The sequence below is a fragment of the Astatotilapia calliptera genome, chromosome 1, assembly GCF_964374335.1.
Source record: "Astatotilapia calliptera chromosome 1, fAstCal68.1, whole genome shotgun sequence".
Classification (NCBI taxonomy): Eukaryota; Metazoa; Chordata; class Actinopteri; order Cichliformes; family Cichlidae; genus Astatotilapia; species Astatotilapia calliptera.
In genome coordinates, this window is record NC_137422.1 from 30,255,170 (window position 1) to 30,399,348 (window position 144,179).

The following is a 144,179-nucleotide window of genomic DNA, read 5'->3' on the forward strand; positions in this document are numbered from 1 at the left end:
AAATAAGACAGCAACCCCTCCTCCTCTCCTGCTCACCCTGGCCTCACTGATAAAACTGTAGTTAGGAGGGGTCGTCTCGATGAGAACAGCTCCACTGTTACTTTGGTCCAACCAAGTTTCAGTTAAAAACATAAAATCAAGGCTGTGCTCAGTGATTAAATCATTAAGTGAAAATGTTTTCCCAGCTAAAGATCTAACGTTTAATAAAGCCAACTTAAGTGTTTTAGAGGTATTATTTGTCCCCCTCGTGTTTGGGAGCAGTCTGTGGCACACAAGGTATGTTTACTATATTTAAAGATCTTTTAGGGTGCAGCTCTCTGTGTTTTGACCAGGCCACATGTCTCCTTCTGTCACCTAAAAGTACAGAAATTTTAAAACCTTCTAGTAAACAGGGTCCCAGCTTCTCCTGGGAAAAGTCATCACTGCCATAATCCTCACAGCCCGGACCCTTCACACATCACACATCAGACTGCGGAGACAGGGCATGAAGAGGAACTAAGGGGGGCGAGGCTGGGCAATGTGACTTCGATTGCTCTGTTGAGGGTGGGGCTCGATGGCGAACCTTTGGCCGCTCTGGTGGGGGGTTTATGGGGGACAAAAAGGGATTGGGACGGGGGGTAGATCTGAGCCCAGCATTGACCCGCTCCATCGTCTCCTCAGTGAATTTCAGGTGTGGGGAGGAGGGACAAAGGGAGGGGGAGGAGGGTGATGGCCTGTCAGGGGTTTGGGGGACTGGGGAAGGTCGTGGTCCCTTGTCCTGGTCGTTGGTGTTGTTGAGAGAGTTGGAGGCAAATAGGGACCCCTCTTCTTGCCTTAGATGTCTCTCCTTTCTGAGGCTCTTCCTCAGATGCCATGGATGTCTCTCCTTTCTGAGGCTCTTCCCGGGTGGGGGCAAATGGAGCTCCTCCTCAAGGTTTCTGCTGGGCTTTGTCTGTTCTTGGAGTACTGTTTGTTCCTCTTTATGAGATAACGCCTCGTTTATCTCAGCCTTGGCACCAAGCACGGATGGATGACGTATGGAATAAAACAAGTTGGAGGTGAACAGTTTCACCCCTGACTTGTTAAAATTAAATCCATTTGCTTTGAACAGATGCCTGCGTTCCCAAAAAATATTAAAGTTGTCGATAAAGTGCACTGAGTGGTCAGCACATGCTGATATAAGCCATTTATTCAGTGTAAACAACCTGCTGAATCTCTCGTCTCCTCCTCTGACCGGCGGTACAGGTCCACTGATGAATACAGCTGCATTCAGAGAGTTTACAGTATTTAATAATCCAGTAAACTCCCGTTTCAGAACCTCCGACTGTTGTTTGGACACATCGTTTGACCCTGTATGCAGAACAATGTTTGTCACAGTTGGATATTCATCTGCAATTTGAAGAATTCTCTCCTTCAGGTTGTTGACCATATCGTTAGGAAAGCAGAGGACTTTAGTGCTCTTACCGCACATCCTTTGTACATCCTTTACGGCAGAGTCACCCACAATCAGAGTTTCAGGCCTAGCCTTTAGCTTTCCCTGTGGCCTTTCACTTTTCAACAGATTTTCAGACCTTATTTCGCTGCTTTTAGATGGATGGTTGTCCGATATAGATCCAGGGTCCTTTGATAGTGGAGCAAATCTGTTCTGCAGTTTCACATTCAGTTGTTTTGGAGGTTTGTTGTTAACCTTCCTATTCACGGTTGTCCAGTCCTGTTTCCTCCCGTATACAGGGGTAGAAGAGCTTCTCTGTCTCGTAGGAAGTGAAGGCCAGTCGGTTTCAGAGATTTCAGCTCGCTGTGCCCTGCCTGTGATACGTCCTCCCCCTTCCAGGAGACATGATTTATGTCTTGGTTTTGCACCAAGACAGTCTAAGGGGGGATTATCACTTGAGGATTTATAATAATGCACAGAGTCTACTTTCTTGGTCATGTTATCTGTGCTCCTTAGCTGTGTACTAGCTTGCTCATCGCCATTGTTTTGAATCAAAGGCAAGGTTGTTTCATTTCCACACAGTCCATTTACCTCCACGTTTACTTCTAAGCGATGAATTTTTGTCTCCAGTACTGCAATCTTCTGCAGGAGGTTGTGGTAGTCATCTGTGGAGAGGGAAGGCATCTTGTTGCTAGTTAGCCTAGCGGTTAGCACCTTTCCAGGCTATTGAGGCTGCTCGGTGCCCAGACGCTGTAATCAGGCTTCAGCTGTGTCTAGGCCACAGACACACGGAGCGCTGAGGATAAGGTAACCATAAAATGTTGCTGTTTCTGTTAAGAACACTCTAGTCCTAATGATCTACAAGTGTCCAGAAGTTATCGCAGGTAAGCTCACACGGAAAAAAGGGAAAAAATCAGCATAAAAATCAATAAAATCAATATAAGAAGCAAAGCATTCAAGAGCAAAGAGATGAAGCGTCCACACTCACAAAGGGGAGGAGCAAAGATGCCTGAAAACAGCAGTTTTCAGATCTTGCCACAGATTCTCGATTGGATTTAGATCTGGACTTTGACTGGGCCATTCTAACACATGGATATGTTTTGTTTTAAACCATTCCATTGTTGCCCTGGCTTTATGTTTAGGGTCATTGTCCTGCTGGAAGGTGAACCTCCGCCCCAGTCTCAAATCTTTTGCAGACTCCTAGAGGTTTTCTTCCAAGATTGCCCTGTATTTGGCTCCATCCATCTTCCCCTCAACTCTGACCAGCTTCCCTGTCCCTGCTGAAGAGAAGCACCCCCAGAGCATGATGCTGCCACCACCATATTTGACAGTGGGGATGGTGTGTTCAGAGTGATGTGCAGTGTTAGTTTTCCGCCACACATAGTGTTTTGCATTTTGGCCAAAAAGTTCCATTTTGGTCTCATCTAACCAGAACACCTTCTTCCACATGTTTGCTGTGTCCCCCACATGGCTTGTGGCAAACTGCAAACGGGACTTCTTATGGTTTTCTGTTATCAATGGCTTTCTTCTTGCCACTCTTCCATAAAGGCCAACTTTGTGCAGTGCACAGCTAATAGTTGTCCTATGGACAGATTCCCCCACCTGAGCTGTAGATCTCTGCAGCCTGTCCAGAGTCACCATGGGCCTCTTGGCTGCATTTCTGATCAGCGCTCTCTTTGTTCAGCCTGTGAGTTTAGGTGGACGGCTTTGTCTTGGGAGGTTTACAGTTGTGCCATACTCCTTCCATTTCTGAATGATCGCTTGAACAGTGCTCCTCGGGATGTTCAGGGCTTGGGAAATCTTTTTGTAGCCTAAGTCTGCTTTAAATTTCTCAATAACTTTATCCCTGACCTGTCTGGTGTGTTCTTTGGACTTCATGGTGTTGTTGCTCCCAATATTCTGTTAGACAACCTCTGAGGCCATCATAGAGCAGCTGTATTTGTACTGACATTAGATTACACACAGGTGCACTATATTTAGTCATTAGCACTCATCAGGCAATGTCTATGGGCAACTGACTGCACTCAGACCAAAGGGGGCTGAATAATTACGCACACCCCACTTTGCAGTTATTTATTTGTAAAAAATGTTTGTAATCATGTATGATCGTTCCACTTCTCACGTGTACACCACTTTGTATTGGTCTTTCACGTGGAATTCCAATAAAATTGATTCATGTTTGTGGCTGTAATGTGACAAAATGTGGAAAAGTTCAAGGGGGTCGAATACTTTTGCAAGCCACTGTATAATCTGCATGATGTTCTGTGTTTGTGCTACTGTTTTTAAAGCTTCGAATTTGGCCTTTGGACTTTTTTTCATCATGTTTTATTATCAGCAACTGTGACTGTATTTATAGAGAATCATTCTGGTTGGTGACACTTGAAGGTTGATCTTTCACTGTCAACTCATTATGTAGGGCAACATTGTGGTGTAGTGCTAAGTACTGTCATCTCACAGCAAGAAGGTTTTGTTTTAAATCTAGGCTGGAGCCTTTCTATGTAGAATATGCATGTTGTCCCTGTGCTGCTTGGGTTTCCAGTGGGTACTCTGGCTTCATCTTAGAGTTCAAAGACTGGTTTCCAGACAGGCATGTTGTATAAAGCACTTTGAATGCTCAAGTAGACTAGAAAAGTGCTTTATTAGAACCAGTCCATTTACCAATATACAGTCTGTGGCATTAACTGTGGAAGCAACTGTATAAGATGAATGAATCACAAAGAGAAAGAACTAATTTGTCCATTTACTCGAGCATTAGATCACATTAGACTTAAAGTGAACCATGTCAAATGCTAAAATAAATCAGCATTTGCTCTGCTATCTTTCTCTGAAAACAAATGTGCTGCAGTAATTAGCGGTGATCAGTTGGGTCAGACTGGCTCAGAAACAGATGAGGTTCTCAGTTGCAGTTGTTTTCGTTACCGGCAGGAGGCGATCGGGAGCTATACACAGGAGGAGGGGTACTGCACTCCTTCTCTCCCCAACCACCACCTCTAACCGCACACGCTTGCGCACACAGCCACACACATCTCCATACATCCTGTGCCACACTCCCATGTGACAGTGTGTGTGAGAGAGAGAGATAGTGGAATGGAATGCGATTTAGCTAGAAGGCCAGATAATTAGTGGCTGTTGGAGGAGCGCATGACACACATCTCGGCTGAGAGAGGAGAGCAAGACTGACAGAGGGAGGCACGCAGAGAGGAGGAGAGCAGCGAAATGAGAGGGAGAGAGATGGGTTTTATTTGAATGCCTAATCACTGCCAAGGCAGGGGGAGTCAGTGAAATGATGTGGACTATCATGTGACACGCTACCTGCAATGTTTTCTTTGCACAGTGTCCGTCTTAATTTGTCCTCTTCAACATGAAATTAAAGCCACAATTAGCAAAATGTCACACAAGGACAAATTAAAACATGTGGCATAATCGCCCTACTATTTTGTTCGCGGGTTTAGGTGCATTTCCATTCCTTTTCACTGTTGTGAAATCATTCTAAGTGCAATTCACAACAGTGGTGGTGTTTTAATATACCACAGTGGCTATGATAAATCTACAGCGCCTGTGAGCAATCATGCATGACGACAATTCCACTGAGAGATGCAATTAGATGATGTGTGAGCATATTTCTGAATGTGTCTGTGTGTGTGTGTGTGAGAGAGAGAGATGGATATGGTCTTCTGTAACTTGAGGTTGGCCCTGACCATAAACGTGTGTGTGTGAAAGGAAGAGATGAAAGTGCGCTCTTAGTGCCCCTCAGGCATGCCCATAAAGCCGTGCACAAACACAGAAGAGCTCGCGCGCACCACACATTCGCGCGGATCTTGACGAAGAATTAAAGCAGTACTCCCGTAGCCTACAATAACATGGGTCCCACTGTGTGTCTGTGTTGCTCCTGGTTCATTATGATATTACATCATTCTGATGTTTCTTGTTCAGCATGTCCAGTGATCATATCATCAGGCAAATAGCAACCACGAATCACACACACCGGGGCTCTACCCCCCCCCCCCCCCCTTCTTCTTCCTTCCTTCCTTCCTTCCTTCCATCTCTCGTAAGCCTGAGTGTGTGTTTGGGGGTATCTTGCGTCCGTGTGTCTGAATGTCGGCTCAATTCTCTCAACCGGGCTCAGTGAGCACAAACACGCACACACAAAGAGAGAGAGAGGGAGTGAGTAAAAGAGAGAGAGAGAGTTTTGTATAAGGGAGGGATGGGTATTCTCCAGCCGGGGAGCAGAGCTTCAGTCTCGGCAGCCAGGAGCAACAGCAGCAGCGCTGTCTGTCTCCCCATCAGCGTCACCGCCACCCGCCTGCATCCCATTTTGGACTAGACACCCCGTGCAGTGAAACAGGCTACAGGCACGATCTTGTGTGTGGTTGTGTGAGCGCGCGTGCGCGCTTGTGTGTCATTCCTGGAACAAATAAAACCCACGACGAAGGAGCGAAAGAGGGGGTACAGTCGGTGGCATGGAGCAGAGGTGTGTGCACGTTTCTTCACGGAGGCGCGACTCTGGCTGTGGTGTCTGACGGACGCAGAGAGATGCTGTGAGCTCTGGTATTAGCAGGCAGCTGCGCACCGAGCCACTCTCTCTTCTCCCTCCCTCCCCTCCCCTCCCCAGCATCGCTGCTCTCTCCTAGCTCCGACCATTCGCTGAAACTGGGGAATCGGCTCCACACGGCTCGTTTTGCACACTATCGCTGGCGTCCTACACGGGGATTTGACACAACCAGGTATGTACAGCGGCGAAGCCCTGTCAGGCGCTCGAGACGTATTTGCATGGCGTGGGAATCTTGACTGTTTGACTTCATCCTGGATCTTCTTGTTGCTTGCCTCCCCTCCCTCAGTGGCCCTGTCAGTGGACTGATGAAACGTTATTTGAAAATTATGCGAATAGATGGCATCATCTTAATGTAAATAGGTGAAAAAAAAATAAAATGCAAGGTGTTGATGATACTGTCAATCGTATTGTTGTTTCTGATTCAAACAATGTCGATTCTACAAACGTCCCATTGCTCTCATTCTCACCTTTCCCCATGTTGTTCTGCACAACAGGAACGCATGTGAGCAATGCTGTTGTTTCACACTGAGCAAACGCGATGAGACTGGATCCCGTCATGCCAGCCAAAGAAATGATAATATTTTGATTTATGAGTGGAGACAATCTGTTGTGATGTTGGCTGGTTTCCTAGGGCTGCGGGCAGATATTTCACTGTTGGGAAATAGACTACACAGGTTAGAAGAAAGGAGGCGGAATGTAGCTGAGGATGGGCGTGAGGGCAAAATGATTTGAGGATGCACACACCCTCACACGCTCAGCCCCCCCACTAGTGTACTTCGCTCTACTCACATAGCAGCAAATGTGTGCTTGAAAGCAATCATGCACAGAGGCATGCATGGCACACATGTGTGTGTGTGTACATACATGGCTGCACACATATGCGCACAGGGATGTACACATCCACATGTGCACTAATCCACACTCAACCATAATCCATAATCATGAGTCTGAAGACATGACGTAACACATGAGCATCTCTCATTTATGTGGAGCCCATTCTGAAGGTTTGCACAAAATATCCCTCAGTGTCAACCAAAAGCTTAAGAGACTAAACAACACACCAGTGTGTAGTAGTAATTGGTTGCAGCATAATAACCTTAAATTGGTATAGCCGAGTTTACATCAGAAGAGGAGCAGTTGTACTATTGTGAGAAATAGGTTAGCATGCCTCTAACTGGCACTCACTTTTATTAAAAGAGAGTGGCAGAGATTGTACAGACTGTGAGAAATGGAGTGTTTTAGAGTGCTCTGCTGATCAAATGCATTTGGAAAAATGGGGGAAATAGGTCCCTGGATAGTAATGCTGGGCTTGGGGTAGGAATGCCTCAGAGCATAGGGAGTGGGTGTGGCTGAGGTACTCCCCTTTCTCTGGAGGTTTCTCTAGTCTGACTCACAAATGGGAGGGGCTGTAAGTCTGGACTATGGGAATACCCCAATTTTGTTTGTTACAGGAGCTAGTGATCTCTGACTAAGCAAGTTCATTAAGAAATTAGTTATTTTTAAAATATGCTGAAGTAGTTGATGAAAAAGACACTCCATTGGAGTAGTTTGAGTCTCAGTGCCTCGCTCAAGGGTCGAGAACTATATTTGATAATTATATGACCCACTTTTTAAAGACAGGCAAAACAAAAATAATTGTGTATCAAACGTTTCAGTTATATAAAACAAGACTATGTTACGTTATGTAATGATATAACAATTCCAGTACACAAACTGAAATAGGCAAGCAGATCAACAATTCCAAGCAGACCAGCAATTCCAAGGAATTGAACTTCTTGATTCCCATCCCTATTCAAAAATGAGACTAAAGGGGGATTTATACATCTGTCTTAACGCTACACCAAAGGTACGTCATGACATCATAACTTATTGAAACCCTATCGTGCAACCTGACGTGCACTTCGCTAGAAATGTGACCATATGTCACATTAACACAGCCTGCAATGACTGTGATTGACCCATTGGGGATCATTGTAGCTTCGTACAAATTTACGGCTCCTTATGTTTTAACTTCCGTTTTTCAAATTGATTTGATCAACTCGAATAGAGAAACTCAGCGACCAACTAGTGTTTCAGTGTTACATTGTAGACTGTGCATAGATTTAATGCAGAAGAATAGGTTAAGCTTGAGGTCCAAAATGTAGAGACAAATAAATTACAGTACAGTATTTGAATATGTAAAAACCTGGTTAAACAGACACAATATGAGTCTGCTTAAAGAATTGAAATTAGTGGAACACGCGTAAGTAGGATGAGGTAATTTAGTTGTCTCTCATCCTTTTTTTTTCTTTATTCTTGCATCATTACGCTCTAATGGGACGATACAAGCGATACCTCGTGGGCATTAGCAAGTTATTTGCACATCAAGTCTAGCTCTGGAAAAGGGCGAATGCTTCATTTGTCAAACCTTAACATGCACATGTCAGGATGTTGGCTCTGTTTACACAAAGGCAGCTCCCTAATTGGTGATCAACACTCATTAAACACTAGTATTCTTTTAGTGTGAAGTGTCCAGACCAAGTGCAGCCACACTGCAGTACAGTGCTTTATGTAAGTGATGGTCCAGTGTTTGCTACAGTAAACCGTAACATATCCTAGATGCCATATTTCATCCAGGATTGTGGCTGCAGCTCAATTTGGTTCATTAAGTGCATTACAAAAATGTGCATCACGAATGCATTGAGGTAATTGGTTTAAGTTAACCAGCAGTCATTTTTAGGTATGTTTTGTGTAGATGGTTGCGTGATAATGTATTATTATGGTTGAATCATTCAGAAAGCTTACACAAAAACATTTTTGTGATGTGATTTAGAAATTAGGCTGTCTGTTTGACAGTTTTCAGTATAACGACTGAAAAGGTCGCTTTTTATATGCTATGCAAAACCTTCCTCCTTGAAGCATAATCTATGTTTGAGTAGCAATGAAAAGTACTTCAAAAGTAGAATTTTTTTAGCTGTACTATGGAAATGGACTATGGACTATAGCTGTACTATGTCTGGATAGCTTGAAATTTGTCTCTGTCTAACACTGACAACAGCACAGTAAAATATCTGCACTTATTAGCACCCCGTATCTGCAGTCCTGCCTGTGCAGGGACAGCCTTCCCTGCTAGGTGTGTATCGCCTGCACGTCTTTGACAAATTCAGCAAAAGTTTGTTTGATCAGAATGAATTACAGTGAAATCTTTAGAAGACCCAGGGCTGGTGACTCATTGGGGTAACATAAGAGATGTGCAAGAACTGCTTTATCTCAACAACCATAAAAAAATCTAATCCTGCTTCAGATCCTCAAAAACCTTTGTGCCAATCAAAAAAAAGAAAAGAAAAAAAAAAGCCAAAAAAACTGTATGTCAGCTATACATAACATCAAAGGAAACTGAAAGGTTTGATGCCAGTGTTAATTCTAAGGAATTATTTGCTCTGAGAAAGACACGTTTGCAGTTTTTATCACTATAGCTCATAATCCTCCAATTTTTTCATAATCAAAAATATAATTCTTATATTGTAGCTTCTGGCATGCAAATGTCTAATTCAATCATTCAGCACATTCCCTTCCTTTTATTTCCTCACATTCCACTCATCATTTCCATCTTACTCTTCTTTCATGCAAACATTTAATTTTGCTCATTATATTGTGCTATTCAAGTGTGTAAAAAATAAACATATTTATTTATAAAAAGTAATTTGTAATCATTTGGGGATGTATCTCTGCGTCCTGATTTGAAATAATTCACTCAATAAGAAAAAAACATGCTTTCCAGTAATATTCTACCACCGCATGTGACAGTATAATATTATTTTCCCTGTCCTAGTTAGTTTTAAGTGTTAATTTTTGTCTGGCTGAAACATATGCATTAGTAAAGTACAGTGGTTTCTCAGGTTTACTGAACCTTTGTTTGGGCTATCCAATATTCTCTACATTTAGGAGGCAATTAAATAGGAGAGAAGGGGTGTCTGTAACTCAGACCCTTCTTCAAGAATGTGTAAATGAGCCACCTATTTTTCTGTGCACTTTGAAATATAGAAATGCACTTTTCGAATAAGAAGCTCTTGTTATGTTGGTCTTATTCAGTAGTTTAATGGCACCAGATTGGAAACTTAGCACCATCATCAGCACTTGATCTTGCTAGTGTTGCAAGATCTTGCACTGCGGTGCACTCATTCACTTTCATTCATTTAGAGACATGTTGGAAATTCACTTTCATTCACAATTTTCTTTAAGACTGTGTGAGACTTTGCTTTGTTCACAACTCAATTGCCCCTCTTATCATACAGTTATAAGTTTAAAATTCAGAAGATCACTGATCATGAAAGTATTTCAGGCAATCTCGGAACATATTAAATCATTATCTGCTGTGATTCATTTGTTGGGGACAGTTTTAGGTCATGAACCATTGGTTTCAAAAGGCTGCTCTTGGCTGTATGCCATTTTAAAAGAGCTGAGTCATGAACCTCCCAGTATACCAGTATATTGTAGTTCTTTTTTACCTTAACATTTTGCCATTCCATACCTGTAAGAGTTTTGACAGTTGGTAAAGATTTTTTTAAAAGCTTAATGATTTGCGAATACATCAGGACAATTTTTGAAAGATAAATCATCATTTCAATGATATCATACTTTTTTTTTTTTTAATTAACTAGTTAATTGAGTATCTGGTGACCTATTAAGACTGGTTCCACTGCAAGACATTTTCAGAATTATGTATAGACAAAGAGCCAAACTGCTGGACTCCTTACTTTATACAGTAGTAGCAGAAAAATGTACATGCTGGCATCACATTTCAGTTCTATTTGCTAATGTCTGATCTTTCTTCTGAGGCAAGCAGTAAAAGCTAACTGAGATGCTGTGTTTCACAGCTCATTTAAAGTGAGCATGTCTCTGTGGTCATGAGACTGTAGACACATCAAGCTCTAAACCCCAGAACTAATGTGTAGCAGCTGTCAGGTCCTCAGCACAACAAACATCTCTCTTTTGAATCAGTTGACCAGCTTCGCTATATGGAAAATACATACCTCTCATACCCACTCCAAGCAATTGAAGGTTTAACGCTATCAAGCATGATTCAAGGGGCCTCTTTTTCCATGAGCCTAAAATGACTGTTTATAAGCCAGTACATTTTAATATCACTTGAGTACGCCTCCCTCATTTGGTCAAAACATCTCTGATCCATCACAACGTGAACACAAGTCCTGGGGGTGTTCTGTGGTGTCTGGATGTTGGAAACAGATCTTTGAACTTGTACTGTTGCTTTCTTTAATGGGAATTGAATGAGCTGTCCACTTTGTACAGTCCTTGAGCCATTCCTAAGCAGTTTCTTCAGTGTGGCTGGGTGGTTTGTCATGCTGGGGAAGGTGACGTAACATTTACATAAATGTAAACACCAACTGTTTCCCAGGAATGTTATAATGTTACATTATAATAGGATGATCATTGTTATTCACTTCACCTACCTTCCAGTAGTACTACTTCCATATAGTTAACTCATGTATCAGACCATTCCAATTAAATTAAGGAAATTTGTGTTCTCATCAAATTTTAGCCATTTCACAAGATAAAAGATTTTTAAATTATTTGTCATGGATAGTTTAAGTATGATTTTTTTTTTTGAAATACAATTTATTTTGGTGCTCCCTGTCTCTTTCTCATTTGATTTGTCAGGAAGTCTAGTTTGTGATTTAAGGTGACATCCATATAGAATGGGTGACTAGGTGCTCTGTTGAATTATCAGCAAAACAATGTGTTTAAAGTTAGTTGTTGTTAATGCAGAAATTTAAATATAGACGCAAATTGTCCTTTGTTTTAGTGTTTACTTAAGCAGTTATTTAATTGGTGAATGAAGACAGTTCAGAGGAGAAAATTTGGCTTTACAAATGTTAAAGATCAAAAGATAAAAAAAAAAAAGTAGAGTTCTGCTGTATTTATGTATATCTTAGGAATTTGCGACCCAATTGTAAAACAAATATTCTTTCTTTGTCTTACAGAGAGATGGTCCTTTTCTGGAGGAAGGCCACTGGATTCAAAAGTATTAGTGACTCTCTGCATGGGCTGTGGTTTTAGTGATTGTCAGCTGGGCTCCTACTGTCAAGCACAGGTTGATTGTGCTTGGCTCACTGACGCTGTATTCCCAGCCAACTTCTCCTTTCATTAGATGATAAAAAAAAGTCCACAGGATTGCCATCCATGGTTTCTGCCCTAATCAAAACTATATCAGCCTACATTGAAAAGATTTGCAAAGGAATGTTTACAAAGAAATTGGCAAAACCAATAAAGAAGAAAGAGAGAAGTGAAAATAAAGAGCCTAAATTGACCACTGATTTGCAAGTACACAATCTAACTCTCTCTACCACACTGAAGACTACCGTTAAAAAGATTTCCAAATGCTCTTCAGCACGTAACATTTCGCTCGAGGAAGACGACGGAAAAAACGACTGTTCATCTCTGTCACCCACTTTCAGTTATCGTGTAGCTATAGCAAATGGACTCCCAAAAAGTTCTCTTTTTTTGAATAATAATGAAAGCATCTTTCCCGAGGTTCTTTCGATTGACAGTAGTTACTCTGACTCCTTGAGTGACACAAAACCCATCCGGAGACTGGATGAGCATAAATCGCACACTATGCCAGTAAGACGAAACAGGAAGAGCCTCATCAGTTTGGCTCCCTCGGATGGTAGCTCTGAAGGTGAAAGAGGGGAGCGCTCCAGTCTACACACACTTAGGTTGGGAGCTCTACGCAAGTTAAGAAAATGGAAAAAGAGCCAGGAATGTGTCTCCTCAGACTCCGAGGTGAGCAATTGGAGGAAAACTCTAGGCATTCGGAGCAAATCCTTGGACCGTGCTGGACGGCAACAAAAGAGCTCAACCCTTGAGCCTGGCTCATCCTCAACAGGTTGCATCAGTCAAACACAGGATGTAATGGAAATGATCTTTAAGGAGCTACAGGGGATCAGCCAGATAGAGACAGAACTATCTGAGCTTCGTGGCCATGTCAATGCCCTTAAAAGTTCAATTGATGAGATCTCCAGCAGTGTGGAAGTAGTTCAGAGTGAGATTGAACAGCTTCGCTCTGGATTTGTCCAGTCAAGAAGGGAAACTCGCGATATCCATGACTACATAAAACAAATTAGTCACCAGGCCAATAATTCCACCTTGCGATTCCTCAATGTTCCTGAAGAAAAGTCAGAGAAAACAGAGAGTCTAATTTATAAAATAATAAAAGACAAAATGGGTTTTGTTGACCCTCATAAAACAATTAAAATTGAACTCGCTCATAGATTAGGGCAACAAAGAGAATGTTCTAATGCTAAACCCCGCCCTATTATTGTTATTTTTGCAACACCCCAAGATAGAGATGTAGTCTTAAAAAAGTGCTATAAACTTAAGGGAACTGGCATTACCGTGTCTACTGATAGCTTAACTCATGATGGAAAAGAGAGAAAAGATAAACTGTCATCCTCTCAAACTTATGAAAGCATGGATATAAAGATCTCAGGAAAGGATAAAGTCGTGGAGAGTGATGACTGGGACTCAATGGACAGTGACAAAGAACTGGATGAATTAAGCAGAAATAAATATGCAATGGTGATTTCAAAGCCTGTTCACAAGAGCAAATCAGAGAAGAGGCGGTCCCATGATCATACCCGGTCAGGAGATGAGGCTGGCTACTCAGGCACAGTTCACTATGCTGATGACCCTTACTATGATCCAGAAAAGCATGCAAAGGCTTACTATTCTGATCTGACCCCTGGTTGGCTTTCCCAGAGTGACTACTCCACTCCAAAACTCAGCCGCTCTGAGTCTGACTGCTCAAAACTTTGCCAGTCATACTCAGAAGACTTTTCAGAGAGTCAGTACTTTACACGGGCAAATGGCTGCTCCCTGCTGTCCTCCTCAGATCAGGAACTGTGGCAAAGGAAACAGGAAGACATGGCTTCTTCCTGGTATGCTAGCCCCAGTCACGCTCTTAGCCACGATAATCAAGCTTATGAACATAATGAGGTCGAGACTACGGAAACTATTGACAGCGGAGTTAGCAATGGACTTGTCTGTATGTCAAGGGATAGAAGTCACTACAGTGGCTCTCAGCTTTCTCTGCAAGGTGATCTATCACCGTGGAAAGACTGGCATCATTTGGAGCAGGGTGCTGACTCTGGCTTAGAAGCCTCCATAGAGGTTAGCAGTCCATTTGACCCATCAACAATTCCTGGTTTTCCAGAGAACATCACTAAATGTCAGGAAGTTGATTTACAGTTTGAAGGAGATGAGGAATTTATGATGCTTGACAGGGAATCTTCCCTACCACCGATAACGACCCACATTATTCCTCCTATCACGGAACGTGAGTATGTCAAGTCATCTGCTCGTCAATCTAAGGAACCATGTAAGATTATTTCAAAAGAAAGCACGAAAGTAGCATCTTCCCCCAAAGATTCCCCTAAAGGCACTGCTAAAGTGACACATAAACAAACTAAAGTGGCTACAAAAGAGGACAACTCAAAAATATTGCTAAAGGAAAGTCCTAAGGTATCTGCTAAGGTTTTACCTAAAGTGACCTCTAAAGCAGCTCCTAAAGAGTTGCCTAAAGAGATTTCAAAGACAGCAGCTAAGGAATCCTCTCAAGCTATCTCTAAAGACAGTCCTAAACTCACTCCTAAAGACACAACAAAGCCCACAGTCAAAGAGGTATCTAAAGTGGCATCTCAGGCACGTCCTAGTGAGATTGTTAAAGTCACTTCTAAAGTGACCACGAAAGATAGCCCCATGTTGACTCCTAAAGAAAGTCCTAAAGAGTCCCCTAAAGAGAGCCCTAAAATAACCCCAATCGACACCCCTGTCTTGACCCCTGTCTCGACTCCTAAAGAGTCCCCTAAGGAATCTCCTAAGGAATCCCCTAAAGTTATTGCTAAAGAACTTCCACAAGTTGTACCTAAAGAAGGTCTGAAAATTACTCCTAAAGAAGTTACCAAAGAAGCTTCAAAACCTTCCCCAAAAGAGGCCCCCAAAGAGGTGCATAAAGTAGCACCTAAGGAAACTGCTAAAATACCAACTAAAGAAATTTTGGGGACTCCAGCTAAAGAGTCCCCAAAAGTAGTCCCAAAAGAGAGCCCTAAAGTGACCCCCAAAGAAACCCCTAAACCAGCCCCAGGAGAAGCTCCTAAAGTAGCACCAATAGTAGCCTCTAAAGAAATATCTAAAGATATCCCCAAAACAATTCCTAAAGAAAAATTCCCCGAACTGGATGTTAATCATAGCTTTCACCAGCCCCAGAGTAAGTCTTCATCTATGTACCGTAGCCAGAGTGAGATTCGAACAGAGAAGGTTGAGGAAGTTCCCAAGTCTTGGAGCAGTAGGCTCAGCATAGATCTCAGTGAAAAGTCCTTTGGATTTGGCTTTGGTTCTACCTTACAGAGAGCTAAGTCAGCTCTTGAGGTTGTATGGAAATCTGGGTCTCAAACTACCCCTGCTGCGCCACCTGAGGAGACCTCAAACACCTCGTCTTCATTTATGGGGCGATTCCGCACACTGTCTGGTTCCACCACCAATAATTCTAGTACTACAGTTGACTCAGATATCCAGAAAGAGCCCGTCTTCCTTAAAGCAGAGGAGGATAAAACAGAAGCCGAGGAACAACCCGTGGACAGTGAGACCCACTATGTTGAAGTAATGGAGCAAGTGCTAGCTAACCTGGAGAACAGAACTAATACTTCTGAGACAGAGGAGCCTGATGAACCTGTTCAGGAGTGTGAGACTTCTCAGGACTATGATGTGTCTGAAGACATTGAAACCACTCCAGACATTGATGCCTCTCAGGATTTGGAAGCTTCGCAAGAGTTGGAAGCCCCAGGTGACAATGAAGCAAGTAAAGAAACATGTGTTCTGGAGTATGATTGTAGTTTGGATGAGCAGTATGATGAAGAGTACAGCGAGGATTATGAAAACCAACTGACTGAGGACACTGCTGAATATGATGCCATGGTAGAATATGTAGATGTAGAAGAACCAGATGAGACAGAGGGAAATGATCTGACAGAGGAGATGGAAGAAGGTGATGAGGAGCTGGAAGAGGTGGCAGAAATAACTGAAGAGGTTGCAGAGGTGGCAGAAAAAGTTGAACAAAAGCAAGAGGATGAAAACAAAAATCTTCCAGAAGAAAAACCAATAGAGGCTCCACCTAAAAAACGTATTCGGCCCACATTTAAGGAGGCAGCGCTGAGGGCCTACAGGAAACAGATGGCCGAACTGGAGCAGCAGATCCTTGCAGGGGGTATGATACTTTTCTTCCTATCATTTGTCACAGTGTTATCTGAATTTTGTTCCACTTTTTTTTTTACATGGCAGGTCTTACATGTGTTGTATGAATTACTAACAAAATAGACAAAATCTACATTTATGTGCTCCCCAAAATTTGTCAGTAAAGAAGCAAACAGTAAGTGAACATCAAGTACAGCAGTCAAGTGTCAGGTGATTGTGCATTAATGAATACAGCAACAAAGTTACTGTAAATGTGGTTACAGCTATAGTACCAAATGTTATAACCAACAAAAAAAAAGGTAAATATAAAAAATAAATAAATTATAAAATATAAAAGCTGAGATGGGCTCCAGTCCCCACGGAATCCTGATAAGGATAAGTGCAAGTGAATGGATGGATAAAAAACAAATCCCAGGAAACAATGAGGAAAACAACAAGGAGTATGGGAAGAAGTAATATACCCGTTTGTTTTCAGTTAATGAACAGCAAAAATAGCATGAATTCTTATTTTTAAACATCAAGAAAGTCTTTGGTGGAAGCCTGAATTGCAGTGAATGTAAATAAATGCATGTATATGATTTACACAGTGCAACCAAGCCCCTGACTTGAAATTAGGTATTGTAATAATGCGACTCTTGCATGAACCTCAGACTTTGATACATTTGGCAAATGTGTTTGAATTGGTTATTTATGTTGTGGTGAAAAACTGAAGGCAGTGAATCTGTTAGGTGGTGGATGGCAGTGTTATGGGTGGCAATGACTTTGAATTCCCATGGCACAGCACTGGATTCTCATGCAGACAGCTGTGGCTTAAGGGATAGTATTTTATTTCTGGTGGGTTGTTATTTATTACCAGACTTTTTAGGAACATAGAATTCTGTTGGTGACCTCCTAAACATACCATCATTTGAAAAAAAGCATGACTGCACTGCTATTTAATGACATTGTGGTGGCAGAGAGTTCAAACAAGTGTAAACATAAAGCTTTTATTTGCTTCTTTTTCTTTTCTTTTCTTTTTTTTTAACCAATGAGAAGCTATTAAATGCACTACAATATTTTAAATCATAAATAAAACCATTATACATTATACCAGTAATTGTATTGTTGTTGTATACCTTTGATTCACCACAGTAGTATTTATTCAGAATTCTGTAGGTCTATGGCATCCCACTTAAAATTTGGATAGATTCATTGATGGAACAGTCTTCCAGTTGGAGTGAAATAAGACGTAAGGGAATTTCCATGCTTACTTAAAATCAAAAAGCTTTTGACCCACATACGTAACGGTTGTAGTGATGGCGGGCAATTTTAGTTCAGTAATACAGGCTACTCCTTAATGCTGGCTGTGTGACAGATGTGTTCATAAATGTAAATTCACTTCAAATTAAAATAGATTAACCGGAGATTCCCCTCCTGGCACAGTATATGGGTCTATGCTTTATACATCACTTCTAACATAAACAGGTAATCTTATAACAGGCCAATGCAAACTTAATGAAACATTTACTGGCTATGACTCTGCAGCTTTAGTTTTACACATTGCCTTTTTATGGCTACCAGGCAAAAAGAATTAAGACTTGAACTGAGTGACTGACTTACTGAGTCACTCCTTATTGCTGAATCTCATAGGTGTGAGGTGAGGCATACAGCGAGCTCTAGGCAAGTGTGACAGACTATCCTCACTTTCCACTGGCTTTTTGATTCTTTTTCCATCTTTGATAAATCAGTTAGAGGCCTGGTTCTAGGCAAAGCAAGTTTATTTATATAGCACAATTCAACAACAAGGTGATTCAAAGTGCTTTACAGAGACATTAAAAACAAAAACAAATAAAAAGCATGATTTCAAATTGATAAAAAAAACAAAAACAAAAAAAAACAGTAGATAAAATCAGTAGTTAACATTTAAGTTTTGAAATTTAAGCTTAAAAGTGTGGATTTGGTGCTTTATTCAAATGCAGCTGAGAACAGGTGAGTCTTCAACCTGGATTTAAATAAACTGAGTGTTTCAGCTGATCTGAGGCTTTCTGGGAGTTTGTTCCAGATATATGGAGCATAAAAGCTGAATGCAGCTTCTCCGTGTTTGGTTCTGACTCTGGGAACTGATAAAAGACCGGATCCAGATGACCTGAGGGATCTGGAAGGTTCATACTAGGTCAGGAGGTCACTGATGTATTTTGGTCCTAAACCATTCAGAACTTTATAGACCAGCATCAGAACTTTAAAGTCTATCCTCTGACGGACAGGCAACCAGTGTAAAGACCTCAGAGCTGGACTGATGTGGTCCACTTTTTTGGTCTTAGTGAGGACTCGAGCAGCAGAGTTCTGAATGAGCTGTAGTTGTCTGACTGATTTTTTTAGGTAGACCTGTAAAGATGCTGTTACAGTAATCAAGCCTACTAAAGATGAATGCATGGACTAGTTTTTCCAGGTCCTGTTGAGACATCAGATCTTTTATCCTTGAAATATTCTTGAGGTGATAGTAAGCTGACTTTGTTATTGTCTTAATGTGTTTTTCTAAGTTTAGGTCTGCATCCATCACTACACCCAAATTTCTCGCCTGGTTTGTGGTTTTTAGGTGTATAGATTGAAGTTCTCTAGTGACCTGTAATTGTTTTTCTTTGGCACCAAAGACTATTACTTCAGTTTTGTTTTTGTTTAGCTGGAGAAAATTGTGGCACAACAAGTCATTAATTTCCTCAATGCATTTACCAAGAGCCTGTACAGGGCCTCGGTCTCCTGGTGACATTGTGATATATATTTGTGTGTCATCTGCAGTGTTGGTCAAGTTACTTGAAAAAAGTAATCAGTAACTAATTACTGATTACTCCCCCAAAAAAGTAATCCCGTTACTTTACTGATTACTTATTTTCAAAAGTAATTAATTACTTAGTTACTTAGTTACTTAGTTACTTTTTAAAAACACGATTTTAAAAAAACTCACTCTTTCAAACAGATGCAAGTAAAACACAGCAGAAAATAAATAAAGTCAAAGACTCAGCGGTCCTTTTGCTCTATTTTCACCTGTAAAGCAGGAGCAGGGTAGGCGGAGGGTTACCCTGGTGCAGGTGTGCTGCGGTCAGTTGAAGAATCCGCGCGAGTGTCTCTGTGAGTTTCCCATCACGTCGTAGCTACTCGGTGCTTGCTCGGAAGTTTAGGGGTTTTTTTCGCTGTAAAAAGAAGTTTTCTTCCCACGCACGATGGACGCTAATGTTTTTGTCACTTTTTATGGAATCAAACTCAAAGTAAGGTCAGTACTTCCACGCTTTAAACGCTGCACGCTCATACTCTCTCTGCACTCGATATATGATCCATTGTTGATCTGCACACAGCTGCTGTCACCAACGTCGCACTTGCTTACGTCACTGTCATGAGACATTCTCGCAAAAAAAATCACGGTTTTAGTAACGCAGTAACGCAGCGTTCCTACGGGAAAGTAACGGTAATCTAATTACCGATTTTGCAATAGTAATCCCTTACTTTACTCGTTACTTGAAAAAAGTAATCAGATTACAGTAACGCGTTACAAGTAACGCGTTACTGCCCATCTCTGGTCATCTGCATAGCTATGATAGTTTATTTTGTTGTTCTTTATAATCTGTGCCAGTGGGAGCATGTAAATGTTAAACAGAAGGGGTCCCAAGCTGGAACCTTGGGGAACTCCACATGTGATACTTGTCTGCTCAAATGTGAAGTTACCTATTGATACAAAGTATTTCCTGTTTTCTAAGTATGTTTTGAACCAGTTTAGTACAGTTCCTGAAAGACCTTCCCAGTTCTCCAGTCGTTTGAGTAATATGTTGTGGTCAACTGTATCAAATGCTGCACTGAGATCCAGTAAAACTAAGACTGACATTTTTCCACTGTCTGTATTCAGACATATGTCATTAAACACTTTGGTCAGAGCGGTTTCAGTGCTGTGGTTCTGTCTAAAACCTGACTGGAAGGCATCATAGCAGTTATTCTGTTTTAAGAAGTAATTGAGCTGTTGAGAAACTGCTTTTTCAATGATCTTACTTAAAAATGGGAGATGTGAGATCGGCCTGTAGTTGTTCATTTGTGTCTTGTCAAGATTGTCCTTTTTCAGTATAGATTTAATTACAGTAGTTTTAGTGGTTCTGGATACACACCTGACATTAAAGAAAAGTTGATGATCTGTAACAGGTCTGACTCCAAAGTCTTTGAGACCTTTTTGAAAAAACTTGTTGGCAGGACACCTAAACAGCAAGAGGAGGAGTTCAGCTGACCTAAGATGTCCTCCAGGTCTTTGCTGTTAATAGGGTGAAACTGTTTGATGGTGTTTAAACTGTTTTTCGGTGGACACAGTACATATCCTGAATCTGCTGTTGATGTACCAATTGCTTGTCTAATCTTTTGGATTTTTCCTGTGAAGAATTTGGCAAAGTCATTGCAGGCCATGGTCGAATTAAGTTCAGCTGCCACTGACACAGGAGGGTTTGTTAGCCTGTCAACTGTAGAAAATAAGACCCGAGCATTATGACTGTTTTTAGTGATGATGTCAGAGAAGTAGGACCTCCTTGCACTCCTCAGTTGTAAATTGTAATTGTGAAATTTCTCTTTATAGATGTCATAATGCAGCGGTCCCCAACCTTTTTTGCGCCACGGACCGGTTTATGTCCGACAATATTTTCACGGACCGGCCTTTAAGGTGTTGCGGATAAATACAACAAAATAAAACTAGTACCAGTACCGAAAAAAAGAAAATGTATTCATAACACACGTGAAAAGACCCAGGAAAACTGAGTAAACGATAAAAACGATAACAAAATAACGCTGAAAACCGATAAAAACCCTGAAATCTATACATTTCACAACTGAGCCTCAACTCTCGCGGCCCGGTACCAAACGACTCATGGACCGGTACCGGTCCGAGGCCCGGGGGTTGGGGACCGCTGTCATAATGAACATCTAGGTTTGTTTTTCTCCATCTGCGCTCAGCTTTCCTACACTCTCTTTTTTCATTTTTCACCAGTGTGGAGTTTCTCCATGGAGACTTTTTCCTTCCAGAGATAACCTTCACCTAATGGGAGCAATAGTGTCCATTACATTTAATATTTTAGCATTGAAGCTATTGACAAGCTCATTGACTGAACCTCTGGATAAGTCAGGTGTTAATGGGAAGACATGGTTAAAGATCTCACTACTCTATTCGGTTATACACCGTTTTGTGATCACTGCTGTTGATATATTTGTGTGGGCTGAAATTTTACTTTCAAAGAAAACACAGTAATGATCAGACAGGCCCACATCAGACACAGTAACCTTTGAAATGCTCAGGCCCTTGGAGATCAGTAGGTCAAGAGTGTGTCCTCTATTATGTGTGGCCTCTGTTACATGCTGAGTCAGCCCAAAGTTGCCCAGAGTGTTACTCAGGTCTTTAGACCCTTTGTCCTGAGAGTTGTCCACATGAATGTTAAAATCCCCAACAATAATTACACAGTCGAAATCAACACAGATCACAGACAGCAGTTCACTGAGATCATTAAAAAAGTCTGTGCAGTATTTGGGAGGCCTGTAAACATTAAGAAACACAACTCAGCTGTAAAGCCACATATTCAAAAGACTGAAAACTTCCAGGAGATAGCTGCTTACATTGAAATGATTCATTAAATAAGACAGCAACCCCCCCCCCCCCCTCCTCTCCTGCTCACCCTGGCCTCACTGATAAAACTGTAGTTAGGAGGGGTCGTCTCGATGAGAACAGCTCCACTGTTACTTTGGTCCAACCAAGTTTCAGTTAAAAACATAAAATCAAGGCTGTGCTCAGTGATTAAATCATTAATTAAAAATGTTTTCCCAGCTAAAGATCTAATGTTTAATAAAGCCAACTTAAGTGTTTTAGAGGTATTATTTGTCCCCCTCGTGTTTGGGAGCAGTCTGTGGCACACAAGGTATGTTTACTATGTTTAAAGATCTTTTAGAGTGCAGCTCTCTGTGTTTTGACCAGGCCACATGTCTCCTTCTGTCACCTAAAAGTACAGAAATTTTAAAAAGGCCATCATTAGGCTAACCCCCCCCCCCCCCACCCCCCAAAACCCCAAACAATAATAAACCTATCAGACAGATAGTAAAATATTCAGTTGAGTGGTCAGATCAATAATCTGGTAAAATGTAGGAATCCATCATCAAAAGGCCTGCAATACTATTGATGATAGTGGTTAAAGTGGTTAATTGCATAATTTTGTCCTTGGTTAAGAAAAACATCTAAAAAGTTAAGATACAATAGATAAAAGAGACTTATTTGGACAGAAGAATCCAAGATGAACTTGCACTAGAATGATGGGAAGAGAGAAGTATGGTAAAGGAGAGAAACAGCTAATATTCTGAAGCATTCCACATCATTTTCAAACATAGTGGTGGTGATGTTATAGCATTGGCATGTATTACTGTCAGTGGAATTAGGTTACTAGTGTTTATTGAAGATGTGACTGCTGACAGAAGCAGCAGGACCAATTGTAAAGAGGACAAGGCTTTGCTCAGATTTAGCCACATACTGCAAGGCCGATTGAAGAAAGCTTCACAGTGCAAATGGATAATGATCCAGTGCATACTGCAAAAGTAACCTAAGAGTTTCTCAAGGCAAAGAAATGGGATATTGCTTTATGGTCAAGTCATTCACCTGATTTTAACCCAACTAGGCATGCATCTAAAGGGAGGAAACTCAGCATTTGGTGCAGTCCATGGGTGCTAGACTTTTGGCAGTCGTCAAGTCTTTAAAACAATCCTTGTGTTTAACATTATGTTCATTTGTCCAATTTTTGTTGAACATCTAGTTATTGCTGCGCCTTGGTGAAACCCTTTCAATGGAAGCGGAAAATCTGCACTTCAATCATATAGTTGTGTAAAAAGTGTTAATAAAATATTATAACACATAATAGAACGAGACAAAAATATAATCGCCTGCTCTTTCCGGTGTCATCTAAAACACTATCAGATGTGTTTGGCACCTGAAATGTTACCTCACAGTTTTTTGAAAAATACACACAAATTGTAATTAAAAAAATTGTATTATTTTGTGGTGCTTATGGAGAAGGACGCATAGATGCATGCACAATCTATATGCCCCCCACATTTCCTCCCACTCACACGCTCCTACTCCCACCCTCATTAGCTTTACGCCTTCATCTCTTGTAGCTGATATGTGCTCATCATTCTCGTGCTCTGGAGCGTGCTGGCTGGTCTGTGTGGGAGCTGTGAAAGGAGTCTCAGCAGTACTGCCACTCCTGCCGGGCCTGTCTTCAACTGGCTACAGCAGCGTCTGTATTCAGATGCTAATTCACATTCCCAAGGGCATTCTGTAACCAGGTCAGCCTTGCTTGGAATATTTATAGAGGTCTACCGCTACTGAAGTTTGCTGCTTGTTCCTGGGGGAGCAAGGGAGGTAGACCCTCTTTATGCTTAGTTCACCATTTCTCAAGAAAGTGTGGATATGAAAAATGCAGATAAAGGGAATGGAGGGCCTCTCCTGCTGTTGTTTAAAGTGTTATCTTCCAATTCAAAATATTGATTGACTTTGTGTTGTTGCTGGGGGAAAAAATGGATCTAAAGTGAAAACTTGTTCTTCACAGGTAATGTACACTCCCAACTTTGAGATGCTGCAGTTTTCAGATTAAACACTTAAAGTGTCAGTAGGTAACTCCCCACACACGCATCCACCCCATGCAGCCATTGAAAAGACGCTTTGTTTTAAAATGCTCTCTTGTATCAAGCTTACTGACCTAGTAAAAACAATGCCAAGTGTTTATCTCCTTTGAACCCTTTTTAGTTGCTGTGCACTATCCATACAAGGTTCAGCTTTACTTTTCTTCTTTACTTTCTTTTTCTTTGCATCCTCAGACAATACACCTCATATTTTTCATTTATATTTTTCAGTTTCATAATTATTGCCAACATTTGCCATTGAGTTTGAATTTACTAAAAGCTACTGGAAAATCAATAATGGTTTCCTTTACATGTTTTATTTGTTTGTTTGTTTTGAATGGCTTTCTTTTCTGGTTAAAAATCATACCCTATATCCTTTCATACTTTTTATACTTGTAGTTTTTACCCTCTACTTGCCCCAGCGTTGTTCTCTATTAGTATAAGTTGCGACAATAGTTGCTGCAATGTCACAAACAAAACTTTGCTTATATATATAGGGGCTGATAACCCATCTTTGCTGATCTTGGTTCACTTCTTCAGAAATTTCTTTTCTATGATATTGTGAATAAGTGAATGAATTCACTGACATTAGCCTGCCACAGCCTCAAAGACAGAGTCATAGTTAGAACAAAAGTTAGAACAAAAAGCATTTGTCACTATAAAAATTTGTACTGCAGTAGAGCATTAAGACTTGTCATAGTCATTATAAATTAGGAGTTCTTTAGCGTACATAAATGATTTTTATTTAAATGTTTATAGTTCATAGGTATATGAAATTGAGAAAAGTAGGAACATAGGATTGGCAGGCTTGTTTATATAAATATGTAGAACTGCTACAACTGGTTGGCAGTGAAGGGAGGAGTAAAATATAGTAAGATATTGTGGTCAGCAGTATTGAATGCTGCACTGAGGTCTAACAGGAATAGTGCAGGGATGAGTCCACTGTCAGAGCCCATAGGAAGGTCATTAGTAATGAGCCCTGTTTCTATACTGTGATTAATTCTGAATCCTGACTGAATTTCTTTAAACAAACCCTTCCTTTGCATATGATGAGTTAGCTGTTTCACAGCTACTCTTTCAAATTATTTTTAAATAAAAAGAAAGTTGGTGATTGGTCTGTAATTAGCTAAGACAGCTGGGTGAAGTAAAGGCTTTTAAAGAAATGTATTAATTACAACCATCTTAAAAGCCTGTGGTACATAGCCTGATAATATTTAACATTTAATTTTGAATCCCTAGTCTAGTAAAAATGAGACCTAGGAGACACATCAATTATTTGGAGGACGTGATTACTGAAGGTAACTGAGGAAGATCAATAGTATTGAAAGTTGTCTGTGAAGGTTCTCAGTCATCCAGGTCATTGTAGTCTAAGGAGCTTGGAAAGAAAAGAGTCTGGACTTCTTTAAGTCGCTTGAAGATGTTTCACCTCTCATCCGAGAAGCTTCTTCAGTTCTAAGGGTCAAATGGTGAAGAGTCCCAGATGTAAACCCTGTGGGACAAAGGACCCCCTGATGATCCTCTACCTAATCACATGAGCCAAGATGTGAAAACGGGTGTGGCTCACAATCAGCCAGGGTTTCGGGTGAGCTCATTGTGAAACCTGGCCCCACCCTACCATGTGATTTCCTGAGGTCAGATGGCCCAGGATGTGAGTGGACGTTAAGGCGTCTGGGAAGATATCTCAAAACTGGATTGTAGGTGGCAGACAGTTGGTGTCGTAAACCCCCGCCTCTGTTCAAAGATGGTCGCTCACTTGCAGTAAATTGTGTTCTGGTCTGTTGCAGGCTATTAAAAACAAAACCTCAGTTCGTACACAAGTAAAATGTGAATCTCTAAAGCATTAGATGTTATTATTGAACCCAAAATCAGGGTTGAAGTCAGCAGTAAGATGATTGTAAATGATATAGGCTATATGGATCTATTGAAACCAAAAATGTTCCCTGACATCAATATACAACCGTTTAAGAACACTGATAAGCTGTCGATGAAGGAAATATAGCCAAACATACATACTCTGGGAGTAAAGCATGGTACTGTATATTGGAAATGCAATATGATATGGCCACAGATGTTATCTAAGTAATGTTAATGTCAGACTTATTCAATATACCTTGCTGCAAAACTAGTTAAAGCTTTCAGACTTCAGCTTTTCGGAACACATTAAACGACCATATACATTGGGGATTTGTTCATTTCCAATTTTTTTCAGTCTTCCTAACACTCATATGTGAATCTTCAGTGTAAGGAGAAGGGTTATGAGAAACTGTCACGGGATCAGCTCTACATTCCTAGCTTAATTTCCTGTATCGGTCATGAGCTGCTTGAAAATGTCCTTTTGCTCTCATACACTCAGATGATGGTAAACTCATTGTGATGTAAGGTGAAAAAAAAATCAGTAAAAATGCGCAAACACACTAGTTTCTTTATGTTTAAACCTATACTTGGTGTCCACAGTAGAACAAGCGTTCTTGGATGTGTAGAGGTTTTGATCAGTCCTGGTAATACTGAAAGCTATGTGAAGCTTTTCTGCTTCAGAACCCTGATCTATGTACGGTGTGACCATGTGTGTCAGGACCATAATGCTGGATTTATTGCTGCTGTTTGCCCACATCACACACACAGATAGGCATGTACACACACACACACACACGCGCGCGCTGAGCTTTCCTACCAATCAGTTACGTTTTTGTTCCACAGATTTAAGGCACCTATGAATTGAGGTTTATATCTGCAGCCTATAGCCTATCTTTGTGCTGTGGCTTTATCTAGAGCAGCTACAGACTTGAAGGTGGAGGAGATGGCTCTATCTCGTATAGCTGTGCACAAAGTAGTTTAGTTGGTCGCTGTCCATGGTACCCACTGACTGCTGAGCTCCTCTTTGTGTGTAGAGTAACAATACAAAATCAACCTTTTCAAGAATTTATACAATGTTGCGTAACATTTTTAATGCTTTGAAACGCTTCCATGGCAGTCACTTATCTTAAAACATTAACTATAACTATAAAATAATTGTGATAAAGTCAACCACTTCATTTTCAATAAATGTGTAGGATTAAAATCATAATCAAAATCAAAATCATAGAAACAAAATCAAGTCGTTATCTTATTTTTTACCTTTAATTCTCTCTCTATTAGTGATGCACCAACAAGAAAACCAACAGTAGGTTTATTGTTTTAAACAGGCTGGCAATTTGATCTTTCTCTTGTGAACAGCTGCTTTCTATTTGTTCACATAAATTTACGCTGCCATTTATCACCTATGGATCAATAGCACAGTAATTACACCTCTCCGGTCTGACTTATTTAAAGGGCTTGCCCTCTTGCAGTTTGTCTCTAAAATAGCAACACGATATCAACTGCTTACATAATGTCCCATGTCTTCCTAACTCAGGTAATGTTATAGTAATGTTAGGTAATCAGGTAATGTTATTCACTTGTATTTTTATTTTTTATTCCTATTTATTCACTTGTATTTTTATTATTTTTTATTTTTTATTTTTATTTTTATTTTTTATTCCTATTTATTTCACTTGTATTTTTATTTTTATTTTTTTTATTTTTTTATTTTTTTATTTTTTTTATTTTTATTTTTTTATTCCTATTTATTCTATTTATCCCCTTTGTATATTTTATTTATATTTGTCTCTGTATTTATATATGTGTGTGTGTGTGTGTGTGTGTGTGTGTATATATATATATGTATATATATATATATATATATATAACAATTCTGTAACTGTAACTTCGGTCGTTGCTGTGCTTTTTGGAAGTCGAATTTCCCAGAGGAACCCACCCGAGGGATTAATAAAGTTCTATCTTATCTTATCTTATCTCTCTTAGATCACAGCCATTTTTCTTTCAAACTGCGTTTATTTACTCTGTGTCCAAGAAATAATCTTCATCTATTAGCCCTTAGCTAGGAACCCTCTTTTTTTATGCTGGTTCTACTGTCTTTTTCTGTTCTTAGCAATTCTCTTTAAAGTGTTAACTCTCTCTTCATTTTGACATAAATTGTTTGGCAAAACAGAATTGTGTAATCTGGCAGTAATAATAGATCAATGTCCTAAATAAGTGTTTACTATTCTAGTGAGTTGATCCTTTCTAAAACTTCATGTTCTTGTCATTTTCTTCTTTCAGACACCAGTGCTTTGGATACTCAGGTTTTAAGTCACTGTTTATCATCAGATAATTGGACACTTGTGATTACTGTGCATGTGCATGTGTGTTTTTGTGAATGTGGAGTTTATAATGTGTGTGTGTGATCAAAGTGATATTTGTAGGTGTGATAGATAATTGCAGCATGTGCCCTTATGTTGGTTTTCCCTTTATTCCTTTTTTTTTTTTAGAAAATTATACATGTTTCAAATTTCACATTTGGTCAGTGAGAAGGGAGCATTACACAATAGGCAAATGTGGCCTAAAGCGCAGAGAGCGGCAAAACTCACAAACTACACTGATGTGGAATTATTTTGTCTTTTGCCTGTGGTGCTTTCCTCTCTTCTCCCTGTGCGGTATTATTCTGCTCCTATCATTTATCTTGTCCTGAATTGCCCTCCTATTGTACCTATTTTCCCACGTTCTTGTTATTATAGTGTTTATTTCTTCTATCTAAATTGTCTCCCATTTTCCTTGTGCGTGTTTGAGTGCTTTCTTCTTTGTAGTTCTTGTTTTACACTATGTGTTTCTTCTCTCTGAAGCCTCGCAGTCTTTTGGATCCCAAAGTGCTCGGCTTGCAGACCGGGGGGTGAGTGGTAGCTCACGTACTGATCTGATTGGTTCACAATTACTCAAATTGGAGCTGCTGTGCTGTTTGTACCCTCATGCTCACTCACCTGTAGCTGAAAGGCTACAGGCATGCTGCTTTGCTGGCATACAGCCCCAATTAAACTACCACGCTTGCTATTTGGTCAAATACCATAGGGGGATAATGCAGCCATTAAAAGGCAAACATGCCACTCAATGAATCCTGAATGAAATCTATAGGAATATTCAACAACACCAAAGATGGTGATACAAGCGCAACTTCCAGTGGAAACAACATTATGTAGTATCAAAGCCTTTTTAAACATGTTTTTTAAATTAGATTTGACTCCTCAGTCCATACATGCATTTTTTTTTCATTGTGACCATGAAAATGAATTTTCATTTAGATAAACCTACAGGCCTGTCAGGATTGCTAGAAGGAGGATGACTTCACACTATTTATATATGTCACGTATTTGATTAACTTCCTGTTAAGTAATGCGAGTGTCCATGCAAGCGTATGAACCCAACTGTTTAGATATATGTGATAAACTGTCAAACGTAGCCTCAGTTTACCCCACTGCATATCATGACAGTGTAGACAATGCAGTGTAACAGCAGGATACACCAAGCATTAAGAGAGGGGAAGCTCAGGTCTCCTGGATGAGGAAAAGGACTGTGCAGTTTGTCATGCTGTGTATCTTCAGGGTCAAATCACTGATGTCGTCGAGAGGGCTGACAGAGAAGCTTGAGGAGCTTTATCTGTATGGAGGCATTGGGGCCTCGATGTTAGGTTGAGGTCATTGTGGAGTCTTTGAGTGACAGTTGAGGTGATGCCACTGAGAGCCTCGTGGGATTGGAGTAAGACATGTGGGGAAGTAGTGAGCACAAGGGAATTGAAAAATAGAGAGAGCCAGATAACTGGAGCTGAAGTGTTTAAACATGACACAAATTGATATTAAAGTTCATGTTTTTTGAGGTGCAGAGAAAATTTGCATAATTTTTTTTCTGCACTGGGCCCTCAAAATTTGAGTTTTATTGAGTACAAGTTGAGTTTCAGACTCAACATGTATTAATTGTATATAATATAAATAATAACAAGTATAATATGTGTCAGTAATAGCCATCACCCCTGGTATGTCTTAGAAAAAAATAGATAACATGGAAGAAGTGGAGGTTATGGGTACAGCAGGGGGTTAGAGGGATTATTTCTATTACTAGTGTTTGTTCACAACAAGCAAAGTGGAAGGGGGTAAGACAGGTTCAGAAGGAGGCATGATCCATGGGGTTTGACAGTTGTGTAAATCAAGGCCCCCCTTTCCCTGTAGTAATGTCTCCCACAGCATGGCATTATTATGATATTAATACACCTTAAATCTGTCTGCTTCTCCAGGGCTGGCAGTATTCTTTATGGTATTGACAGCATGCCAGATTTACGTCGCAAGAGGACAGTGCCTCTTGTCCGAGACCTGGTGAGTCATCTGCCTCAACAAGGTTATGTGTGATTTATGTCAAATCTATCTAAGTGACCCCATGTTTTAACACGGTAGTGGAATCATTCTCAGTGTAAGTATGAGCAGGGGGTCCCCTGTAGTAGACAAAAATACTGTTACAGTGTTTCAAAGTGGCACTGTTTGTTTCTCATCATTGTCCTGTACTATCCTGTATATAACAACCTCCAAGAATTTGTCATTAAAATCTGACTGTGTCAGGTTTGCATTTTAAGTTCTTATAGCTTATGATTGTTGTAATTAAAAATGAGCCGACTATACAGACATTTTATTCGAAATAAATTTAGGTGTCACTTAGACATTCACTGTGGCAAAATTAAGCCAATAAAAAGGTGATGGGTAATAAAAGCAAACACCTAAATCTCTGGCTATTCTGTTAGAGCAGTGCCTTGTGGGTATTTAAAATCTAACCTTAGCCATAACGCTGTCGCTTAATTAATTAGCCTTGAGAGAGTGTTTAAGACATTGCATCACTATGATGCTCCGCCATTTGCTTTTATTGCAACATAATGTGTCATAAGATGTCCCGCAGAGCGGCATGTTGCAAACAAGTCCACTTTAGCACTGTGCCACATGGTTAGTCTGTCTGAAAGACAACAGTCTGTTGTGATGCCAGTAGTATTCATGTGTGTCTATAATTGTTTGTCCACTATGTACTGCACACTATGTCTGTCTTGTATGTGTTTTTGTGTCCTCTTCATGTTTTTTAGCCAAAGCCAAACAAATATTAACACAAATCAGATCTTTAAACAAACTGCTTGGTATACTCGTTAAGTCGAATGCCCTTCCTTGATTGGTTTTATTTTGAAATATTACAAAATGAGTTTTGTGTAAATGATAATGCAATTTGATGTCATGCACATAGATGCTGATGAATGTTTATATCACGGTGAACAACATGAGTTGATGCTGTATTTGTCCATATCTCTCATGAAATTAATAACCAACAATGTCTTGGTAAGTATGGGTTGTCGTTTTTTAAATTTTCTTCTGAATTTTGGTGTATATTTGCCATTCCTACAAAGACCCATAACAGCTATGGGTAATATTTTTCAGTGAGTTGTCAGATTTCAGCCTCGCCGATGTTCGCCATTTTTCTTGCTTTTTCTGTTGCTCGGCAGGTGTTGAAAAATTGTATTTAACTTGAAATGTTGACAACTCAGCCCAAAAATATATCCGAGAGACTTCATTGACTTCTGATTTAACTGTGTGAGGCTTTTAAATCATGTAAAAGTGACACTGAGCAAGCCTTTTACACATGGGATGAAGTCAGTAGTCAGCAAACTAATTGGTCCCCTTTCATTGCCTCTCCTTTGTCGATGTCCCCCATTTGCTGTGCGATTGCTTCAGGGCAGCAACAGCGTTTGATTGGAACGGACAGCAAAGTTCCCCCACATTATGGCGGGATGCAAAAAAAAAACAAAAAACCCAACAACAATATCAAAAGTTGAAGATTGATTCACAAAGCACTGAATGCTATATTGTAGCTGAATAGACAACATCTGGTCACAGGGTCCTCTTGTATTGCCCGCAGCAACCTCACCAGTGCTGGTGCATGTTGATAAACTTACATCAACACTCACGGTTCATGTAGAGGTCACGTTCCTTCCTACATTCTCCATGGCTTCCATGGATCTTTACCATAGCTGGGCTGTGCAGACAAGAGGGTCGTGGTAAAGACTGATCCAATATTGTCAGCTGTCCATGTCTGCATTCCTCTGTTATGTAATTTTCCTCAGTATGGGATAAATGTTTATCAGTCTCTGCTCACCCAAACTCAGTGGATATTACTATGACAGCTAATTTAAGTAAATGTGTGTATTAGTGTGAATGTATGTGTGTTACATGTCAGTGTTTGTGAGAGTGCCTTGTGTGGGTGTGTATTGGTTTTTGTTCACATAAGTTTGTGACTGTCTGGGCAGATGTGTGCGTGCGTGTGCCTGAGTGTGAGTCGGTGTTGTGCAGTACAGCTGGCTTCACTCATACGTGAGTGTGTGTGTGTGTGTGTATGTGTGTGCCATGTGTTTCTCTGTTTGTGTCAAACTAATGTGCAGAGCAGACAGCAGAAAATATGATCAAAGCTTCATCCAACAGAAAACTGAATATAAATGTCAAGCATGACTGCAGTTTAGTTACTTCTAGTGCATGAATGGATAAAGAATCATGCAACCGCTGTTTAATCTCTCTTGATAAATAGTTGAATCTTTCTAGAGCTCTGTGCCCTAAGCAGCAGTCCTGCATGGCAGTTGAAGCACCTATGCTCTCACTGTGGATTAGAAATTCAATTCCTCTGCTGTTTATGCTTTCAGTGTTCCCCCTCCTACTCTTTGTCTAATTCAGTTTCTCTCATTTTTTCTTTCATTCTTTATTCATGATCTCTTGGATATTACAGGCTTTGGTAAGCTTGCTTTCTTTTCCCCCTGTGCTAAAGTAATATTCTCTGTTTAAAAAAATTCTTTCAAATGTTCAATGAAACTACTAAAGTAAATCTGCGTGTGGTAGTCAATCTGTTCTACATTTAATTAAATATTTCTACTCCTTAACACATAGTTTAAAGCTGTGTCTAAATCCCCCCAAAATACAGCATAAAAGTCCGGATAGGTAAAATGGGTTGGTGAATTCATCTCTTTTTTATTGTCCTCTTCTTCCATCAGACCCTAACTGCTCGAAAGGCAGGCATCTCGTTCGCTCTGGTGAACAGGTCCACCCTGAATAACGAGGAACTGGTGAGTACATGGAAGTCATTATGTGGTTATTGCGATGTGTGGCTATTATGTACTATTAATGGAACATAGAAGGCTTTACAGGGACAAAGGGTGCTAGATCCACCTCATGACTATTTTGGGGGGGCTGTATTTCGAAAGTCTGGTACTGAAATGCTTAGAAACTTTTAGAGCTGTGCTGTGTGCTGCAGCCATTGTACTTCAGGGTGCTGGGTCATGTTGGCAGGAACACGGAGTTCCAAAATGTGAGGATTACATTACTAGGCCACTTTACTTCTTACATGTAGATATAGCATACTGTGATCTGTCTGCGTGCTGGTCTGTCTGTCTACAAATAGACAGCTTTAGTTTAAAGAATTGGTCTTTGTGACCAGCTACTATGTGGCCAAGTTCAGAAATTAAGCAGTGGTCCTACTATTTTATTTTGACTATTAATAATGAGCACTGCATATTGAGGATGACTGAGATCTAAAGAAAGGGCAAAATGTCTCAGTTGATGGTGTGAGACACTTTTGTGACCTCTAAAGCTCTCTCTGCATTAATGGATTGTAATTCTTCCCTCCCAGAGGGAAGACAGCGTAACAGGAGGCAAACAGCAGGAGAAAGCAGCTTCTCAGCAAGACAAACAAGCAGACAATTTCACATCCGTTGATGTGCAACAAGGGGATGCCTAAGCCTACAAGATTACTGGATTCACATGCGCTCTGTATACATATTGCTCAAAGATTTAATCTTTTCAAAAGGTCCTAAATGCAGCTCTCAGTTCGTGCACACTGATTGTGCACATGCTTGTGTCGCTCATAAGTTTCACACGCTTGACTTGTTCCTCTTGGTCCACATGGCCAGTTTCCCTATGGTGACAGGGGTCTTGATTGCTTACTAATAACCATGGATCGTTTTAAAGGAGCTTTAGGGATGAACAACTCATGACCTAGATGAAGGAGAAATGATGTGAATGATGCAGCATCCTAATTGGTGTACAGAGAGCTGATTCTTGAATAACTTTGTGCTGTGGTGTGAAGACTTTAGGGGTTCGAAGAGCTGTATGCTGATTAGGAGCAAACTGGTTTTAATATTGGTCAGGGGGAGCTGACTTCTGAGCAGAGCTGTAGATTGTGTGGTCTTAGAAAGTAGGACGAGCAGATGTCAGAGTTTTATCTGCTGCATTAAGTCCAGGAGAGTGCTTCCCTGTGAAAACTCTGAGAGCACTCAGTAAACAACCATATGCTATTTAAGTGAGGAGAATGGACTAGTAAAGGAAGGGTGAGAAATTGACAGGAATTAAGAGAGAATGAGAGAAGATCAAGGCAAAAAGGGATTTGTCATTTTGACCCTGGGGCTGTGATGTCACTGCGCAGGCAGCCGTGGTGAACAAACTGCCTTCCCTGGAGAAATGTTTCACTCTACTCATAGTGCTTACTTCTTCCATCCTCTCATTGTTTCTCTGGACTACGCCTTCCAGTTTTGTTTTGTTTTTAATACAATGCAATTTTTTGTGACTCATTTTATTTTAAGAACATATAGACTTCCCTATCTCCCTATGCTGTCTCTTTCTGTGTCGTGTTTCCCATGCATCTGCTTTTTAGAGCAGAAAGAAACATTACGTGTGGGCCGGCTAACTGCCTGCGTGTCCGCTCAATGTTCTGAGCTGCATGTGATCGCAGCACTCAAGCCTTTTAACGGTGACTGTCAACATAAAGTGAGGCCATGCTTACCTGCTGAGACAAGGCAGGGACTTTTACAAAGGAGGAAGGAAGCTACGATCTGACACTTTTCAAAGAGTACCTGGAAATGAGATGTGATGTGTTGCTTAAGTCAGTTCAGATATAATCCGGGAGGTCGTTAGCAGCAAAATATCCTCTATTGATTTTAAAATGCTTGCTTGTGATTTTGATCCAAATGATTTTATGCAGTTTTTCAAATCTAGCCCGACATAAACTTCAAAATGCTTGCAATTGTCTAAAATGTATTTGCGCTTAAAAAAAATAAAAAGCCTTGTCAGAGGGGAGACAATAGACTGGTTAGTGCAAGAGATTAGCGATGTAGAAGGCTGAAACAGCATGAGCAGGATGGCTGTGTCAATGAAGTGGTTGACAAGGACAATAGGTGGTGAAATTGAAAAGGAGGGGTGAAAGGAGGAGCTGAGATTAGATTCCTCTCTGTCATGTTGCTCTCAGGCACAGACACAGGCTGCCAATCAATCCAGTAGAGTCTTGCACAAAATCACCAGGGTTACCTCACAGTTTAACACTTGGGACTCACACATGCAACACTCTGCTCACATCTGCTGCACTGTGTGATGTGTGGCAGAGGAAGGAACAGAGAGTGATAGTGGAACCAGTAATAAAATATTACTTGTGTAATGGCCAAAGAAACAGACAAACTGAGTTTTGCACATTTTCACTGCGACTCAAAGCATTTGCTCTGTGGTTAAATTAGAAAAATAAATCAATTATTTGCCAGCTAAGTGGGTTCACTGAGAAAAACCGTTAGTGAGATGTCTCTGAAAGAAATTTTGATTCACTCATATCCTGCGGGCTCTGCCAGTATTAGGCAGTTCAGTATTAAATTTAGCGAAGAGCAGCCTTCTGGGTGTGGCCATAGTGGAGGCTGTGCGTAGGTCGTGGATAAATCTCAGACATCTGCTTCATCTCATCATCCTCAGATTAAAAGGGAAATCTCTCTGTCTCCAACTATGTTTCATTAGAGGTCCTCCAGGGTTCAGCAGCCTCTGTGTTGTATCAGCAAAGTTTCACAATGTTAGATAGCCGTGTTGTCCTGTCATCTGGTGTCATTTAATCATCTCAGCAAGTGTGTGTGTGTGTGTGTTTCCGGCTGAATGTGTGTCAGCAGGCAGTACAGCAGTCTCGGTAAAGTGCAGAGCTACCATTCAGGTGTTAAAGCACATTGTCAACACACTGGAGGCTGACAGCAGTGGGAGGGGTGGAGAAGAAGGGGTGAGGAGTGGAGCGCAGTAGAGGTGGTGAACAAGTACCTCTTGAAGATTTATTTAACTGCAATACATCTCATACTCTTTCTCTCTCTCTCGTTCCCTCTCTTTCTCTGTCTCTCTCTCTCTCTCCCTCTCAATCTGGATAATGCTCACTTTTAAGAACCTTATTTACAGCATTCATTGATTCTGCCTTCAAAAATTGGCAAGGCCTTGCTAGTTTTCTAGTCCTTGTGCATAGCAAGGCTGCTGCAGTAAAGCATTCGATTTGAAGAGGCTTCTGTTACACACCAATCAGTCCAGGCAGGTGTCTTGTAGAATTTAGTATTTGGTTTAGAAACACTTTAGCCAGGAGAAAACTCAATGGAAACAAGGCCTGTGGGCTAAGGATGCTGTTAATTTAAGCTTAATGAGATCTAAGACTGATTTATTATAGCTGACAAAGGGAAGGAACTTTGTCCAAGAAAAAAGAAAAAAAAAATTGCTGCAGTACCAAATGAGAGTGCTTTTTAGTCAAGTTATGTAATTGCCAAGATTAACGCAGACACGTGTTGTAAATTTCACCCAGCCTTGAATGCACCTTAGTTTACTCAGACGTTTTTCTAATTTCAGACAGTTGCGTTCCCACAGCAGTTGCAAAAGTATTACTCTTCCTTTAGTACTGATCTAAAGTTGTAGGGAACACCTGAAAAGCAATTTGAGTACAAACTTGTTTTTATTAACTTTTGAAGTTGTTATGAAATCTCATTTTCTCAGGCCTATAGTGCCACGAGAGTTTAACAACAGCAGCAGCATCTCTTTCGATCCACTCAGCCCCCGCATCTTTTCCGTCATTGTCTTTATACCTTTATTATTTCTCATATTTTTAAAAATTCCCCTTCTTTCTTTCTTTTGTTCTTTCTTTCAGAAACTACATGTCTTCAAGAAAACCTTGCAGGCACTGATCTACCCAATTTCATCCACAACACCCCATAATTTCGAGGTGTGGACAGCAACTGCACCCACCTACTGCCATGAGTGTGAGGGTCTGCTGTGGGGCATCGCCCGGCAGGGGATGCGCTGCTCTGAGTGTGGGGTTAAATGCCATGAGAAGTGCCAGGACCTGCTCAATGCAGATTGTTTACAAAGTAAGGAAGTACCTTCATTTATATACTGACACTAAGCTGCTTTATATTTTACATTCAATAATTCATTAATGCAACATATCTTGGTGTTTTTAGTATGCTTGCTCATGGGTGTTTGTTGATTTATCATTCATAATTAACATGATTCAAATGTTTTTTGGCTAATAAACAAGGAGTAGATTAATTACTACAGTGTGCAGCAGCCGGAAACATATTTCTTCTGAAAATCTGGTCAGTGCACACATTATTTTTGGTGTAATTATTTTCTCTCCCCAGTTTTCTAAATATCACCAGTAAGCTGAGAGCCTAAAGTATTAGTGAATGGTGTTAAAATGGTTTGTTAAATGCATGTTACATATGTCCTTGTACTCATAGCTACATGGCACATTTACAGTGCTCTGTCAGTCACTGGCACTCATTACGATCTCCAGTCAGGTTTTTCAATCAGCAACAGCCCTGTTGTGACCGTGTAGACTAATTTGAACAATGCGACATGGAAGCTCCAGGATGATCCGCACGGCAATCCTCACTCACTCTAAGTGGATTAGCGACACCCTGCCTGTTACAAAACTCAATGTTTTATAACACGTTCATACTAGCATAACAGTGTTTTATAGTTCAAACCGTGATTCATCTTTATCACATTCATCTGCACATGAATGCGCTGCTGATATGCAGTGTGATACTGGGATCAGATATAGAAAATTAACCGGTACAACTTCCTCTTTTGTCCTGCAGACACATAAAAATAATACACACACACGTGCACACGCACGCACACACACTCCATCATTATTACATAAATTACTGATTTGGCTTTGCCATAAATGCTCAGAATCAAATGTGCAAACTTTACTCTTCATGCACACTTAGAGGTGCTGATTTTAGAGAAGATGCTAATGGCTCGGTCACACTAGAGTAAAAATAGGACAGCAGCGTCTTTGCAACTAGAGAAAAACTGATGGTTGCCCAGCAATTGCATTGAGTTTTTTCATATTCAGCAATTGATTGCAAGTTGCTGTGCGACCAGCTATCAATCACTTTTGCAGTGTGATTGCGCAAGTTGTCTTGTGGGAGGTAGCCTGTCTCCCAACAAGTGGGCTCAGACTGAATGTAAATAATTGCAGTCTAATTTCTAAACACTGATATATTGCCAACACATTGCAATCAATCTGAGCCAATGAATGAAACTCGTCCGTGACATGGGTCTTTGCAGTAAGGGATTTGGCTCAACTTTGTGGCTGTAGATGGCAAAAAAAATTGCAATTTTTGCTCATTTACTGCAGTTAATTGCCATCTTATCATAAGCAGATAGCATATAATTGCTAACTTGACCCAATTCAATTGCAAACTGAGGGCAGACCGACTGTATCGTATTACCATTCTAACATTTTGACGTACCAAAACGGCTTTGCAGATGGCGACCGACTGCCCATGCCACAGACTCCAACCATTGTTTTCCGTAGTGTGACTGTAGCAAGCCTAGTGCTCAATATTTATACATAGAGTATGCAAACTACTTAGTTTTTTTTTTAGGGGCAGTGGAGAAGAGCTCCAAGCATGGGGCAGAAGATAAAACCCAGAATATCATCATGGCTATGAAGGAACGCATGAAGATAAGGGAGAAGAACTGCCCTGAAGTATTTGAAGTGATCCAGGAGATGTTCCATATCTCCAAAGAGGACTTCAGCAGCCATCTGAAAACAGCCAAGCAGGCTGTGTTGGAAGGGACCTCTAAGTGGTCAGCCAAAATCAGCATAACAGGTTAGCCCAATTTCTCATTATACCAGAAAGTTCATCGTCCACGAAAATGTCAAAAATGGGTCATAGCATACCAGCAATGATATGGATTTTTTTTTTATTTCTCTCTCATTTACACATTAGTCATCAGTTAGCAGATGACTGATAATTGCTTCTCAGTCAGTAATATCTGCTATGAGTGACCCTTGACTCAAAAAGCAATTCAAAAAAACTGTCAGAGGCCTTGTCAAATGACAAGCAATGTTATATTAACGAGTTTCATCTCATTAATAATCTCTCTGACACCAGACCACAAGCAGAAACACATATTTATTCATCTGCAGAGAAATTGTAGATGAATAAATGTGTGAGAAAGAGAAAGAAATTGATCTAGTAGTTTGAGGAGAGATAATTTGCTTTTAATACCATGAGAGTTATTACTGGAGATAATATAATAAATAATTTTTCCGGTCATCTTCTAGATGACTGTGAAAGAATTCTTGCAATCATCCACTGTCTAATTGATTTGTGTAACACGGAAGGAAGCTATGTATTTTTGATAATGCTTGATTTTTGTATCTAGTGCTAATAAAAACAAGAAAAAGTTATCAGGTTTGCCATGATGCTTCCCAAATGTTAAATGATGGCGCATTAAGTACAAAGCATCAGAGATGTTGTAATAAAGAGGCTATAATGACTTATTATTACAGTTGAACAGTAATTTCTGCAACTGAAAGAGAGCTTTATGTCTTTTTCACGACCATGGTAATCGCTTTTACAGCTATACTGACACAACTTTGCAGAATATACTTTGAAAATGAGACCCCCAAAAGCAGCACCTCAAGCTTTCTCAGATATGCCAGTCAAAAACGTCTTGCCTCGGAGTGCCATTTGACAGCATTTTACTACATATTCAGATGAAAAACATTTATTCTGCTGAGGTGATGGGGTAAGGTGTAGGGGATGGAGGATCTGGGCTCGCGGGTGGATTATCAGTTCCACAGGTTACATAGTAGTTAGGTGTGTCAGACGGAACAGTTTCTCCCTTTTGGTGCCCTAAATGCAAACGTAATATGATCTAGTTATATTTTTTCTTACCTAACTTCCTGTTTTTTGTTTCTTTTGTTAAACAAAACTAACCAGCTGAACTAAACATTTTTTTTGTTCATATTTAATTATGGGTGTCTTTGCCTCTGATTGTAAAACCTCAGCTGTGTTCTGTTGTTTATATGGTCTGTCCTGCAACACGCACACACATAAAAAAAATAAAATCAATAAAGCCATAGGCATGAAATATAAAGATCTGCTGTTAAAATATTTATCTTCTCTGAAGGTAGTTCTAGATGACCATGTTATGGTTTATATCGTTTTGCAGAGTGAATCTGGGACATGCATCTAATTTCTGGGATTAAACATTTCTCCCATGTATGTTAACTGGCTTCTGAAAGAAGGTCAGAAAGTTATATTTGTAATGTGGCCGCGGACAGCGATCCATCTCTGAGGCCACTGTGCCAGGTCCAGCTCATTTATTGCCCATCTTGCATTTCTCACAGTGTCAATACAGCAGAGAGAAATAGCAACAGAGAAGGTGAGGTGACAAATGGAGGTGTAGGGAAAAACAGGCAGAGGACTGGGAGAGCAGAAAAGGAGAAAAAATAAGAGTGAAAGAGACGTGACAAAGACCCATGGTTACCTCAGTTGATTTTCTGGGGGAATTATTGAATACTCCATTTCAGAATGTAAGCAATATGTTTTTATTTATTTACTCTATCAGTCATTAGATAAAAACAGACTGGGATTAACTGTGCAGCACAGACAGTGAGCATGGGGTGTTCTGTGTTTGTTGAATGTGCACAGTAAATTTGAACCTTTGTCACCCATAAACTAATTTTACATTTGAAAGTCTGAAGCACCCTCTTTCAAACAAGTTATCCTTCTTTATCTATATTTTTTATATTATTTCATAGCAATGTTGTTTTGAGATGATGTTTCTTATGAAGCAGATATGCAACCAGACTCCTCTGTTCAGTATCGGTTCCTCATACTAAAAACACAGCATTTTATGCTACAGTGTTAGTCAAGCATGCAGCATGGGAATCTTATTTCTCTGTTGAAGAGCTTCACAACAATTAATTGGTTTCTGAGATCATCAAATTCTCATGAAATGTAACAATTCTCAGAGTAATTTCTCATGTTTACTGTTAAACAGGAGTGTGCATAAAAAACAGAAATGCAGACTAGGTTTAAATTAGTTTTTGTGTATACTTGAGAAAATTTAAACCCAGACAGCCGCATGGGATTTACAGACAGGATTCAATAGAATTTAAGTTTTATAAACAGATTTTGTTGTGGGATAAAATTCTGCGAAACACCTAATTTGCCTCTGGTTTATTCTGTTTAACAGAGGGAAGTAGCAAGAAATAAAAAGCTGGCTTTCACAGACAGAGCTAAGATATTAGAAGTGTTCAGATGAGGGTAGTGACACTCTTTTATGGCAATCTTTCATCAGAGGGATTTGCGGTCCATTTGTTATTGTTTGTGAAATATACAGAAGTAACACGGCGAGTGGCGAATTTAAAACGCTGCTTATGATGTAAAAAATGTTTTATAGCAGCAGCATGTCATGTCTGGGATTGAATTCTTATATAAAAAGGTGTGAGGGCAGTGGGTTTACTTGCCATTGGGTAATTTTAACAAATGCTTTATCTTAAGCATACATGTGACCCTTTAAGCATATGTCAGTTTCTCAGACCTCTTCTTTACTACAAGATGCCCTGAATTCTGAGTACCCCCAAAGCAAGCATGCAGGCTGTGACTCCCCAAACCTCTTCTATCCTGCCTACCAGCTCATGTCAGCATTGAGCTGAAGGATATATATGTACCCTGAATTATTTAGACTGTCACTTATGCATATTTAATGCTGCAGTGTCCTTTTTCCCTTTCATGGCACGGTGAAATACTACTGTCTCTCCTCTGCACCTTCCTCTGTGTGTGGAAGTAAGATTCAGAATCAATGAGTTTTCTCTGAAACCCAGCAGTGGGCATAAACACAGAGGTGGAAACCTCATATAGCCTAGATGTAGGAAGGGATAATCCATAGACAACACATACAAAAAACAATGAATAATGGTTGTTGTCAAGGAGCCAGAGAGCTGCTTTGTTGCATTGGCTATTGCAAGCTGAGTTTGGCAAAACAAGCAATTTCTTTAGTTGGGATGTGAGAAACGTGCAGCTTCTCGGGCACACTCTGAAGCAGGTTCTCAGCGCCTAAAAGAATGACATATTAAATATGCTTAATTTGAGTGATAACTTAAAAAATTGTTTTAGAAACACACCATGCTAAATACAATGCTGCTTTAGAGGGCATATTGAAGCAGTACTATTTATGCCAGAGAAGTCAAACATTCAAAACGATGTCATATTTACAGCTTGTAGTACTTAAATGACCCAGCACTGATTTCCAGTTATCTCCTGTCTCCAGTTATGAGTGCGCAGGGTTTACAGGCCAAGGATAAAACGGGCTCCAGCGACCCTTATGTAACCGTCCAGGTGGGCAAGACCAAACGCAGGACGAAGACCATCTTTGGAAACCTCAATCCAGTCTGGGATGAGAAGTTTAACTTGTGAGTTCTCTCGATAAATTTGACCTCTGCCTGACCAGATAATCCTCGGTGAGATTAAGAATGATCTGTTCAAGGGAAGTCTTAAGACATCTTAACAAGGCAAATAACACAGGTCATAACCCTGCTGATTCAACAATGAAATGAATTAAAGCTTTACTGCTTTAGTTGCATGCGATTATCATTTTTCTCCATTTCGCTTATAGTCTAGAATATAGTCTATTCTCTTAGGTCTGCTAGCTAGCTGGCTTGACAAAATACAAAGCCCAAGCAGAAAAAATGAGTGGTGGTTTAACCTTTTTGTTAAGGCAGGTTTCCATCATAGCCCATGAAAGATGGCATTCGAACCATCACTTGAAGTAAACTCTTATTCTGTCCAAAATCAACTGATAGCATATCATGTCCATTAGATCCTGAAACGGATAAGAAGTTAAGAAAATTGATGGAAATTAGATCTTTACCTTTTAAACTTGAATCATTTAAATACAATAATCAAGAAGTGCTTTCCCAGTAGGTCTGACATTATTCCATAATGATAGATGGAGGATGTGGATGTCAAAGTAAAATGCATTTTGTTGTTATAAGTGTAGTCTTATTGCATCGCTTTGGTCACCTCTCTTCCTTTCAGTTTACTTTATATTCCGAATTATGTCCACGCAAAAACATATAGCTGTTAAAATATATCACTAATCTAAAACCAAGTAAATTGTAATGAAAAGTTAAACCAGCTTTCAGGAAAATATTTTGAACCTAAACTTTATTCCCAAATCGATAGTTTAGAAATTACAAACACCTGGCTCTTTTATAAACCCTGTGGGATGCTTGCCGTCTTTACCTTAATTAACTATCTTTCATTTAGATGAGTACCAGACTTGAAAAAAACTAAAGTATAAAAAGGAAAGTGGATTTCTTCCACTTAGTAGCTGCAAATCTTAAACATAGGATATGACATTAGTTTTTCACTAGTGCTGTGCAGATACAAGGCTTCCCACGATTATTGCAGTGAAAAGTAATAATAGTAAGTGCACCCCAAACTGATTTGTAAATACTCATTATGCAGTTAATAATCAGATAATTAGATATTTAGCCTTTCTAGATGTCTCTGTTAAAACTAATAGAAAAACTACATGCACATATAATTTGACCTAAGTTTGGCCCCAGTCCACAAAGCTTCAGCAAAGCAGTGCATATTTATTTCTTTTCCTTTTTTCTTTTCAGTTTAGCTTTAATAATCCTCTGTTTGTAGATAGGGTACTGTTAAAGGATCACAGAGGATTCTGTTTTGGACTGCTTAGTGGTCATGATATTAAATATACTTATAATAATCATAATAACTTCTTAGCATATGGTTGTACTTGTGTCCTTTGGAGATTTTCTGAATGTTTGTGTGTTTTAAGCTAGTCACAAACAAAATTCCACACCTGTGATGAGACTCCAGTTGTGGCTGTAATAAAGGTCTTTCCCATTACTACAGGGATGTAGATTAATAGAGCGATACATTACTGTGTACTTGGCAGAGAGCAAAGTCCCAGACTAGTGCGGCGGCAGCAGCCAGTGCTTTCCCCAGAAAGGGATTAGCTAAAAAAAAAAAAATCCCCAAAAACTGCAGAACTGTTTTCTCTCTGGCCGTCACATCCAAGATGTCATTAGAACAAAATGGAATCTCTCAGTTTGAATTCCAGAGAACAGATTGACCCCAGAAGTGCTTTGGTCAACGATGTTCTGTTTAGCAGCGTCATTATTGTGAAGCATCTGTCAGCTGCACATATGCAAGGATGCAATGGATATTTTACAGTGGAACTTATAACTCACAAAGAAATAATCAGTGCTATGATGCTTAACAGTGATCCTGGTGAAATGTTCAGCTTTATTCTGATAAATTTAGTAGGTAGTAGGGGAAAAGTAAAACTAGAGATACAGAATAAAGGTCATGCAGTGACTTGAGGTAAATCTTCCTGCCTGGCAGAGAGACGTTCTCCAAAAGTATGGACATGATAGGCATTTACACTCATTGAAACACAGCAAAAAAATTATTTAAAAAAAACCCCTAATATTCTTAGGCAAGAATTGTTCTCCATATGCCATGTAGGAAAGGCTCGCAAGTATGTGTGTATTAGAGCTTATATTTATGCTTCAATTGTACATTTGACTGCCATTCCGCTCTGCTGAATACCCCAACCTGATGAGCTGTCACTGAATATGCCTTTGCTACTATTGGTGTTTATGTTACTGTGATATTTTTTTTTTTTTTGCTTGACTTGACGTAATCAACCTCTAACTTCCAGTGAATGTCATAACGCTACCGACCGCATCAAGGTGCGTGTGTGGGATGAGGACGATGACATCAAATCACGGGTGAAGCAACATTTCAAGCGCGAGTCAGATGATTTCCTGGGCCAGACCATCATCGAGGTTCGCACTCTCAGTGGGGAGATGGATGTATGGTACAATCTAGGTACGTTACCATTGTGTGAAAATGTGATGACATCAATTACTTTTTCTGATGTACAACATGAATACAATGCCCAGGTTTTGACTTTTATTCATTTATCAAAGTGTTAGACTTTCAAATGGTAATATTGCCCCAACACAATAGCCCATACAAAAAAAAACCCAACTAAATAACTAAAAAATTAAAATAAAGGATGCACATACATACCGTTGCTGCTTCCAAGTCACTTTGCAACCTCTGGCCCAGCTTCTCCTTGTAATGCAGTGTTGGGCTTGTTTGTTTGACGCTTGCTCCGTTCTGTATGTTAGTAGGGAAAGCGGTTTCTTGCTGCTGTCCCAGCCTCGGGCTTTTTTTGTATACACGTAGACGAGCAAGGAGGTATGCCCTTTCTGCCTCAGGCTTTCGATGTGTGCATGTTGAAGGGCAGCGAGGTCTCAGAACAGAGCCATGTGCAGAATATAAACTACTACAGATGGAATAATAATTTTCTTTGACTAATGTGATCCTGACTGAAATTGGGTTTTGGATTAAGATGGGTGGCGGGGTAGGTTTGAGGGGTATGGATGTAGAGTCGTTACCAAAATATATGTAAATATATATATATATATATATATATATATATATATATATATATATATATATATATATTGCTTCCCAGGCAATCATTATTATGATTATTGCACATTTTGCAAAGTTCACACAGTATGACAGCAATGCAGCCTCATTTAACCGCTTGATGTCTTTCCCCTTCGCTTTCCTGTTACATTGCAGCTGCTTTAGGAGCTGATGCTGATAACTGCTTTTGAGATATAATGTGGTTTAGCTGTGGCCACCATTACTGTCCATGCGCTATCTTTCACTGTATCTGCTCTCATATATCACTGGTTTCACAATGTTGCATGAGGTTGAATGGCAGCATAATGGAAGATCGCACTTTTGCTGAGGTATTACGACTGGCGGGTGTTGTCTTTGTTTGCCTCTCGAGCTAAACGGAAGCAATTTGTGGTAATAGTGACCCCTTCCCACTGCTGCTGCTCTATGCCTTTTTAAATGTCCACAATGAATGTTTAAACAGGCCTTTGCTGGAGTGGGTGTCCACCCCTCCAGCTGCTCTCCTCTCTAAGCCTCTTCAGATCCTCTTCAATCTGGTCCTTTGCGTTTGTGTCTGTCCCTTTGTGATGTTATTATTTTTTACATGTCTCTCTCTTGAGCAACTGACTGCAGAGGAAAATTTCACTGCTTTGATACAGAACAGTTGAACTGTATATGAGAGCACAGAGGGGCGCCAGTTAAATGTCTGTAAAGAACCCCCACAGCGTCATTAGCTACCAGACAAGTCAATGTCTAATCCAGACCTTCCCAGAGCCATGGCAGGGGGGCGCGGGATGAAAAGGAAAAGATGAAAGATGAAAAGGGGGAAAAAAACAAAACGCTTGGACACTGCTAGCACGGGCGCCTACAGAAACGCAAAGCAGGAGATGAAGCATCACTGAATATGTTTCCAAACCAACTTCATCCTAAGCCAAAGACTAGAAAATATGATGAAGCATATCTTCCCTTTGGTTTCACCTGCACAAGTGCCAAGGTTGGTCTCCCCTGCAGAATTGGTTTTCCCTTTGTCGGGAGCAGCGCTGGGCTGTTTAAATCACGGACAAACAGTATCCCACATTCTTGATTTTTAGTTCACAAACACTTTTTGTAATGACTAACTACTCCTGACATTTTGGAGATATACATACTATACTATACTTTATACAGTAAAGTTACAGTGAGATACAAATAATATCAGGCTGATCCTGTCACGATTTGTCCCCCGGTTCAAATCACGGACAAACAGTATCCTACAGCTGTTTATGTTTTTAAACCTATTTTGCACAGAGAGGCATTTTTTGAAAAATGTATTGATAGCAATGTTGAATATTATTACACAGGGAAAAAAACAACTACACGTAAAATAATCACATCGTGACGCCTCTGTCTTTGTAAATGGAGGGACAGTAACTGTGTGTGTATGTAAGCGTGTAAAACCTGCAGATAGTCAGATTAACAGAAACAGTATTTTGTCTCTATCTGCCATTCTGGAATTCATCTCATGTAAACAATAACATGGCGCACAGCGTGACGTGAAAAAAGGCACATACCTTTGACGTTGCGTGACGAACTCTATATTCCTTGTCCACACGTAAACGCAAAATAGGAGTTTTAAAAAATTTCCGTTTTCGGTGATTGGAAACGCCGTTTACGTGTGGACGAAACAGCTGTGTTTTCAAAAATACCCGTTTAGGTGCGGACGTAGCGTAAAAGAGTTAGTAGTTTACCTGTAATTTATTGCAGATTACTTGTATTTGCTTAATTGTTTACTAAATGTTTGAGGTGCGAAATAAACCGCAATGGAGCAAAATATGGGTGTGTGTGGTCGGAGGATGTGTTAGCACGCGCGGGGGGGTGGGGGCGCGAACATTTTTCTTGTAAAACAAAGGGGGCCTAGCAAAAAAAGTTTGGGAACCACTGGTCTAATCCATCATTCTTCTGGTTCTGTGTTTCACTGAATGTGGATGTGTAGAGTCAGGTGGATCCCCCAACATGAACTATCCCAGCATGCAGTGGGACTCGATGTGCCAAGTAAATTCTTTAACTTTGCGGGAATGATGCATGCTTCCCTCATGTGCTGAGGTGATGATGGTGGAAGAGAGTGATGTCCAATAACTGTTAACTGTTTTGATATCTGTCAAAGGCCATAGCGTGATTCATTATTTTCATGCTCACCAAACCACTGAGTGACCCTTCATGCCCTACAGATGGGACCAGTGTCTCTCTGGAAGAGACCACTCCCATGAGAAAAGAAATATTTCATCTTGGGATAAAAGAGATCACCTGAAAACAACTTTGTATTGATTTGCGCTGACCCTTCTTTCTAAGGTGAAAAATAAACCCAACCTGTAACAGCAAATTACTCTCCACAGAGTTACCCAATCTCCTTACTGTACGGGTCGTTTTTTTTTATTTGTCACATGTGGTCTTTGAGTGTTGATATTTGCTAGTGGAGAATTAAACCCAAAAGGTTATTGTATGTCATTATAAATGTTATTAATGCCTCTCGCCAAGATTTCTGTGTCAGATTATGTCATAGATGTATTTTAATGTTAGTTTTTTTGTTTTACACAGTGTTCCTGATTTTTTTTTAACATTTGTCACACTTTCAGGTTTCACATTGTGTTTTAAAATATATATATTATTTATTAATTAAGGGGAAAAGCTATCCAAAACTACCTGGCCCTGCGTGAAAAAGTAATTGTTAAACCATGAATTAACTGTGATTAACCACATTTTTTGGAAAGATTTCAATTCAGTTTCACTAGCCACACTTAGGTTTAATTATTTGGTTAATATTGCTAGACCTGTTGAATCAAGAAATGATTCAAATAGAACCTGTCTGACAAAGTGAAGTAGACTAAAAGATCTAAAAAAGCAACACATCCAGTGATGTGGAAGACTCATTGTCAGTTATCACAAATGCTTAAATGCAGTTTTTTTCTTGCTACCAAAGGTGGCACAACCAGTTATGAGGTTTAGGGGGCAATTACTTTTTCACATAAGGCCAGCTAGGTTTGAACAACTTTTTTAATAATAAATGAAATAATCATTTAAAAACTCAATTTTGTATTTACTTGGGTTATCTTTCCCTAATAGTACAACTTGTTTGATGATCTGAACAATTTAAGTGTGACTAATATGCAAAAAAAAAAAAAAAAAAAAGGAATTCCAAAGGGAGGAAGCACTTTTTCACAGCACTGTATGTCTCTTCTTTGTAGTGTGGTCAAGGACAGATTTATAAGTGATGGACATTATTAAATTTGATGTTCTTTTTCAGAGTAAGGTCACTTCTTACAGGCTTGAGCTTGTATCTCACGCTCTCACTCTTTTTCTCTCCCTTTCAGTCTCTCTCATCCGTTTTTTTTTTTACTGTGTGCAACAAAACTTGTAGAGATTAATGTGCTTTATGTCTTTAACTTATTTCGCCATCTGCTATTGTGAAGAAAAAAATTGTCAAAATCAATGGCCCGCAATTTAGAAAGCTGTGCAGAGTAAAAAGAACAAATTACCAGTCCATACTAGTCAATCTGGTGCACGATAACCACACTGCATAGCTCAAAATATAGGAAATGAAAATTGCACCCTGTGTTTTGGATAGAATTAAAATTGAACAAATATTGCCATCTACTCTCCTGATAATTTTAAGTTATTCTAAATGTCTAATCCAGCTCGGTAATGTTTTACAGATAAAAGAACTGACAAATCTGCAGTATCTGGTGCCATCAGACTCAAGATCAGCGTGGAAATGAAAGGGGAGGAGAACGTGGTTCCTCCTCATGGCCAGTACACCTGTTTACACGAGGTAATCAGCATTTGATTTGGTACTAGGAAAGGTTGCTGCTCTAATCCACTGATCATTGCCACAGTTCTAAGCATCATGTTTATAAAGACAGTTACAGCTATGATAAGGTTTTTCATCAGCTGGCATGCACCACCCAAAAAAACTGTCATGACACCGTGCTCCATCACCCTAACCTGTTCCTCTCTTATCTCTCGTGCCACTCACAGAACCTTTTCCACTATCTGACTGAGGTGAAGAACAGCGGGGTAGTGAAGATCCCGCAGGTGAAAGGGGAAGAGGCGTGGAAGGTCTACTTTGACGATGTGTCGCAGGAGATAGTGGATGAGTTTGCCATGAGATACGGAGTGGAATCCATCTATCAGGCTATGACGTTAGTACTACCCTGATCTATGGCCTTTTACCTCACCAATCTGTCAGTGTCTCATTTACCAGAGTGGAAGGAGAAAAGGAGATGTGAGAAGGACGAGCGAAGGAGAACTGGAGTAGTAAAGATGTCTCCTCAGCAGAATCAGAGCTTGGAAAACTATCGAGCTCCCAAGTTTGATTGATTAATTGTTGGTCTCATGGAAAAACCTCCTAACCTGCCTTTGTCACATTGATCATGGGCACACAAACAGTGTTGTTTTCCTCCTTGCTTGTGTCGGTGATCCTCTGTGACCCTTTCTGTCTATAAATGTTTATCTCTTTGTCTCCATCGTGACCCCCAAACACATTCCCCTGCAGTGACACCACTGGAAACATTAAAACCTTTCAATATTGATCAAGGTCATTGATGTGACATTTGACATTGTGCTGTGTTAAAGCAATTGTTAACACTTTAGAAGTCTGCACAATACATGTATCCATCATCCAGTTCACTAGCAGCAGATTTATTTTGTTGTCTTTGCACAGCGTATTTACTTAATCCTCTAAGCTTCAACCCAGATGCACTGCTTTACATTCCCAAGTTTATTTTTGTATTGTATGTGGCTGAATGGATTTCTCCTGTTCTAAAATATTTGTGTTTACTATACTCTTATAAAAAACTCTTTTTTACACTGTTATTTAAACTCTACATTTATAGCTTGGTTCCACCACAGAGACAAAGTGAATGCAAACCACTTGTTGCTCTGTGTGACATTGACTGAGCTAGTCAGGAACTACCGCAGTGACATTAGTACGAAAAATAACTGATCTTTAATTAAGGTTTACTTCTCCGTTTTAATTGTCTATACACGAGCCTGGCTATCTTGAAGCTATATTATCTCATGTAAAACTTAGTATGTTTAAGCTATCTCTTGCTTGACTATGTGCCAAAGTTTGAGACCGTTTCATAACTTCAAAATAAAATATAGATGTTATAGATGCATGATTGCAAAAAAATTTGTAATTTGAGCCAGATGTTTGCTAGGCAACATCATCATATTTGATATAGATGAGGTCCTTTAGGTGCTTACTGTGTACTTGTGTGCCAAGGTGGCTTGCTCAGCTCTTCCTTCTGCAGTCAAAGAGAGATTTCAAGTGTTCGACTTCTGTAGATGCATATCAGATGTTATTGTCATGACTCAAAAAGGATCAAGTGTTTTTGATGTTCTAGCTGGATAAATGCTATAAATGAGACATTTCAGCCCATTGGTAGGTGGCTGCTAGGGAGCACGATGGTGTCATAATATTTGATGTAGATAAATCCTCAAGATGTGCCTGTGTGCCACGTATGTGAAGTATTGTCAAGGAGCTGTTCGTGGATGGGCAGATTGACATTTTCTATGTTTTAGGGGAGATGCCTATATGGGGATTTAATTAAAATTTTGCCTTAATAATTTATATATATATCTAAAATACTGTATTATAGTAAGATACTTTTCAGTATATCACATAGGTGGGTAAACACAGAGAATAAAGCATCCTTTACCAGTTGAAATAAAAAATGGGTTTTAGAATTAAACAGGTAAAGATAGTCTCTTGCATTATATCAGCTATTATCTATTGTTTGCTAATGACTTTTACTGCAGTAATTCATTAATAATGAGTCATTGAGTATCTCTGCAATCTGGTTTCTGTATGAGCTGTTGTTTGAAAAGCACCATCGAAGTAAACCTTTTAAGCTCTGTTCCCACTGCACTTGTTGGGCAGTCCCACTAGCTGACTATGTAATTAACTGCTGCCTAACTAAATCAGACCCTAATTACACACAGATTGTTGGCAAATTGAATGGAAGGCTCAACTCATATTTTTGCTTTCAAGTTTGAAAATCAAGTGATCAAACAGGACTGAGAATTATTTTCAAATTATTTGCTTAAAATTTGTTAATTTCATTTATTAACCACTGACCTCTGAGTATGTTTGATTCTCGCACCACCTACTCTCTTACCGATTATGATTTAACCCTGTGGACTTTATCTTTTCTCCTGCTGGCCCTGTAGGGCAAACATGCAGCTGACTTTCTTTTTAACCTTGCAAAGTCAGTTTTAATTGTTTCCAAAATCCATCAGTTGTTATCACACAATATCCACACAAGAAAGGGGTGCAGCTGCTACAACAACAGCTCAACTATAGCACAAGCATTGTTGACATGTTGGATCATATTGGTGCAGCAAACTGATGGAGAGTTGCTAGCTGACATGTTGTTGATTCACTGTGACAGTTCATTGTATCATATGAGGGATAGCCACATTATTTAAGGGCAGTAAGTGGCCTGATTACCCGCTTTATCACGTGGAGTTAATGCTTCAGGCTTGAACCTTGTTTAACCATGGTGTTTCTCATTATGTTTCATCAGGAATTTATGAAAGGTCCTACCTTTCTGTTTTCTTCATCGCTGAACCTTGACTCAGAGTAACTCCTGACATCATGACTGCGTAAATCACAGCAGCTGTGAAGGCTCACTTTCCCTCCGGTGCCCTTTACAACAACTCCTGGCATACCCCTCCCTCATTTTCGTTTTTCTTCATCGCACACTATCACCACTCCCCTGTCTCCCTGTCCGCATCTCTCATCATCTTTTTTTTTTTTTCATTTTTCCTAGCTATCTGAACCCATTAAATGATATGTGAGTGTGTAGTACATCTCACCCGCTAGTAAAAAACCAAAGCAGGATAACTTTAGGGGAGGCAATGTCTTCCCTCTTGGAAATAGGCTCAGGAGATCCAGCTCTAAAAGCACCATGGGAATTCAGCGGATGCCATCATCACTCTCTTTGCATCATTCACTTTGCTCTCCTAACCCCAAGTGCTCCTGGGTAATTTGGAGGCTGAAAGCAGAGTAATTAAATCGGCCTCCCAATGAGAACGTGTTTGTGTTTTTGTGTGTGTATGTGTGTCTGTGTGTCCGCTCCACAAAGAAGAAGGGGGAGTAAATCTGCTACCGTTACTCCACATAACTCTGTGGAAGTGATGACTCACTCAGCAAGATGTTCTTAGTTTCAAAATGTCTGTTTTCAGTCTAAATGCCCGACTCTTAGACATGCTCAAATCTGTGGATTTGAATCCTATTAAATTCATAATACCACCATGTGAAAAAAACGCCACTAAAAATAAAAATCTTGAATTCAAAACCTTAAATGAGAGCATATATGTTTGTATGTCATCTTTACTATTCTGTCAATAGTAATATTGTAATGTGCATTAATGTGCTCACTGTAGGCATTTAAGCTTCAGCTAATTTTAACTGCGTCGCATTGTTGGCTACAGCAGCATATCGAGTCCTGTATGTATTTGTATATTCCCATCGCTGTGCCTTGAAGCTCACTGGCCACGTCACTAGATATACCTGTTCAACTGTTAGTTAATACAAATACCTAATCAGCCAACCACATGGCAGCAACTAAGTGCTTTACGGCAAGTAGAAGTAGATGAGACAACCTGTCCAGTTCTTTTACAGCCCAGATTTCGACTCAGTGACAAATCAATTGGTTCCTAAATATTTTTCCAACTCATGTAATACTAACATGTAATACTTTAAATTATCATAAATGTAATTTGGTGATATGTAAGGTCATGCAAAGTTTTAATCTTTAAGGTAGTATCTAAAACTGTAAGACTGAAGTACAATATTTGCCTCAAAGGTAGTGGTGCTAAAACATACTAAATGTATAAAGTTCAGCTTATTTTATCTTGCTTTAAGCTCTCATGCATCCAAATGTTTGTTTGCTATGGGTCATGCCTGAGGCTGAAAAGGCAGCTCAAGTGTGCATGGTTTTGAGATGCATTAAAGTAAACATACAGATTATTGCACCTATTAATTTTATATGCGGTATACTATCTACAATAACAACATCCTGCTGCATTATGATTTAAGATGCATTCCAAATGGCTTGTGGAGCAGCAGGATGGAGTGTTAAAAGGAGCATATGCTCCTCACTCAGGCATAGATCCCTGCTCAAACTAGGCCTCTCAGGCTCCACCACTTAATTACTGCTGGGTAGCGCTGCTCAGATGTGTGTAGAGAGAAAGGGCAAGTTTATGCCAAATCCAAAGTGGCATGTGCCGCTGTTACTGTGTGTAGTCTAAAAGTCACAGAATCAAAAAAGGATCTAGGGAGATTAGAAAAGGTAGCAGGAAGATGTCAAGTTTGCAGCAGTAAAAGAGCTCTCATTCATTTCCATCCTCACCCCCTCCCTTGCTTTATTTTTAAAGCACCATCCAGTACTGAGATCTAATTTTTGTTGGGCTGATTTCAGCTAAGCAGTTCAAATACTGTGCTGGAGTCTATCTCTGTGATATTTAAAAATACAGGATTAATGGTTCTCAGTTAAATTTACACGTTTAATTTCTCCTCCTTTGAACCTCCCTTGATTTACTATTAAACCTATATGCTCCATCTGTTACTTTGCAGCCTTATGTCGTTAACAGTATAGGTTATACAGCTCAGTCTGATTTATGACACAATTTTCTATAGATACTCATTGAAGACACATTTTACTGCATGAACACGGGCAGTGGTCTACTTGCACTAACTAACTCTTCTAACAGAAGTAATTGTTTGGAACATTAAAATATGTTCTCCCTTCAGCCACAGGAAGCTGAAATATGATGAGGAAATACTCTACTGCTCTATGTCTTCTCACTTTCTTTTTTTATTGTGGTTACTGCAGTAACACAGAATATTTTTCAGCCTTTTTTCTCACCTTTGTAACTTAGCACATGCATTTTCTCACCACTATGTAAGTGCGTGTTGAGCTCTTGATGCTTCTTTCTGAAATTGCCCAGTTGATGTGGGATCTTAAGTTGTACTTTTTCATGTAATTGTTTTATGTTCCCTTGTGAAGAAATCATGCCTTTTTTTCTTACTCTCTCAACCACTTGTTGTAGGATAATAGCTGTTTATTCTCCTCTGCAGGCATTTCTCTTGTCTGTCCGCCAAATACATGTGTCCTGGGGTGCCAGCAGTAATGAGCAACCTGCTTGCTAATATCAATTCCTACTTCGCCCATCCCACTACCACCACCACAACCACTGCCTCTGCTTCAGACCGATTTGCTGCCTCTAACTTTGGGGTAAGTACACATAATACTTTCTTGCTGTCTGCCAACCGTAGTGTAATATAGTGTTCATAAAAAAATGTAATTTCTATTGGCAACAGTCAGACTTAAGTGACATGTTTTACTTTTCTACAAGCTGATATTGAACTGTTGACTTCACTATTTGTTTTTAATAGTTCTAGTGGAAGATAAGTTTTGTATAAAATCAGCAACATCTCAGAAGTTAATGTTGTAAGGCATCATATAATATTTTTAGCCAGCAAGCTGACGCTGGCAATATTGCAAAATGACAAAATCTTGTTCCAGCAAATAAAACTAAATTACTAGGGCGAAGATATGCTCCACACCATGCAGTGTAAGAAATGTTTAGGCACAATACTTTTGAGGTGATGCTTCAAACTGAATTATACAATTCTGTCCTTGCAGAGGGAGAAATTTGTCAAATTACTGGACCAGCTGCACAACTCGTTGAGGATCGACCTCTCCAAATATCGGGTATGTATTAGATTTTTACATGTGGTGTGTGTGTTTGTGTGTAGTCATGTTTATGTGGCATCTGTCAGTACAAAAATATGACGTTGGTAATGTTTGACAGTTTGATATCTGCTTGTTTTACATATGTACATATGCACATCAGGCATTTTATTAAGTATACCTGTCTACTACTGGGGTTAACCCGCTTTTGCTGTGATGTTTGTGGTGCTTGGTTGGTATTAAGGCGTCCAAAGTTAACTGTTGATAAAAGATTCTGGCTCTACCATCTGAATGTCACAGCAGAAATTGGCATGATAGGATTGTGTGGGAAAATCAGCAGTTTCTGAAATACTCAGACCAGCCTATCTGACACTTTCAACACGTCACGTAAAAAGTTACATGAATCACCATTCTTCCCCCTTCTGTTGCTCAATTCAGCTTCAGCAGGTTATCTTGTCTATGTCTACATCCCTTAATGCAGTTGCTGCTATCTAATTGGCTGATTAGGTATTTGTATTAACTAATTATTGAACAGATATATCTAATGGAGCAACCAGGGAGTGTATTTGTTGGATGGTAATATATGTCTCTCATCTAATACACTGCCATTGCATTAAATTTTTTTTTCTTTCTTTGTTTCTTTTTCTTTTTTTTTTTTTTTACAAAGAAAGCTACATGTGTTAAAAATGTAAAAATCAATTCTGTTTCTTAAGAGTTTGCTGTGTTGGAATGTTTATTAAAGTATTTAAGCATACGCTAGGCTTACCAGCACAGAATGTCAGTCTTGGAAGGTAAGCTGACCCAAAACCTCTGAGAAATCATACTGTTTATACAGAAGCACAAGAAGATGACAGGGGCAGTGGGATACCTATAGGTGTTAAATAGATACAAAAGGTAAAAACATCAAGGGTCTGGAAGACAGCCCTGGGGGTGGCAAGATCAAAGACTTAGACATACACAGGTAAAACAAAGGAGTGATACGGTTGAAGGACAAAACACTCTAGGGAGCAGACAACTGCCTTCTGGATACAAGGACGGGGAGTAAGGCAAATATTCTGAGAATAGTGAGTCTGTCTCAATATTATTCATCACTTGGCATTTTCTTTTCTATGTTCCTTATTGCCGTAAAGATGGTCTAAGTACCCATTACATCACAAATTCCAGATGGAGTCACCTTTGTTTGGATTACATTCTCCTTTGACTATCTAGTGTGGCACAGTGACACTTTGTTGCTAATGCCAAATGCATGTGGATTCTTCTTTTTCTTGGATACGGTTCCTTCTTAGATGGATCTTAATCCCAAGTGCAAAGGTGTTAAATGCGCAAAATATTGGGGCTTAAGGTGCGGTAAATGTCATTGGTAAATGTTGTAATGTCATGCCAAGGATGACATTTACCAAGTGGACTATGTACAATATTAATAGTATGAAGCTGTGCTAAAAGAAGGGAAAACCTAAAAAGCATGATCCGGAAAAGAATAATTATAGATATACATTGTCTATATTTAGACATAGGCATTATGGCATTCATTGTTGATGCCATAATTAACAAAATTGTTGCATCAAATGTACAAAAACATGGCCTCTCAGTTTTTGCAGTTTTCTCAGCCCCTGGTAGATCCAGGCACATAAACATCAGTAATCAGCCCACAATGTCAAGAGGCCATCATCTCAAAAATAGTGGTCCACTTAGTGCAATAAAGAGATCCAGTAAAGAGTGCCCAGCACTCTGCCTCTGGTAATGGACATCCTGAAAATATCTATAAAGTAGGCTGTTAGCTCCATTTTTTTTTCTACCCACAGACTATAATCTGCAGACAAATATGAATTTATTGTTACTGTTATAAAGAACAAAGGTATTTCATAAGTGCTAAATCCTAAACTGGGCTCTTAATTAATGAGGCAATCATGTCTTCTTCCTTTTTCCTTTGATGGTTCATCTGCAGTGTCCAGCGTCAGAAACTTCTTCATTAAATTAACTATACAGTTTAGCAGCAAGGGACAGACTGCAGAAAAGAACAACCTACTAATTATGTTTTCTAAAGGAACAATCAGATTGCCTTACTGGCAATCAAAGTTACGATTTATCAAAATGTTGTACCATGAGGCAATACTGTAAATGTCTGTTACGCGTGCAAGCTAGTTCAGTCCTTTAAAGTGTCCTGTAATAAATCTTTGTAGATGTTATCAGTTTTATTAATACTATGGTATAGAGATATCGATTCAGATCTATAGTATAGTGACCCTAGTGTTGAACTGTTCTGGTCTCGGGAAACGTGCTTCTAATATTTTGTCTGTTGCACATGGTGGGAAATATCATTTCACTATATGAGCCCAGTGGAGGTAACACTTGTGCGCCTATTTATTTTGTGATATGGGTTCATACATCAGGGTCATTTGCCTGGACCTTGTTCCTGAACAATGCACATCAGGCAGCTTCTTTCTGTGAGCCTGATTGTCCTGCTTTATGTAAAAATTTCCTGGTTGACTTGTTAAAGCCATAGCATGAACGCGTTTGATGTAAACTGCTCTCACCGTTATACATTATTACACGTCTCTATGACCTCACTGGCATGTTGTCTTGCTTCTGCTTTATGCTGTTTTCTCCCCAGTGATAGATGTATCACTGACTACTGAAGTAGAAAAATATATTGTGTATAAAATTACGTGCATGCAAAAACCAATATTTATATTGGTAAATAAAGAAAAACAGATATATTGTTAACCATATTCCAAATGTATAATACGTTGCAATTTAACAAATCTCAATGAATGTGTCCCAAGATCTGCAACACAATGTCTGCATTAGTTTTATAATATGTTACTTTTAATTACTTAGTGAATTAGGAGCTCAAAGACAGTGAATATCAGAAATGCTGTTGTACACATAATTTCTGAAACTCTGGGACTATCATGACTTCTTCCTTCAATAGTTAATTCTCTCAGTCCCACTGTAATAGATCATGTTATGATTGTTTTATGATAATTCTCCATTTATGTATTTTAGCTGTTCAGTATCACCATGATGACCATATAGTTCACCTATTTTTCACCTTATCAAGTTATATTTATCCTGGTATATATCATAGAAAATTACAATGAATTATTTGCAATAGTAATGTAACTTAAATTATTCTATAACTTGTTGATTATGTGCTGTTTTTATTGTCAAATTAACAAAACTGTTACTACCAGGTCATGCCGAGAGAGTGGTTTGAACAATAACTGTATGAAAGTGTGCAAAGACAACAGTTACACAGTTGTTTTTAGTATCATTGTATGGGCGTTTAAACAATATTAATGTTTAATTTTTAATATAGTGGTTTTAATCAATATAAATATGAATATAGTTAGTTTGACAGTCTAGTAAGTAAGTAAAATTTATTTATAAAGCGCTTTTCACAGATAAAAATCACAAAGTGCTTTACAACACAGGAAATGGGAATATAAAAACAATATAACAGTAAATAAAAACAATGTAAAACAATAAAACTATAAAAACAGCATAAGAAGAAATTAATCAAATGCTTTTCTAAATAAAAATGTCTTCAGCTAGTGGTTTTGCATCATTGTGTATCCAAGACATCCTAATTTTTTTTATGTATCGTCATGAGATGTGCATTTTAAGAAATGTTGATACAAAAAGAGAGTAATTCTTCAGTTGTCCTGAGACTATTATCTGGATGCAAATTATTTCATATTTTAAATTAAAATTCTAAATTCCAGCATATAATCTTTCAGAGCAATCCTAGAAGAGCTCGTCCTGCTACATACCACATACTTAGTCACGCACTCATTTTTTTCACCATTTTCCTTACCCTCCATACCCTGTGCATGTAGATTTGCTCACCTCCAGATATACAATATAAACACATATTTTTCTCCCGCTTTTTCTCTGTCTATTTAATATATTTGCATACAAGCCCGCTATACTGCCATGCACACACAGGTATGCACCTGAGAGCATGCAGTTCCACGCTTCTCTCTAGCTGGAGGCAGGAAACAGTGAACTGTAGCTGAAAGATGACCCACTCACCTTTAATGTAACACAAAAGGCAATGTGTCGTTAAGTGGGTGATTGCTTCAGTCCCCCTGTTCTTTGCCATAGCCATCAGTGTGAAGCCACATGTGATTAAAGACACACCCGAAAAGCAGCAGTGTGCGCCTAAACGGTAAATGGAGAATGAAGTTGCAAACAGTGAGGGAGGGATCGCGAGGATTTGGAAAGAGAAGTGGATGAAAGAAGCAGAGAAGGAGTTGGAGGAGAAAGGATTTGGACAAAGAGGGAGACATTTGGAAGGAATGAGATGAATTTGGAAAGAGCGGGAAGGAGTAACAGATGACGAATGAAAAGTATGGGTGGTAGACAGAGAAGGAGAGAGAGTTAAGTGTAGGAGAGATGGCCTCTCTTATTTTCAGATGGCCTGGTCATCTGGCAATGACACGTTCACTGAGAGAAGTCACAGTATATCGCACTGGCTTCACCTGCCAGCACTGCCCTGCTGCTCTCTTGTCAAACCTGCCACAGACCAGTGGTTCATGCACACACATCCACACACAGTTTATACCTTCTCTTTCATTCTCTCACTTTCTGAAGCCATCCCACAGAGCCCGCCTGCCACTATTGGACAGTAATAAGATTCAGATCTGGCTTCTCCGCCTGCTCACAGTATGGATTTCCCTATAATGACATTCTGAGGGAGATCGAGTTTGCTTTTGTAAAACAGAGGACTTGAATCAGCAGTGAGGGAGCCAGGTTGCAAGTGCCACTCTACATTTTGCTACATATGCATTTCTTCCCCTTCAACTTTAGTCTGATACTCCTGATACATGGTGACACCTCATATGGCCAGTCTGTCCCAGCTGGGATTTCACTGGGGTTCACTGGGTCGTGCATAAAAATTCAGCATTTAGAGCACGATGTGGGCTGAGTTTGGGCAGTTTGATATAAAGTGATGTTTGTTCAGTGAGCAACACTAAGTCTTGTCATATAGTCTCAAAATGAAGCTCTGTATAGTAGAACTTCATGCAAACAGCAGTTTTTTCTTTCTGCTTCCAAAACCTGTGGGAAAAAAATCTAATAATGCACCTGTAGCTTTCCACAGCACTACTACGTCAGCTTTCTTTACTAACACCTTTTTTATGGATTGGATAAAGCATCAAATGAACAAAACAAAAAATAAATGCTTAACAGTTAATACCAACAAGATTTTGTTAAAGCATTTGCATTTATTCAAACATTACCCTTATATGATTCCCACATAGCACCCGAACATAATTTCAAAGCTTGTGAAGCAAACTTTCAGAAAACAAAAGCTACGCCTGCATTGTTGCGCGCATTTAGAGTAATCTTGTTCTTTCCAGAGCAGAACCTGCTTAATCCAGAGCCAGCCCTTTGAAATTTATGGCAGAAAGTGTAAAAAATCCAAGCTGAAGAAAAGAGCTAGTGTCACCTTTCACAGAATGCAGAGAATAAGAAACTTCTTTGACAACTATATTTATTTATTGAAAGGGCACAGAACGAACTAAAGTGGAATGAATAAGATACTGGCGTTCAATGTTCATAACCTTGGCTGGATTTATTGTGTAGAAAGGGCTTAGAAGTACTTTCTTCTATTTTCTGCTGCTCATCCAGAGGTGGGTCACAGTGGCAGCAGACTAAATAAGTTAGTCCAGACATCCCTTTCAGCTTGTCCTTGGGTCGCTCAAGGCATTTTCAGGTCAGATGAGAAATATAATCTAACCACTGTTCTCTGGTTCTTTTTGGGGTCTCTTATAAATTTGACATACTCAGGAAAAAAAAACAAGTTCAGTATATTACAGCATAAACCTCAGTCTACTTGAAACAGCAAAACAACTAAAAACTACTTTTATTGGAGGTTAAGTTAGGCCTTTGAAAATCTAAAAGGTGTATAAAATCTAATATGCAACCCCTAAATGCAGTATTTATACCTTATAGCAATAGGCATGCAAAAGTAGAGGTGCATACCACATGTCTTCATGGTCAGAGTGTATTGTTTCCAGTTCAAAGCTCCCATGATGTGTTCCAGCACTCAACAGTACATGACTGCTTTTGATTAGCTGGACTTGCTCCATTCCATACCTGGCAAAAATAAACATTTGAATTTTCTTTTTTTTTTTTTAAGTAGGATTGTGTGAGGTACTTGTCTATAGTCTGGGTATTACCTAAAGTAGTGGTGCTTGGCAGGTCACCAGTTTAGAAAAATAGACTGGAGGAATTTAATAACTTGAATTTAATGGAAACTTAACATGCTGCTGTGACAGGGAGAGCAGGAAAAATGTTTTTTGGGGGGTATCCAAAGAACAGACACATGTAAAATCAGTGTAACTGTTCACTGTCTGTGGAATATTCGAGCCTTTCCTAACATCAGTCGTACAGTGTACAGGGTATTGTTTACAGCGTCTGAGCTGAAATTGTAAACAGTTCATGCTGTAAATGGTAGGCTTGCTCTAACTTTTCTTTTTATGTGTTAAGCAGGTAGTGTTTTGGAATTTTGCACTAATTGTAAGCACTGGCCCAACATAATTTTCAGTATACACTAGAGCAAAGACAAAGAACTAAAAGCTAATCAGCATCATTCACTCCTCATTTCATCTCATAATGGACTTTCTGTCATCTTTGTAAGGCAATGCTTATGTCTTTCTTCCTGGAGCAGAGATGAATGCTTAGACTTTTAGTATGCTTGTCTATTTGTGGACAATAAATCTTTTTTCTCCTTTCTTTTCACTTTGTTTTTCTGTTGATGAGCTCTTAGTTGCAGCATTGTGTTTTCAAGCATAGTCAGAGGTTGAGCTAGACAAAATTCTTACACCACCACTGTTGCTCCTGTTAGAAAGACCTGAAGTTAAGAGCAGCAGCACTTGAACAGTAATAAATGAGTGATTTTGCAGATTAGAATTTAACATCTTGTACTTTGTAACACTAATTGACAAGTATGGGCCATTTTGAGCTGTTTAAAGTAGCCCGCTTTTTAGAAATCCCCCGCCTTACACAGGTGTAATCAGTAATAAAGTCCTTTTTTTGTAAAAACATGCCAGCTGCATTCAAAACTGGCTGTCAGATATCAAATTAGATTGGTAGGTGAGGTCATAATATTTGAATGTAGATGCTATGTTCTGTACAGCTGCTAAAGTGAATGTCAACAAGCACTTGATTTTACTTGACATTAGTCACCATAATTACACACCTATATTACAATTTTAAGTTGAGGAAACTGCTGGAATTAATACATTTAAAATATTCCCTAAATGCAATATGAAATTTAATTGTATAACTCAGCAATGGATCAGACCTCCATTATCACTGAAAGGCAGACTGGCAATAGTGAAAATTGAACATTTCTGGAGTGCAGTTTAAGTTCTTTCTGAGATGATTTTCTTCTCATACCAAGGGTTGTTATTGCCTCTTTTGTTAAAATAAGAAACCACAGATTAGGTTAAATGTTAATTGAGAAATTCATCAGCCTCAGTGGATTACCTTTGTTTTAACAACAAATCCTATTGCAGTCTTTTAGTTTTACTCAGTACCAACACATAACAACTAAAGCACATACTGAGCTGTTGTTGTGTGGTCTGAGTACATACGGACACACCAAGTTTCAAGGCTATGGTGACACTACAGTATAGAGCAGTTGTTTCATAGGTACAAATGTTGTGTTTCAAGGCTACATAAGTAGAAGAAAGAAGGCAAAGAAAGTGACTGATGACCATGTATTTTCCCAATAACTCTAAAAAAAGAAGTCCCTTGGCAACTGGATAAATTTCATTTTGAAATGTAAACTGAATGGAATCTTTTATCTAGAGAGAAATGATGAATCCCTCAAAGAACTGTATTGTTCATATAAAAGGCAGCAACACAAACAGCGTTTTATCTGAAGAAGAAACAGCCTCTACTGATTCTCTCTTCTCTATTTTTCCCACTTCAGCAGCCAAATATAGAATACGTGATCTACATTTGCTTATGCAAAATGTGTGTCAAGCTTTGTTTATTGGGGTCTACACTTTCACCACTAAAATTGACTTTTCCTGTTAATCACGGGTCTAGAGAAATATACTGCAATGTCTCGGTAGACTGCAGACTGACTGTGAAACATTAACAGGTCATCTGCATTTTCTGTTGGATAGATTCGAGACCTGCCTCTGGGTTGTGTTTAACATTTCTTTTTAAAAACCTCAATTGTCTATTGTGTGTATTCTTGGAAACCCAATCAAATTCTGTATGCTGTTGACATCGTTAAGATGTCAGACGAGTTTTGCCTCTGTTGGTCGTCTAGCATAAAAATCCCCTCCTGCGCTTGTGCTGTCGAGCCTAAAGGCGGCGTTAAGATTTGGCTCTACTTCCTGAGTCTCCCATGTGCATTCATCGACAAGGAAGAGGACGGATTGAAAACAAGCAAAATTTTATTAGAGCACTGAGAGAGTAGGAGAAGTAGGATAATGTATGGGCCAGCGATGCCTTTCTTCTGAGCTGTCAGGGCTTTATATGCTCTCCGTCACGGTGCTTTGCACTGCCTGATGACTTCATGGCCCTGAAATAGAGGTTTTCATCAGCAGAGACCTCCCTTGTCCACTAAACGATTAGACAGACAGTCATTTTGTTATGATTGCTGGGTATTGCTCTGTAATCAATTTTAATATTTGGCCTAAGCGATATGACGTGGTAGTCGGAGGTGTGTGACGTTACAAGGCTGCTTCCAACAAGATGTCCTCTCTCCTTATGTAATTTTTCTCTCTGTTTTAAATCAGGATAATTTCCCTGCGGGAAACCCAGAGCGTCTCCAAGATCTGAAATCTACTGTTGATCTGCTGACCAGCATCACGTTCTTCAGGATGAAGGTGTGTTTTTATGTGTGACAGTGAAGGGTGGATGGGCAGTGGACAAGCTGAGGGGTGAAAGGGGAACACAAGGATGTAATTGAAGAAAAAACTAAAAGAGACATAAACTTGCACTAAATGATAACGGAGCACTTTGCATACCTCTGATATACATTAGAATTTTCACTTTCTACTCCTTAAACCTTCTACTACTTAAAAACCAAACCATTTATTGTTACACAACCACATGAGTTGAGGCTAAAGCAGTGGAGTTGTGTTAAACTTCATTCATCAATAAACAGCTATGGTTGTTTCCTCTACCTCCTTCAACCCCAAGAGTATGCTGACTTGTCTCCTGGTATATGAAAAGCACGGCTCCATCCGACGTTCTTTGTGGGAGTCGGGTTGTAGTGCTAGCGCACTGAGGCATAGCTAAGATGGCAGCTGCGAGCAAAGGAATGAAAACTGTCACTTTAGGTTACCAAAGCTTTCATTCTGTGCCATAGCCATGCTGAGCCTCACTGTGTATACAGTATGCACCGCTGCTCAAACAGTGGAGCCCCTGTGTTAGTATGTGATACACTGCACATGTACCTAAATGCTAGTTCACTTACATGTCAGTTACTATATATAGTACATAGAGTAGGTTGCCCTTTTTTGCACAAGTGATAAGGTGTTGATTAGGGTTGCTAGCATTATGTCTATGATCTGGATGATTTTCATGTTGAATGGACTGCTAACAAACCTAGGATGTTTGAATGTGAAGGCATACTTTTTAAACACTGTATGTATTTCTGTGTGTTTGCAGGTGCAAGAACTCCAGAGTCCACCAAGAGCCAGTATGGTGGTGAAGGACTGTGTCAAAGCCTGTCTAGACTCCACCTATAAATACATCTTTGATAATTGTCATGAGCTATACAACCAGCTCCTTGATCAGGTAACTGGCTTGTATCTCTTTTAATGACACTAAGGCCTGCACTTTTAAACTTAAACATTCCTAAACAACAAAATCAGATGCTTTGCGCAAAGTGAGAGAACGCACATGAGAACGCTTCATGCTAGGTCTCAAGCTGTGTACTAGTAATCTTCAATGGCTTGCTAACTATACACTTGTTTATACTACACTGACTGCTTACTTTTGAAGCTCCTCAGACATGTTATTGGCTAAAGTTAGCTTGTGATACAGTGAAAGAAAGATAGGTACCGTATTATTCGAACCATAAGGCGCACGGATTATAAGGTGCATGAAGCGAAACAAAACAGTCAGAGAAGTCAAACTTTACTCAACTCATTCTTCTTGCTTCCTCCACTTCCGTACTCTTGATTCATTAATGTTGAATTCTCTCGCAGCTCCTCTATTCCCATGTTGTTGCAGTATATTAATGACTAACCTCGTATTGTGGATGGATTATCTCAGTTGTTCTCCTGACTGAAGTTTGGTCCGTTTACAGCATCCTGCCATGCTATTGCATTTGTCCACAACCATCGGGAACCTTCATGTAACTTTTATCGAGTGGAAAAAAGTTAGCGTCCATCCTCCAGCTTCACTGTAGCTTTGTCTGTATTATTGTAGGGTCTCTACCTTACAATATAAAGCCGCACAGAGGCGACTGCTGTTGTGATTTGATATTAAGTTATATGTAAACAGCTAAAGTAAAGGTTGGGTACAGTAATGTAGTTATGCATGGATTGTTTAATTCAGAAAAGAAGAAAAAAAAGAGGGTCAGGTGGCTTAATCACAGCACGGTTCATGTGCAGGGCATCTGCAGACCTGTGCAGTTATATAACAGCAGTTTGTGTGTAGACCTGCTGCAGGAGAAACACTAGGGTCAGTGAACACTTTCCAATTTTCCTCCTTCCTAAACAGCAGTTTTAAAACACATTTGTTCACTAGAATTCTGGAATGGGATTTGCTTGCCACCTGTTCAGCTCTGTAATGTTTTATTTATTTTATTATGGTTGTGGTTACTTTGGCCTCCCTGGGCTTGAAAACTATAACCTCTCTGATGGTGGCCCATTCACAGGAGAAAAAAGACAATTTCTGCAAAGATGATGTGTTTTTATAGATGGTACACACAGGGTAATGACAAGGACTGTAATAAAAATTTAATGTGCCTATTGTTATCATAATGACTTTTTAATGTAATATTTTCCCAATTTCTTGATTTGACGAGTAAACACAGTCTGAGCAACAGCTCCTAAATGTTAATGAGAACAACTCACAGTTCATGCAGTCATTCGTAATTTACAAACTAGCAACTCAACATCTGCTAATTAACTAGCAAGGCACACACCAATAACTAGATAACTGGTACTTAATTGAGTTTTACTGACATCAGTGTGAAAAGTACTGTAGAAGCAATAGTAACAATAACATTTAACGTGGTTATTAATTCGGAATCATTTAATTTCAAGTTAAAAACTTTCTTTTAAAAACGTGGTCTGTCAAGTGTTGGCATCTATCTGACAGCACAGCTTTATCAGGTAAAACCTCCAGCCTATAATAAAGGTGACACTATGGTCTCCTTTTCAGCTTTATTTTGCTTTGTACTGATGTGTGACAATGGTGGAAAGTATATTCAATCCCGCATGGCTGGAAATTAATAGTCTATATATCCCCCACAGACATTTATCAGACAATAAAATGTACACAGTGTCTATTGCAGACTTTGTATAAAAGACTTCAGCCTTGAAAAGGAAGCTGTAGGTGGAAAACAGCCGTATAAAGCACCCAACCGTCTGGAAGATCTTTCCTTATGTAAAAAAACAAAACAAAAACAAAGTTTGTCAACTGTTTTGAAGATTTTTTTTCTCAGGTGTCGCCGCAGATAATATAGTACCACAAAAACAAGGTTCATTCTGAATGATGGTTTTTTTGTGTGAAACTATGATATCATACTACTATTCATATAAAATACTATGCAGTATTATTAGTACTATGAGCAGCATTTTTATATTGAGAACTGACAGATTCACCTGTTTACGTATTCAAAAAGTAGCTTCACCAAGTCCTGCATTATGTTTGGCTCTTCCAGACTCACTTCCGCGTGATAGTTTACTTGTGCTTTGGCCTCGCCTGAGTAAATAATCAGTCAACAGGCAGCTCCGCTGATTATTTTACGGTTTACTTCCCAGGGAGAATGGCCTTTACATCACAGAAGATAATGTCTTTTTAGGTCGTAATAGGGTGCAATCTGCTCAAAAGTTGAATAATAAGTTTCCTTTGTTTAAACAGCCTTAGGGGTTGTAAGCAATTACCAAACCGGTGAGATAGACACTTGGTGCTAATTACGTCTTCGTCCACCAGTTTCGCAGTAGACAGCCTCTCTATCAATGTTTCTTCGGTGGCAGAGAAAAAAAGGCATGCACTTCACCCCAAAGTAAACCTCACTGTGATTATAAATTATGTTCACATACACCAGGTAGCCTTTGGCCCAGCAGATAGAACACATCTCAGACCCCAGTTCTCCAGTTGCTAACAGTGACTGAGTGTGGTGACACAAGAGCTGACACAGTGGCCAGGCAAGCAGAGAAATATCCCAGCCACAACGAGGAATCTTGCATAACACGACAACAAAGCTTTCTGCTTCTGCCTGGGTGTAAAATGACTCGGGGGAGGAGGGGCTGAGGGAATCTAGCTTAACTGTTTCTTAAATCCTGGCAGTAAAGGGAGGATTTTGAAAAGCAAGATGAAGGGGAATTGGAGGGAGGGCAAAGAAATCACAGAAAAGGTTTATCCACTATGGAGGAATGTGGAGCAGCAGTGATGGTGCACACACTAGAAATATCTGGTAACATGCGCATGCATCTTAAATAATGCACATATGTACGCACGCATGCACATGCCAATGCAAATGCTAATGCACAAGAAGACAAATGAACAGAAGCGGTTTGGTGTTGTATGGGGAGGAAAGGATTCAATGATTGTGTGCAACAGGAACAAAGGAGAAGCTACAGCACTCCGCCACTTATCTAGCAAGCCTCTCAAAGTGATTTGATAGGTAGCTACATTACCTTCATTATCACATATTTGCCAACAAAACACAAAGGGGTATTTAAGAAAAAGATGCTTTTCGTTTTCAGAATCGGTGTCCTTAAATGTATTTTTCACCAACGCATTAAACACACAACCATTTCTCACTGTGCCTTAAAATGCGTGGAAGCAGTTTCAGTTCCACCCGCAGCTCGTTCTCTTGGGAATTTGATCACATTCTCTGGGAACATCCTTCAATCAGAGGCTCTGTAATTTGTGTCACATTGCGAGAATTGATGAGGAGCCAGTGGTATGCTAATGCTTATTTCTTCTGCATGGGAATTGCAGGAGCTAAACAATAAACATAAACCACTGGCTACCCCCTAGAGGAATTATACACGGCTATCAATATTTATGCTATGCTCCCACTACCCCGTGCAGCAGAAGTAGAGAAACTGCACTGGACTCTTAGCTCACTGTCATATTGACTTCCTACTGAAACTGGGAGTCAAACCCATGGGTGCGTAGTAAAAAAAAATAAAAATAAGATAAAAATGACAGAAGTTTCTTAATCACGTTTGACAATGGATTTGTTACAGTGGATTTTTGTACCTACTTGAAGTGAATACCAATAAACAAAGGGAATACACACAACATTTTAGCTTGCTGCATACCACATCAGATTTAGCAGGGATGACACAACCTTCAGTGTCCTTCGTATATGCATATACTTTTGCACACACAAATACACACACAGATAGGCTTTGCATAGCTAACTCACTACCTGCAGAGACATGTGTTTTATTATTCATGTTTCCAATTTAACAAAAATTTACCTTCCAATACATAGTGGCATGTCTCCCCAATGGTTCAGGCCTCTCACATTAAACCATTGCCTTTCTCATTGAAGTGAGCATCAGTATTCTACCAAAGTACAGATAGAGGCCAATAAGGATTGCTGGTCTGTTTAAGGTAGCTTTGTTTGAACTCAGAAATTGCTTCTTTATCCAAATAAATTTGACTTAGTGCATCTGCCATTGTCATTGTTTGTCTTAATTTCTGATCACACTGACCGGCCTAGTTTCACTTCTCATTCATAGCCATCTTATATAGATCATGGTGTAAATGGAGTCTTTGTACAAATGAACACAGAACAGCATGTGCTCAGTTCAGTAACATCATTAATAGATCAACCAAAACAGCGTGATTCTGATTAATTTTTATGCTTTTTTTCTTACTGATTGGTTAATCATTAGTAAATCTTTGATTATATTCATGTTTATCATAAATATAACCAATTATTATTTTCATAATTGTTTATTGAAAAATTGCAGTTGTTTAAAAAAATATTACGTATTATGTGCACCTGTAGACATTATTTGGATGGCCATTATGAAGTTGAACCTGTTGTTTATAATAATCGTTTTCAAAAGTGTAAAAGTAGACAGATGGAGTGGCATAAATAACAACACCAATCATCAGACCACAAAGCTGCAATTTGTTTCATTTTAAATTAGTTGCTTTTGATTTCACTCGTTTCATCCACTAGGCTTAGTAAACAAAATATATTCTTTAGATTTGGAAAATATAGTGGTTGGGTTAAAATAAACATATTCACAACAATAACCCTGTATACTGAAAAATAAGGGTACTCGGCGTACTAAAAATGTGATACCAAGGGGTCCTGTGCAACCATACATATGTGAAGAAATAGGACTGAGACCAATCGCACTGTTGCCATGACAGATGTGTCACTACGTGGATGGATATAATCAGTACGATAGAAGCTTTCATTGAAGAAGTAATAGTCTAATCTTAGTACGATTCTTCCCAAATGCAGTGTCAGTGGGACATACCGACACCATGTGACTTATATTTCTTTAAAAGGAGAAAATTCATTATTAGAAACAAGTTGATTATTGTAGGGAAGACTGTATTGAGGATTTATGGACTCATCACATGTTTCCAGAGCACTCCTTTTTGTGCTGCACCCCAAAGTCAATATGTAGAAGATTGTTAAATAATTCAACCTAAATTATTCAGCGACTAATCTGAACATTTTCATTTTTTAACAAAATTTTCTTTTCATCAGAAAGACATTTTTGCTTTAGTCATGCATGCAAGTTGTTGGAATGTGCATGGCTTCCTATCGGGAGTGCATGTCCACAGTACTGGGTTAGATTTTTCATTGTCATTGTTGTGCGTGGGTGTTTAATCGTTTGTGCGTACGATGCAGTTCTCTCAGTGTGTGTATGTTTTTGTCAATTTGGAAACTCAGGAGTGTTTTGCTGTTTTCTTGCTGATTTTCTATAAAACCTGTTTATGATAAAGGGCACGACAGGGACAATTACTTGGTGACTAGAGATCAGTGTGGACGCACGCAGTGTGGTGTGAACAGATGGCAGAGTCAGTGAGAGGTTTGGATTCAACACCTTTCTCCCCAGTATAGCAAGAGATTTATGCAGTGGACTTTGACTCACATTTGCATGGACACACATTAGATATTGAAACTGAAAGGTTGCTGTCCTTGATTTACCAACACACCTTGTTACTTATGGTTATAGCCATTGTAATTTTATCCTCCAGCTCCCAGAAACCTGTGGGTGGAAGAAACTCAGTGTGGAGACATGCTGTCTGAAACACAGTGCAATAATGTCACTGTGTGCAGTGAAGCCAGAAAAAACTCAGAAATGTGTGTTTATTATAATTAGTTCAGTTAATAATCTACCTCTCGTGGGATAAGCCAATGCAGTCTTATTTCATGCTGAACACAGAGCACACTTATTTATTTAATATTATTATCATCATTATTTTCTGCATAACATGAGCACAGAGTAAAACGATTTGGTTACCCTGCTGAGCACTTTGGGATGCCTGCCACTCTTCATTTAACAACTCTCATGCTATTACCCACTGTAAAATGTAAAACTCATTTACAATCAGAAAAACACCTTAATTTACCGTGTCTTTGTTTGGATCTAAGACAAATACACTGCATGTCTCACAGCCATCTTCTTTGTTGCCTAGCAGCAAAACTTCACTTTACATTAGGAGAACAGCAATGAAACAGATTTAGTTACTTTTTTTTTTTTTGAGAAAAAGAGCATATACTAGTCGTGTTAGGTTCCCATTCATTATCAAAGCTGTTCACTGCTGATGCTGAAAAGAGAACATATAAATAGAACATTAGGTCATTATAAAGTAAAAAGAGTTTTTTTTGTGTTTTGTCTTGTTGAAATTTCATTATAAAAATGCTTCAGCCTCTACCTTAACTTTCAATTTTTCCTTTAGAGCCGGAAGCAAGACCTTCCCAGGGAGGAACAGGGTCCATCGATAAAAAACCTGGACTTCTGGCCAAAACTCATCACTCTGATGGTCTCTGTGATTGATGAAGACCGGACAGCTTACACCCCTGTCATTAACCAGTATGTATCTCTTTACTTGACAATATATGCATTTTCATTTCCTTGCATATACACCGATGAGCCTTATATTTTATGATTCTAACCATAACATGCGATAAAGGGCCATCCTGAAAAATGCATGTTGTGACAAATAAACTTTCACATAGTGAGGTTTACAGTTTTTCTATTCTTTATGTTGTGGCATGATGTGCTACTTTTTGAGATCTCTTCCCCACATTTTTTCGAAATGTTTTCTCGATTCATTAGGTCTGGATGCAGTTATCCCTGGGTGTGGCTACGAAAATTATACTTAGCTCTCCAAACAAAAAGGTTAATGTCAGTTAATTTATTAATAAATTAAACAATATTTTGAACACTGCATTTTCTAATTGCTCAGGTTTTCTTTGTGTAAAAATAAGCAATTTAATATAATATTTTACATGTATTTTATTATTATTTATATAATAACATATAGAAGAAGAAGAAATCAGAAAGGGGCAAAATAAGTTTTTTCTTGGCACGCTGAAGAAATGCAGGGTGACTCAAAACTACACAATACTACAGTACTGTAGTTTATAAAATAAACAAATTTCATGACCTAAAGGAAAGAGAGTGTCATTTGCCTTTAAAGAAAATAAGATTAAATATATTTCCCTCTTTCTGCCTCGCTCATACATATCTGCTCAAATGCCTCCCACTTTTTGTTTTCTCCTTCTTCTTGCTGATTTACGATGCTTATTAAGACTCTGTTTATGCCCTGAGCTTTCTCTCCTACACTGTCTAATGATAGATTTGCAATATTCATGCCTAATGCCTCCACATTCCCCTGGTCAACTTCCAGAGTGACAGCAACTCAGATGCTTTTTCATGATAAATCCAGGAGGGGACTTGTTGCCTTTAAATAGGAGCCGCTGCAGCCATAGGGAGAAAAGTGTTAGTCTGTCGCACTGTGTTGAGAATATTTACATGATGAAACTAGCCTTGAAAATTTCACGGATTTAAACTAATTTAAAATAATACATTTTATGATTGGGGGAAAACGTGGATGCTGCAGTTGTTTTTAAAAGCATAAGCATAGCAATATCCCCAGAAACACCTCATGCATAAACCATTTATTTCACCAAATAGAAGTAAGACTGTGGCAGAACATATTATGCTCATCTTCACCACAGAGGGTTTCATTATCTGGCCTACCTACAGTACACCATCTGGTTGCATGACAAGGCTGAGGAATAACTGAGATAGAAACAAAGATTCTTAGAGTGATAGAGATGAAAGTGCAATTGTTTCAGGGATTCTGTTCACTTTTCTTCTTCGCTGGGTGCAATGAATCAGCCTTTTGGACTTGGCTCCTTACCTCAATAAAAAGACCTGAGGTTGGGAAAAGGAGAACAGCAGAGTTTTTGTGTATGTGAGTAAGTGCACTTCAGCATTGCTTCTCTGCAGGAGTGTCCAAGCTGAGCAGATGATTACTGCTCCAATAGAAATTGTCGGACAAATGAGTTTGTTGTTAGAAACAAGGCGGCCTGGAGCAAAAGTAAAACATTTCCAGATAAATTGACCTTTCTCAAACCAAGGCTCCGCCATCTATAAATGTCCTCCCTTCACTGTCTGAAGATACAGATAATTAAACCATTGACATCTCATGTTCAAGCTTTGACTGAAAATCTATAGGCATTCAAAATAGAAGATTACTTCCCAAATGCGTTGCCACCTTCATTCTCTCTCTTTCACTTTGTCATTTCCTTGTGCACTTTTTCTCATCTTTAAGGCACGCACATACAACTCATTTCCGCCCCAATTCAACTAGGTTTGGAAATAGCGGGGGGTTATTAGATTATGAGATGTCTTCTACCACATCTGTTAAGTCATTCGTTAGAGACCTGGGATGGCCATCAGACCAGCCACTCGAGCGTGTCATTGTACGGAAATGAGTCTGATTGAAATCCGTTTGAATTCCAACAGGTTTCCGCAGGAGCTGAATGCGGGCAAGATCAGCGCTGAAATCATGTGGAGTCTCTTTGCCCTAGATATGAAGTATGCAATGGAAGGTCAGTGCTCATCAGATAATTTTGCATGAGGGCATGCGTATATAAGTGACCGAGTGGAAGATTAAGACAAATGATATGAACTGACTGAGTCTTGGTGAAGAACAATAACTGACCTTTGTGTTGCTTTCTGCAGTCAAAAGTTCAGAGTGTTACTGTGTTTTATGCCTGTCTATGTAAGTGATGTTTATCGGTTGGTGTCTCACTGTTTATCACCTGTGCCTGGCTGTGGTCAGCGCTACTGCCTATCTAGATTATGCTTGCTTTCTTTCATTCTATTGATCACTGTAGTGAAACTGGAACTTCTTTTAAGCAAGATAAGCATTTGATCAATTGCACAATCAAAGACAAGTGAGATGCTCAGGTTTTGTGTCTCTTTATTTAATTACCTCCGTCGTTCAGTCGCCGCCTTAAAAAAAACAAAGAAAAGTATTTATGATGCCCCAGTGTTACTGCAGTTTGCAACATTTGGAGTAAGAGTCCCTGGCTAATGGCAAATTTCAGTAAGCAGTAGTAAGTTCGAGGCCCACTTTTAGCGCCCTAGGCAAGATTATGATTTGGTGTAATGCCACATGAGTAAATATGAGCAACTTTCTGCTCGAGGTAGAACTATCGCAGTATGTAAAACCCAAGCATGTAAAATTGGAGTAACTGGCCAATATTTAAATCAATATGAAAATGTTTGTATTTGCTTACACGCAGCATCAGTGACATCTTAATGTCAGATTTAGGATCATTGTTTCTCAATACTGAATTCTACGTCACAGAAACTCTTGACACAACTGTGCACATACAATATTAACTGTAATATAAGTGAATGCCGTAGGGACAATATTGACCTGTTTGGAGGGAAAGTCAGTACCCTGGTTAGTCATACCTGCTCACCAGTATCAGCAACCGAATCTCTAGTTTAAAAATGATTTTGAAAAAGTCAGGTTATGCAGGAATCAGTGTATGTTTCGAGTCTATGGTGTTAGCATCAGCTGTTACTGCAGTGTGAGGCAAACATTTTTTTAACAATGTGTGAGGCACATTGATCTATCGTGCCAGACCTTTTCATGAGGAATAGGAGCAATGACAGACTATTTCTTCATCCTCTTTGGCACACCATTGGTGAGGGTATCTAGCTGGCATTTGCCAAAAACTGGCCCTAAAGAGGTTGGTATTTTCACTGTGCCCTTGACCAAGGCACTGGCTTTAGTCCCTAGGCACTGCAGAGTGGCAACGCATTACTTCTAAGATGGGTTAAATTCAGAAATTAATTTTCCCTTGGGATAAAAGGATGTCTTATATCTTACTGATTGTAAGTCAAACAGTTTAAAATATTTAAAGATACAGAACATGCAAGTGTGTGCTGGAGTTTTTTCTAACGTATTCTTTCTACTAGGGCTACATGATTATTATTATGATTATTTTAACCAAAATGCAGATCACGAGATGCTGCCACAGTTGCCGATTTTAAGAAATAAAAAAGTATGCTTTTTTGTCCTCTTTATTCACCTAACTTGAGTGCACCTAACTTAGAAGAAAAATTAAAAACACAATGGTAAATCAACAGGTCTTTTTTTCACTTTTACATTGTTACTAACGTTTATTCACTTGACCCATATGCTCAAGAGGCAAAATAAAGTCTTTCACTACAATCACTTGCATGATTGATGTGAATAGCACTCAGAGAAAAGTGCTGGACACCTGTGAGATTTGACTGTGTTTCCTCTGTGACATTTGCATAGTCATTTTGTTTACTGGACATGTATCTTTAGCTAATAAGACTGTGTTGATAATTTTAGTACATCTTGGTGAACTGGATTCTGACGTGCTGTAGATTCTGTCTTTCTTGGGTGTCATGATGTCATGATGTTGGATGATTGACATTAACAACCACTGCGTTGTTTTTCTTGGTCTCCATGCATTCATCGTACTGCAGTTTGTGATGTTCTTTCGGGCAATAGAGCAACTTAGTTATCCTTTCAGCACTTTCCGCATGACTTCTTGGTTTAAAAACAATTGCCCTAAGTATATCCAAACTATTTCCAAACACGGATGGATGAACTTTACCATCTGCTGTGCCAAATATTTGATTCTTGTTGTCTATATAATGTAGTGTTGCTTGCTCGCAATGACTAGTCCAGGAAACCTCAAGCTGTGTGCTACAAGGAACAGCTTGCAGCACCATCATTCAGTCTTGTTGTCAGGTAGAGATTAAGAGAGAGGTTTATTTGCTTTCGCTTTGCTCTCTAGCATGCATGTTCAATATTGCACAATCATGTTCATTTCTGGGAATCCAAAATCATGATCAATATTAAATTTCAAGTAATTCTGCATCTCTATTTTTTACAGCATGTCCTTGTTTTGGCCAAATAAACACTGTATTTAACTTATTATATTACACAATAAACTGGAAGGTGTTGGAAAAAGGGCCACCAGACTGACATGCACTGTAAAGGTATGAAAAATGACATTTTGCAGTTTCATGAGATTATTTATTAACTGTAATTGTGGACGAACCAAAAAGAGTGTAAACTGTTGCAGCTGTGTAGTACTGCAAAATGAAACTAGTATTTGTTTTTCTGTATGCTTTGGTGGTTTAATATAGATTTTGCAATACAAGTTAAGTCTTTTTTTCCCCAGAGAGTTGCAGTGATCAGGTCATAAATCTCTGATATATTCTACCAGTACGAAAACAGATGTTCCCTGTTTTATGTGGGTTTTGTCTTTAATTCCTGCCCACGTGTTTTCTAGCTCTCCTTCCAAAAGGCAGTAAATGCCACCTGGAGGCTGGTTTTTGAGGTTGGTGGCTTCTGGATCAATCCCCACAGGATATATGGTGGGAGGCGGAATACAGAAAGGCGTTAATGAAGAGTGGGGTTGTGAACAAGTGTTAAGATAGTTTCGTGTCAGTGTGTTTGCACATAAGGACTCAGCAGGGTGTCACCCTTGGTTCTGAGTTTTTGTGGATTTCTGCTCTGAAGTCTAACTTAGATAAAGTTTGCCAAAGTCACGTCTCTGAAAAGCAATGAATGTTTTTGAGCTTTTTTTTTTCACACAGAAATCACGCTCCCCCAACAGATGCTACTCTTACGTTTACCAAATTCATCTTACTTATCTAATCACTTCATGTCATTCAACTCATTATTTCTATGAACAAAATGATTGTTTGTGACTATGTAGGACACAGCTTATCTGATTTGATTTATTTGATTTATGCATACTTGATTTAGGCAGAGAAGATAAAATGTCCAGCAGCATTTAGAAAATGATATCAAATGGTTTGCACCTCATATTAATATACAAATATTATGAGATTCTCTTTATCGACTGCGACCCTGATTTATCATTTACATTGATGTTGCAGTGGGGTTTTTTTTTTTTAAACATGCATATTTTGCCTGGTCCAAGCTGAACATCTGAGCCACATCTGTGCTGAATTAAATATGACAGAAGACACATTTGTTACTTTGATGAAGGCAAGCAGGCTGGGTGATGTGATTGAGGTTTAAACACTAGAAATGCTCTTCAGACTGTGCTGAAGACGCAAAGCTCAGGAGCACCAAAGAGCTTATTGACAATTTATTCTCATCTACTCAGCATATACCTGCTGCTTCCTCTGTACTAAGCCTTCTTAAGTTGCTATAGCAACCAGGTGTCATGGTGAAGACACTGCAAACTGCAGTATTTCTTACACACACACACACACACACACACACACACACACACACACACACACACACACACACACACAAAGCATATACTGTATATTCTACATTGAGAGGGTTGTAGTTTTGATATTTTTTTTTGTCAGGTAAGGCTACAGAATTCATGTCATTGTCCATTTTATATTTAATATACTGTGACAGGTGCAGAGTGTGTGTGTGTGTGTGGGGGGGGGGGGGGGTTTCTATGGTGAGGTTAAAGAGCATAGAGTACAAAGATTTCAGGGTTATGTGAACTGAGACTTTCATAAACACACAAATTTATACTTTAATCATATTTTTTTAATTCAAATTTCCACAGTAACTTTAGTAGTGGTCATACTCATAACATATTAGGTGTCAGTAAATGCTGAGTAGCCTCTATCACATACGTATGCTTTCATAAGTACGTCATACTTATGAAAGCATCACATACTTGTATAGCCTCAGACTTCCTCCACCCTCTGTCTTATATAGGATGTTGCTACTTCCTGTGCCCTGAAGTAAGAAAACAATTTGAAAGTTATTCTTTATTTCATCATTTGGCAATGCAGAACTTCTTGAACCTGTTTATCTGTTTGTACTTGAAGTACATTCAATTTGAATATTTTTCACACAATCCAGCTTGGTGACATGTTGTACTGTTACCTGTGCAGGATTTAGTTCTGCAATACCTAACTTAAGGAAATTGAAAACTGTAACAATAAACAGCAAATGTACTTCAAACATGACAAAGATAAGAAAATATAATTTTCATTAGTGTACATTAAAGGTCAAAATAATGTATAATTATTATATTTGTTCTTCTTAGATATTAAACCAATAACTTAAAGAGAGTCAATAAAATTCTATAATATATAAAAACATCTCGTGTGTTTACACTTCCTTGATAATATATGTACTTAAGCAAATCAATAATGCAACAGAGACAGTGAGAGCAGTTGGGGCTTTGTGTTTGTATGTGAGGATATCTGAGTCAGGGCAGCTGGGCATGTGACCACCTGGGGTGTTACTGACTGCTGTCACAGCAGGTTTGGGCAGCATGTGTGTTTGTGTGTGCGTGCTCGATTTGCCCAGTGGAGTCAGTGTTACAAAAAGAGACGAGCATCACGGATGCACTCAGTCACACATACCCTCTTTCTCGCTCCTTGAGCCTGAACCCTTTTCCCCTACTTTGCCTCCTCGTGTCTCTTCTTGTCATTACATCACTGCATGCCCACAGCGACACATGCCAGGAGGAGGAAATGACTGTCATGTTCCTCAAAGGAGCACTTTGTATGAATTATTGCTCACTTTTTTGTTGGATCGGCTAGTAGTTGGAGCTCTGGGTTTGGATTGGTGGAGAGAGGTTAGTAGTTAAATGAGGGAGCATTTTACAGCTCATAAACCACATAATGGTGTAGCAGAAGCACACACACCCAAAATCATGCGAGATGCTTTACTACTTTACTGATTGTAAAACAGTACAAAACTTGGAAAGTTTGCATACACTTTTAAGCTACATCTTAAAGGGTTTGCATGTAAACTTGCGAAACATTTTCTTGGGAATAATAAAATGAAATATATTCACTGGTCACTATATTAGGAACATCTTGCTGGTGTCAGCTTGGACCCCCTTTTGGTCTTCATTCACACACAGACTAGACAATGATTTCATGACATGCTGCAGTGATATATAAACATGTGGTGAGTGAAAACTCACAAAGTTCTCAGTGCATCACGTGAGTTCTTGCAACAGTTTGAGCCTATAGCAGTATACCTAGGGAATGTTTTAGGGTCACCTGATCCAGCCTGCTATAAGCTTTATCAAAAAAGAAAGCCTTACGCCTCATATTAAAGATAGACAAGGTGTCTGTCTCCTGAATCCAAACTGGGTGCTGATTCCACAGGAGAGGGCCCTGGTGTCTGGAAGAACTGCCGGCCATTGTGATATTAGAAACTCTAGAAACCACAAGTAAGCCTGCAGTCTGAGAGTGAAGTGCTCTTTTGCCATAGTATGATATTATGAGGTGTTTAAGGGATAATGGGGCGTGATTATTCCCATGCATATTTTGACTTATTTTCAAAACTTTGTGTGTGAGTAGAAGAATTTAAAATTCAGTTCTGGATTTACCAGGGAGCTAATGAAGAGAAGCTAATATGGGAGAAATACGGTCTATCTTTCTAGTCCTTGATAGTAACATTTTGGATCAACTGGAGGCTTTTTAGGGACCTTTAATAGCAATGATAATGATCAGTAACAATAGCTACAGTTTAGTGACTGTGGTCATAAATGGATAGAAATGGTCTGCAACAATACTCAAGCTACAATGTTTATACATTGTGTGCCACGGGTAATCTGGGGTCCAAAGTGTACCAAAAAAATATTCTCGACACCATTACACCAACCAGCAGCAGTCTGAACTGTTGATATCTGGCAGGATGGATCCATGCTTTCACATTCTTTACACCAAATTGTTACCCTACCATCGCAATGTTGCAGCAGCAATCGATGCTCGGCAGACCTGTCAGCATTTTTCTAGTTTCAGTTCCAGTTTCCTATTTTGATCAGCCTGTGTGAATTGCAGGCTCAATTTCTTTCTTTTTTTTTTATAGCACCCAATGTAGTCTGGTATCCATCCTTTTTAAGGTTTCATGCATCATGTTCAGAGATGTTCTTCCACAAATCTTGGTTGTACGAGTGGTTATCTGAGTTATTGCAGTGTTCCTATCAGCTCAAAGCAGTCTAGCCATTTTTCTTTTATCTTTGGTATCAACAAGGCATTTTCCGAGTAGTAAACTGGCACTCAGTGGATATTTTCTCTTTTTTAAACAATTCTCTGCAAACCCTAAAGATGATTATGCAAAACTGCAATAAAACAGCAATTTCTGAAATACTCAAACCAGCCCACCTGGCGCCAACAGCCATGCCAAGTTTAAAGTCCCTTAAATCACCTTTCTGCTTCATCACTCCATTTCACAGTCATGACTAAATATGTTAAATATCACAATATTGGTCACAATTCATGGTATGGCATGGTAAGAAAAGTCCTCTTAAAGTTTCACATTCATTGTGTAAGAATACTATTCAGGAAGTTTTTTACATTTTGCTATGTCCAATACCACCTACAGTGCTATTTGAAAGTTGCATGTGTAATAGCAGAAACTGTAGACAAGTGACCAAATTGGTCCTGTAGGTCTATTTTAAGCTGCATACATATGTGTATGAACACATGCACTGTTCCTGCATGTACCGTGTTTTGATGAGGTGGTAGAGAAGAGGTGATTTCTTTGAGCCAATTCAGGTTTCTGCTCAGCTGTCTCATTCAGACAAATGGAAGTATATCAGAGTAACCTGTTTATATAAGAAGGCCCATAAAACTGGCAGGGTGGATGACAGAGACACCCTGAAGGAGGTGGGCCGGAATATCCTGCTTCATTGGTCTATCTATCTGTGTCTGTATGCGTGTGTGTGTCCTTGTGTGCGTATGCGTGCGTATGTGCATGCATGTGTGCAGACAAATGTGCAGGCACTTTCGCACATTTGTTCACGCGCTCAGTTGTGCAAGTAAGTAAGAAGGAATGAATGAGAATATAAAGAGAATATTTGTGTCTTTGTGACTCTGTGCACAGATGTGCATGCACATTACTTAATGAAGTCTTTGATGCATCCTCTGCTTCCTGCTTGGAGGCCCTTGGTGCCAGTGCTGGTGCAGAAATGGATGCTGCTAATTTTAGCATCACTGTGAGAATCTCTGAATGTGTGAGAGGAGAGGGAAAGGGCGCTTCAGAGAGGTAGGAGGGATAACAAAAACAGAGTGGATAAAATAAGAGACAGAGAAAAGATGTGGGAGCATATCGAGTGTGAATGACTGTGACTATAGCTGAATGTATTCCCGCAATCCCTGATAACTTACTAATAAACTTGTAAAATTGTGCTGTGTAGTTAGAAACTGAGCTTTTAGAAGCATATCAATCATTATTATAATTTGCCATGTTGTTGTGTAGTTTGTTAATTTCTTAAAAAACCTTAAAAAAACATCCAACAGGGAGCATGCAGACTGGTCACTGAAGCTAAACAGAAGCAAATAAGGAAGAGAATAAAAATAGTGCTTCATTACAGCAACAACGGATTTATTTCTAGACTTTCAGACTGTGATGAAGTTTAAGGCACACATTTTATATGCGTTGTATAGCTGTTTAATGACGGTGGTTCCCAGGGCATGCCGTTGAAGATCTAGTGCCTCTGCAGCCCATTAACTCACCTTCAGCCTGTTGGAGCAGCTTCGCTCCATAAAAGAGTTAAATTGAACTTCAGTTAATGTACAGTACGGTTTTGGTTTCTATAACAAGGTGGTGTTTACAGGGCTGAGGCGTGCCCGATGTTTTTTAAACTATTCATTTCATTTTTTTTGGCATAAGACTGGAACCTCAGTTCAGATCTCTTAGTACATCATCTGACAGCTTATGTCTTTTTATATTCATTGACTTTATAAAGCACTGAAGAGCAGCTTTTTCATACATGGAGGTCTCATAAATGCTTAATAAAGCCTCCATTAAATGTAATGCCTTCTGTCAGTCCAGTTCAATAATAATGTTTTATATTTCCTCTCTTAAGGAGCTGCTGTATAATATGCAATGTTATTGTATTTGTTTTAATAAAATGGATAACATAAATCCGTACTTAATATCCACAAAGACATAGATTTAACATAAGACCACAAATGCCGCACTACGTGTTGCAGTGGTGATTCATTATCCTGAACCAGAGTGGAGCCTTAACATTAGTTCACCTCAGGTTTGGCTGTGTCTCAGTTCATTATATTTCTGTTTGAGTCTCATCAACATGGGTTGGTGTCTCTGTGGACTCTTGTGTTTTAGCCGAGCTGTGTCAGTAGACCCCTGTGATAAAGCTACGGAGGCCCTTTGACTGAACTGGGTCAGAAGCCAAGATGAAGGAATTGTGCCACAGAGAAAAGTACGCTGCCTTTGGCTGCCATTTTGCTCCTCTGGGCTTTTGTCTTGAGCACATCCGTCTAACCTTGCACTCTTACAGATATAGTCGCTGAATGGTAATTGTACAATCCAAAAGCTGCGGTAAACTGCTACACTTCATAATATCCACTGTATTAGATCAATGAGGCAGAGAGTGAGGCAGTCTCTTGTGAGTTTGTCTGTCCCTGTGGGCTGCGTCACACAAGATGACATCCTCGCCAGGGACCTTGAGCCTACTCCTCCCTCAGGACAGCCCACACTGTTTACCACCAGCAGGGGAAAATGACACAGATCCGAATACACATACAACAGTGTATGAGTGCACAAAATGATATACTACACACATTTACATGCATATTTACAGCATTTATTTAAAAAGCTAGATGAGACAATGAGACCACGCTCAAGCTCACTTAATACTTTTGTTAATAAATGTGAGAAAGCATTGGTGTAAATCTTCTTTGTGAATGAGATTGTGGAAAGAGGACACTTGGTAAGGTTGGTGAGGGAGCTTAGTCATGCAGAGACAAAAGTTGCTTCTAATGGAAGTGTGTGGACTGTTTTTTCCTAATGCATCCTATTTGGGACTAGCACCTGCATCTGTGTTTTGGACTGTGAAAACACATAGACGCCTGCCAGGCCAATCAGCTGAAGAGTGAAGGTCTTCATACAAGCTGTAATGGACAACATCCACCAGTACTAAAAAGAACTTTAGGTCTCATTTATTGAGCACCTCAGTGCCTTACTGAGTTTCATTCACTGGCATTTTTTTTTACCATTAACTTCATTAATTTAGTGAAAAATGTCTTAGGTGAAGTGTCCAATCGATCATATGCAATCATAAGGCTTTCTGATCTCATTGGGCTGTCACTTTACCTTGTGTTACCTCATTTGCATACAGCTACTTTATTGCTGTGGCCCTCTGCAAAGTTTTGCATCATTCATGAAGAGCTGGAACAGAAACAAAACACATTAGCACCACATTATTGCCACAGTATTTATGATCAAGTGTACTTAAGCATATAGCTCACATCGAAGCATGAACAGCCATGGTACAATTAAATACTTATATAGTTTTTAATATGTCAGTGCAGTGACACCACGAGGCCTTGTGAGGCTGGATTTGCATAAGTAATCATATCAGCATAACAATAAATTTGAATCAACTTACCTTGCAAAATGACAGATCTGACAAAGAGCTACAGTATAATTACTGTCTTCGAGGTGAAATTCGTAAGTGAATTATAAATTAATTGTGTTGAATTTCAACTTCCTGTAATTACATTTTTTAAGAAGGCTCTGCCTGTTTTAAAGGTAAGCTATGTCTGTTGCCTTCAAGATTTTAAAATGGAATTCTCAGCTATAAAAAATTTAAAACCATTTTCAGATGACTCATTGTGAAGTCAGGCAGCTTCTGTATGTTTTATTGCAGTATTTTTTTAATGTTCCCTGCAGTCTTATTTACCGCAGTTTTTTTCCTCTGTTCCAAAAAAAAAATCACACTGGTAAGAAAAATGACTTTTAGTCCAAGTTTGAAAAGAATTATTCTCCCCCTTTGTGTTGCATTTTCTAGAAAGATGATATAAGATGATGTGTCTTTATGACTGAGGCGCTTTTAAAGTCAAGAGTATAGCCCTCTTTTAACCACTGTTAGTTACAGTAATTTGTATCCAGAATGAGCTTAAGGATTAAATCTGCTTTAATAGCCAGTAGTGCCAGTGTAACACAATAGTACATACCCTTCATGCTGTTTCACTATACTTAAAGGATCTGTCCTTATGATGCTTCTTTTGGTATCCCTGATCTTTACTCAAGTGCTACGATTAAGCCAGAAAACATCAGGATCAAATTCACGAGCTCTCCTCTAAAGCTGGAATAACCTTCAGTTAGAAAAGTCCTAAAATCAGATAAATTATCAACACAGAAATGTAACAGACAAAACGAAACGGAGCGTACATAACATGATTGAAGACTACTGGATTCCTTTCATTTTGTTTCAAGCATGAACTCTTCTTAGAGTTGATTAATTTCCCTCAGCAAGTTTATAGCTAGAACAATCTGCTGTCAAAAAATTAAAATTGTTACCACTTTCTCTAAGTCATTGATGCTCCTGTACATACAGTAATGAAGAAGCTCACTGGCAGCACTGAACAAAACACCTGCTGACCTCTACTTTTCTGTCTTCCAATTGACCTCCATCTGCTTCCTTTAGGTGATGATTGTAGGTGACTGTGAGTATGTGACAGCAAAGGTGTATGCAAGCAGAGCTGAGGGCAGAAAGGTTGACACACTGTGATGGTGCATGTATATGTGTCTGTTCTGCTGTGTGTAAGCAGCCTTGCAGTGCCAGCTCGATTATTAAAGTGGCACTGCCATAGCTATTCAGATATTACAACCGTAGGTCCTCCCTAATAAAAAAATGCAGACGCAGTATTCGGTGTTTAAACCAGCTGCTCCTTCTCTGACAACGACTGAATCACTGAATTCAGGTAAGAACTAACACGGCAGTTTCAACATTGAAAACCACTTTAGCCTTGCAGGTTAGGTGCTGATGAAATTAGTGACATGTCAGGAAAAGAATTCATTTCCTGACATCATTGTGGTTTTTCATACCAGTAATCTACAGAAAATCACTTTAAACCAACCGGTTTCATGGCTGCTTATGAAAATATTCAAAAATAAGTCTAATGTATGCATTTTCAAGCACAGACTACTTTGTGGAGTGGAGAAAATCAGTTGATTGTGACATTTCTCTATGTCTTTCTCTATGGCACTTCTCTATCTGTTGTTGCATTTGTCTTCACATTTCATAAAAATGTAACCCAGGTCTTTGCTTTGAAGACATTTTCTCTGGGGATATCAACATTATGTAACCTTTCAGTAAGATGCGTTGAAACAATAGTGTGCCATCCAATTATTATGTTAATGCTTCAGTAGAACTACTATAACACATGCATTCACATAGATATTTAATGTACATGACAGTCTGCCTATGTCTTTGTTAAAGTGGAGTCACAGTCATTAAATCAGGTATAAAACGAGCTGCGGTAACAGCTGAAAACTGACTGACTCAAGTACAGCACTCACTGTATTGTGTTTGAATGCATCTTGAGGCAGACACGTGTTAATTGCACATATGTAAATATCTTTTTTCTGAGCTTATAAGGAAGTATAGCGAGCATGGCAAGCATGGCACTATTCATCAAAGTAAGCACTGAGGTTCTTATCAGGATTAAGCCACGACAGGCACGGTGCAATGCATTGGATTTAAACATGTCTTTGATGTTGTGTGCTTGTTTATATCTTTTCCTCCATTTGAATATGTGTGTGATTAGGTGGTTTCTTTCTTTCTGCTAAACTATTGTGCTCACTTATGTTCCCCGCTTTTTCAGTCTTATTGAGACCTCTTATCGTGTGTCCAGAAATAGACAAATGTTTTTATGGTTTAGTTAAAATGGATTACGGTATACATTTGGCATTACAGTACGACTCAAATGTGTATCAAATGACCATATGATCAGATGTAGAGTGCCCACGCAACACATTCCATCTGTGAAACACTGAAGCAGCTGCTACACTAAATCGTGTCTGCCATCGAGAAAGGAATTGTATGGCTATTTGCATACTGGATAAAAGTGCATGAAAAATGAGAAGGAAAGGGTCGTGCAAAAAATGAAAAAGCACCATACAAAATAACAGGGAGTGGTTGGCTAACAGAGACCAATAAAAAGACCAACACGTGATTCAATAGAAGCGTTGGATTTCCAAGGGGAGTGCAGGATGCTTTAGTGCAAGACTATAATGCTAACAAATGTGCACTAGTAGATAGCAACAACAGCTCCAGGAAACATCAGTCTCTTAGTCCAACGCTTTGAGCTGAAACATTGCAACAACTTTTTCATGGATTGTCATAATGTTGTTGTTTACAGATAAAAGAAAAATAATGTTTTTTTTACTTGTGTACGGCGCCCTCTTTTCATTTCTATTTGTGGATTTTTGAACAGAACTCGCCTCCCCCTGTTTTAATCAATGCTAATTAAATTTGATGTGTGTCAAAGCTGCACCAAATGTCCATTGTTTTGCTATGGCATACAGCTCTGTGTCAAGATCTCTGTCAAATGAGCATAACGGTGTTCTTAATGTGGAAAAGCGTGTGTCACATCTTGATTGGTAAAAATGCTTCTGCAGAGCACACACCTGTGCATCTTCACTCTCAGCTCCTTCAGCAAACTTGTTCTGTCCTCACTTCTCCTTAGAGATAGGAACTAAGACGTTCTGTTGTGGTGTGGTGAGATCAGTCTCTAGGTCACAGGCAAGAGGACAGAGGACAGTAGAAAAGGTGGCACACGACGGTAATTAGAAGGGCTCTGTGTTTTGTGCTAATTAGCAATGGTTAGCTCCCTGCCACCACTGCTACCGGATGCTCAACATTACAGTCTAAATTTAAGGCTTGTCAATGTTTGCACTGTTTAGCCAATATTGTAATGTTAGTATTTAACTAAAATCACAACTTGTACTGCTGGATCACATCATTACTGGGTCACTCTCATAATTACCAGTTTCACAGAAAACAGCATTCCTGTCAGTATAATTGTTGTAATTGACCAAAAAAGTCACTTTTTTTTTTTAAAGCTGTTAAACATCCAGCTTGATGCTAAAATATGTAGGAGTGCATTGATATATACACATATATGGAAACCTCAGGCAACACACTGGCACCAATCCCTGTTCTAATAAGGGGACACACACACTTACAGTGTTTAAGTACAAACACAAATTGGACAAATTTCTGCATATTTCTGCAAAGGGACAATGCTGTGTCAGCAGCAGTAGATAGTTATCTCTGTCCTGGATGCAGTTTCCGCTTTACCATAATCAACTCTACTATAATCTGTGCAATAAAAATACAAGTGATGTCCTCATTTTACCACCTCAAAAGCTCAGCCATGCTCCCTTGCCCTTCTGCAGGCTATCTAAAGAACCTTTATAAAACAATAATGGCATAATTGTAATTATAATGGGATAAGAGAAATTACATTACTGCATTACAGATGTTCAATGTTTCACACAGTTATAGAATTGTGAAGGAAGCAAAGTATTAACTTTCACTATCAATATTACCCATTACTATTAAAACATCACTCATCCAACTGTGCAGAAAAGCTTTTAGTAAACAATTTTCTCACACGGTAGCATGACATTATATAATGAAATGTAATTCCATTAGTATTATATTTTATTTGGGTGGTTATTGATTAGGACAGCTGGAAGCCCACTAATGAGTGACAAGCAGCAGACTGGCAGCTTGTGTCACACCCAATGGAAACTTTTCCATTGCTGCCACCTCTCACAGTTGATGTGAGCTGCTTGTGTGGCTGTAGACATGTACAGTAGACCTGTACAGAAAATGTGTTTGTCTTGTCAGTGAAGGATGGTCTCCTTGACCTATATGCTATCTTATCTGTGTTGAAACTGTGATGAAACAGTTTCCTTTATCCAATTTCTTTGTTACAACACACTCTAGTGGTCTTTTGTGTTGTGTTAGATTTTCCCTCCACCATATGGACCTCTCATTTTTGCAGTTTTCTTCTTCTTCTGAGAGCCATAATCTCATCCGTGCCCATCACTGCAGTCGCAAAATGCTTTACTTCTTATTGGTCTTTCTTCAGTGGTCCCTTCTCTTTTGTCTGACATTTCTCTTACAGTTTCTTTTTACTCATTTCCTTTCTTTTCTCTCATCTATTCTGTCCTAACCCCTTCGTTTGCACCATTACCATCCGTCTCTTCTAAAGGGGATCCCATGAAAGTGTTTAATTGTTCTGAAATGCCCACGGTGAGCTGGACTAAATGACTCAGCAGACTTGTCAGCTGACATGAAAGTCTAATTCATTTTAGCTCTAGTTTGTTTGCAGTCATTCAAAAGCTTTCTGTCTCTGGTGAGAGCTGGACACATTCGCAGACGCATTTTATTTCCTTGTTCTTTGAGAGCTCAAGGCTATACATAATCGAGGCTGTTAAGATGTCAGACTAAAAGCAAGCACTGTTGCGCAGGTGTTTTTCATGTTCATGGGGATATTTGCTTATTTATATAAGCAAATATAAGAGTATGTGAGTGTCTGTCGGCTCTTGTGGTTCTTGTGAAGATGTTGAAAGAACAACAGAATGCATTCATTACACTTACCACTAATTTAAAGCATCCTCTCCAGTCAGTCCAGGTCCTTCTACCTATAAGACTCATTCATTTTACAACTTAGATTTCAGTGTGACATTATTAATTACTTCCAGTGAATACTGCACTTGCTAACATGTGTGCCTCATGTTTTAATCTGCATTACAGAGCATGATAAGCACCGCCTATGCAAAAGCACTGAATACATGAATCTTCACTTCAAAGTCAAATGGTTCCATAATGAGTATGTCCGTGACCTGCCGGCCTTCAAGGATGTTCCACCAGAATATTCTCTGTGAGTGTTTTCCACACATCTACATGCACAAACACGGGCGTGCCCACACGCACGCACGCACGCACGCACGCACGCACGCACACGCACACGCACACACACACACACACACACACACACACACACACACACACACGTGTTACTGTATGAGCAAAGGTTTGTGCATGAACTGTTAGTTAAAATTATGGCAAAGATAAAACTAATACAGGCTAATTTAGCAGTAAATGAAAGTCATAATCAGCTTTTGTCAAAATGGTTTAGAGAGCTGTTGATTCAGCTGTAATAATTCCCAATGATATAAATGAGGATCAAATAAATAACAGAACAGCTTCTGTGCGTCAACACAGATTCACTGCAGGAAATCTGCATCAAGTTAGGTGGAAGGTGATTTTGTATCAGAGCACCGGCCTTCAATGGTAGTGCTAGTGAAGGATTAAAACTAAAAAGCCAAGTTAAAACATTTAAATTAGAGTGAAGTTAAAGGAGCATGAGTGGGAATGACATCACACCTACACGAGCTGTGCGGACATGGAACCCACGCCATGAAGCTCCCAGAGCACAGTTTTTGTACTGTTGCTAATGCCAGAGGAGGTTTGGATGAGGGCTGGAGATTGCACTCTGCACCCCAGTATTCAGTAACCCCCCTTTGTTACTTCATGTGGTCTGCCACTTTGTTAAGTTGCCGTGGTTCCTGAATGCTACCAGTTTGTAATAATACCACTTTAAGTTGAATATGTAATCTCTAGCACTATCTCTTTTACAAAATTACTTGTTGCAGCAATGGCATGCTATTGCATGTTTTAATCTGCATTACAGACTAGTGCTCATATTCACTGAGCTCTTTAGAACAAACCATGCTATTGCATGTTGTAATCTGCATTACAGACTAGTGCTCATATTCACTGAGCTCTTTAGAACAAACCATTATTTTGAAAATATTTCCATGGCTAAGTGCTTGAATTTATATACCTGAGGCAGTGGGACTAAACATGGCTGAATTCAAAGATAAGAGGTGCAGACCCATACTTTTGGCAATAGAGCTTAATTTATCGTGGCTCAAGAGTTGGGAGTTCGCCTTGTAATCGGAAGGTTGCCGGTTCGAGCCCCGGCTTGGACAGTCTCGGTCGTTGTGTCCTTCGGCAAGACACTTCACCCGTTGCCTACTGGTGGTGGTCAGAGGGCCTGGTGGCGCCAGTGTCCGGCAGCCTCGCCTCTGTCAGTGCGCCCCAGAGTGGCTGTGGCTACAATGTAGCTTGCCATCACCAGTGTGTGTGAATGGGTGGATGACTGGATATGTAAAGTGCTTTGGGGTCCTTAGGGACTAGTAAAGCGCTATATAAATACAGGCCATTTATTTGTTTTGTCCAAATTCTATCATGTGGTAGTCATATCTGCCATTAGGCATTATAAAGCTTTATTAGATGGTAAGTTTTCAGTGTTAAAATTAAATGGGTAAATATCACTCACTTTCAGCTGTATTGTTACAGAATATATTTCACTTGGACGATCTATCTTTAAAACTTTGAATTTTTAAATATAATTTAAAACCATTGTTATACATGCAGCCGTTTCTGGTTAAGCAAGAATACTGTTTTGATGAGGAGAAAGAATTTAAAGCACTTAGAAGCAAAAAAATGTTTTGTTCTGCTTTTTGTGTAAATAGCTGCGATATAGAAACATGTGCTAGATGCAAGTAATGCGCTGCCCTCTCTCATGCAGCCGGTTTATCAGAATAATGACTCACCCTTCCTGTCGGCCCAACTGTCACTCAAACACCATCAACAGCAAGATTGATTCTTCTAGAGGCATACACATCATACATACAAACACACGGACGCACACACACACAAGTCTCCCTGTCTGTCTTCCCTTTCTCTGTCACCCCGCCCACCTTATTTATTGGCTTTACTTCATGTGGCAGATGCCCTTAGCCAGAGTACACTGCAATTTTGGGGGAACATCCGCTGCTCTGAGGACAGACTCAGGCACAATATTAAACACGGAAATGTCGAAGTGAAACAGATAGAACAGCATTATTATTCCGCTAACAAATGTACTTCTTTACCAGACTCATTTGTTCCGGCCTGTCTTCCTCTGTCCTCTGTCTGAACTTCGCAGTCTAATCTGTCCACAAACTGAAATTTGATTTTAAAAACCTTCGTGAATGACAACCTTGGTCAATACCACGAACAAAATCTGCCAACTTTTAAGTGCACTACAATCATTTTCAATTGATTCCCCCATATTTATATATGAAAATCTCTTGCCCTCTGCGTCTGAATAACTTCTGTATAATGCAAAGAAACCCCAAACTACAGTTTGATCCTTTAATGAAAAAAGGCTTTTTTGTTTTAGGTGGTTTGAGCCATTTGTCATTCAGTGGCTTGATGAAAATGAAGATGTTGCTATGGATTTCCTCAATGGAGCGCTGGAAAGGGACAAGAAAGATGGAGTGAGTACAGCATTGAATTTGTTCTTAATATATAACTTTTATATTAACTCACCAAAGCCACTTGCATGTTTATTCACAAGGACGGCCTGTTTAGCCTGAATTTACCTCTTGAGTAGGTTATGGGAGGATAAAAGGAATTTCACACAGTCCAAACAGCCCTCGCTCTAAGAGTTGATTGGAATATTAATAAAATTTCAATTAAAAATTGATATGAACAGGAAACAAAACATGATTTTCAGGGCAAAGAAAGGCACTGAATGATCTTAGAGAATAATGAAAGGAAATTGAAAAAAGCTTCAGAAAACAACTGCAGTGTACTGAGGTCTGTACGCTTGTTTGTTAATGTTTATCAGAGTAAAAAGATATATATTTCATCTCGTGCAATTAACCAGATAAACACCTACAAATGCTACTATCAACATCACAGAATATTGTTTGCTAAAGTTAACATTTTCTGATATTTCAAACTGCATAGTGAAAGTGTTTTTTATTTAAACCTGCCCAAGTGGAAAACTTAAAAAAGGGGTAGATTCCCAGGTTTTAAATGTCAAGCCCAGTTTATGCACAGCCTTTGAAAACAGTATTTCAGTGTCCTCTGTGATTTTTTTACAAGCTTTTTGAAGTCAGAAGCATATTCCTCTGTTATCTACTCATGGTGTCTATGACTGAGATATTTTTAACAGAAACACTATGTTAGAGAATATGTAGAAACTGCAGTATTTTTGGATGCAGGCCCATTTAAGCTCTATGCCTCCTACTCCCCATCAGCGTCCATACTCCTCAATCAAGTGTAACGTGTACTTTATTTTGGCAGTTTACTCATTATTTGTTGCAGTTAAATTTTAAATTCATGAAATATCATAATCACCTAAAATGTATTGATTGTAGTTCATGTGTATACTGAATAACCACAGAAATTGATATGGTCTTTTGAAAGCATTTCAGATAGTTATGTGGCATGTTATTAGTGCATCCCCAGTCATTAGTAAACATCATCAGTACCTTTACTCAGCATTTTAAGATACAACTGTCAGGCAATTATGAAGGTGCCTAAAGGTCTTAAGGTCTGACATTTTTTCTTTCTCTTTCCCTTCCATGTTTCCTTGTCTGAACATGTCTCAACAGTTCCAGCAAACCTCAGAGCATGCCCTCTTTTCCTGTTCTGTGGTGGATGTGTTCACTCAGCTAAACCAGAGTTTTGAGATTATCAAGAAGCTGGAGTGCCCAAACCCACAGGCTCTGGCTCACTTCATGTGCCGCTTTGCGAAGGTCAGGCTCTTTGGAAAGGCCCCCCTAGTGAACCCTGAATACTATTGCTGGGAATAATAACTCACTGTTAGATACAAGCAGACTCTTTGGTATATTTATTGTGTTTAATATGATCTAGTTATGAGGCTTTAACTGTTTAGGGTTTTTCAGTGACTTCTGGACATACAGAAATGCAAGTAGAGCAGCAGTCATTAATTAGAAAACTGTCTCTCTCTCTCAATCCCCGCAGACTATAAACAAAGTTCTTCTGCAATATGCTGCAATCATATCCAAGGACTTTCCTTTGTATTTGAATAAGGAGAATGTGGTAAGTGCCCACTCAAAGCCTGCAAATGCTAATTGGAAAGGTTATGTTGAGTTTCTTTGTGCAAGTGCAAATATGGCAAGTCAGAATAAAGTGTTTCTATGATTACTGTCTCTAGCAGCAGTTGGCATGGAGACTATGTAAAAAATGTTTGCAATAACAGCGCAGACTCTTCTATGTAGAGCCCTGCCCTGTCTTCCTTAATGCACGTAACAAAGTGTCTTTATTAACCGGGATGCAATTATTCATGTCACAGCCCAGAGCTGATGGGGAAAAGTCATTGGTATTTTCTGAGCTCTCTGTCCATTGTTTAATGTGACGGATGACTAAACACAGAGCCTTGTGAGTGGCCTAATTATCCACAGTGGTCTTTGAAGTTGAAGTGAGCGATAACACACAGTTTCCGCGCAGAGGAGGCAGATGTTTCTTTACAGTGCTGACAGGCTCATTACAACTGTCCCAGCGAAAACATGAAATGTCCCTTCCCTAGACAGAATTAAAATGACAATTGATGAAAAGAATGAAGTTACATAGTTCCAGAAATGTAACCTAATCTAATCTCTAATTTATTAGAACTCATATATTATACAGTACACAATTTTATTTATTTTTTTACCAAGGATGTACCCTATAATTGTCTTAGCTTTTGTCAGACTTTCTAGTTTTACATATGAACATTGTGCATTCACAATAACATATTAGTTTTAGTTTTGTGTGATTTTTATTTGTGTTATTCTATTTATTTGCCCTTTCTTACATTTAAATTGCATCATAGATCCGGTGCATATGTCAGTAAACCAAAGATTTTATGTTACATTTTTCACAGACTAAAATTATGCAGCTGTGGAAAATAATCATATGTGGTTTTAGAATATCTCATATGCTCATAAATCTTATAAAAATAAACCCTAAAAATTATGTTTTGCCACAGACACAATTTTGGCTGCATTAGGGATTGAAAGACAGTAATCACCCCTCTTCTGTGGGCCACATTATGATCATTTTAGTACTTTCTATTCCAAGTATCATAATTGTAGTTTGTTGAGTTCATGTCTGTCTTGTTTTTATGTTTGTTTGCTTTGTTTTGAGCGTATATAATCTGTGACTGTCTGAGTTACTCTTGGTCTCCATAAAGAGCACTGTGATTAATGTCTGTCATCTGTTAAACTTCTTGTGGAGCGGAGAATCGATAACGCTGCCACCTGACACATTCGGTGTAGATATTTCTCTCTTTGTTGTGTTGCGTACGGATTGCATTTCCCCCCGTTGACTGCTGATGTCATTCAGAAACGTTGCCAGTTTGTGTAGATGTGTCAGGAAATCAAAAGTAGATTTTACAGTGAGTGCCCCTGTGATTTTTCTGACATTATGCATTGTGTTTTCAGTTAAATGTTAATCCAGCAAACTGCTACATTACTATGTCAGTATCTGGGAACCATTAAATTTGATGTGCTAGTTTTTTTGCAGGATTTAAACTTCAAAGATATTTTTTAGACACATTAGATGTTACATTGTGTTTTACAAAACAGTGTAGTCACATTCATTCTCATTCTTTTACAGCCCTGCATCATTCTCAACAACATTCAGCAGCTTCGTGTCCAGCTGGAGAAGATGTTTGAGTCCATGGGTGGCAAGCAGGTGTGCACTTACATAACTATCTACATGCTATTTCTGTGTGATGTCTGTGTCTGTTTTGAGGCAATTCACTTTCAATTTCAATAAGACTTGTAACCCTCAATCTATTCATATATATCAATCATTACAATTAAATACTCCCTTAATCTGTTATCTTCCAGGAAGAGGAAATCACAAGGTTAGCTAAAAAACGGCATCGCCAGGATTTAGTATCTTGTTAAAGTGTCTTCAGCACAGGTGGTGCCAGCTAATTTGAAAGTTTAAACCTCCGTTCTCGAATGTAAAATATGTATGGTGTGATTATGTAAATGATCATTTCAGATGATATCCATATGAAGTGGAAGTGAATAATAATCTTAACCTAGGTTCAGACAGCTAACAGATTTATCTGACATGTAGATCACCCCTCCGACTACCACGTCTGCTACTGTTCGTACCTTCTTTGTATTCCATCTATAGTTCCCCACCTCTAATCTCCCCTGTGTATAATATGTGTTGACTTAACATTTTTCGTATTGACTTAAACCCCCAAAATCTCCGTGTTGTGCCTGAAACACAGGTGAATATTTTCCCTGTCAACCTGTCATTCAAACATGAGGAGCAGCTGGCACTTATTCCTATGACTTACCTGCATGTTTCTTTGTAGTTTCTAACACCTGTCTTGCCTTGCGTTTTGTCTTCTGTCGTTGTGTCTTCTGTTTTCCTCCCATTTCTTTTTTGTGCTCTCTCTCTCTGTCTCCAGGAGGAGGGGGTTGTGTCCTTCTGTAAGGTGTGTGTAGTAGGATTTGTCAGCACCCCTTTTCACCATTTACCAAATAATACCAAAAAAAAAGCACACCCTCTTCCCCCGTTCCACCCCTCACGCTTGTACGCTTCTCACCCCACCCCACCCCCTCAGCCCCTCCAGCAGCATGTGCCACAGAGCATACGGAATCTGAATTACCCATCACCCCTCTGGACAGGCTGCTCAAGCTCACCATCCCCTGCTCTCTGGGGAAAGTGGCTCAAACCACCTGATCCCATCTTTATTTTTAGCGTGGGGTTTTTTGGGGGTCTGTCTGCCACTTTTCTATCCGTGTCAAATTTAGAAGTGTGATATCTATTTTAGTTCACTGCTCCCCTTTTTACTCCGATGAAAAGAGCAGAGTCAGGGGCTCACTAAGTTGTTGGCTGTGGTTTTGATCTTCTCTTTCCATCCCCCAAGCTGCAGCCACAAAATGCTTTAGACAGGATTTTTCAGACTGTGTTTAATGAGCTTCCCAAACACTTACATCTCTCCAGCTGTGCCCTTAGCAGAGGTGCTGCTATGGCCTAAATATTTGCAGATCTACACTCGGATCTCTCCATTATTATAGTGACAGGAGAAGTCGTAACTTCCTTTCAAAAACTGTGAATAACTACTGGTAATAGATGATCAGGCATATCTTTTAAGCATGTCTCAAGTAATTTATCTGGCTAATTATAAAGCCAAAGTCTATTTCAGGTGAAAGTGTCCTATTAGTTTCCTCTCTCCTCTATTTATAACAGAGGAGTTCCGTATCAGAAATTAACTCCCAGAGAACCAGTGTAATTACCAAGAGCTGTTATCATAACAGAGATTAACAATAATCTCTTACAGTGCCCATTTATGGACTCATCATGGACTGATCTCCCCAGATTAGTATTAGTACTTATTTGGGGTATTTCGCTCAACTTAGAAATGGCATTTTATTAAGCCTTTATTTACTTGGCATTGTTAGTCATTATGGACAAACGGTGCTCTGGACTAACGACCTGCCAGTGAGTAGATATTGCATTGTTGAAACAGGCAAGGGGAATCAGAGCTGGACTGCAGTTGATAGGCTGTCAGCCAGGGGAGAGTAGTACACTCAGGAAGACTCTGGATGCCACTCAGTGTCAAGTGAAACCAGTTGCCATGGAGAAACCAGGTGCTCCATGATTTCCAGACATTTTGTTTCCCTCCTGTAAAGATTAATTGACAAGATTAAAAATGCACTGGCTACTTAGACTACGTGTGTAAGAAATCTTGTGGTGGAATTGGTGTACATTTGCCCTAAACTTCATTAGCAGTTTCTTCAAATGAGAATGCAGTAGTATCTATCAATTGTACCCATATTCATTTCTAGACATCGTATCCAGGAAAATGCACCACATCTTTAAATTGGCATGCCACAGGTTTTAAATGAAGGCCTTGCTGTCAGGACTGCAGGTAGACATTCGATTGCAGGATCAGGAATAACACATTAGTCAGAGTAGACTTTTCTTTCCACTTGGGAGGTGACAGTTGCCTTGGTTTCTCTAACAGTGTTGGGATGTTTTTTTTTTTTTTTTGCCAGCACCCCTATCCAGACATATTGTTCAATTTCAGGGACTGCCAGGCTAGAAATTAGAGCCCCGATCTGAAACTTTTTCCAGGAGAAAGCAAAATAAAAAATACCTAGTTTTTTTTAAAACTTATTTATTTTGCTATCACATGAAAAGACGTTAATCACGTTACACATGGTGAAAAAAATTACACGTCAAATCTTTATGGGCGCAGACTACTTTTTGTCAGCGTGATCCATCAATTCCATTGAGGTGACAACAGCCTTAATGTTTGTGCATGTGAACACACAGATGTAAAATCTATTTCGATCAATCCTTCAAATAGAGGCGTGTCTCCTCCACAGCCATAAAAGGTTTAGTTTACTCATCTGCTTCCCAGCTGAGCTGTCTGCCACTAGAATGTGAGAGATGAGCGGCTCCATGGCTAAGCTTATCGGGTATAACGTGACGATCTGTCGTGCATGTGGTGCCGTGCCTTACCTCAAACATCCATCTCAGCACTAAGCCTGAACAACATCAAAAACACTAACATTTGTACAGAGCCTCACAAACACTGAGACAAGCAGATGCAGTCATACATTTAGTTACTGGCACGCAGCATAGCACGAGTGTCTGTCTATGTATTTTATGAAAACATGTCCAAAACATTACATAAATGCGAACATGAACATGCGCATACATTCATCACATGCGCATGCATAAATATGGCCAACAAATGCATGCGTACAGTAAATGTTGTGGGGAAAAAAAGTGTTGATGTATTTTGCATCGGCTGGCTTTGGAAGCTATTCATTTGTAAGGTTGTCATCTGTCACCATATAGATATGTGGGATATAGATATCAATCAAAACACACCCACATTTCAATAAATAAACTTTTCACTCTCAAATAAATCTTGCACCTGTTTATTGCAACAAACATAAAAAGGTTTTTTCTCCCTAAAACTGAAAAACGTCAGTCAGACGTCTTGAGAATCAGAACATCTGTATGTATAAATGCCCAAATGCTTAAATCCCAGAGATGTAGCAGACTCCCAGCATCTTCTCTCTTCTGTAACATGTGTAATAGTGCACAAAAATGTTCTCCATTGAGAGACCTCTCGCTCGCTGCTTCTTTGCTGACACCGTGTCTCATGACTCGGCAGTTATTTGTTACAGTGCTCGGAGGTGAGCTGTCCATTGGTATTCAGAGCGCTGTTGCCACAGATGGCAGGCAGAATGAGTAGGAGGCCACCAGCAAGGCAGGTTACCACTCCTCTGTGCCTGCCCCCATCCCCCCAGCACCCCCACCCTACTAGAGGCATCCTCCAGAGATACCGAGTTCTAGTCAGTGTGTGTTTAGTGTATGGTGTGTAATTATGCCATAACTGGGTTTTTGTTTTTTTGTTTTTTACTCACAGCTGGATGCAGAGGCCAGTGATCTGCTAAAGGAGCTGCAAAATAAACTCAACACAGTGCTGGATGAGCTCAGCGGAGTGTTTGGCTCCAGGTGAGCACTGGTGTTACTCAAAATGCGCGCATGGGGTGTTTTTCAAATGGTTAATGACTTCATTCATGTCTTGTTCTGTCAAAGAAATTGAACTATATGGCTGCTTAGTTATTGACAGACATTTGCTCACAATGTAAGTGGCTCACGCTCTTGCTGTGCACCATGCTTTGTGAGCACAGCAAGTTCCTTAACATTTCCAAATGAACAAATGTCACCCCAGCTCTTAACACCTTTTCAGTCATATAATAGGAACAGCGGGAGTGAGCTAGCACCAATTCAAAATGGTTAATTTTTACTGCTGCAGCATTAAAAAAAAAATAGAAGAAAAAGATTCAAAGGATTTCTGGTTTCCATCACACAGTTTTAAGCCTGTGATTGAGGACTGTGTGAAGCAGATGAACCAGGAGCTGGTTCAGATGAAAGGTCCAGCCAAAGGAAGTAATGCTGCCATGGACGCAGAGACTGTCCTCCGGCCTCTTATGGACCTTCTGGACAAAAAGTGGGTATCTACTGAATACAAGGTAGAAGAATTGTGTAACACAATTTTGTCCTTTTGTTTACAATACTTGCACGTGCCAGCCTCTCCAGCAAATGTCATTAATCCAAGTACAGAACTACAAAAGCAATCCAACCAGGGAGCTCTAGATCACACTTCCTTAAACACAGCATTTGCAAGTTAAGCAGAAAAATATAGCACGCACATTAACATACCGAAAGTTATTGTTTGGTGTTATTCATTTGGCCAGTTCAGCACATTGTTAGAGGACATTGCATTTTTCTTTAGTATCATTTAAGTCCTTGGGCTGCCTTTTTCAGACAGTGTTGTGTCCTAAGACTAAGATTAAGGGAAAAATAGACCCTTGATTGTAAAGAAATCCGTTCACCTCCTCTCCTCAATGCTGATCAATTGTTTGATCATTTCATTTCTGGTTGGGACCACTTTGATACTAGGAAAAATGGGTATAATACACAGGAGACACATTATCGATCACTGCCTACTAATGTAACCTAAGGACTGCATTTATTACTTGGAGGGTTTTTACGCTGTGTTCTGATATGGTTAGCTGAGCCCTGGGAATCGTTCTCAATCTTTTGTCAAATCAACATTGAGGCCAGTGGGGTATTACAGGGAATCCTCTTAATGATATGGAAATACAAAATCCTTTCTCATGTCTCTTAGACCCTGCTTCCACAATAGGGTGAGATTAAATCATAAAGCTGCTGCATTTATTCTTTGAATCCCAGCTGTTTTTTTCCTCTTTTCTTTATTTAATCATTATATTTATGAAGACATTAGTAGGAGTCTTTAGCCATGTTTGTTTAGTTTTGAGGCAGGGCTGTAAGTGTTAACCTGACACATGACCTCCTTTCCTGTTTTGCAGTTTAATGTTATTTGCCAAGATTTGTGAGAAGACAGTGCTGAAACGAGTCCTCAAAGAGCTTTGGAAGATTGTGCTGAACACAATCGAGAGAACAATTGTTCTGCCTCCGTTGAGTGACCAGAGTGTGAGTATTGTGTGAGATTCCCCTTCTCTCTTACCTCTTTCAGCTCTTCACTTGGCCTCCACCTCCCTCCTCTTGTGCACCTGTCTCTCTCTCTTCCTCCATCTGTTCCGCTCTCTCCTGCCCCCTCATAGCACACAAATCACTGTACAGAAGATGAAGCACGGCAACATGACATCTCTAAATCTTTATGCACGTGGAACAAGTTTTTTCATACTCCTAATCCTTTTGTGAGAGCTTGGTTAATATTTTTCATCTTAGGAGTATCTCATTAAGCCCATTTTTTATTGTCACCCAAACCAGGCAAATCTTAAAGTCATCATGTCAAACAGTGTTTGAGATGTCGCCCAATGCCACTTTAGAAATCCAATTTCAGCAACAATAAGTTATCCCTTCACTCTGTTTAGCTTGATCACCTGATAATCTTTTAACAATTTCTGCTGCATTTTTCAAAAATATATTTTCATACGATGGTTCATGATGAAACCGTATCTGCTTCTCCAACAGCAAGGAGCTCAGATGATCTTCAGTGCTGCCAAGGACTTGGGACAGCTATCCAAACTGAAGGTAATTTATGAATGAGCTTATAAATATCACAATACATAAACTCTGTTTGGTCTGAATCCTATATTGTCTAAAAAGGGACTTAAATTAAAGATGGATTGTTCTTATATTTGGAAAAAATGTTTGTGGTCATGGCTTATGTAATATAAATTACACAAATCAAAAGAAATAATCTCACCACGCAGCTGAACATGATCAACATTTTACACATGCAAGTGTCCAGAAATATAAAAAGAACAAAAACCTTGTAAGATAATTCTTCTTTGGCATCATGAAATACAGCTTGGAGCTACATAACTGGGCAGGTGTCTAATTGCTGATGTGACTGGAGGATGTCTAATCCCACGAGCTCCATTTAGTGAGGCATTTGGATAGATCAGTGGCTGTGCTGTGGTTTCACTAACAACTAGGGTGTGACAATACCTCTGAGAGGTATTTTAGCTCTGAGTCACACAGAAGTTGCAAATGTAATGTGTGTTTCCCTGCTGAATTTTAAGCGAATTCATGTTTGTGTTGTGTGTGGGATTCCGTCAGATGTCCTTTGAGGCAACATCTGGGTACTGATCATCTGTACACAGATGGGCGTTTTTCTGTCGTTCTCCAAAAGTATTAAAGTGCTTCATCATCCTCTTGTTATTCGTGATTATGACTGATAATCTCCAGCTCTTTTACTTTTGTCATAAAATGTAGGCTTCATTTTCTGATGTCATTTTTTTATTCTTAGCTCTGTTCTCTCCTGTTAATATATTAAGGCATGTGTCTAACTCTTCCTGCACAATCTAACATCCGAAGTAAATCCCTGACTAATTGCTATTGCAGTGATGTGACTTTTGAACTATGTAATGTTTTCAGATTCGCTGGAACAGTTGAAGAACACTTTGGCTGATTGACAGTTTGCTTGAAAAATGTAATGCAGTGTGCAGGACCACTTTGATGTCTATGTCCTATGACCTCTGTAAATCCCGTGCTCAGCTCTACACAGCACTTATCTTTTTCAGCAAATATTTGACAACAAACAGCTTGTAGTGTGTTCTCAGCTTACTACATGGATTTTGCAGGAAGATTTCTATTTGAAATACTCAATTACGAGAGTAAATAAATACATTATTACAGTAATATAATATAATAATAAATGGCAAAAAAAAGTCTATCTAAACATGCACAGTTTCTCCATCAGAACATGATATCTTCCTCCATGCAACCTCCAGTGTTTTTGGGGCACACTATGGCTTTGTTTTCTCTGGATGGAGAAAGTGCTGGAACAGACACAATGCAAATGAGGGTGACCCAGTGCAATTTTGGCATCAAAACCAAAGAACATCTTAGCACTGATGCAGATTAAACTATTTCCTCTCACAGTAGCTCTGTTTAAAGACTTTTGGTTGATTAAATCTGTACCATATGATGATTGCAGCTGAATACACACATCTTTCATCTCAAGATTGCGATGTGCATTTTCAAAGTAAACCACCATCGGCATGCACCTGACAGTGTGATTATGTGGATTAAATAGTTAAATCACATCCAATATGAAACTTTTGCTTCTGTACACACGAGCTGTACACACCTGAGAAATAAGGCAGTGCCAGCAGTTATTTACAGCAATCAATTTACGGGTCATGAAAGCTCCAATTAGAATTGACAAAAACATTTTTCATGATTAAAATAGATTTTTTTGTGTGTTGGTGTGAGACAGCGAGGTTTAAATTTATCACAAACAGTTTAAATGACTTGCACTGGTTCTGGTTTGTAAGCAGTAAATGCTCTATATCACGAGCACTATGGCTCACTTAAGGTCATAACCATTTTGCTGGAGATACATCTTAAAATTCAAAGTTAACAAATGTGACTTGTGATGGTATTTGCTTACTGCAGTGTTTTACTCTCTCTCTCTAGGAGCATGTCATCCGAGAAGAAGCCAGAAGTCTGACACCACGCCAGTGCGCAGCCATGGACCTTGTGCTTCCCACCATCAAGGTGAGTTTTTTTTTTTTGTTTGTTTATTATACAGTTGGCAGTACTGGCTAAACTTGACCTTTAAAAGGAAAAGCAGGTGTGCATAGCATAGCAGAGATATGCAAATGATTTAAACATGCATATTCTAGGAGTGTGGAATTCTGTTACTCGTGACATGCTTTGGACATTTTAGTCTTAAGAGCTATAGTCTCTACTTGCACCTATGTTTACACTGTAAATGGATTTACTAAAGGTTACCGATTATGTTTTATTTTTTCCACATCATATATAATGACATTAAATATTGTCAAAATGTAAAAATAATAAAGTACATGAATGAAATAGTAATTTGAATTGCTGTAGGTGTATGAACTCGGACACCTAGCCATGCAGTCTTTACAAACATAAAGGGCAGAAAAGAATGGGTCATTCTACAGAGCTCACTGAACTCAAGTGCAGTACTGTAACAGGATACCACTGCAACAACAAGTAGGTTCGTGAAATTTATTCTCTCCTCGATATTTCACCATCAACTGAAAGTCGTGTTATTGTAAAGTGGAAGCATTTAGGAATCAGAGTAACTCACAAAGTAAAAGACCACATAAAGAGAGCGGGTTGCTAAGTGCTGAGGCTAGTACGTAAAAGTTTCCAGCACTCTGCTGACTCAATAACTGCAGCGTTCCAAACCTCTTCTAGCATTAGCATCAGTACAAAAGTTGTGCACCAGGTGATTCATGGCAGGGTTTTCTATGGCTGAGTGGTGTGGTGTGAAAAAGTGTTTGCCCCCTTCCTGGTTTCCTAGTGTTTTGCATATGTTTCAGATCATCAAACAATTTGTTTATATTAGACAAAGATAACCCACGTAAATACAGATTGCAGTTTTTAAATGATGATTTCATTGATTAAGGGAAAAAGGATATCCAAACCTATCTGGTTCTGTGTGAAAAATTAATTGGCTGTCTTGTTAAATCATGAATTAACTGTGATTAACCACTTTTTTTTTTGGAAAGTTTGGTTCAGTTTTACTAGCCACAGTCAGGCCTGATTACTGGCAGACCTGTTGAATTATGAAATTACTTAGAACCTGAGTGACAAAGTGAAGCAGACTAAGAGGTCTCAAAAAGCAACACATCATCCTACAATCTAAAGCAGGGGTAGGCAACTCCAGGCCTCGAGTGCCGATGTCCTGCAGGTTTTAGATGTGTCCTTGATCCAACACAGCTGATTCAAATTGCTAAATGACCTCTTCAGCATGTCCTGAAGTTCTCCAGAGGCCTGGTAATGAACTAATCAGTTGATTCAGGTGTGTTGACCCAGGGTGAGATCCAAAACCTGCAGGGCACCGGCACTCAAGACCTGGAGTTGCCTACCCCTGATCTAAAGTCACATTCTGTGGGTTGACGAGACAAAATCTGAACTTATATGAAGGTTTGATTCCTGTTATATCTGGCATATAATTAACACAGCATTTCAAAAAAGGACCATAATGCCAACAGTAAAATATGGTGGTGGTAGTGTAATAGGGTGGGACTTAATAAAAAAAAAAAAACATTAAAAAATTATTTAGCAGTTTTAAAAAACACTGAAATACTGGTCACGAGTTGTAGTATTTGCTCCAAAGCGATGCTCTTTGGTTCAACCAGGAGCTTGTTAGTATTTCTTGTTTGCTTGTTAATGTTAATATTGATGAAGTGAAACTACAAGAGTATGGTGCACAACTTAAAACTAAAAATAAATTGCATCTTAAAAATACCTCTGACACTTCCCAAGCCCATAGAAAAAGAAGAAAAAACAGCAGCATCTTACTTTTCTGCCATTTGACAGTTTTTGCAAAAGGATACAAAATGATACCAAGTCCGAGTTCTTCAGGCACAAGAGGAGAGTTATGGCAAGGTGCCACTATGGAAACACGACTCCATAAGGTGTAGAAAAAAAACTAATTGATTTTGCTGTCACCAAGGAAACTACCTGGAGGTTTAAATCAATCATGTCACCGAAATTCTTTCATCAGTATTCCAATGAGAGCAGTCGATTAACACAGAGTTGGTAGAAATTTAGAAATTCTGTTTAAATGGCTACCTGAATATACAGTCTAAAAAACAGAACAACCTCAAAACCCATCAAAAATAGATACACTAAAATTTAAAAGAAATGTGCCATTCATCAGTAACTATAAATATATAGAACCAAGAATTTCTTCTTGGACTAAAAAGTTAAATCCTGTGCAACATATTTATTTATTTAAAAGCTTTTTTATTTAAACATTTAAATATAATATTTCATCCAAGCTGAACTTAAAACCTGTAAAAATGAATGGGCAGGATAATGCAGTGGCCTAAGCAGACCTTACCTGACAAAATAGCACACTTAACAGAGCCCCAGTAATGTATTATTTATCCTTTCTTTGAACTCTGGCCTTGTCTGATTGTATGAGAAAGATGTCTCAGAGTTCCTCGATAAAATGTATATTTGATATAGTTAATAAGATATGTAGGCATTTATTGAAGTGCATTTCAGAATAGATCCCAGTTTTTGAACAACAAACATAGATATTAGGAAAAAAAGCATTTCACTACATATCGTACTGTGTATGACTGTGTACGTGACAAATAAAATTTGAATTTGATTTGATTTGAAAAACTGATAATAAGATTCTTTATGCAGGCCATTTTATTTGTCTTTCTTGTTATCAGATGTTAGTATTACCAGAAAATAAACTGTTAGTAATCACTTACTTGCTCAGGTAAATGTGCTAAAGACTTATCAGCAGAAGACTACAGCCTCACATCATTAACTACCAAATGCAAACCCCTGCTAAGCCTCGAAGATAGAGAAAATAAATGAAGAAGAAAAACGAAATCAAATATATGAGGCAAAATATAAGGAACTGGAGGAAAGTAATAGGGTAACAAAAAGAAAGTACGGATGTTGTAAAGGTGGCCGGTGATTTTACTGGAGGCAGGGTGATATCTTGAGCATGCAGGTTGGTTTGGGTCTTTTTGCCAGAGGGAATGCAGCACTGCAGCCCAGCAGTAACACTGCAGGCATTTTTCAGGATGAGGCGACACTCTTATAGATCAGTACAGCTTATATTCTGTGAGTCTTAGTGCTGTGACGGTGATTGGAATGAGGAGGTGATATTTTTTGAATAAATTGTTTCAAATGTTCTGACCTAAAATGAGACAAATCTCCAAGGCACAAAATACAGACATTCTGAACATCTTCCTGTGTTATATGGTGGGAAATTGTGAATAGATACAACTCTTATTGTACCACTGTTTGTTTAAGCCAATTCAATTGTAGTTGGGTGTGTTTATTTTAAATAACTATAGATCTCTGGGAATTTTATGTATATTTAGTGTTTCCTGGGCATTTTATGGATAGAATATGTGCCGTTTCTCTTTTTTTCTCTTAAAACTCCACTGATGACTCAACCTCTGCACGCCAGATTATGTATAATTCACAAGAAGCACATGTCGGTCAAACTTTATGACTAATAAATCATTGGTGAGGCAGACCACAGCGCCTCCCCATGTGTCGAGTCACTGACCTGACACCAGTCTGAAAATATTTACCGGCACTTTCTCCATTGTGGTGTCAAGCTTTGTCTGATGAAGACAATGTGGTTCGGATGTCACTTTGCAGCTGTGTATACCTTATCTCTGTCTACTGCATTTTCTGTCCAGTGTATTTATTGACATGAGATAAGGGTGTACCAACTTTTTAACTTGGATCATGACAACAGAAACTCCACAAACAACACAAGCGCCATTAACAATAGCTCTTTTGTCTGTGTAATGATCATGTGTTGTAGAAGAAAGCTAGCTGAACAGATAAGCACAAAAAAGCAGTCCATCTTTTCTTAATAAGATCTCTCCATGGCCACAATCTTCCATATGTAGGAGTGGTGACAACATTTCAAAAGAATGCAAAGCTTTGTGTGTACTCAGCTATCATGCTTATCAGCGCAAATGTGCATTAACCACCCAAGCAGGGGTTTCAGATTTAAATGCACGGTAATTAGACAGAAAAGTGGCTATTACTGCTGTCTCTTGCCTGGTCTCCTGCTTGGAAAATGCATACTGTCCACATAATCTCAGGTTATTTCTCTGCCAACTGAAACTTGCTGATGTGTATGAACTCAACAGAGGATCCCTTCCTGGAAAACATTCTTGGAGTCATCTGGAAGTTAACTCCTCTTTCTTTTCTTATAGCAATACTTCCATGCTGGAGGAAATGGCCTGAAGAAAACTTTCCTTGAAAAGAGCCCTGATATGAAGTCCCTCAAATATGCTCTCAGCCTTTACACTCAACCTACAGATGCCTTGATCAAGAAATATATATGCACCCAAACCTCTCAAGGTAAGCACCTAGCTATGGTCAGGCTCAGTTGGGTTTCAGTTTGGGAGGGAATGGAGTTATTTCAGCATTCAAATGCTGGAAAACTTTTGTCTTAAGAGCTATACTCTGTATTCTCTCTGCCTTGCTTGGGCAGCTTCACTTTTACAGAAAGCATCTATAAAAACACAGTGAGAGTGCCAGCAAAGGCGTGAAAAAAGACAGATTGGTCATTCTATTGTGAAGCTATATTTTAGCACCTAGGCAGAAGTGAATAAACATATTTTTATGACGACTGATTACACTTGTAGCAAAACAGTTTATTCACAACATATTTGTTGCTGTAATTCACAGTTAATATCTGATTTGTCTGCAACATTTCGGAGTTGTAATGCTTTATTTAACCTTAACATTATGGAGTTTCCCATCAGTATTTACCCCATATATATTGCTGTAAATGTGTTCTGAAGATGCCTCTTTTTTATCAGCTTAAATACACAGTGAACATTGCTGTAATTGCATTTATCTCATCACTGTAGGAGCACTGTGCCTCTTTCACTGTAAATAACTTTAAAAACAAACAAACAGCAACAGTATCTTTGGCCTTTTCATCCTGTGTGCTTAAGGGCTTAATTGCTCTCATGCTCTTTTCCCTTCACTCTCTCATTAACAATGCATAAAAAAACACTGTCGGGATAAATACGATATACAGTATTTGCTATGTAAATCCATATATTCTCTTTTGTGCAGTCGCCTCACTCTTTCTTTCCGGCATCTCTGGCACACTTGTATATGTTGTTGACTCATCCGTCTTTATTTGGATTTTCTTCTCTGTAATAAGGCGGAAATACCTTCAGGTATCCAGAGATGCTCAAGAGGGAATTCAACCCGGCAGGGCGTTGAAGCTTTAAGCTCCCGGTTCCCTCAGTGTGCTCAGCCTTGTAGAACACTGCATAGCAGGCAGCAGGAAACTGAAAGCCTGTAGGAAAAAGCTCGGCAGCCAGCAGGCCAACCAGCATTGCCGTTTTCCCTGAGTGGCAGATGGGCATAGATACACAGTGTTTCGCTGTGTGCTATTTTCAGATTGCTCGATGTGTTTCTCTTCTTCCACCCGCGCTACATCTCTCATCCCATTCCAGCTCCACCCGCAATTTCACACCATGCTTTTTATCTGAGGTGGCCTAATGTTCTGTCTTTAAGTGGAAGTAGTGAGCTGGTTGAGGTCAAAAATTAAAGAATGTGGAAATGATGCTTGATGTAGCACAGTGGACACAGTTTCATTAATCACCAACCCCTGTGCTCTGAGAACGACATATTTAGACCACGGCATGTACCAGTTTAATCCTGCCAAGCCTGCTCTCGGAAGCATACATGTGTCTCTTTGTTGAGTGGGGGCTGTTGTCTAGCTTACAGTAATCTCGCATGAATATTTTGCAGTTTTTTGGTTATGTAGTATCCGTGTGTTGAAATGTCACACGGTGTAGGCTAAGCGTAACGTCTTATTTGACAGTGGAAAAAATCTGGGAATTTAAGAGCAAGTCTTCGTCAATTAATGCAGACAACTCGCCTTTCTTATCTGCATTTTCCTCACTTAATCTGATCCTAAGGCCTACTCGCTGCCACCTTGGTTTTTATCTATCCCTGCTTTCTTTTATCTTCAACATGTACCATTTGTCTTCTTCACACTTTGAGCTTCTACGTCTCTCAGAATTCCTTTTCTAGTATCTGTTGAGTACACCGGTATATTTTTTTTCATAAATGCACAACATACCATAATGTCTGTTTTTACCCTGATAGCTAAAGTGACCATGCAGTGGCATTGCTGTGTGTTCTCACAAGTTCAGGACTTCATCGTGCTGCAGTTTCTTAGTTCTCTATCGGCTTCCTGGGGCTTCATTACAATAAATCTCAAGGCTTGTTTCCCCATTACCAGCCACAACGGGTGCTGCATGTTTGGCATATATTGATTAGCTATTGGATCAACATGCCTCTACATTAAGTAGTGTTCAACGTCTACTTGCTCCTGGCTGGCTTAAACATGAAGCAGCTGAAATGAGCAAGGCTCCCTACATCAGACAGTATGTAACATGGTCAGCAATCCATTCTAATTGTTCATCTCTGACTGAGTGACACGTTAATGATGCTGCACAGCAACTGAGCAGAGTCCTCCTTTATATTCATGCATTCCCTTTGCCTCATCTATTTCCTTTCTGTTGCATGGCATTCATAGTGTGTTTCCATGGAGTTAAATCCAGTGTTTTCACTTGAGCTAAGACGTTGTTGATTTCAGCATGTAGAACATTATTTATTTAGTAGATTCCTTCACAACATGTGCCTTTTTCACAGCCCTCAAACCAGACAGATTATTTCATGTTTCTATTTTTTTTACTTGTTGTTATTCTTGTTTAGCCTGGAGCTAAAGGAAACTCTGGCTTTGCTTGCTACTGGGCTGCCATGAGAGTGAAAACAAGTCTACTCTCTTACTGTTTTCCTTAGGTCTGTTTTTTCTCTTTTAGTTCTGACACACTCATGTGTTTATACACAGCTTTTTGGATCAATCTTTGGATTCACCAGGTACACAGATAGTTGTCTTCACAGTTTTGCATCTGTCCTCGCATCCTCCCTCTCTCTCTCTCTCTTTTCGGTCTCCATCTCTTTTATTTCGGGTTCCTGATCTCTGTATTTCTCTCCCTGCTTCCTCACTGCTGCTCCTCCATTCTTTCTGATTTTCATTACGCCTCTTTCCAATTCTCCTGTTGCTGTTTTGGTGTGTGTCCAGGTCAGTCATCCAACGGATCAGTGGGGGAGGTGTCGATGCAAGTGAATCTCATCTCTCACCCTGGCACTGGAGAGCACAAAGTCAGCGTGAAGGGTGAGCTTTTTCCTATACTCAAACCTGCTTTTTGTTATTTCCAGTCAAATCTGTTCACACCTGCAAATATTCACAAAAATCTATCTCATCTGTGCAACTGGGCTGCAGGGGCCATCAGCAGCACAGCTTCTTGGAGCGCCTTCAAAATCAGAGAATAAGTTAATTACCTTTTGATATGTTGTTTCTTATTGTAATTAAATAGAAAATCAGGTGTTTTATGCATGACAGTGTCGGGATTGATGCAGTATTGTCATATTTGTAATAGCTGTTGTTGTCAATTCCACTAGGTACTATAGGTATTAGTCAATCATTCTTCTAAGCTTTCAAATGACCGTGCATATTTGGATTTCCATGCAATTTCACGATGGGCAATAGTTTTGGCCTTTATGTGTGTCTCCTGTTTAAGTGTTAGTAACATTCTTCTTCTATGTTGTGTTGTTTCATGGTTGTTGGCAAACAGCTTATAGATACATTATCACCACCTTCTGGTAGTAGTAGAGCATTACATACTACAAGACTGATAAAAACAAAGGAAATTTTATTACGTAATCAAACTTAAGCAAAAGACAATTGCAAAAAATAACTTTTTTAAAACTAATTCAGTTGTTATTTGATCGTCCAAATTTAATTACCTTACTCTTTAATAGTTTCATTCTTTCAAATCGTCTGCATTTGCCAGTATGATTTTTTTTAAAAACAATGCACCTGAAAAGACTTTTACCAAAACGGAGTCCTAAAACTGCATTATTATCCCTGCAAGTTATACTTCTATTGTACTTCAAAATTACATCCTGCTAGAGCACAGTACAAAGTCACTGTAATTAGGGGATAGCTGAAAAAAAAAAGATTGATACTTGTATACTGTAATAGCTATAAACTGGAAAATACATAGGTCTGCTACTACACAGATAAGACAAGTCAAGTTCAGCTATGCATGTACAGCTGGCTCAAAGGTTGGCTGTTTATTAGTTCTTTGCTTTATCATTACAGAATTTCTCCAGAGATGTATTTCTTTTAATTCACTGTGAGCCTCCTTATTTCCTTACAGTGTCTCTAAACCTGCCTCCCCCCAAAAGCACCATAGGCATTAGAGAAACTAAAAACATGAGAGCAAAGCAACAATGTTTTCACAAACAGGAAAAGCCATCATTACATGAGTCACAGTTTAGCTTTTGATTAAATTTTTTCTGCATTTCCTGAATCTAAATTTGGCAGCTCACACAGAAAATCCAGCATGCTGCCACATCATTATGGTTTACTGACGCTGCATGTCAGTCAATGTCTCTGGTCTTCTTCACTGTGGATTTACTCGTTATTTGAATATCAGTGCAGAAGAGTGAGTATGAAAAGAAATCTTTGCAGGCTGATTCATAGGCACTAACACGCAGAGATGTTTACCATTAATGCTGCAGATAGCTGGAAATGTTTCTGTTATCAGGCTCTGTTATGCTTGCTCCGACGGTATCTCAGTTTAACGTGACATTTTCTACATTTAGCCGTTTATCTGTGGGAACAAGATAAATACAGGTCCAAAAATAGAAACTGAGCTTGGAATACACAATCTTTTTTGGCAGAATTAGTGGACTTTCCTTTCTTGTACCTGTGTCCATGTCGTAATGAATGAGATTATTATTTCCTCTGCGTTTCTCAGTGGTCGGAGTGAACAACCTCATCTGGCAAACCAACGCCATGTTCCGGCCATTTGTAGAAGTCAATGCCGTGGGTCCACATCTGGCTGACAAGAAACGCAAATTCAGCACCAAGACCAAGAATAACAATTGGTCACCAAAGTACAATGAAACATTCCAGTAGTAAGTATCTGTGTCCTCCTCGTCAGTTAAAGAAGTGAATAAAATTGTGAGCAATTTTATTCACTTCTTGTAATATTGTAATATTCTTTAATTTAGTGTCATTTTTTTCTATTACTGTCATTAATAATAATATACTTCATATATTTGCTTTTGAATCAGAAATCAGTGTGCTATCTGCAAACTACAAACACAAAGTGTAAATAAAATATGGATGCATCCTGGAACTGTAATGTCACCTATTGTTTTGTGGTCTACTCTTTCAAAAGATATTTTTGGCAGAGTTGTGTTTGGACAACAGGTCTCAGTATCAAGTTATCAAATAGCAAATGTTAACTAGCCTAGACAACTAGGGTGCATCTATATACAATATAAAAGATAGCTGGAGCTTTGAGGTCTGTAAAGAGAAGCCAGTGCTGAAGCCCCTGAAACCTGCATTATGCATTATGGCCAGCAGGGGATAACTCCTCTGTTTGCACAAAGATTCTTGTTATACAGAGGTGTAAGGGAACTTAGCCCTTGGTTCCCTTGCTCAGGGACCTCAGTCAACACTTTTGGGAAGACTTCATGTCCTTGATTGCTAGTTTCCAATCATACTGAAAAGAACATGAACCCCTTTTGATAAATCATGGTCAATCTAAGATTCAGAAAAGATAATGGATGACTAATAACTTACAATTTACAACTTGAGCAGCAATAAGCAGCCAGTGTCCCTCAGTTTCTCTGTCAGATACACTGTGTTAGTCATGTCCATCACAGTGGCTATATCTTTTATATACTATATTTCTGCATCACACAGTGACGAATGCTAATAATTTGTCCAAAATTTACATAATGAAAAATGTTACTTTTGTTGCACAGTCTATCAGTAAAATGAACTACACAGTGAGCCATATTATTTATCAGGTTTTTCCTTTTTAAACTGAACGCCAGAATGACCGTCCTGTCCCAGTTCAGTCCACACCATCAGTCATCTATAATAATAAAAATGTCCCATGTAGGGGAAATAAGCTGAAGAGACACCAAAAAAAAAAAAGTTCCAGGTTCTACGTGTTTGTTTCTGTTTTAAAGTTGGGCACTTCAGGTCTCAGGTGGCTATTCAACAAACTGCAGTTTTTGGCACATCACCTTCATTTTTAACAACTGAGATTGCTGCACACTACAAAGAAAGCAGCAGAAATCTATATGCTTAATAGTACCTGTAACACCTTACTTTTCTAACCTTAGAATGTACATTATTCAGCAGCATTATTTTTGTAATAAAAGCAAATCAAGCAACTGTTTTAACGTGACAATTTTAAGTATTGTATTTCTCAGAGTCAGGCCCACTCAGCCAAGTCATACATCTGGAGTGATCTTAGCGTTAGCAGCGCACATTGTGATGTCTGCATATATATTTATATGGCTTCTTGAAATTCAAATGACAATGCTTGGGCATTGTCATTTGAATTTCAAGAAGCCACAGGTTTCTGTGGATAATTAGAAAAAAGCCTCATAAAAAGCTCAGAATAATTGCTCTTTTGAATAGATACATTAATTTCCCTCACAAAACATGATTGAGTTTCTCATGATTGCCACGCATACAGTAAGGAGGCTTTTCACTGTGGAAATGTCACCATGCCAGACTTGTTTACTGACAGGCTATATTCAGCTGTAAACAAAGCCAAATGTCAGCAGTTCGTTCACATTCTTGTACAGTTCCTGACAGGAACACTTATTAAGCTTATATGATAATAGGAAAAAAGTGCATTTAGGTTAGTTTCATGTACTTTTAAGTGACACTCAGACACCCTCTCACTGCCTGTGATGTAAATTTTCATTACCCATGATGGTTGTTTTAAAAGTAGGATTTAGGACTACTTTTTAAATCTGTTCATGTCTAATTTCTTTCTAAGTCACACCCCAACCTCATCCTTGTCATTTTTCTCAGTGTTCTGAGTAACGAACACGGTCCAGAGGCCTATGAGCTTCATGTCTCAGTGAAGGACTACTGCTTTGCCCGTGAGGACCGCATCATCGGCATGACCGTCATCCCTCTCAAAGAGCTGGCAGACAAGGGCAGCTGCGCCGCCTGCTACCCGCTGGTGAAGAGCATCTCCATGGACGAAACGGGCATCACCATCATGAGGATACTCTCTCAAAGGACCAACGACGAGGTGGCCAAAGAGTTTGTGCGTCTCAAGACAGACACGCGCTCGGCGGAGGAAGTGTCATAACGTGGAGCAAAAAAAAAACAAAACCCCACAGTATTAAATGAGTTGTGTTGTCTTAGGTAAACGATAGCGAGGGAAAGATGGAAGATGAGAAAGAGCAGTAGCAACAGTTGTTCTTTCGGGATAGAGGATCACTCAGAAGGAGAATAAGATTGTCCAAAGAGAAATGGAGGAGGCCCAAATGTGGCGAGGCAGCAAAGAGAGAGAGAGAGAGAGCGAGAGAGAGAAAGTTGTGTTTGTTTGTTTGTTTTTGTGCATGTGTGTAAAACATCTGTTGGAATGTTCATTTTAAAACTACAGTATGTACAAGTGTTTACTTACCGTATGCTTACTATTAAGTACTATATTCTACGAGTTATGTTAATGAGACATGATACCTTTTGTACAACATTAGTCTTTTTGAACAGAGATTTGTTCCAATAAAGTGCCAAACCAGTGGAAAAAAAAGAACAAAATCAACGTATATGAATTATGGTGAACTTAGTATGTTTGAAATTTGCTCGATTATTTTGTCCGGTGTAAGTCATTTTCTGACCATGTGGCGTTTCGATTGTTGCAAATTCGTTTATTTTGCACCCTCGTTTTTTGGCCTCACGTGCTTCCACACAGCACTGATGTGCATGTCCTCTTCTCGGTCATGTCTCTCCCATGATTCCACAGTGACCGCTGAGCAGGGTCCTGTCCCCTTGCCTTCAAACTGTTTGTATTTTAAGTCGACCTGAAAATAGACCATGTTTTTTTAAATGGCGATGACTGCTATCTAAACCTTCATAGGTGTTTGTAATTTTATAACCATGACAACAATGACGACAGCCTCCAGTGCTAACAGTCCTAGCAGAAAGGATGGAAATGTTTTCTTTTTCTTTGGCTTTTTGTTCTTGGTTTTTCTGCCATCGGCTTCCAACCTTTCTGAATGACCACTGTGAACATGAGCTTTGGAAGGCAAGCTTACATGACATTGCTGACAGTTTGATATTATTGTTTCATATTTTTCCGATAACTTTGTTCCTGATAAACTGCCAAAGTTATATAAAGTATTTGTACAAAAGCAATCCATTACATGTATGAAGATATATATGTACATGTGATCTTTACTTTTTCAATGCTTAATATTTGATTGTTGATAGGGTGGTACTAAGATTTTATTTTTTTTATTTCATGTGAAGCTGTTAACCGATACAAAAGTTGCACATGTTACTTTATACATTAGTTTTATCAGCTTCTGTCATTGGAATTATTTTTCTTCATAAAGGAAAGAGTCTAACATTTGGTAAATATGCAACATTCCTATGTATTGCACTGATGGCGAATTGTATGTCATGTAAATATATTTAGTGAGATATTGTACAAAAGTCTACTTTTCTTCTATGTGCATAAAGTATGTGCAAATGTGTTAAAACATCCGGGTCCTTTTGGAAATTGTCCAGTAAGCTTCCCTTTTATCCATCATAACCGCCATGGAAATTACATTACCCCTTAAAGGGCTTCTGCATGCATTTTATTTCGCAGTCAAAAAAGGAACAAACTTAATGGAGCTGGCTCTGAGATATTTTTATATCCATAACACACGTTTTTATAAAACTCATAACATGATGCCTACAGTATCCACAATGCAACTCAACTGCCAACTAAATACATCCTTTCTAAAACAGCCAAGTGTGTGGCATAAAGGTCTGGTGGAACAGAGATGCCAAAGATTCTTTTTGCATAAAAAAAGTTTAGAAATCATAATTCGTTACATCAGAATATGTCACCATATCTGTCACGGATAAAAGAAAAAGTAAGTGATAAACACAAATAGACCATTTAAAAATAACCATTTTTGTGTAAGTGAGGCCATAAACTAACCGTCTTGGTCATTTTATTCTAAATACTGACGCAGTTGCTACATTCAGTCTTTTCCTTGTCTAGCTTGTCATGTGTGTTTTGGCAGAGAACTAGGTATATTCATAAATTTAACATGCTGTTTAAAGGCACAGTCCTCAACTGTGTACTCAGACACAGTCACCAATGAGGGAGAAACAACTGCTACTAAACTGCTACAGTGGAAGCAGATCTTTTCTGAAGATTTGGTATAGCGCCTTATAGGAGAAGTATATTTTTAACTCCTCCTCATAGGTGTAGGCACAGCTGGAAGCATTATGTTTTAAAAATCCAGCTCTAATGAATGTGATATTTACTGAAGGAACTTCTTCAAATTTGGCACAAATGGCAAATGTTCTGATATTAGCTGATTAGAACTTGGTGGTTAAAAATCAACTCCCAAATTCATTTAACAATTCATATACCAATTAAGGTCAATTTCACACAATTTTTTATAATAATATTGAAGTCATGAAGTTATGACGCCGATACCAAAATATCAGAGGTCAGCATCCAGTGACGATAACATCAGCATGTACTGTCCCCATTTCAAGGAGTCATGAAGCACATTTATGGCAGCACTGATATCAATCAGACTTGTAATACTGAAGTTCCATTTTACATTAATACCTTTTACTAAATTCCCTTTAACTGTTTAATACATAAAAATGGATCTGGACAGGAATGGATGTAATTGGAACCATGCAAAGGCATACAGCCATGAGGCATGGGTTCTAGTTTAAACAAATGGGAGACCTAAAAGTATGATTTTCAAGGTGAGAGCTACACTTTGTTGCCAATTGAACGTTTCAAGGCCTTCTTCACATTCTCCCTACCTACTATACAGACTTCAGATTGACGTTTGCACACGGCAGAGTTACAAAGCTGACACATGATTAAAGATATACACCCTTCTCATCATTTTTCTTTAAAAACACCTTCAAATCTTCCCACACAGCATGAAGACTTTACTTTGTATTTCATGGTGCGTGACATGAGTGTTTTCAGATCTGTTATGCTCTACTTACTTGACACCCACAAGAAGAATCGCACATCTAGAGGAAATCATCTCACTAAAGCATGTCACTTGGCAAACCCATAATGCCATATTTATGCATTTATCTGTGGGCTATCTGTATTTCTGTCTTATAACATGGGCAAGACGTAAAAGAAGCTACATACTGTATAACTGTCATTCAAAATGTCATTCAATTATGCTTTTGAAAAACTACCTCTGATTATTCTTGACTAAACCAGTCCTTTGGTCTAAAGCCCACACAGTGCATCTAATCACCTGGAACCAGAACATAAGAGGGCTACACAAAGTAAGTCCATTTGTCAGTGTCACACTTTTCTTGAAATCTGTAGTTCAGTTATACGGGAATGGCCAAAGAAAGAAATATGTAAGAGGTATCAAGGGATATACAAAGGATAGAGAAATAAAGATAAAGAGTGAAGAATGTCAGGAAATGGGAATATGCAGAGGTCATTTTTAGAGCTAGAGCGTTTCTATTATACATTTAGAGGATCAATAAAATTCTTTCACATGGGTGTGGTGACACTTTGTGTTTGAAAAATAACATATACTTCCCCACTGGGAGTTCATTACTCATTAATAATGACACATTTATGATTTTTATGTCTTGTAGCATTCTTTATGGATACTATTTTTAGCAAGCTAAATATTGCTAGTAAATTAAACACTGTGAGAAGCTGAGAATGTAGTTTTTACAAACTAAAATTGATCATATTCCCTAAAAACAACTATAAGATGCCTTTTAATATACTGGAGCTAATAGTTTGATGTCACAAAGGTTTTGTTTTAAAAGTGTGTCTGAAATGTTGCAGGAAATTTCATCATTATCTTCTAAAATAAAGTGCAAATCATACCATTCTCCACCTCACCTGAAACTATGTCTGCATTTTTTACAGAAGACTTCCATCATTGAAACTATTCCAGTCATGCCAGATTATTTTCTTTCCATGTACATGTAACCAAAGAAACAAGAAGAAGAGGAAAGAGGAAAAACTAGAGGGGTAAAATGTGTCAGGGAAGGAAAACACTGCTGCTTTCACTTATATGAAACACTAACCTCACTCATCCTACAGTGGAGCTATCAAGATGTAAAATACACATGCACAACTTTGACCACTCCTTTACATACTGCCAGCCCCTCCAGGGAATTTTGGATGATCTGCAGCTTGCTGCAAAACACGAACTGATGCTCCGTGAGAAAGTGGTAGATATAATTTATGGCAAGATCATGACTTTCTTGTTGGATTAAATCAGTGAAAATACAGGCTAAATGTATTCCAGGCACGACTAATTGAGCAGGTGACAGGTGGGTAAAACAGCAGTAAAGATCAGCAAGAGGAGGATACATTTTCCAGTTCACAGAAACAGGTCCATCTGTGGGATAATGTAATGCTGCCAGCTGTTATATATGAGTGACAGCCTGGCAGGCATGAAGAATCCAACCTGGACTTGTGTGTGTCCTTCAAAGCAATCTTCCCCAGTTTGTTCTTCAAGGGGAGATTGATACAACTCCCCATTAGGGAAGGATTGTTCACTCACAGCATGGATTTTGATTTTAAATCACACAGAAGATACAAAATGAAGTGATTCTAACCTTTTGGCAAACTGTATACTACAAGAGTTAATTCATGACACAAACTTTCTAAAATGACTTTATATTGCTAGAAATACAACTTCACCATGATCTATAAAACATAAATTAAAGGCAATACTGCACTACAGCACAAAATAAAAATATGAGTATATATAAAGTATAGTTAAACAGAAAAGGGGAGCAAATGAGTCCTCCCAGGGGAAATGCTTATTTAAATATTTATCAATCTAGTTTGTATGAATGCAAACTAAGCTCAATATGTTACTGAAGGCATGTCTGTGAATAAATTTAGCTATTTTGATCTTAATGGTCCAAACATTATGTAGCCCCCAGGATAAATAATATTTGGATGTATTTTGTCATTAGTTCTGAGCTCACTGTTTGTTGCAAACCTATGAGGAATTCTGAGAAATACTTGATGCCCATCATATTCAGATATTAGATCTTTAATCAGGGAAACCTGTAAGAGCTTGGAATTTGTATGTACAGGGAAAACAATAGTAGCTATTAGTATATTTAATAATAAATATTTATCTAATAAAGTAATCTATATTTTATCTTCATACCATGAACGATTGCAGGCCTTCAGGCACATGGGTCAAGATCTGCCCCCCTTAATGACCAGAAATAGCTACATGAAATTCTCAAGACTGAAAGACACATTTTAGCCACATTTTAGTGCTTTTGTCCAGAACTTGGTAAATATTGTTGAAGTACTGGAGCCTGCTCCCAATGCTTAGCGGCTAGCTCCACCTGCATCGTCGCCTCGCCAGTGTTTCCACTGACTGATCCAATGACATGAGTGTTCATCATTTCAACAACTTGTAAAACACCCAGCCGCTCACAGCATTGCAAGCCATGTGAATTTATCCACAAATAGAATTTTAGCCATTAGAGAAAAAAATACTCAAAATCATCTCACAGACATAACATTATGTACAACCACTTTCAGTACCACTGATATTTATTTGGAGTCTCTTTCTAAACCATTAATGCAGAGCTTCCCAAAGTGTGGGGCCTTTGCGGGGGGGGGGGGGGGGGGTGTATGAAAAGAGAAAAAAAAAAACGCTTGGACACTGCTAGCACGGGGCTCCCACACAAAGGCAAAGCAGGAGGTGAAGCATAGCTGAAACCAACTTCCTTCCAAGCCAAAGACTAGAAAATATGGTGAAGCATATCTTCCCTTTGGTTTCACCTGCATAAGTGCCAAGGTAGGTCTCCCCTGCAGAATTGGTTTTCCCTGCATGGTAGCACGAGCTGGGCTCTCCAAATCAGGGACAAACAGTATCCCACATTCTTGATTTTTAGTTCACAAACACATCTTGTAATGACTAACTACTCCTGACATTTTGGAAATGTTAGCTCTTTATACATAATATCAGGTTGATCCTGCCCTAATTTGTTCCCCGTCTAAATCACGGACAAACAGTATCCCACAGCGGTTTATGTTTTTAAACCCATTTTGCACAGAGAGGCATTTTTGGAAAAATGTATTGATAGAAATGTTGAACACAGGAAAAAAACAACTACACGTAAAATAATCACACCGTGACGCCTCTGCCTTTCTAAATGGAGGGACAGTAAATGCGTGTGTACATATAAGCATGTAAAACCTGAAGATAGTAAGATTAACAGTATTTTGTCTGTATTTGCAATTCATCTCATGTAAACAATAACGTGGCACACAACGTAATGTGAAAAAAGGCCCATACCTTTGACATTGCCTGACGAACTCTGTATTCCTCGTCCACACTTAAACACAAAAAAGGAGTTTTAAAAAATCTCCGTTTTCGGTGATTCCAAACGCCGTTTAGGTGTGGACGAAACAGCTGCGTTTTCAAAAATACCCGTGTATGTGTGGACGTAGCATAAAAGAGTTAGTAGTTTATTTTCTTACTACCTGTAACTTATTGCAGATTACTTGTATTTGCTTAATTTTTTACTAAATGTTTGAGGTTACTAAATGAGAGCCACATATGAGGATATTCATTTAAATTTCAATAGAACGGTAGCAATATAATAGTATAATATCCTTGTAAGTGGATATCAGGCCCTTGTAGAGCAAAATTAAGTATTTTGGTCTAAATAACCCAAAATGTGCACATATGTGGACGCCAGGTCCTAGGAGGTTAAAACGTGTGTGAAAAGAATGAATTCTGCATATTCTTCCCACACATTCTTCTTTATAAATCACAGTTCATGTGTACATCTAGCCTCTGTTCTTTATCTGACAAAAAGGTGAATACGGTGCAAGTTATATTTGCATTAATTACATTTAAAACGTAGAGACTCATTTTGTAGTCTATTTTTTGAAAGCAGCATTTAGCGGTGGGATCCACGCTTAGCTCATCAAGTATCGGTGTGACAAGATGTCCAGATCTCTGCCCCACTTCTCCCTATGGTTTCCCTCTCTCCATGACTGGTGCCTGGTGATTCTCCTTTACTCCTCTCATCTCTTTAATAAATCATCAGCAACATTTGTCCAGGGAGGTGCTTGTATCTGTTGTAAGGAAGGTAACATTGTGTGACCTGCATGTGGATGCACTGTTGCTGTGTTGTGTCCCCATGAACTATATATATATATGAAATGCACCTAAATATGTGTTTTTGTATGTGTCCTATGGGTACACTCTGGCCATGCCCTTTCTCCCTAACCAATCTGGCAGAGTGTAATTACAACTCCATGTCTCAGTGGGCACAGGGAGCCTGCTCCTCCTTATGCCATTAAACAGAGGAAAACAAGTCTACAGCCACAATGGGGAATGAGAGTCTGCCACTGAGGCACTGAGGAGAACACTATACTCGTTGAACATTAAGTGACCACCATAGAGGCACAATGTAGGGTCTAATGGACACTAGACACAGCAAGGCATTGCTGCAGTGACCTCGGTAACATTATGCAGGATAACAGCTTTGATAGATCAGATGTTGACATGAACTATGACTCTGGGCAGTCAACCGTTAGCATGTAGTCAGCTCAAACAATTCAGTAATTGCTTCTGCTGGTTGACAGCTTTATAGCAAACACATATGACAGGAAAGGAGGGGGGAACATAATTTATTTCCTTCTGTGATACATTCATCTGGATGTAGTTTACAGTTCACTGCGCACAATTTCATTTTGCAGCTTTTGATTAAAAAGAAGTGTCTGGATCTAGAATCTGGTCACCAGATCACTCAATGGCAAATATATAACTGTGATTTGACAAATCATTACATTTTAAAGCTGGGAGCTGTCCTATCTCTATAAAACAGTTTCACAAATACCACAAATTGAAACTAGCTTAATGGGGTCTCAGAACAGTAAATATCTACTGTCTGCTGTTTGTTCCAAAACCGCAGGGCCCCTGAATCATTTATGTGGTGGCCTTAAATACTTTGCAGGCTTTATTTAAAAGTTATATAAATTCTCTCCCTTTTTGTGGCTTTTTTTTTTTTTGCTTTTTTTTTTTTTTTTTTTGCCTGGCACATCCTAAACTGAGGAATATTTCTGTCTCTGTCTACACTGGGCCACTGAAAAAAAAACAGCAAAACATTCCCTCCTCATAAATCACCTGCATGATTTCAAAGAGAGAACAAAGGACATGGCTTGCACAGCAAATATCTGTCCCACTCCATCTTTACCTCATGGGAGACCACAGAAAGCCTCTTGGCCTGCTACCCTACACACTCAATAGTTTTTTTTCCACCATACTGCTGCTTTCCTTTACTTGAGTGGATGCAGTAACCTTAAAGGGATGGTTTTCATTTTATAGGCCAATAGGAGTCTGTACCCACCAACAAGAGATTTAATGAAATGTTCAAACCTTATGGTTTAGGGCTTTCTTCTGTTAGTGAATTTGGATACCTTTGTGCACAGGATGAGGCTTGTGTGACAGCCCCTTACCATTTACTTTAATCTATGTGAAACAATGCTTTAAGGGTGCTGAGAGCTCAGTACGCTGCAGGTAGTAGGTCTGAATGAAGGAGGGATTGAGCAAGGCCATCTGTCTGTGTGTAATTACAGCTTTGGGCCTCAGTTGGATCCCACTCTCCTCAGTCTGAATGCTAGGCAGCCTGGCCAACCTGTAGCCTGGCTGAGAGGTAATGCTGGCTTTGTCCACTTAACTACAGCTTACATGGCTGCAGGTCAGGAGGCAGCTCTCTAGCTCACCTGATATGAGCATGAGGTTTATAATTTAAGACAAGCCAAGTGTCACAACAAGTTGATTTATGTGCCTTTTTCCCATGACAAATTAGTTATTTATGCTTGTTCTCCACCCATGATTTTTTATAATGTATAATCCCACAAACATTTGTGTAGCATTAGGGCCTGGCATGTGAAATGGATATAGCATGCTACTTGTATGCATGTCCTGCCTAACAAATCCACCATCAGTGTGACATAGCTTCGTAGAGTTGAGCATAATCTTATATGCAAGCAGCCTTAGCTGCTATACAGTGACAGTTTTGGTATTAATCATAATCACTTGAACAGCACCACCTTTGACACTACACACTCTGTTGTATTTGCCAATTTGCCAAGTGACACATGTGAAATGTCTATGTATATTTATGTACAGGGTTAAATGTGTATTCATAATTGTATCTTTTTGCATGTGTGTGTGTGTGTGTGTGTGTGTGTGTGTGTGTGTGTGTGTGTGTGTGTGTGTGTGTGTGTGACATTTGGGATTTGGGCAAGTTGTCAGACTTGCTAATATCAGCAGTGACAGAATTTAAGATGGACAGCCTTCCTATTGCTTCAGCTCTGAAGATCAATAACCAGGGAGTGTTGCACTTCACAGTTGGAAGGCAGCTATGTTTCAATTTCAACATTAGGTCACCACAGTCTGGCCCTGTTTTTGTCCAGACTGCAGAGGGTGGAGGAAAGCCCTCTGGCAGATGGTCAGAGAGAGGGGTTTCATCCCTTTCCACCAAACTGCTTAAGTGTCTGTGCTTCTCTAAATGGACATGTGGCATTACTGCATCCCAGGCCATTCATTATACTCTACAACGTGTTTATTTCCACATGACAAAAACTAGCACCCTGAAGCAAAGTAGAAGCAACTGACAAGTTTGATTCTGTACAAAATTTTGTATGGTGTTTTTCTGCAAGTGTCCCATAAGAAAGTGTTTTTAAGTGTTTTACATGAATAGAATTAAACCACATATAAAAATATTTAGCTTGTTTTGTATTTGTAGCTGATGACTGGTTGCTCTGATTCTAATCGGTATAAATGGCATTTAACACCCTTATGAATGATTCACTCCCAATGGTAATTGCTCAATTTACAAGCTTAACTCGGGATCTGAGTTAAACACACAGTCCCATAGTCACGCCTGCTATTATGGAAGTAGAGACTGGGGAGGAGGTGATGACTTGCCCATCACTGGGGGTGATGTCACAGATGTGCTTAAACAACAGCACAGTGGCAGGACCCCTGAGGTGGATGAGATTGACCCTGAGTCCCTGAAGACTCAGGGCCAACCTCATCTACCAATTGCACGTGTTTTAATGTCATGAAGAAGGTATTTGACCAGGTCCCTTCCTGTGGAAGGTGCCAGTACATCCCGGTACAACCATAGCAAGTTGGTTCGTATTGTTAGCAATAGGTCTGGCTCATTTCTGGTGGGTGTTTCACTTGAAGGGCTGCCCTTTGTCACTGATTCTATTAATAGTTTTTATAGATATAATATCTAGGTGTAGTCAAATATAGAGGGTCTCCACTTTGGAAGCCTCAGGATTTCATCTATCTTTTTTGCAGATGATGTGGTTCTGCTGTTGTCAAGCAGCAGGTATGAAAATAACCTCCAAGTCTGAGACCATGATTTGCAGCCAGAAAGGAATGGAGTGCCCACTCCAGCTATGGGACAAGTTATTACCCCAAGTGGAAGAGTTGAAGTATCTTTTAGTTTCCTAAGCAGGTGAGGGGAGAGTGGAACGCAAGATTGACAGACAGATTGGGGTGGTGTCTGCAATGACGCAGAAGCTGTACCGATCTGTTGTAGTGAAGAGAGAGTTAAGCATAAAACCGAAGCTGTCAGTTTACCGGTTATCCTATGTCCCTACCCTCACTAAGTCAAGAGCTCTGGGTAGTGACCGAAAGAATGGGATTGCATATACAGGTGGTAGACATGAGTTTCCTTCAGAAGGACTTGGAGCAGAGCCGTTGTTAATCCATATTGAAAGGAGACGATGGTTTGGGCATCTGACTATGATGCTTCCTGGATGCTAGATGAGGTATTCTGGGCATTTCCTTCCAGGAGGAGGCCCCAGGACAGTCCCAGGACTTTCTGGAGTGATTATATCTCTTGGCTGGCTTGGATATGTTTGGTGTCCCTCCCGGATGAGCTGGAGGAAGTTGCTGGGGAGAAGGAAGTCTGGGCTTCTTTGCAGACTGCTGTCCCCGTGACCCAAACCGGGATTAGTGGCAAAAATCAATGACTGCATTGATGGATGGAAGCAAATCAGGACCAGTCACCTTTGCATTGGTAACTCTTATTTGCTTTTCATCTCTAGAAATTCATGGTTTCTGAATACCACTATGCAACTGCTCTCTATGTGTACGTCTATGGGAAACATAAAGCCAAAACGCATTCAATACAATTTTATTCATATAACAAACTTTTACACTTGTGTTGAAAAGCACATAAATTTCATAAAGTCGGAAACAGCAAGAGGTCAAGCTGGGTAAAGTTTACCAAGAATAAATATATGGAATCTACCAGCAGCTTTTACCCTGAAGAGACAAAAATGCAAACATAAATACATGTAACAGTATGTGAGGTATTTCTAGGTGAACTGAGAGGCACTATAATAAAAAGAAGGTATGAGTTAATGGAACTATCCATCCATTAGGTGCGACAATGATACTCACTTATTGACTTTCTGCTCTTGCTGCACTGTCAGTGATACACAGGTGCATAGCCTGAAATCACACGCAGATAAGCACATGCAATCTGACTCTTTTTTCCTTTATTGTCACTCTAGGCAACACACAGAAATCTATCTGCCATACACATAATGTTAGGCAAAGCATGGGTATTCCAATTCCCTCCGATTGCCTAGGTAACCTTCTATTATATTTACTACCAGATCATGTGTTAATCAACAGTACGCTCTCATTGATAGGCACTTTAGTTGAGAAAAGTTTTTCTCTGGTCCCACCCTATTCCCCTTATCTGCAGTTGTTTTGTCTGTGCTTGAATATCATTTAATTTCATTATGTTGTTATTATGTTGCTTCTAGTGTGGACTCAGCTTTAGGCTCCTTTTATTGCAGCTTGCAATTTAATTGAATATCTGCGTGAAGTTTCATGATTTGTGTGCTTAATGTTTAAATATGAAGATAATTATTTGACAGATTATGCTAAATCTGTATCTAATTTTCTGTCATTAGCTACTGACATTAGTTAACTATGCAGACTGATTTGTTTTAAAGTTTGCCCAAAAATGCTCAATGTGGTTTTCAGATCGCAACCGTGTGCAGCACTGTGCATGAATCTTGAATCTTAAAATTGTACATGGACAAAGTTAGTGTAAGCCATTTAATGAGCAGGAGTATTGACATTTTATCATTAAAGAAGTAACCCAGATGGATCAGCTGGTATTAGCTATACCTGGCATTGTTTAACATGAAGTGGTGCTAGATATTATGGTGCAACATGGTTGAGAGAGAAATTGGGCAGTTTTCTAATATGTGGAAATTGTCTGAGCTGTGGAGAGCATGTGCTGCAGACAGATGGATGCTTAAACTGTAATGCCACTGGCCTGCATTGACAGCATTACTATTGATACCGCACATGTTGATGTTAGTATCAATACTTTAAAATAAGGGGATAAAGTGTCTGAATTCCTACCGGGAGCATGCAACACAGTTTCTCTAAAACAGTGCAGTTATGATTAAATAGATATACCATATCAATACTACAAACTAAAATAGTTTATAAAATGATAAAACCAATAATGAAAACAATAAGTGTGTTCTAACATTTATGAATTGTACTTAAGACAATAAGATAGTTACAGTTAACCCAGTGCCCTTCAATCTCAAAACACAAGCCTGGAAATTAATATTCTTATGTCGATTTAAGTGGACCTTTCAAATTAGAAAAAAAAACTGAAAATGAAATTCTTAGTTAAGAAAATAAACTGATAAAAATGCAATTGAATATTTTTAGAAAAAATCTTCAATTACCTTTTTTAATCTGAATTTCTACAGAACTAATGCATTCATTTCAGCCTGCAAATTTGCAGATTAGCAGGGAGAAATTAAGGATCTGGATCATTAATCTTTATAAGAAGAAGAGAGTGCAAGGGAACACAGGCCATGATAAGAAGCTTTTCTCCTGGGATGATGCATCACTATCCACAACTTTCCACTTCTTTACTCACTCATTTTGTTTCTACCTCTGACAGAAAGCCAGAGACCATTATAATCACTATCACTCTATGGCTGGATAATCAACTCTTGTTATCACAGATGTTATAATCAAAGTTTCTCTACAGAAACGTTAGCGACAAAGACAAAGTCTGTCATGCTGGACAGATGACTCAAAGACTGACATGATATAAAACATAACAAGACAGAAAACTCATCTCTCGTCTCATGAGCTGTTTTTGGTCAGCTTCTGGTAGTAGCTTCATATTTAGTATAGAGACACTAGAGTGCTAACAGCTAAGTATGAAACAGGCTACTTAAGTCAGCAAGTGCTCTCACTAGCTGGGTTGAGCCATTTGATGCAGCTGCCAGTATCTCCCATCCTTTCCATCAAAGTATTCATCCCATCATCAAGCTATACTTGATTTTATGTTTTTTGCCTCAGGTGTTCAGTTTGTGGTTTTCATCTTTAGTGGGATGGATGGATGGATGAATAGATAGTTTTGCTGGAGGGCAAAATTCAGGACACTTTACAAAATTGCAGTACAAGCTAAATGTCAACTAAATACTAGTGTTGACTGCTTTTGTGTGGCAGTTGTTCAGCAAAGTAGGACAGTAATATTTTATTCAACACAGCATGTTATGACATGAATGTAATCTAAGCATATTTTCAATGTCAGGAAAATGACTGCTAAAGTTAAAACGCCCACCACTGAAAACCTTTCTGTGGACAAGAAAGGTTGCGTGCAATTTGGCCGATGTATTAGAACTGCATACAAGCACACCCTGAATAAAAATCTGGGAAAACAAACCTGGTGAAATAACTTGTAGACAGTGAAAGACAGCTTAGCCCTCCTAATGGGTGTCCCTGAAGGTTGTGACATTTAAAACCAATGCAAAGACCTACATAAAAAAAAAGAGTCAGTGAAGTCTTATAGATAAAACAGATAAACAGCAGTATACTCTAGGAAGGCTGCTTTGATATTAAGGGAAAAAACTATCTCATGGCAGCTAAGACTTGACACACTGCAGCTCACTCAGTCTTAACAGATGGTAGTAATTATCTTTCCTTGTTAAAGGGCCTCTGAAACATTGTGACCAAAATGAGGGTGCTAATAGCCAACAACCTTAACTGTTTCTGGTGCAGTAACGGGCAACCAGGGAAGTTAGCTCTGGTCCAGTTGTTAAACTCGCTACTATACCTAGTGCTTATCAATTCTGTAAATATATAAACAGCTTGGGCAATAAAGGGAGTAAACCTTCACCATTTGTGTTTATAGTATCTAGCTGAATTACATATCAGATGAACTACACACACAAATATCTATTTTAAGGCATAAAGAAATGATCTTTAATTCACAGTGAAAATGAAGTAGAGCAGGCCTCATTTCCATATACAGCTTACCCAACAGGAAATGTTCTGGTGAATGGTTAATGACGACAAGGCTGGTTTGTTTGTTTCAGCTGGTGAAATGATGGCACATTAGAAGGTCGTTAGAGATATTGGTTGTATTCAGCCTAGGCTGCTGCTGCTGCAGACTAATAAAATGCTTTGGAATGAAGCCATAATGTGTTGAAAAAGGGTAGCCAGAGGCAGGACAGCTGTAATATCTCACACTATTGTTGTATTTTTGGAAGAGCAGCTGTGAAAATAAATCTCGCTGATGGCCGCCTAGCTATTGATTATCCACCACAGTTATCGGTAATGTATTGATCTAGCAATACGGGATATTCTAGACTGAAAAGGATTTGTCTGCAGTGATTTATTCTTTTTTTCCATAGTCATATATTTCTCTTTTAAGTCAATTTTAATAATGGGATAAAAGGTAAAAGGGAAAAAGTATCAGATTCTTACAGTGAAGAACTGAGAAAAAATCTTGAACCCTCTATCTTGTGTGTTCCCTTTAAGTAGATAAATGGAGCACATACAGTAATCATACAGGATTAATAACATGATACAGGATTTTCTTTTGATTGTCTGATCATTTTACGTATTGTAGAAAATATTGACAAATGTTAGCTTCACTAAATTTTTCAGTAAAATGCTCAGACAAAAACAAGCCATTGGGTATACCTTTAGCAATCTCATTTATGCTGATCCACCTTCCTAGTAAATATCCTCGGTTCCCAAAAAACGTACATGGTGAAGAAACTGACTGCATACATACTGCATTAAGCACAAACAAATATTGCCAGCGCCATATTGATTTTTCTTCACTCCAGGGGTGATGGAAACAGTCCTTTAGAAAGCGTTGGTTCTAGGTTCATGGTGGGAACCACTTGGCTGCACTGTGCAGTGAAAAGCACAAGCTCAACTTTAGATTTAAAACTTGTCTAAAAGAAAGAGAAATTGTTTGTTCTGTGTTGAATTCTGCTGACCAGCTGTATAGAAGTGATCTCAAATTGCTTTGAGGGATTAGATCCACAATGCAGCAGTTAAAGGTTCATCCTGTCCATGGTCTCTCCATATGGCTCCATAGATGTAGAGTAGGGGAGCACCTCTATAACCTTTATGATGTTACTCAGGACCCAGAGAGCTGGTTGCATAATAGAATAGAAAAGAATAGAATAATCCTTTAATTGTCCCACAAGGGGAAATTTGGTTGTAAAAGCAGCCAGAAAAACACATATACAAACAAACAGTACACAGGACACAGAACAGAAACATACACAATTTTTCTTACATATTTACACAAGGACCATGGTTACTATAAACAGAGTACTGTACAGTTATTAAATTAAATAAATATAACTACAGATAAGAGGCAAACCAGGTTGCAGTTTGAATCGGTTGATTAACTTATTGCAGTTACAGTGCAGATGTAAACATCTATGTTTGTTGGGAGCAGTTCTGATTGTACAGTCTGACAGCTGCAGGGAGGAAGGACCTGCAGAAACGCTCCCTCATGCATCTAGGATGCAGCAGTGTCTCACTGAAGGAGCTCTGCAGTTCAGCAACATTCCAGGCAGTGCTGAAACCATAAATCAGCCGAGCATGCACAGAATGGGCTAGTGTCATCATGGCCTCGTGGCACAAGGTATCTGCTTGTCATGAAGGATCTCAGAGTCATCTGCAGGACTGTGGTACTCTTAATGTCCCCTCTTGAAAAATCAGTCTGACATGTGATGCAAAACGATTAGAGCCTTTCAATATGTACTGTGTCCTTATTGTGTCAACTGACCTTAAATTATGCTAAAGTCACTCGAGAGGTTTATTTATAAACTATGTTATTCATATTCTATAGGCAAGATCATCATTATCATCATCATTAATGAGCTCACAACGACTCACAACAAGATCACCAATCAACTTCAAATTGCATCAGTTTGGGCAACCACCAATACACAAATCCTGTCTGGAGTGGATTTGATTAGCCCTTCCGAAGGAAAAAGGAAGGACTGAGACATGAGCACTTGCACAAAGATGAATTTATGCAAGATTGTTGAAATACAGAAATAATTAAGTAACATCTACTTCTGGGGATCCTGATTCGACATTCACACTGGATATGCAATCGTTAGTGACACCAATTTGTATGATAAAAAAATCTGCATTGTTTGCCTTTTCAAAAAAAAACCCAAACAAACAAACACATTAAAAAAAACCAAGATTATATGATTGTGTTTGAGTACAAACTAAATACCTTCATTGTTCATCCACTCTAACCTAGGATGGACTGAATTTTTCACACTGCCTCCCTGGAAAATTTGTTGAAAACAAGGAGTAGTATATTTCTCCAGGGTGTTGGGGGGGAGCCAGATCTTAGCTTTAGGATAGCTACAGAAAATGAGGGCCGGGCCTTTGCCAATTCTGCCTCAAGTCTCAGTGAGATTGCCAGCAGATGAAAACTGATTAATAGAAAACCACTGCCAACATTCATGATTCAGATCACCCAGCTTTTCAGCTCTTTTGTTTTAATTGTCTTGCATTGCAGATGCCCAGTAGCAGTCCTCCCTCTGAATTAGAATGAAGCAAAGGAACTGACATAATTCAGAATGCCCTCATTTGCTGACTCTCCTGAAAATTCTTTGAGATCACTTAATTCAAAACCAAAATCAGAGTGTTGAATGAATAATGCAGAACAGGCAGTACATCTAAAATATATCATTAGATGTCAACAGTTCTATTTTTTATTTTTCAAGCATGTGAAAAGAATCGTCTCATTTTCAGTATTTAAAGCTTTTTATGAATATCTGTTATTTATTTTTGGTATCTCAATGCTGAGACATGTACCTATTCTATAGGTCTCCTTATCTATTGAGCATACTGCAGTGGTGTCAAAATCTAAGCTCTGCTGTTGAAATGTAGCACCTATGGTGCTCAGCAGTGTTGGTCAAGTTACTTGAAAAAGTAATCAGTAACTAATTACTGATTACTTCCCCAAAAAAGTAATCCCATTACTTTACTGATTACTTATTTTCAAAAGTAATTAATTACTTAGTTACTTAGTTACTTTTTAAAAACACGATTTACAACCTGAAGAGGTGATAAAGCGATAGATCTTTCAGCCCAATTCTACTTTTTCTACATAATCCATCAAAATGTAATCAAATGGAAAAGTCTCTTTTTTTAACTTGTTTTATCAGTTTTAATCTTTTAACTTTATGCATCAAGCAAAAAATTTAATTATATGCAACATTCTCTGACTTGAATAAATTTGTTTAACATTTAAACCTATTTTTTGCACATTCCAGCACATAAAATAAAATATTTTGTGTGTTTACACTCACTCTTTCAAATAGATGCAAGTAAAACACAGCAGAAAATAAATAAAGTCAAAGACTCAGCGGTCCTGTTGCTCTATTTTCACCTGTAAAGCAGGACTGGGGGTAGGCGGAGGTTTACCCTGGTGCAGGTGTGCCGCGGTCAGTTGAAGAATCCGCGAGTTTCTCTGCGTTTCCCATTACGTCATTGCGCACTCGGTGCTTGCTTGGAAGTTTAGGGGGTTTTTTCGCTGTAAAAAGTTTTCTTCCCGGACGCTAATGTTTTTGTCACTTTTTATGGAATCAAACTCAAAATAAGGTCAGTACTTCCAAGCTTTAAACGCTGCACGCTCATACTCTCTCCCACAATCGATATATGATCCATTGTTGATCTGCACACAGCTGTTGTCACCAACGGCGCACTCGCTTAAGTCACTGTCATGAGACGTTCTCGCAAAAAAACCACGGTTTTAGTAACGCAGTAACGCAGCGTTCCTACGGGAAAGTAACGTAATCTAATTACCGTTTTTGCAATAGTAATCCCTTACTTTACTCGTTACTTGAAAAAAGTAATCAGATTACAGATGGGAAGTAACGCGTAACGCGTTACTGCCCATCTCTGGTGCTCAGAGGGTAAAACAATGTAAAGCATCTAATCGCTGTCATTTTGAGATAGTTGTGTAAACTACCTAAGGCAGGGGCTAAGCTTGGATAGCCTTTAGAATAAATAACCTTCTACGTTGACAGTCCTTTTGCAGTAGCATTTAAATACCAGATTACATAGACACACTGTTTATTGTACTAAGGATATTTCTCCACAGCACCGCTTTATATCTCATACATTAAATAGGGAACTAAGCTTTTTTTTTTTAAGTCATGGCATTCATATTTGCCATTATCCCTAATGACTACAATGACACATAAAGGTTGCCAAATAACACCACCATTATTCCTATCACTCCAATCTCCACACTTTATCACCTATGTGTGAATGATATGTCTATAATAATAATAATAAAAGGGTAGATACTGCTGCAATTCCATAACACATGTTACGAACACGTGGCCCTAGAAGCATCTCATGAGCATCTACAGCAAATACACCCAGCAATAAACAAGCCATGCATAAACTGCTTAGCCCTTGGGCCATTTTTTCCCCTGCTAGTTCAGCGTAGCTTGAAAAAACTCATGTAAATCCAAGATTTATTGTGTTTTCGTATTGTCCACTATAGCCTGAGAAACGGTACCTAGCGTGAATTCTTCCAACTGATTTCTTCATTCTCAGCTGACTGCAGGTTTCCTCAGTCTTATAAACAGTACATTTGCATAAGTGGGCTGGTTTCAGTCGTTATGCAAATATACTGTTTATAAGATTGAGGAAACCTGCAGTCAGCTGAGACTGAAGAAGTCACTTGGATGAGTGACGAAACGTTTCTCCCACAAAACGCTACGTCCAGATGAACAGAATCAACTTTTGGAGATTTACTTTCCTGGATGATTGAGAATGCATCAAGACAATATAAAAGGTTTTGTTTTGGTGCACATTTGCAGGGACCATGAGTTAAGTGTTACAGAGCAAAAAACTCCCTGTGTTTAAGGAAGCTTAAAAGCAGTATTGGCACTGTCACTGCACTGCCCATACACAACAGTATACTGCACATCCTGTGTCATGCAGGATGTAATGTGAATATTTGTATGGTGCCATTTCCTAAATATCTTCAGACTGCTGATTCTGACAAGTGAGATCTATGATTGCTTTAAGTTGAAGTGATACAGCGTATTCTTCTACAGAGCAGATATAATATATAGCTGTACTGTTTTTGTGTCTTGCGCATGCATGTATGAAAATATACGTATATGGAGAAATAACACCATCCATCCATCCATCCATCTTCATCCGCTTTATCCGGGGCCGGGTCGCGGGGGCAGCAGCCTAAGCAAAGAGGCTCAGACCTCCCTCTCCCCAGCCACCTCCTCCAGCTTATCCGGGGGAATACCAAGGCGTTCCCAGGCAAGCCGAGAGATATAATCTCTCCAGCGTGTCCTGGGTCTGCCCCGGGGCCTCCTCCCGGTGGGACATGCCTGGAACACCTCACCTGGGTGAGGTGTTCCAGGAGGCGCCCAGGGGGCATCCTTGTCAGATGCCCGAACCACCTCAGCTGGCTCCTTTCGATGTGGAGCAGCAGATGCTCTACTCTGAGCCCCTCCCGGATGGCCAAACTTCTCACCCTATCTCTAAGGGAGAGGCCAGCCACCCTTCGGAGGAAGCTCATTTCTGCCGCTTGTATCCGCGATCTCGTTCTTTCGGTCACTACCCACAGCTCGTGGCCATAGGTGAGGGTAGGGACGTAGATCGACCGGTAAATTGAGAGCTTCGCTTTTACACTCAGCTCCCTCTTCACCACGACGGACCGGTGCAGCGTTTGCATTACTGCAGTTGCAGCCCCAATCCGTCTGTCGATCTCCGGCTCCCTTCTCCCATCACTCGCGAACAAGACCCCGAGATACTTGAACCCCTCCACTTGGGGCAGGAACTCATCCCCGACCCGGAAATAACACAGTTCTGAAAAAAGAACCATTCATCGATGGACAGTGTCCGTCCTAATAAAGGTGTGCTCCATTATTGTTGGACCATGTTGGCACATGCATACATTTTTGGTAGCTGTTACGTGTTGCATAACAGCAGTAACCAAACAGCTTGCTCAGTGACATCGGTGGCTCTAATCTTCTTGCTCACTGTCCTGATTCTAAATTCTAATTCTGTATTCTTTGAGAACTAGTATTGTACAAAAGGCCAGCCAGTTCGCAGAACTCCCGAACGGAGCCGCATCTGCGGAGTAAGATATCAGCATACGGCTGCCGTTTAGCAAATGAGCGGTGAGGCAACCCATTCTCTTCACCAATCAGAAGACACAATTCTACCTCATCATTACGGACATGTCGACGCAGAGAGTTCGGTCGGAGCTGCAGGTGGGAAGAGTCAGCAGAGTTTTACTCACCGTGTGGATTTTCATTCCTCTAATGCTGTTAGCGGTGTGCGTCCATGAGACTGTAAATTTCTGTGTTTTATCGTGTTTGTTCTTTGCTGCGGCCATTATCCTCCCTTGTTTATGTCATCCAGGGAAGGACGGATGTTGTTTGCTGTGCTGTATTTTTATGTGAAGTGTATATATTTATTTTTTTATATTGCATGTATTTTGTGCAGTGTTTTATTTAGTTGCATGTTTTAGTTGCCGGCAAATTGTCCTGGAGAGACTCCGCCCTTTCCCCTGTTTTTACTAATTGGACACACCTGTGAGGAAAGGAAAGTAATTTACAGAGTGCTGAATGACAGATAAGAGGGTTGGAGCTGGTGTTTAGAAGAGAGGAAGCGAGACGATTAGGGGGAAGACGACCAGCGACTGGAAAGGGGAAACGATCAGCGGAGAAAAGGCAGATGACCAGCGACTAGAGACGCGTAGCGGCAGTCAGGTGACAAGAGCGACAAGAGCCAGTTCGTGCACCGCGGAGAGAACAGAAGCAGTGAGACCGCGGTGCCGATTGCAGTTTGAGGAAGCGGCGGGCGGAGTTGAGAGCTCTGCCCACCCGGGTAAGTCTGTGACTTATCCTTTTTATAAAGTAAACTGCCAAAGGAATAGTGACTGCCGCTCCCTCCCTTTCTTCAGTGCACCAAGACGTGGGATGCGGGGAGGAAGGCGAGGACTCCGCTGGGTTTCCTGTTTTTACTACGCTGGACCTTTTAGTTTTCTGTGACTTTTAGGCCGTGGTGGATTCCACTGGACTTTTAATGTTGTGTGTTATTGATTTTTATTGTGTCTTCCCTTGGCCAAGGTTGTTTTAATTCATTTTATATTTTTAACTATTTAAACATAATAAATTATATTTTTAATCTTACAGTTTTGTAACGTGTGCTTTTCCCTCGGCGGCTCCACTGCTCTGTCCGTTTAGAGGAAGGTTTCCTTCCTTTTAAAAAAAAACCCATAAACATCTTGAAAGATAAAGTTAGCCTTTCCGCCCCGGTGTCACATAATTGGCGTTGTCGACAGTGATACGGAGCAAGAGCAGTTGGGGTAGCTGAGGGAATAGCAAAGATGATGATGCCTGTATATCCCGGAGCCCCGTGGCTGCCGAAATTTAAAGGGCCTGATCAAGATGTGCAATATCAGGATTGGAAGGAACAGATGCGGGGGCTGCTGGGATCGCAAGATTTGTCTGAAGTGAGGAAAGTTGCTATTGTGTTGGGAGCGCTAGCAGGGGAAGCTAAACGTCAGGTCAGTGTCCTTGAAACCTATGAAAGAGATAAAGTACAAAAAATCTTTTCTTTTTTAGACTCCTTATATGGTGATCGTGTCCCCATCCCAGTTCTTAGGTCACAGTTTTTTAGTTGTACTCAGAACTTAAGTGAAACTGTATCTTCATTTATTTTGCGGTTGAGAGAATTATACTGTAGGTTGCGAAAGCATGATCCAGATAATATTCCCTCTGATGCAGCTCTGCGAGATCAATTGTTGCTAGGATTGCGGGAGGGCCCTGTAAGTCAGGCACTGAAGGTCTATGTGCGGCGTAATCCAGATCAAGATTTTGCTGCCATACGCCAGGAGGCACTGCTCCTAGACTCAGAACATGTACAGCCCCAGTCTGAAGTAACCTGCCTGTCTGTAAATAAGTCTCATGTTCCTTTTAAGGTCGAACAGAAAGAAGATTGGAGACAGGTGTTAAAACAGGAGATACTGGAGGAGGTTAAGACACAAATGAAAGGATTGGCACAAGAGCTAGTAAGGGAAATTAGAGGCTCCACTCAGCCAGCTGCAGCTACTCTGCCGCCTGCACCTCAGTTTAGGAGAAGACCGCGACAATCGAGTGCTAGCTGGGATGCACAAGGACAGCCTATTTGTCGGAGGTGTAAACAAGCAGGACATATAGCTAGGTTTTGCCAGACCTCCATGTCTTCCCAGCCAAGTTTAAACTAGATGACCCTGCTGCTGAGGTCCGAGGGGCGGGGGCTTTTGGTTCACCTAAGGAATTAAGGGCCACAGAAACATTTATTGGGCAGTGTCCAACAGTGAAGATAGTGATCGAGGGGGTGGAGCTTCAGGGCTTGTTGGATACAGGATCACAAGTGACTTTGATACAGGAGAGTCTGTTTAATGAGCATTTCTTCCAGGCTAAGCTTGAGAAAACTCCAACCGCCTTTAAGCTGAGAGCTGCAAATGGTCTGGAAATTCCCTATACCACCTATGCTGTCCTGGACATGGAAGTAGAAGGTATTAAAGTTCCTGGACGCGGGGTTGTGGTGGTAAAAGATGACCATTGCACGCACCCACTGATCGTTGGTATGAATGTTGTGGCTGCCTGTTGGAATGTATTTAAGTGGCCAGAAAGGACTGCTCCTGTCCCACAGCAATTAATGAATCAACAGGCCTGGAGGGTTGCCTTTGCAACATGCAGACGGATAGAAGCAAGTACAGTGGAGGACGGAATGGTGGGGTATGTACGGCTAGCTGGCCGATGCAAAATTAAAGTTCCCCCGAAGAGTGAAATAATGGTGTGGGGCCGGACTCAGATGGGTTCGCAAGGAACAGATTATTGTGCCCTGGTGGAGGCACTGTCTGAAACCCCCGATGTGGGGGTGGCGAGAACCCTTGTCATGGTGAGGGCCGGGAGAGTGCCAGTGAGGATTTGTAACCCACACCCCTATCCTCTTTCTATAGGTCGCTACCAGAAGCTGGGAAAGCTATCCTGTGTGGATGAAGCTGACGTACATGGCTCCCAAGACCTGAGCCTGTCCCTTGGGACGGACGGTGTGGTGGAGGTGGCTCTGGTCGATAGTGGCGCCCCCACGGAGGAGGAGGGATTACCTGAGGAGATGAATAAACTGATTGAAAGACCTGATCTGTCTGAACTGCAACAGGGCGAGCTACGTGCTTTATTGCTTAAATGGGAGAAGGTGTTCTCTAAAGATGACGAAGATTTTGGGAGGACTGACCTGGTGCATCATTGTATCCCCACAGGTGATGCAGCTCCCATTAGAGAGAGGTATCATCCTTTGCCCCCCGCAATGTATAAGGAAATGAGGAGTCTCTTGGCAGATATGATGGCAAAGGGAGTTATCCGGGAAAGCTGTAGCCCGTGGGCTGCACCCATTGTTTTGGTGAGAAAAAAGGATGGCGCCTGGAGGTTCTGTGTGGACTACAGAAAATTGAATGCGGTGACGCATAAGGATGCTTTCCCCTTGCCACGAATAGAAGAGACATTGACAAGCCTTACTCGGGCGAAGTGGTTTTCCACCCTGGACTTAGCCAGTGGATACTGGCAGGTCCAAATGGACCCGAAGGACAGAGAAAAGACTGCTTTTACGACCCCCGTTGGGTTGTTTGAGTTCGAGCGGATGCCGTTTGGTCTGTGCAATGCACCCGCTACATTTCAACGCCTGATGCAACACTGTCTGAGTGGACAGATTGCGGAGTCTTTGTTGGTGTACTTAGATGACATTATCATTTATTCACCTGACTTCTCGTCTCATTTACAGCATCTCGATGAAGTGTTTCGGAAGCTGTGGCGTCATGGGTTGAAGTTACAGCCGAACAAGTGCGAGTTCCTGCAACAGGAGGTGAAATTTCTGGGGCATGTAGTGGATAAGGACGGTGTAAGACCAGACCCTGATAAGATTTCTGCAGTGATGGATTGGCCGGTTCCTGATGCCATCAGACAAGTCAGAGCCTTTTTGGGCCTAGCTGGCTACTATAGACGTTTTGTGTCCGGCTTTGCTAAGATCGCACGCCCTTTAAATGCATTATTGACGGGGGTCCCCGTAAACAAGAGAACAGACCGTCGCAAAGTACAGTGGTCCCCAGAGTGTCAAGCGGCATTTGAAGCCCTCAAAGCAGCTTTAACGCAGGCACCTGTTTTAGCGTACGCAGACTACTCCCTTCCCTTTATTGTGTACACTGATGCCAGTGGTTGTGGGCTGGGAGCCGTTCTGGCGCAGGCTCAAGAGGGCCAAGAAAGGGTAATAGCGTACGCCAGCAGAAGCTTACACCGCGCGGAACGGAATGACGCGAACTATAGTTCCTTCAAGTTGGAGCTGTTAGCCCTTAAGTGGGCAGTTGCCGAAAAGTTCAAAGACTATTTGACTGGTGCACGATTCGTTGTGTATACTGATAATAATCCTGTGGCCCATTTACAGACTGCCCGTTTGGGTGCAGTGGAACAACGTTGGGTTGCCCAGCTGGCCTCTTTTGACTATGAGATCAAGTATCGTTCGGGTAAGAGCAATATTAATGCTGATGCCCTTTCTCGATTCCCCACTGTCCCAGCAGAGCACCCGGAGGGGGCTGGATCGGAGCGTGGAGTCACGTCAGCGGCCATTGAATTGACCTGTGAGGTAGAGGGGAGTGACTGGGCAGAAGCACAAGTTCAAGATCCGGATATTCAAGTGGTAAAACAACTTCTGGAAGGCCAGGTTGCACCCACAAAGTCAGAACGTCAGGCATTGTCACATGGTGTGCGGCGACTCCTGCAGCAGCGAAAAAGACTTCTTCTTAAAGACGGAGCACTGTGCCGTAGGGTGTTGGATGAATATACCCAGGAGACTTGTTATCAAGTGGTGTGTCCTAGTTCCAGGTGCCATGAGGTGTGGCGGAAGGTCCATGAGGCTGCTGCCCATGCAGGGGTAGATCGAACCCTCTCCCGGATACGGCAGCGGTTCTATTGGGTTAGCATGGAAGCGCAGGTACGTCAGTTTCATCTGGGTTGTGTCCCCTGTAGTCTACAAAAGGAGAGAGTAGAACCTAGGGCCCCACTGCACCCTATTTCAGTCTCGTACCCTCTGGAGATTGTAGGCATGGATTTTTTGTCCTTAGGCCGACCAACTGACACTTATCAAAACATACTTGTGGTGACTGATCTGTTTACGCGGTTCGCTTGGGCTATCCCTACAATAAACCAAACAGCAGAGACTACAGTAAAGGCTTTATGGAAGTATGTGATACAGCCGTTTGGTTGCCCAGGCCGACTCCATTCCGACCGTGGGTCTAATTTTGAATCTGCATTAATGAAACAACTCTGTGATACCTATGGTATAACTAAAAGCCGCACGACACCTTACCACCCTGCGGGGAATGGTAGTGTAGAACGGTTCAATCAGACCCTACTGAACATGCTCCGCTCACTAGAATCGGTTAGGCAGAGCCAGTGGGTAGGAAATTTGCCGGAACTTGTTCATGCTTACAACAATACTATCCATAGTTCCACAGGCTATGCGCCTGCCTATTTGATGTTTGGGCGACACTTGCGACTTCCTGTGGACGTGGCCTTAGGCGTGGCGCCACAGCAGATGAGGCAGGGTGTAAGTGAGTGGGTGCGTTCTCATCAACAGAAACTCTCCCTAGCTTACCGCTTGGCGGGACAGAGGATGCATCGTGCGGCCTCCCAACACAAAAGTCAGTATGAAAAAAGGGGCTGTACCTTCCCATTGTTGCCCGGGGAGAGAGTCTGGGTACGGGATCGAAACAGACAGGGCAAAGGAAAACTGTGTCCCTGGTGGTCTCCTGAGCCGTATGTGGTGTTGGAACAGGTGGGAGATACGGGCTTAGTGTATAAGGTCAAACCAGAAAAGGGGGGTAATATACAAACTTTACATAGGAATGCCTTAAAAGTGTGCCTTGCTCCTCAAACAGATTTTACCCCTCCTACGGAGGAGCCGACCACCGGCCCTTCGGATTACCCAGCGCCAGTGTTTTATGGGTTTTTACCCCTTACTGAATGTGTGTCACCTCACCAGAGTGATTCAGGTATCTCCCTTAGGCGGTCCATTAGGACCACGCGTGGGATCCCACCAGAGCGTTATTGAGAGAGAGAGCATTAGCAGGGACTGCTAATATTTTAGTGTGGGGGGATGTCATCCAGGGAAGGACGGATGTTGTTTGCTGTGCTGTATTTTTATGTGAAGTGTATATATTTATTTTTTTATATTGCATGTATTTTGTGCAGTGTTTTATTTAGTTGCATGTTTTAGTTGCCGGCAAATTGTCCTGGAGAGACTCCGCCCTTTCCCCTGTTTTTACTAATTGGACACACCTGTGAGGAAAGGAAAGTAATTTACAGAGTGCTGAATGACAGATAAGAGGGTTGGAGCTGGTGTTTAGAAGAGAGGAAGCGAGACAATTAGGGGGAAGACGACCAGCGACTGGAAAGGGGAAACGATCAGCGGAGAAAAGGCAGATGACCAGCGACTAGAGACGCGTAGCGGCAGTCAGGTGACAAGATCGACAAGAGCCAGTTCGTGCACCGCGGAGAGAACAGAAGCAGTGAGACCGCGGTGCCGATTGCAGTTTGAGGAAGCGGCGGGCGGAGTTGAGAGCTCTGCCCACCCGGGTAAGTCTGTGACTTATCCTTTTTATAAAGTAAACTGCCAAAGGAATAGTGACTGCCGCTCCCTCCCTTTCTTCAGTGCACCAAGACGTGGGATGCGGGGAGGAAGGCGAGGACTCCGCTGGGTTTCCTGTTTTTACTACGCTGGACCTTTTAGTTTTCTGTGACTTTTAGGCCGTGGTGGATTCCACTGGACTTTTAATGTTGTGTGTTATTGATTTTTATTGTGTCTTCCCTTGGCCAAGGTTGTTTTAATTCATTTTATATTTTTAACTATTTAAACATAATAAATTATATTTTTAATCTTACAGTTTTGTAACGTGTGCTTTTCCCTCGGCGGCTCCACTGCTCTGTCCGTTTAGAGGAAGGTTTCCTTCCTTTTAAAAAAAACCCCATAAACATCTTGAAAGATAAAGTTAGCCTTTCCGCCCCGGTGTCACATTTAATCCTTGGCGCACACTTTGTTTACCGATTGTTACTGCCGTTTACTGCGAAGCAGCCTCTGCCGTGCGGTCATTAAGGGACCGTCACTAATTTCTCATGTTAGCTCTAATGTAAAGTGCCTAGTTAGGATTTATGTAAATAGTAAAATTAGCATTTGTTGACACTCCCTTATTTTGGTTGAATGTTCCACTATCCAGTATTGTTTGTATTGTTGTATTACACATTTAATTCACTCTGTTCACCTAATTATGGAAGACTTTTATGTTCTTTCCAACAGAAACCACACCATCACTCACCACACGGCATATAGCATTTTACAGTCTGTTAAATCCCCTCACTCACATTATGGATGTGTGCTTCGGATTCTTGCTAAATAAATGAGTGAACGACAGATACCTGAGTGGCAGTGGATTTTGTGGATATGCCATCTGTTCTTATCGGACAACCCTGTTGAGATTGTGGATTCTTAGAGTCAGCACCTTATCATCTACATCAGTCATAGTCAGGAGGTCAAGTCCATCCCACTTACAGTGACCTCCTCCATTACATGGTCCTTCGAGCCGGAGTTACAGTTTCACAGGCAAGATGGCTTTCTCATCCACTCCTCGTCCTCGTCGCGATGGTCATCGGCCTCGTTACCTCGATGACTTCTTGGTGCAGTTGCCAAGGAGATCACTACCACAGGTGCATGTGTCGCACAACCAGTCCCCTGATGACCATGGGGCACATCCCAACACCTCAGCCACTCCAGCTGACCAGACTTCTCAGCATGGCACCTCAGACGTGGTATTATCAGCACTGAGAGAAATGCAGGAAGATAATAATCAGCTCAGACGAGAGGTTCAGACTCTGCTTGATGCCCTCTCTCTCCGGTCCTCAGCCCTCCAGACGTCACCAGCTCCCCAACCTTCTGCATTAAGCCCCAGTACCCAGGACCAGAGGCAGTCCTTGTGGACTGATTCCATGCCTCAGTCTCCTCATCCTGACCATGCCTCCAGACACTACCCACACACGGTACGTTCCTTTCACATACCAGAGGATGACATAGAGGATTTACCTTGGCCAGAGGCATCACTTCCACTTGATCCTCAGAGTGCTGAGCCATTCCCTGTTCCACCACCTCCGGTATCAGAAATTCCTGCTAGTGCAGCAGCCTCAGGTCCTTTCAGATGTACGTCACCTTATCAGTACAGTCAACTTCCTGTGACTGAACAGGTCGGGAAAATTAACGTGAAGAGCATGTGTGAAGAGGCAGGTCACCCCTGAATATGCAGAGCCATACACCTTTCAGCGCCAACAACCAGAAAGCTTCCGGGAGATGACTGGGGACCCGCCTCGCTGGCCGCCAACTGATTCCAAAGCCTGGAGGAAATATGGTCAGCATGAACCTCTACCAAGTACAGAGACCGTGTACCGGGGACCAACACCACACATTCCATATTTCACGTCTGATGACCCCAGCCAGTTCACTCGTTTGCGAATGGCCCTTGACAATATCCTGCCTCACGATGCAACTGAACGTTTCAAGTACCAGATCCTAGTCGATCACCTCAAGTTGGAAGACGCCCTCCTTATTGCCGATTCCTACAGCAATAGTCGCTATCCATACAGCCAGACCATGTCATCCCTGATAGAGCTGTATGGTCAACCTCACAAACTTGCCCTGCAGCGGCTCACTGACGTGTTGTCAGAGTCTCCGGTGCGAAGTGGTGACAGCCGAGCGTTCCGTCTTTTCGCCCTGAAAGTGAGGGCTCTCGTGGGAATGTTAGAACAGCTTGGGAAAGAGGGGAGAGCAGAACTAGAGTGTGGGTCACACGTCACCAGACTGCTGTCCAAACTGCCACACAGTCTTCGAGCGCAGTTTAAGCGGTTCATCAATCCTCTTCAGACACCCATCCCAACCTTAGCAGATTTGGCAGAGTGGCTTGAATATGAAGTCCGCATCCAAGATGATGATGTGTATTTCCATCGTGGGAAGGGTGCCAGACCCAAGCAGAGATCTGCAGCGGCAACCACAACCGTCTTATTGGGCTACGACCCTCCTGCTAAAGGCCCAGAGCCTCCAAAACAGGCATCACGTCCAGTTTCCAAATTGGGGAAGCCAAAGAAATTCTGCCCCTTCTGTAATAATCTTCAGCACTATTTCAATCAGTGCACAGATTTCAAGAAGCTCAATATAGAGCAGAAGTTTTCTTGGATTCAGACAGGCAAGCGGTGCTGGAGATGTGGAAGGGACCATCCAGAGGCGCAATGCTACCTGAAAGCTAGATGCCAGCAATGCAATCAGGTGCATTTGGAGACACTCCATGAGATTAATGCATCGCGATCCACTAGTTCTGACAGACCGGCAGAGGAAGCTGTCCAACCCGTCACGTACTACGTTGATCCAACATGGGGGACCAGCTGTGTGCTACTGAAAATGGTCAGGGTGTGCCTCTATAATGGCAAAATGAAGCTAGAGACATATGCCATCCTAGATGATGGGTCAGAGCGCACAATCCTTCTTCACAGTGCTGCCCAAGAGCTGGGCCTTCAGGGAAAGAGGGAGGAGTTGGCGCTCCGAACCATCCGACAAGATATTAGAACGGTGGACGGACATTCCGTTTCCTTCTCTATAGCCTCCGCCACTGACCCTCGGAGACGGTTCCGGATCCAAAGAGCATTCACTGCCACTGAGCTTGGGCTTGCCAAACACTCACATCCAGCTGATGCACTGCAAAGGTCCTACCGCCACCTGCGAAGTCTTCCACTTCATTCGTTCCACCAAGCTCAACCATTATTGCTGATTGGCTCTGACTACCCACATCTCCTGACTCCAATAGAGCCTGTCCATCTGGGTCCACGGGGAGGACCAGCTGCACTCAAGACACGGCTGGGTTGGACTCTGCAGGGTCCAGCCAAGGTTCTTCTACATCAAGCCTCCACTCCTCAGTGTCTACTCACAAGCACCCTGACTCCCAGTGCTGAACTTCTCAGTAATGTAGCCAAGCTCTGGCAGATGGATGTTCTCCCATACCAGAATGAGAAGGTGGCCACACGTTCAAAACAGGATACCATGGCTGTCAAGATGCTAGAGGAGAAGACCATTAGAGTGGAGGTGGATGGTATCAACCGGTATGCCACCCCGTTGCTGTGGAAAGAGGAACCAGTCCCGCTTCATTCCACTAAGGACTCTGTCTTGGGTCACCTGCGAGCTACGGAGAAGCGCCTCCTGAAGACGCCTGTACAAGCAGCCACCTATAACCAGGAAATTCAGAAGCTGGTGGATGCAAGCTATGTGAGTAAACTGACCATCGCAGACATGGAGATGGATGGTAGCACCTGGTACATACCACACCACATGGTTCAGCATAATGGCAAGGATCGCGTTGTCTTCAACTGTTCTTTCGTGCACAATGGTAACAGCCTGAATCAGCATCTCCTACCTGGTCCTACCCTGGGCTCGACGCTCCTGGGTGTGTTACTTCGCTTCCGGGAGTATCCCATTGCAGTGAGCAGTGACATCAAGGGGATGTTTCATCAGGTCCGCCTCTTGACTCAGGACAAGCCCTTCCTCCGGTTCCTCTGGAGAGATATGGATCGCACGAGGCAACCAGAGGTTTACGAATGGCAAGTGTTGCCTTTCGGGACGAC

The 144,179-nt window shown here is 39.9% G+C and overlaps 1 protein-coding gene across 2 annotated transcripts; it reads left to right on the forward strand.

Annotated features, from left to right (window-relative positions):
* Positions 1–5,632: 5,632 nt before the first annotated feature.
* unc13c (unc-13 homolog C (C. elegans)) lies at positions 5,633–114,573 on the forward strand. 2 transcript variants are annotated; one of them, XM_026172679.2, is made up of 33 exons: positions 5,633–6,135; positions 11,945–16,224; positions 28,008–28,030; positions 28,568–28,614; positions 30,007–30,085; positions 32,797–32,850; positions 36,705–36,924; positions 38,458–38,685; positions 42,143–42,284; positions 44,567–44,736; positions 49,014–49,129; positions 49,336–49,499; positions 54,446–54,602; positions 55,014–55,082; positions 63,827–63,916; positions 64,704–64,832; positions 71,160–71,293; positions 73,238–73,323; positions 88,324–88,450; positions 90,803–90,899; positions 92,025–92,168; positions 92,398–92,475; positions 94,033–94,110; positions 94,850–94,876; positions 97,832–97,920; positions 98,282–98,419; positions 99,303–99,426; positions 99,931–99,990; positions 101,884–101,964; positions 106,158–106,305; positions 109,061–109,153; positions 110,805–110,964; positions 112,892–114,573. In XM_026172679.2, the coding sequence occupies exons 2-33, from the start codon at positions 12,144–12,146 to the stop codon at positions 113,175–113,177; spliced, it is 7,719 nt and encodes a 2,572-aa protein (XP_026028464.2). In that variant the 5' UTR covers positions 5,633–6,135; positions 11,945–12,143; the 3' UTR covers positions 113,178–114,573. The 2 variants fall into 2 exon arrangements, with proteins under 2 accessions (XP_026028464.2, XP_080156069.1); XM_080299943.1 differs by lacking the exon at positions 94,850–94,876.
* The last annotated feature ends 29,606 nt before the right edge of the window (positions 114,574–144,179 follow it).

What these genes read in the sequence shown, in the direction of transcription:
- unc13c (XM_026172679.2), top strand. Translation starts at nt 12,144, where the DNA reads ATGGTTTCTGCCCTAATCAAAACTATATCAGCCTACATTGAAAAGATT. An exon ending in AGTACACCTGTTTACACGAG is followed by an intron (nt 49,130 to 49,335) that starts GTAATCAGCATT and finishes TGCCACTCACAG; the next exon opens with AACCTTTTCCACTATCTGAC. An exon ending in TTGCTGCCTCTAACTTTGGG is followed by an intron (nt 54,603 to 55,013) that starts GTAAGTACACAT and finishes CTGTCCTTGCAG; the next exon opens with AGGGAGAAATTTGTCAAATT.